Source organism: Bombina bombina, chromosome 6 (assembly GCF_027579735.1).
Source record: "Bombina bombina isolate aBomBom1 chromosome 6, aBomBom1.pri, whole genome shotgun sequence".
NCBI classification, from domain to species: Eukaryota; Metazoa; Chordata; class Amphibia; order Anura; family Bombinatoridae; genus Bombina; species Bombina bombina.
This window is the reverse complement of record NC_069504.1, coordinates 132,273,944-132,418,122: the sequence shown is the minus strand read 5'-3', so window position 1 is coordinate 132,418,122 and position 144,179 is coordinate 132,273,944.

Below are 144,179 nucleotides of genomic sequence, written 5' to 3'. Positions count from 1 at the left end.
CCGGATAGGATGAAGACTTCTGCCGGTCTGGATATCCTCTTCTGCCCCATCGGATGAAGAGTTCAGCCCGGCTGGGTGAAGACGACTCAAGGTAGAGAGATCTTCAGGGGCGTAGTGTTAGGTTTATTTAAGGGGGGTTTGGGTGGGTTAGAGTAGGGGTATGTGGGTGGTGGGTTTTAATATTGGGGGGGTTGTATTTTGTTTTACAGGTAAAAGAGCTGATTACTTTGGGGCATGCCCCGAAAAAAGCCCTTTTAAGGGCTGGTAAAAGAGCTGATTACTTTGTAATGTAGAATAGGGTAGGGACTTTTATTATTTTTTTTTTAATTTTATTAGGGGGCTAAGATTAGGTGTAATTAGTTTAAAATTCTTGTAATATTTTTTTATTTTCTGTAATTTAGTGGGTTTTTTTTTGTAATTTAGTTTAGTTTATTTAATTGTATTTAATTGTAGGTATTGGTATTTAATTTATTTAATAAATTTAATGATAGTGTAGTGTTAGGTTTAATTGTAACTTAGGTTAGGATTTATTTTACAGGTAATTTTGTAATTATTTTAACTAGGTAGCTATTAAATAGTTAATAACTATTTAATAGCTATTGTACCTAGTTAAAATAAATACAAAGTTGCCTGTAAAATAAATATAAATCCTAAAATAGCTACAATATATTCGTTATATTGTAGCTATATTAGGGTTTATTTTACAGGTAAGTATTTAGTTTTAAATAGGAATACTTTAGTTAATAAGAGTTAATTTATTTTGTTAGATTAAAATTATATTTAATTTAGGGGGGTGTTAGGGTTAGGGTTAGACTTAGCTTTAGGGGTTAATACATTTATTATAGTAGCGGCGAGGTCCGGTCGGCAGATTAGGGATTAATACTTGAAGTTAGGTGGCGGCGACGTTGGGGGGGGCAGATTAGGGGTTAATAAATATTATGTAGGTGTCAGCGATGTTAGGGGCAGCAGATTAGAGGTTCATAGGGATAATGTAGGTGGCGGCGGTGTCCGGAGCGGCAGATTAGGGGTTAATTGTGTAATGCAGGTGTCAGCGATAGTGGGGTCGGCAGATTAGGGGTTAATAAGTGTAAGGTTAGGGGTGTTTAGACTCGGGGTTCATGTTAGGGTGTTAGGTGCAGACTTAGAAAGCGTTTCCCCATAGGAAACAATGGGGCTGCGTTGGGAGCTTAACGCTGCTTTTTTGCAGGTGTTAGGTTTATTTTCAGCCCAAACTGCCCTATTGTTTCCTATTGGGGAATCGTGCACAAGCACGTTTTGCCATCTTACCGCTACCGTAAGCAACGCTGGTATTGAGCGTTGAAGTGGCGGTAAATTCGGCTCAACGCTCCCTTTTTGGAGCCTAATGCAGCCCTTCAGACAACTCTAAATACCAGCGTTGTTTGGAAGCAGCGGTAGGAAAAAGAGCTGCGTTAGCTACGCGGGTCTTTACCGACAAAACTCTAAATCTAGCCATCTGTAATTACAAAATTAGTTTTTTCAGTCTTGCAATAAATTAACCTACTAGGTGATTATGACATTTTTGGAAAGCATTAACACCTTGTTTGCTACAGTTGTTTTTTTTATAACTCGTTCCACACCTTGCTTTATTTGGAGGAGCCAATTCACACTTACTACTGGATCAGACATAGATAGCAACTGTATTTTTAATGTTCCATTTTTTGCAGTATCTAATCTTATCATTTCTGCCAATTAAAGGGATACTTAACCCACATTTTTACTTTCGTGATTCAGATAGAGCATGCAATTTTAAGCATTTTTCTAATTTACTCCTACAGGCCCATTTATCAAGCTCTGTATGGAGCTTGAAGGGCCGTGTTTCTGGCGATTCTTCAGACTCGCCAGAAACACAAGTTATGAAGCAGCGGTCTAAAGACCGCTGCTTCATAATCCTGTCCGCCTGCTCTGAGCAGGCGGACAGGAACCGCCGGAAATCAACCCGATCGAATACGATCGGGTTGATTGACAGCTCCCTGCTGGCGGCCGATTGGCCGCGAGTCAGCAGGGGGCGGCGTTGCACCAGCAGCTCTTGTGAGCTGCTGGTGCAATGTTAAATGTGGAGAGCGTATTGCTCTCCGCATTTAGCGAGGTCTTGCGGACCTGATCCGCAGTGTCGGATCAGGTCCGCAAGCCCTTTGATAAATGGGCCCCCTATTATCAATAAGCTATCTTTATTTGAAAAAGAATGTCCAAAGCATTGGACAGCACTTGTTTATTGGTGGATTAATTTATCCACCAATCAGCAAGAACAACCCAGGTTGTTCACCAAAAATGGGCTGGCATCTAAACTTAAATTCTTGCTTTTCAAATAAAGATACTAAGAGAATGAAGAACATTTGCTAATAGGAGTAAATTAGAAAGTTGCTTAAAATTGCATGATCTATCTGAATCACAAAAGAAAAAAATTGGGTTCAGTGTCCCTTTAATGGCAAATATATAACAGGTCTGCATTTGTGAAGAAGGTGAGATGTACATGCTGTATTTAGTTTATGAAGAAGGAGGTGTAACATTTAGTGTTATTCTTTATATATAGGTAAAACTCAATGTTTGACAGGTGTGGAGCATACAAGGGGCAGTGCATACAGGGGGAGGGGAAGAAGGGTGCTAGGCTGAGGGGCCCCACAAATGCTAAGGGGGGGGGGGGGATAAATTAACGTAGATTGCAAAGGTTTTTTTTTTTACTAATAATTAAATATTTAAATTACAATCTCAACGTGTTTACTGCCACTTTAAAGATAAAGGTTGATCTCCTGTGTACTCTTCTGGTTGTTTGTGTGCAGGTTAAATGGACATTGTACACTAGATTTTTCTTTGCATACATATTTTGTGGATGATCCATTTATATTGCCCATCTGGGAGTGTTTGTGTAACAATGTATAGTTTTGCTTATTTTTTAATAACATTGTGCTGATTTTCAGACTCCTAACCAAGCCCCACAGTGTCAGATGTATACACGCGTTTACAGACTACTTCTGGCTCCTGTTTGTTATCTGTCTGTTCATATGCAAGGAAGGGGGAGAGTGTCTGCTCTTCATCAACAGTGATAAACTGGGAGCTTCTAAGTAAGTTTTTAAAAAGTTTTATACTGGATTTTATACTGGTGGCTAAATGCAGCCACCAATCAGCAAGCAATATCCAGGGTGCTGAACCAAAAATGAGACGGCACGTAAGCTTATATTCCTGCTTTTTTCAAATAAAGATACCAAGAGAATGAAGAAAAGTTGATAAGAGGAATAAATTAGAAAGTTACTTAAAATTGCACGTTCTAATTGAATCATGAAAGAAAAAAATAGGGTTTGGTATCCCTTTAATTTGATTTTAATGCCCCTTTAACTTATTTATAACTTAGGCACAGAGAGTTATGTATAACTAATAGGGAATTGGATTATACACTATAAATGATTAGGAAGAATTGTAATCATGGTTAAAAATATATTACAATTATATGCTAAATCATGAGAGGAAAGGATTTGCAGTGAAGATGAGATAATTACAATATGGTAGTTGTAAGCACATATTAGACAAATAAGTGTAATACAAGAGTTAAGAGCAGGTAAACATACGCAGATTAATGCATGAATATATTTTGAAAAATTGCTTCCTATCTGCCAAGACACTAATGCTGGAAAGGGCCTTGGATCAAGCAGTTCTTGATACATATCATTCTGTATTTGGTGCCTATCTTTGTCGTTCAAATGAGACTTCCTAAATCAAAGCTGACACACACAAGGCTAAGTGGGAGCAGCAAACTCTGAAAAATGAATGGAAAGGAGCGAGTATACTTTTTGCATACATTTACGATTGATTGCCATTCATTAGTTTGATGAATAGACACCAACATTTTCAGTAACCTCTAACAATACACAAAGTTGTCTCACTTACATGTGGTTTAGATATAAATTCTACTATGTTTATCCCTGAAAATGAAAAGTCACTGGTAAAATAGTATACAAACCAGAAAAAATAGAAAAGTGGCTATACCGGTATGAGGTATGACCAAAAAGACCAGGAACAAAGCACCCTCCTTAAATAAAGAACAACAAATATATATTATACCAAATAGAAAAGTTTATATGACCTAAATAATAAATACAATTCACCAGTGGTAGTTAATAGCAATGAAGTTGCGGTTTCAGACATACAAAGCAACACAAGTAGCAAAGCAGCCATAAAAAGTAAGCCAGTCACGTAGTATTCAAGCTTAAGTGCTCAAGCAGACATGAACTACAAAAGCATGCAGCGTCACTATGAGAGCGAGTATAACAATCCGCTATAACCCTGTGAGGGGTATCCACATGAGTGGTAAAGTAAGGGAGAGGTTTTAGTTACCACATTGGTATCCATAGATAAACGAACAGGAATTCATACCATGTCCAGGAGACTCAAATACCTCTCCCTCAGTATTGAACAGTCAGATGATGCAGGCCTCACTCACTACTCCTCCGCATAGGGACAACTTAGATATACACGGTTGCAGTGCTGTGGGATCCCCCCATCTGTTATTGCCATCTCACAATTCCGCTATCTAAGTTGTCCCTGTGCGGAGGAGTAGTGAGTGAGGCCTGCATCAGATTCTTCCATCAGACTGACAGATAGTAAAGTGTGATTTGTCACTCCAGAGTACACATTGCCACTGCTATAGAGTCCAGTGGTGGCACCACGCCAGTATATGCTTGGCATTGCACATTTGATAAAAGGTCTGTGTACAGCTGTTCAGCCATGGAAACCCATTTCATGAAGTTTCTAGTTTAGAGCTCTGCATTGAGTGATGCAACAGATTACTTTAGACTTTGTGAAGAACACCCGGGTTAGTGCTTAAGTGAATGTCAGGAACTGAGATTTGTAGCATGCCCCACAGAAGTCTATCAGGTGCGGCTGATCTATCTGACCTCTAGATGCAAGTGCCCCCTATGTTTTTGTTTGACCACTTACATTTTATTTTCCACTTAATATGGAAGTAAAAATGAGAGCGCTATTGATTGGGCTCTATAGCCATAGAGCTACTGTTTTTACATTCTATTTGTAATCAGGGCCAAAGTCAGCAAGAAAAACATCAGTACTGATGATAGCCGCCTACTGTGTTTGAATGGCTTTTTTTTTTCTTTTAAGTTACAGCGAAAAATTTCAGTTAACTGGAAGGGGAACGTGTGCTCTAGTTATAGTGCTCACTCTGTGTAGCCTGCGCACGTGCATTAACCTGCATTGTGATCTACTGTACATATTGCTCTATTGGCTAGTAAGTAATGCACATGCATTCATACAGCTATAACTAATTAACTTGGTGGGCTTCCTGAAGTAAGGATGGCATCCCAGCAACTGCTCTGCTAGCTTGGAGTGGCCTGTGGCCAGGAGAGCTCTGCTGAGTTTACAAGAAAAGACAATTTAGATATTTCAAATATTCATTCTGCTTTTCTTGGAAAGTTAACTTAACTAACACTTTAACAAAATATGTAGAAAAAATCTTTATGCTTACTATCCCTTTAAGATGTGATGACCTGTCGCTCACTTTTCATATGATGATTTATGTATTAATATAAATAATTAAAATATTCTAAATAATTTTTCCACACCCACAATATAATCTTACTAATTTGCCACATGGTTATTATTCCCTTAAAGGGACAGTCAAGTCCAAAAAAAACTTACATGATTTAAAATAGGGAATTTAATTTTAAACAACTTTCCAATTTACTTTTATCACCAATTTTGCTTTGTTCTCTTGGTATTCTTAGTTAAAAGATAATTCTAGGAGGTTCATTTGCTAATTTCTTAAACCTTGAAGACTGCCTCTAATCTGAATGCATTTTGACCACTAGAGGGCATTAGTTCATGTGTTTCATATAGATAACATTGAGCTCATGCACGTGAAGCTACCCTGGAGTGAGCACTGATTGGCTAAAATGCAAGTCTGTCAAAAGAACTGAAATATGGGGGCAGTTTGCAGTGGCTTAGATACAAGGTAATCACAGAGGTAAAAAGTGTATTTCTATAACAGTGTTGGTTATGCAAAACTGGGGAATGGGTAATAAAGGTATTATCTTTCTTTTTAAACAACAAAAAATTTCGTGTTGACTGTCCCTTTAATTGTTCTTAAATTTGTAGCATAAACTAAATTGTACAATACTGTATTTGTTACTAGACAAATTAACTAATTCATTAATATGCATATCTGAAATATTCTGCCTTAATTAATCTATTGGCAGTCTTTTAAAGGGACATGATAAGCTATTTTTTTATTCCAGTAAAAGAAATGTATTTTAAAATGCGTCAGTTTATTTCCAACTGTATGGCTGCAGGGGTTGTCCCCATCTAAGAATTAGAATTGAGAGAGTAGTATGGCTTGTGCTCAGATTTCCTGCTGGCTGCAGTATATGTCCCATATTTTAATCTATTGGTGTTTTCCATACAAAGACTATTTCCTAGATTCAATAAAACCTGTTTATGACACTATCTTTCGGAGGGAAAAAACACATCATATCAACTCACAAATTGTGTAATTCAGAAAGGTCTTTACCTTCTCTTTGTCACAGCTGTGAGTTACAAGTTAATCTCCATAATGATTAATGGAGCAACATCTGTTTCCTAACAGTCACTTTTCTGTGCATAGATCAAGATCCAGTGTGAAGAAAACCGGTACCCGAATAAAACCTTCAAAACCTCTCAGAACAAATAAAAGTAAAAAAACTAAACAAAACAAAAAAAATCCTCTCTCTATAAATGGAGCCCTGGAGGAGGAATTAGGACGGAGGGGCGTTTGACCCCAGCCTAGGACCAATGAGAGGAGAAGAGGTGGGGTCGGTGGTAAGGAGTATTTAGAAGGGGGGGGTGGCCGTGGGGGAAAAAGCTGTGAATTCTTGCACGTACCTTGCAAAGTGATGTTGGCGCTCCAGGACCTGTTGGCCTCCGTTACGGCCTTGGCTAATGCCAGAGGCCTACGGTGGATACAGCAGTAGCTGGCCACGATGGGTTCCGTGCCCACTGGGAGCCGGGAGGAGGCGACGCGCGGGAGAGCAGCACGGCCCTCTGGGGGGAGGCCTGCCAGGAGGGCCCGCCCGCCAGAACGTCTTAGCCTGGAGCTGCACAGCAGGCCTAGGACGCAGGGGCCGTCTTAAGGAAGAGGAGCTGCACGAGAGTGGCGGCTGCGGGGGCCGTGGCGATGGAGGGCTAGTCGAATGGCCTGGGGATAAAGGCCTTAGTGTTAAGGAGTATAGTGGGGGGTGAAGGGCATGCAAAAAGGGGGCAGGTGGTGCAGGTATAGGTGGAAGGTAGTTATGGGTGGCATGTATTGGCATAGATAGATACATGGATTGCAAGACTGTTCCTACATTTTAGTTGTTAAGGTACCCTGGGTTATTGGGAGGGGTGTATTATATACTCTCTCCACCCCCCCTCCTCAACCTTTCAAGTATACCCCCACTCCCTCCCCTTGAAGTTTACCCCCTCACCCCCCCTCCCTCTTCAAGTGTAGTGGTACAACCCCCCCCCCCTCCTTTCCTTTCTGGCATATGGGGTGTGTTGGTTAGCCTGGTGCTTAGTGGTAATTTACAGTGGTTTGCTTGCCCTCTGCCTTCTTATTACAGCCGGAGCTACAGAGGGGAGCAGGAGCAATGACGATGTACCTGCGCTGCAGGGGACGCCCCAGAGGGAGCCAGATTTCAACGACATGGACATGGACATAATTTTCCTGGGTGACTCATTTAATGAGTTTGATGAGGAACCGCAAGAGAGTACGGGTGTGGCTGGACCAGTGGCGGCGGACCAGGTAGGGGACACAAGAGTGTTGGCACAACTGTTGCAGTTGATGTCGCCTGGGTCCGCTGGGGTAGACGGTAGAGAGAATTTGGGACCGAGTAGGGTAAGGGGCCCGAGGTCTGCAGCTAGCGGGAGCAGGGCTAATACGGGATGGTCTAGCAGGGCAGACCTTGATGGTGTATTATTTTCACAGGCAGGAGCGGAGCATGGCTGCAGAATGGGCAGTCAGAGAGACAGCGCATCAGGAACGGACAGACGGCTGGGAGGTCCCTCTCACCGGTGAATGAGGACAGACGGAGGGTTTCACATTCATCCCCGACGTGGGGCAGGCTGGAGAGGTCCCCCAGGCGCAGGGGTGCTGGGGAGAGGGAGAGATCACGGGCCAGCATACGTTCCACAGGAAGGCGAAGGGTCGAGGCGGAGAGAGAGGACAGAAGGTGAGCAAGCAGAAGGGGAGAGAGAATCGAAGGTGGAAAGCAGGAAGGTGGAAGCTCTGGACAAGCAACAGCACCTACCAGCACAGATGAGGTGTCACAATCAGCACTGGGGAGCACAATTACAGCTAATAACAATGTGGGGATTGTTAATGAAGGGGTATCTGGGTTACTGAAGGGTTTGAAGGATTTGGTGGCACAGGTGGAGAAGCAGTGTAGTACGGGCGTGGCGGGGGTATGGGGCCAGCAGATGGGGCAAGGGGCTGCTGGGGGAACAGGGGGGATGGCGGCGGGCGGATCCATTAAGGTGGCGGAGGTGGCCTTGAGCAGGCCATGCCTATGTACGATTGGCCCGCTGGGCATACACCTGACCCAGGACATAAAAGAGAAGATATGGAAACGGGAATTCCTGGAGATATTTTCTCTGCTTCCTTTGGAACAGTTTGTTGAGATAAAAAGAGGATACTAAGGGAGAGCAAAGTAAGAAAGAGGAGGAGGAACGCAAGAAGAGATATAGGAAGTTGCCAAAGACATTCGGGAATTGGTCCAGGGCCTTTTATATTCTGGCAAGCGTAGTGGCAGAAAAGTTCCCGGAGCTGTTCTGTTACTTTGATGAAATCTCGGCAGCTTATCGGACGTACAGGGTATGACATGGTGGCGGTACGATGAGCAGTTCCGTCAGAGGATAGCGGTGAGGCCGGACATGCGGTGGGACGACCGCGATATGGGGATCTGGCTGGAGATGATGACACCACTCCACGGGGGGCAGTCCTTTCGGGGGATTGGAGGAACAGGGGCGGCAACAGGTGGGTCCGGGGCAGCAGCAGCCATTAGAAAAGGCCTGTGCTTCCAGTTAAACGATGGACAGTGCAGATTTGGGGGAGCATGTAAGTTTAAGCACAAGTGCTTGGGGTGTGGGGGCTCCCATGCCTATGCAAAATGCTTCAAGAGAGGGAAGTTCCCGGTCAGATCAGGGGAGGTGGGTACACAGGGCCAGGACGCCAGTGAGGGTCTAAAGGATGGTGCCGTGGTTAAAACGGTACGCTAGGGGAAGGAGAAAGGGGGAAGACGCGGCGTTGTTACTGACGGGTTTCAGCTCGGGATTTTGGATACATTTTGTGGAGGGGGAAGGTTTTAGGGCCCGGGGGAATTTTAAATCAGCCAGGGAATTTCCGGAAGTAATTAGGAGTAAATTGGGTAAAGAGGTTGCATTGGGAAGGATGGCGGGCCCATTCAAGGACATTCCTTTGGTCAATTTGAGGGTTTTGCCTTTGGGTGTGGTCCCTAAGAAGGTACCAGGCAGTTTAGGATGATTCACCACCTATCCTACCCGAAAGGGGCTTCAGTGAATGATGGGATTGACCCAGAGGCGGCAGCAGTTCAGTATGTGTCCTTTGATAGGGTGGTTGAGTTGGTGTAAGCAGCAGGGGCGGGGCAAAAATGGCAAAGGTGGATGTGGAAGCTGCTTTTCAGCTGCTACCGGTGCACCCTAGGTGTCACCATCTACTGGGGTGTTTCTTTGACGGGTCTTACTTGGTAGATCTATGTTTGCCAATGGGCTGTTCCATTTCATGTTCCTATTTTGAGAGATTTAGTTGTTTTGTGGAGTGGGTGGTTTTGCAAACGGCGGGGGTAGACTCGGTGGTCCACTACTTGGATGATTTCCTGTTTGTTGGTCCGGAGGGATCAGAGAACTGTGAGATCTTGATGAAGGCTTTCATGCAGGTGGCGGACCAATTTGGGATTCGGGTGGCAGCTGATAAGACGGAAGGGCCTTCCAACTGTCTGAGTTTTTTGGGCATCCATATTGATACAGCTCGGATGAAGTGCCGTCTGCCGGAGGACAAGGTGGGGGACCTATTGGAGGCGATTGAAAGGGTATTGGGGAAGCCGAAGCTAAAGCTGAAGGAATTACAATCACTAATTGTAAAGTTGAACTTCACGAGCAAGATCATCCCGGTGGGAAGGATCTTCTCTAGAAAATTATCATTGGCGATGGCGGGGGTGAAGGAGCCATCGCACAGGATTCACTTGATTCATTTGAAAAGGGAGGATTTGGAGGTGTGGAAGATGTTTTTGGCTGAATTCAATGGGAAGGCCTTGATACAGGAGGTGGCAGGTCCCGGGTTAGACTTGTATACAGATGCAGCAGGGGCGATTGGTTTTGGAGCGTATTTAAAAGGTAGGTGGTGTGTGGGGCAATGGCCGGAAGCATGGCATAAGGAAGGGTTAACAAAAAATCTTGTATTTCTGCAATTGTTTCCACTGGTGGTGGCATTGGAGGTTTGGCCTCATCTCCTGGCAGATAAAAAGGTCATTTTCATACTGATAATATGGGTGTAGTGTCAGCAGTTAACCGCCTGTCTGCCTCATCGAGGCTGGTAAATCACTTGTTACGATTATTTGTGTTTCAATGTTTACGATGCAATGTATCATTTCGGGCAGTGCATGTACCGGGTAAGGAGAACAATATTGCTGACGCTCTTTCCCGTTTACAGTGGGATCGGTTTCGGGAGTTGGTGCCAGGAGCCGAAGTGGAAGGGAACCGGTGTCCAGAATCGTTGTGGAAGAGTGCATTCGTAACAGACTGAATTTGGTGAGGGGGCAGTAACGCCCAGAACATGGTCATTGTGTTTCCAATTCTTGCAAGGGTGTGCAGAGGTGAATACTTCCGAGGGCAGAGCTAAGGCAATGATAGACTGGATGATGGAGTGGCAGAGGGTGAAGGTCTCTCGTTCTATGGTCAAGAGGCGGCTAGCGGCAATGGCCTTTCTATTTCAGCTGATGGGGTGGGAGGATGTGTCAAAGAAGTTCATGGTCAAGCTGGCTGCGAGAAGTTTGTGTAGGGGAAAAGGGGTGCCGGGCGGCAGGAGGCCAGTAGTATATGCGGTTTTGTTGCGCATAGTTGAGAAATTGAGAGGGGTTTGCTTGTCAGATTTTGAATATAAGCTGTTTAGATTGACTTTCGTGATGGCCTTTTTTGGGGCCTTCCGGGTTTCTGAGTTGGTGGAATTGAATAGGTGGGACAAAGGGGGGTTACAAATGGCGGATGTCATTGGGGAGGAGAAAGTGTTGACGATATGGTTAAGAAGGTCCAAGACGGACCAGGTGGGGAAGGGTTGTCAGATATCCCTGAGAGCAATGGGGGGAGCGTGCTGCCCATTGCACAGCTTTCGGGAATATATGGGGGTAAGGCCACAGTTGGGGGGGCCGCTGTTTATACACGGGGACGGGACCTCATTGTCCCGTTTCCAATTTCAGGCAGTATTTAAGAAGTGTGTGAGTTTAGCAGGTTTACAGCCTACAGAATTTGGAACACATTCATTTAGGATAGGGGCAGCTACAGAGGCGCAAGCATTAGGGTTGGGGGTTGCGGGGATTAAGAGGATTGGGAGATGGGTTTCTAACAGTTATTTGTCTTATGTTAGGCCAGCCTTAATATAATAGTGGATATATTGTCGTTTTTGTTAACACAGGTCCGGTTAATTGTTGGCTGATGGGACACTCTTACATTTACTGGGCGCGAAAAGCGGCGGTGGTTAAGGAGCAAGGGGTTCAGATGGGGTGGTCTCCGGAGGAGGTCTGCATCCGTTGGCTCAGTTTCAGAGGCATGAGGTGGGACCAGTTGCTGTTTAAGGTGATAAAATATGCTAGGCTTTACTGCCCGCCAGATAAATTGTTTATTCATGTTGGGGGGAATGACTTGGGCTTTATGCCCAGAAGGATCTAGTGGATGCAATGAAAAGGGATATTGAGAGGCTGGGAGAATTGTTCCCAGGAATGATCATTTTATGGTCGGAAATTGAGCCACGTTTGGCATGGAGGGCGGCTTGGGACATAAAAAGGCTTGAGGTGTCTCGAAGGAAAGTTAACAGGATGATGAGTGCGTTTGTTAAGAAGCGAGGTGGGTTGACTTTACGGCATGTAGAATTTGAAGGGGAGTCGGGAAGATGTTTTTTCCTTTGAGATGGGGTACATTTATACAAAGTAGTTTTGCATTTGTTTAATTTTAATATAAAGGAAGGGGTTTCAAAGGCCTTGGATTTGGTTGGCGGGGCACGGCGTTGATGCCTTTGCCTGTGGAGGAGTGCTTGCCCGGGGGGATAGCAGTTATGGTACCTTCTAAAGGTAGGAGTGAATGGGATGGGAATATGATGGTAATGGAGTTATGTTTCTGCTATAGGCAAGCTTGGTTGGTGAGGATTTAAGTGGGTGAGTTATATGTTATTAAATAAAAAGCTGCGGCCTTTGTACCCCATATCTGTGTGGTGTTTTTATTTTAGATAAGTTCCTAGTGGAGGGGTCAATGGAGCCCTGGAAGAGGAATTAGGATGGAGGGGCATTTGACCCCGGCCTAAGACCAATGAGAGGAGAAGAGGTGGGGTCGGTGGTAAGGAGTATTTAGAAGGGGGGGGTGGCCCAGAAAAGAGCGCCAAATCCCTTTGCAAGGTCCGTGGAGGAAGAAGCTCCCTCCCTCCCTGTAGAAGTGTTTCCATGTCGCAGTTAGCTGGCGGAGTGCTTGCCCGGGGGGATAGCAGTTATGGTACCTCCTGAAGGCAGGAGTGAATGGGATGGAAATATGATGGTAATGGAGTTATGTTTCTGCTATGGGCAATCTTGGTTGGTGAGGATTTGAGTGGGTGAGTTATATATTATTAAATAAAAAGCTGCGGCCTTTGTACCCCATATCTGTGTGGTGTTTTTATTTTAGATAAGTTCCTAGTGGAGGGGTCAATTACTCCACTGTAAGTATTTGCCAAAAAGAAAACTAGAAAAAAGTGAAATGATGAGATGTGGCTTTAAGACAAAATGCTTCACAGACTTTTTATGAGTTCTCTACAACGAACCACTTCAGCCTCCAGGCTTCAACAACCTTCTTGCATATCCAGGGTAAAAAGTAAAAAGCATCCAAAGGGGGTATGCTAAAATACAAATGCATCAGCCGTCCTGTGACCCCTTCATGTTTCATTTGTTGAGCTGAGGCTTAAACTTTTGTTTTTAATGTGTCTAAAATTTCAATAAATTTGTATTTTTGCATACCCCCTTACCCCCTTTGGATGCTTTTTTACTTTTTATCCTGGATATGCAAGAAGGTTGTTGAAGCCTGGAGACTGAAGTGGTTCATTGTAGAGAATTTGCGCCCTGGATAGTGGCGTAATGGCTGGGCTCCCTTCACACCGGAAGTAGAACACAGCTGACTGAGCGCATACAGCGCACATCGTAGACATGCTGAAGCAACGCAGCTAGACGAACACGGCAACACAGGACCCCCAGAATAGGTAAGTGTCACTGTTGTCCTTTCTATATGTTTATGAGTTCTGCATGCTGGGCCAAGGTGTAGGTGACATATCCCTACCATGCCTTAAGGATGCCTGCAAGTCCCTAGAAAAACCTTTCATTCTATCTAACAAGATTACTTTACCAAACCAAAACAGACACAAACATATTTCAAAATTACAATTATTTACATTTTCTTTTTAAATTGCAAGCGTATTTCCTATGTTGTAATTATGGTTTTTCCATACTGCTACCGGTTCTTGTTTCATGTACAAGAAATCATATATTGTGCACCTCACAAGTGTAGATGACAACAGTAAGAACGCCCACTAATGAAATGCTGGAAAAGATAGGTGAAGCGATGATCTCGCCTTTACTGTGAGGTTCCTTGGCAACCTCGCAAGTATCTGACTGCAAATCTAAGTTTTTGTGTTCAGTTCAGATTATTAGAAGTATGTTGCTCTAATTAATTAATTAATTAATTAACATTCCTAAATTAATAATATACTATTTCCAAGTCATCATCCTATCTTGGCTTCTGATTGGGTAAATGGATGAATATAATGGATTTTGTGTTATTTTTTGAAGGCATTATGTTTTCTGTGTTTTCATTGTATTTTGTCAGACTTTTACTGAAGTTAATTCTATGCCACCAATCAAAAAAAAAAACAGCATCATCCAGAAATGGATATGTTGTATAAGACTATAAATTAGTTGAAATTTAGCTGTGTAATTAGAATCTCACTAAGTTGGAGAAGTAAAGTTTTATTGGATTGTTAACAAACTGTGTATTTTTCACAAAAACTGAGTAATTTGCATAAATGCACTATTATCTTAAAATGCATACTGTGTGAAACACTTTCATATTGCAATATAACATCTGCAATTATGCATGATTAAAAAAACAAACAAACAAAAACAACCTTTTCAATGCTGTTCATTTATTTAACCCCTTTCCTGTAAATTGTGTCTGCTGTGATTATTCCAATAGAATTGGGAGTCTACACTGCAGTCTAACCTGACCACATATCTGTTGCTAATTGACCTCACCAGAAGTGATCAGATAAGGAAGTACAAAACAATGGAGGTTTAACAAACAAAATGATAGTGACTATCAGTGACTACTCCAGTAATGAGTGCTGATTGACTACTCCAAAAAAGTCACATGGTGGCTGTTCTTTGGTTTCAAACTGTATATAAACCACATGGTCACATTATATAATTACTTTGGCACAGTGCTCATTAAAGACTGTCAGCTCCTGGTTAAAGCAATAATAAAAATACTGTATAAACTTTCCTAGCTTTCTCCTTAAAACAGGTGGGTACTCTTAATACAATAATAATAATAAAATAATAATAATAATAATAGCTTATTATGAGCTCCTTGAGATCCCTTATCCAGGGCCTAACATTTTAGAGTAAAGTTCAACTAACAACTAAATCATGTACAGGACCTAAAGAGAAACCAATACTGAAAAGTTGTAGATATATAGATGTATAATATGTTTTTATGTTATAAGATGACTGTCAGTGTGTGAAAGGAGGAATATTATATTTTGCCTAGCGTAACCAAGGGTGTTTACCTGGATTAGTGTTTGCTCAAAAACGGATGACAAACTTATAGGGTTGAAGCAGAGCCTCTGAGGGTCTACTCCTATATAATAAATGTTTCCAAAGTAAAGTTAAGTTAGGATATGTCACATTATGTGCAGTTCTTCAACAAATGAATACCATGAATTTTATGCAAATATAATTGAAACCAAAAATGCCCTGTCTGCTTATTGTACTCTATGTGCCTATTGATATCAATAAATGCATATTATAAGCTATAATTTAGCTGTATAGAGAGAGACTCCCAATTCCTGCTACCAGTACTTCAAGAAAGGTTAGAAGAGGTCTCCAATGGCCATAAGACATGGGCCCTGGTGTTAAAAGCATTGTGACAATAGCGCACGTTTATAAAGATATCTGTATTGAGATCAAGATTACCTGTAAAATGTTATAACGGGCTGAAATCAGCATTTGAATTCTCAAGAAGAGGATTCAGACAAACAACCTAGAAGACAAAGGACAGCATGCTTTCACTGCTGGAAGATCATGTCAGAGTTATCTAATTGTTTTTTTTTGACCATGTAACTAAATTAACAGACCAGGCAGGAGATGTAGATGTTGCATATCTAGACTTTAGCAAAGTATTTGACACTGTCCCACACAACAAACTTATTCACAAAACGTAGTAGATGCTAAGATTGTTAAGTGGGTAGAATGCTGGCTTAAAGATAGAAGGCAGAGGGTTTCAATTAATTTAGTATATTCAAATGAGGGGTCAGGTACAAGTGTTCCCCAAGGGTCAGTTATTGGACCTGTTTTGTTTAACATGTTAATCAGTGATGTTGGAAGTGGGCTTTAGGGGAAGGTTTGCTTGTTTGCTGATGATTCAAAAAATTGTAACAGAGTTGATGTTCCAGGAGGGGTTGCTCAAATGAACAGTGATAATAAAAAAAACTGAAGGACTGTGCAAATGAATGGGATCTGAAAAATGGGATCCAAAAATCTAAAGGCCAATTATAGTCTCAATGGTACATTTCTGACTGTAACTAAAGAGGAAATGGACTTGGAAATTATTATTTCAGAGGATTTATAATTTGGTACACAATGCAGCAGTGCAGCCAATAAGGTCAGTCAAATGCTTGGTTGCATTGGGAGAGGTATTAGTAGCAGAAATAGCAAGGTTCTTATGCCAATTTACAGATCATTAGTTAGGCCACATCTGGAAAAATGTGTACAGTCCTGGAGACCATATCTTCAGAAACATATAAGAAAACTAGAAACTGTCCAAAGGATGGCTACTAAAATGGTACATGGTCTAAAATATAAAACGTACAAAGGAAGACTCTATGGTGCTGATTTATCAAAGGCCGAATAGCCCCTGATGCCCCTGTTTCTGCGTGAGACTTCAGGCTCAACGGAAACAGCAGTAATGAAGCAGCGGTCTTAAAGGGACACTCAATCAAAATTAAACTTTTATTATTCAGATAGAGCATGCCATTTTAAACAACTTTCCAATTTACTTCTATTAACAAAATGTGCACAGTCTTTTTATATGTAAACTTTTTGAGCCACCAGCTCCTACTGAGTATGTGCAAGAATAAGTGTGTATGCATTTGTGAATGGCTGATGGCTGTCACATGGTACGTGTATGCATTTGTGATTGGCTGATGGCTGTCACATGGTACAGGGGGAGTGGAAAAAATACACAACTTTTAAAATTGTCAGAAAAAAAACTATTACTCATTTGAAGTTCAGACTAAGTGATATTGCATTGTCTTGTTATCTTGCATTTGTTGATTATGCAAATCTACTGTGTTGACTGGTCCTTTAAGACCGCTGCTCCATAACTGGTCTGCTGCCTCTGAGGTTGCTGTCTGCAATCCGCCCGATCCTATACGATCGGGTTAAATTACACCACCTGCTAGCGCCCAATTGCCCGTGATTCTGCAGGGGGCGGCATTGCTTGTGCAATGTTAAATGCTGACAGTGTATGGTGTTGGCATTCAGCAATGTCTGTCAGAAATGATACGCTACAGCGGTTTATGTCGGACAGACAATGATAAATCGACCCCTATGACCTAAATATGTAGAGTTTACAGGAGAGAAGGGAAAGAGGTGGCATGATAAAAACCTTCAAATATATGAAGGGACTTAATAAAGTGGAAGCTGAAAGCATTTTCTCCCCAAAAAAACAAATACCAAAACAAGGGGTCACAATTTTAAGTTAGAGGGTAGCAGATTCAGGAGAAATGTGAGGAAGCATTTTTTTACAGAAAGGGTGGTGGATTCATGGAATAAACTCCCAGTTGAGGTGGTAAACACAGAGACTGTAAATTAATTAAAAAATGCCTGGGACATGCATAAGGCTAGCCCAGGAAAACAGTAACATGTAAAATGGGTAGACTTGATGGGCCTATTTGGTTCTTATTCTCCATCAAATTCTGTGTTTATATGTTTCTCTGACACTGGTAGAATTTTAAAGGAACACTAAAGTGAAAATTGAACTGTCATGATTCTGATACAGCATCCAATTGTAAAACACTTTCCAATTCACTTCCATTACCAAAATGTGCACAATCTTTTTATATACACATTTTTTGAGGCACCAAGTTCTAATTTGCATCTGCAAGAACTCAATGCAATGCAATACAATTTACGTGTCAACAGATACTAAACCCCTTTTGTTACAATAAAATAATGCAATTAGGAAATTAATAATAAACCTATAGGAGCTGGGGGATTGTGGGTATATTGCACATGTGTATATAGTGTATTATAGGTATGTATTTTACTTTAATATTGTGACCGCACTGTACCAAACATGTTCAATATTAATAATACTTTTGTTACAGTGTAGCCACAATATTATAAGAAAACTTTCAGTATGAACTTAATTTGATACATAACAAACTTGTTTTTAAAACAGGATGATTGCAATAGAAATGCATTAACATTTACACGGTACTGAACGGGTTTACTTAATCAGGGGTCAAGTCGAGCGGGAACGCATGGGAACGGAGTTCCTGCACTATTTTTGCAGGAGGAAGTTCCCTCTGGACAGAGAACAGAAACATACAACAGAAACACTTCAGTAAACACTATACTACTGCTGCTGCTGGTGGGAGGAGCTGGAGCACAGTCTAGTTAGAGGGATAGTGAGATCCTCTAGTAATGGGTAGTAACACTTCCTACAATACACTAAATGCAAGCCTGTCAGCGGCCCTGCTGTGTGATCACCCATCACTGTGTGTAACACATGGTGCTTACATTTCTGTGTGGCTTGCTCTGGGGTTATTTAGCTCTCCTCAGCAGAAATAGGACTATTGCACCTTAAGTGGGTGAGACTCTTTGACAGAGGAGGGGTCTCCGGCCCAAAGGCAACCATTCAACCCTTCATTGGATTTAATTTTATATATATATATATATATACAGTGTGTGTGTGTGTGTATATATATATATATATATATATATATATATATATATACAGTGTGTGTGTGTATATATATATATATATATATATATATATATATATATATATATATATATATATATATATATATATATATATATATACATTTTGGGGGGGTGAAAGTCCCACACTTTTTTTTGTAGGACTTGATCCTTTACTTCTAATATTGTGGCCACAATGTAACAAACGTGTTTTTAATATTGAACATGTTTGGTGCAATGCTGTCACGATATTACAAGGGACAAGACAAATATAATATTAAAAAAGCTGTCAATTCCAAAAAAACATATTTACATAGTACAAAGCACTTTAGCAAAACTAAAGAGTTGCAGATATTACTATCTCATACACAAAATCTTCTACCTTAAAAGACAAGAACAAGCCACAAGTTAAAAACACATTTTGTTAAAAAAAATTAAATTGATTTAAATACATAATTTAGTCATTTTCAATATCATACATTCTATGGTGCATACACATGTACAATATACCCACAAACCCAACTAATATAGGATTAGTATTAAAGGGACATGAAACCCAAAAAAATTCTGTAATAATTCAGATAGAGAATACAATTTTTAAAAAGTTTCCAATTTACTTCTATTATCAAGTTTGCCATATAATGCTGCAGACACGTGCACACTCCTAAGCTTACCTTCCTGCTTTTCTAAACATAAAAACATAGAACATTTGATAATATAAGTGAATTGGAAAGTTGTTTAAATCTGTATGCTCTATCTGAATAATGAAATAAAAATTCAGGGTTTCATATCCCTTTAAAGGGACAGTCTACACCAGAATTTTTATTGTTTAAAAATATAGTTAATTCCTTTATTACCCATTCCCTAGTTTTGCATAACCAACACTGTTATATAAATACACTTTTTATCTATGTGATTACCTTGTATCTAAGCCTCTGCAAACTGCCCCCTTATTTCAGTTCTTTTGACAGACTTGCATTTTAGCCAATCAGAACTAGCTCCCTGGAACTCCATGTGCATGAACACAGTGTTATCTATATGACACACATGAACTAACACCCTCTAGTGGTGAAAACTGTCAAAATGCCCTGAGAGAAGAGGCGGCCTTCAAGGGCTTAGAAATTAGCATATGAACCTCCTAGGATTAACTTTCTACTAAGAATACAAAGAGAACAAATCAAAATTGGTAATAAAAGTAAATTGGAAAATTGTTTAAAATTACATTCTCTATCTGAATCATGAAAGTTTATTTTGTACTAGACTGTCCCTTTAAGGATTTATTGTTGGTCTTTAATAATAATGGTGATTGCAAACATAGCAAATATATAAGAGTTCCATGGAAGTTTGATGAGTGTTCCATGGGAATAACCCGTATTTTAATGGGGAATAATTGCTGTGAGTTTTTAATGCATTAAAGAATATCCTCCATCTTGGGTGCAAATTTTCACACATACCTGTCTCACCACCCTTTATATTCATACCTTGTACTTAGGGTGACCATATTGCAGCTTTAAAAAGGTACACATATGAAAAATACATATGTCAGGGTCGTTTTCAGGGCTGTTTAAAGACATTTTGTATCAGAACCCTGAAATATGTATTTTCCATGTGTCCCTTTTTACAGCTGCAATACGGTCACCCTACTTGTACATTTTACACAATTTATTTTTAATGCAAAAACTGATGTGGGCTCCTTGTTTCTTTAAATCACAGAGATGCAGTTTCTCACACATTTTGTCTGTAAGCACTTGCAGTTTTATTCTCTGGTGTTCCGCTTTACTACCCTCACCTGGAAAAAAGGTGAAAGTCATAAAGTGTCTGAAATCTACAGTTCACCTCTATGTCTGTCTGCGCTTCAGGGTATTTCTAAGGCAATTAAATGACTGATTCTTCCGTCTCAGAAAAAAGGACACTGTTTCTCTCCAGTATTTTCAGATCTTATTCCTTACTGAATCTTTTTTAGAAATGCTAATGCATCAAAATAAACATTCCAAAGTCATTAAGAGTCAAATACTGTTCTTTAAGTATTAATGTAGTATATGCATAAAGACAGTTTAAAATACCGTGATTTTTAAAATATATATATTTAAAGGGACAGTGCACTCTTTGCCCCCTTTAAAATATTCCCAAATATGGGCCAGATTACAAGTGGCGCGCTAATTAACGCTCCCGCTCGAGTGTTAATTGCGCAAGAAGTAAGCTTTTCGTGCTCGTCGGGTTGTGCTCGTAGTATAAGTTGAGAGTAAACTGTTTTCACTTGCGCGCAAACCCGACGAGCACAAAAAACCAAACTTACAATATCACGTGCGCGTTCACGTATTCTCCTTAGAAGTCAATGGAGGAAAAAAGTGGAAAACAACTAACACCCCACTCTCGTGCAAACCCGATTGCATACTCTTATGTGCGCTAATCCAACTTGAAAATATGAATATTTAATATTCCAATGTTCTGTACCTAACAGAATATGTTCTATTTATTCATAAATAAATATTTCTACATATATCTGATGTTTTTTTGGTACAATATATATCTATACCTATGTATATATACATGATTATATATAGCTATAGCTATATACATATAGGAATATTTATTTAGAAATACTTAGAACATATGCTTATGTACAGAACATTTGAATGTCAAATATTTACAGTAAATACAGTTAAAACCTTTACTAAAAATGAATATTGCATAATTATGTTTTAACATGTTTTCATCTAAGTAACTGCAAATGACTCCAATGCACATATATATGTCTATATATGTATACACATGTATTTATGTGTTTATATGTATATGTATATATTTGTAAATACATATATACATATAAATATATTTATATAATATATGTATATATTTATAGACATCTATACACACAAACATACACACCTTTAGAGATGCATATGTATGTATCTCAATGTTAAAATCCTTTGGCTGTTTTTTTTTTTTTTTTTTTTCCCTAACACCTGAGACCTCATATCTTTGAGCCTTTAAAACTTTTATTAGATTGTGTTATTATGAGTGTAACTGTACTTTGTAATTTATTTTTGATGTGGTTTGTGTAATGTTTTAGTTTCGTGAAACAGTTAACCAGAGCTCTTAGGACGTGGTAATCATTCTAGCTTAAACTGCAACTGCGCTCAAGTGATTGCGTTTACCTTCAACTTGTAATACGAGCGGTAAGCTTGACGAGGGCAAACCCCCGCGATAAACCCCTTACTGCTCATTCAAAAACGTTTGAACTCCACTCATAATCTGGTCTTATCTGTTTTACCTGATTGAGTGTATTAAATTGTTTACAAATAGCTCCATTACATTTTTGCCATTCGAAATAGCTATTTTTACATTAGAAACCACCACCTATACTAAAAATGTAATTATTGCAATATTAGGTATCAAAAGGCTATGCAAACAAGATGCATCATAATAAATCAACATCCAAGTGGTGGGTGCGAGAGAATCCAGCCCAATTAACAGGCTGTTCCTGCAGCTGCTTTGAATTTAATGAACTCTTATCAGCTTGCCTGTACACATTGTCCTCATTTTTTAGATGTTAATCTTCCCTGGCTTATACATTTCCCAATACAATTTCTTATTGGTTGTACTGAAACTCACTCAGACAAAATAATCAAATGCATCTTCTAACATAGGTTTTCCCTACACCTGATGCTAAAAACAGGAGGTCATTTATCCATACTATGAAGTATTACAAGCCATCTGCAAAGCATAACAAAAAATGTTGTACTCTATATTAGTAAAACGCAAGCATTAAAAGGTGACTGCTTACAATAAGTATTTTTTCCAAAAGATAGGAAAAACCCCAAACAATACACTTAAAGGGATATCAAACCCATATTTTCTCTTTCATGATTCAGATAGAGCATGCAATTTTAAGCAACATTCTAATTTACTCTGTTTATCAACTTTTCTTTATTCTCTATGTATCTTTATTTGAAAAAGCATGCATGTAAGCTTAGGAGTTGGCCCATTTTTGGTTCAGACCTGGGTAGTGTTTGCTGATTGGTGGCTACAACCTACAATCATTAAATTGTAGGTTCTTCTTCTATTTTATTATACGGAATCAGCGTGTACTGATCATCAGAATGAATCAGCACACTGATCTGAACCTACACGTACTGACCTCTCATCAGAATTAATCAGCACACTGATCGGAACCTACACATACTGATCACTCATCAGAATTAATCAGCACACTGATCTGAGCCTACACGTACTAACTGCTCATCAGAATTAATCAGCACACTGATCTGAACTTACACATACTGACTGCTCATCAGAATTAATCAGCACACTGATCTGATCCTACTCATACTGACCGCTCATCAGAATTAATAAGCATACTGATCTGAACCTACACATACTGACCACTCATAAGAATTAATCAGCATGCTGATGTTAACCTACATGTATTGACCTATCATCAGAATTAATCAGCACACTGATCTGAACCTACATGTACTGACCACTCATCAGAATTAATCAGCAAACTGATCTGAACCTATACATACTGAACTCTCATCAGAATTAAAAAGCACACTGATCAGAGCCTACACATACTGAGCCCTCATCAGAATCAATCAGCACACCGATCTGAACCTATACGTATTGACCACTCATCAGAATTAATCAGCACACTGATCTGAACCTACACGTTCTGACCGCTCATCAGAATTAATCAGCACATTGATCTGAAGCTACACATACTGACCACTCATCAGAATTAATCAGCACATTGATCTGAACCTATACGTACTGAACTCTCATCAGAATTAATCAGCACATTGATCTGAACCTACACATACTGACCACTCATCAGAATTAATCACCACACTGATCTGAACCTACACATACTGACTGCTCATCAGAATTAATCAGCACACTGATCTGAACCCAATTGTACTGACCACTCATCAGAATTAATCAGCACACTGATCTGAACCCATACGTACTGACCACTCATCAGAATTAATCAGCACACTGATCTGAACCCATACGTACTGACCACTCATCAGAATTAATCAGCACACTGACCTGAACCCATACGTACTAACCACTCATCAGAATTAATCAGCAAACTAATCTAAACCTATACGTACTGACCACTCATCAGAATTAATCAGCAAATTATTCTAAACCTATATGTACTGACCCACACAGCATATTTACCTCTATACAACATTAACTTATTGTGACTGTTGTTCACACATTCCTGCTTTGTCAGTGTCTCATATTTGCTATGTACCCCTATATAGTTTATTTTTGTTGTTTCTTTATAAATAAAAAAATAATAAACTTGATAAAACTAAGTTTAGGTTATTGGACCTGGAACAAGGTTTGATCTGTGGCCTCTTGTTAAAGGTAGAGCAAAATAGTACAGATTGTTTCTAAAAGTCAATAAACATTGAAATAAGACTTACCAGCAACGTTAAACTGGTAAGCCTTATTTCAATGTTTATTGACTTTTAGAAACAATCTGCACTACTTTGTTCTACTTTTTCACAGAAGGAGCCAGGAGGAATTTTCACAAACGTCAGGAACACTGAACTCGGATCCCCATCACCAAGAACACAAGTTTGATATTCATATTATTTTTTATTTTTCTATTTTTTGTGTACCCATTTTTTTTCTTATATTGCAACATTTAAGTTTTATACTTCATAAGTTTTTAAAGTTGGGCACTTCTAAGCCCTGGACATTGTATCTTTGGATGATATATTTTTGGACACTTTTTCTGTGAAAAACAATCACAAGACAAGGGCGCCTCCTAGTGTGATATAGTAGATACAAATCAAGATATGATTTAAAAACAGAGTTCAAAACATAAAACTCTGATAATAAAACACAGAAAGCAACGCGTTTCTCAGACCTCTGTCTCATCAGGCTTCTCCTCATTTTATTAAATGTTACACCTTTACCATATTTGAGAGTCTGAGCTTTTTATCACCCATTTAGGACACCTGGGATACCGGTACTCTTGCTGGGTCAGTGAGCTGGGACACTGCAAACTTCCAGTTTGTCTATCAGCACAATTGGGTGCTGCTCCATTTGTGAGTATCCATTTTGTATCATCATATCTTGATTTGTATCTACTATATAAACACTAGGAGGCGCCCTTGTCTTGTGATTGTTTTTCACAGCAAAAGTTGGTCTGGATTGAGTATCTTGACAAGGATCTGACTCCCACTGGGTGTGGTCCATTTTTGAAACCCTCATCTGCCTGAATTGGAAACCAGGATAAAACTCCTAAGGACTGACTGCCATGGGGATCTATCTATGAACTGACCATACTATCAGCTATGATATACAGGACTTTTTTTGTCCATTATTTACTTTGTTCCATTTGGTATTGGGCTCAATTGGGTCTTGCATTTGAGTATATATTTGTGGTTAGAGAATTTTATACATCAGAATATTTTATATGTTCACTTGTTTTTATTTGCTCCCCCTAGAGTTGACACAAAGAATTGTGTTCCAACTGAATAGGACTATCTTATTTTTGTACACTGTTTTGGACACTATTTCTCACTATTTTTAGTCCTACTATTTAGTCAGCACATTTGGACAGATAAGTCTAGCTCAGACATTTAGGATTTTACCTCTTTGAACCCATCCCTATCAGATCAGAGCATTATTGTTGTTTTTAGACTACTATTTGTTTGTTATTTACATGGATCCATGTTTTTATGTTTTTAAATTGTTTGATTGCAATTTTAAAATTCATATATTGTATTTTTCGTCAGAATAAACACTGACAATTTTATATTCCCCCATTTCCCCTTCACAATCATATATATTTGTATAGATCTTGTCTAATATTTGGATATCTCTCTTAGCACCTTAGCCTCCTCTGGGTAGGCGCACTGAACATCTTTCCCACTTTTGTTCCTAATTGGTAGCTATGTACCATTTGTTCGGAGCCATAGGTACCATTCCCCTGGCGCTAGGTATACGATAGTATAGCCTCTTGTTAAAGGGACGTGCAAAACAAAACTAATCTCCCCATAAAATGCACAACATTTTTATTATGTAGAGCAGTGCTTCTTAACCGCGGTCCTCAAGTACCCCAACAGGCCAGGTTTTCATTATAGCTGAACCAGTGCACAGGCGAAGTTATCAGCTGATCAGTAACCATGGTTGCTAACCTGCTCTCAGCTGATTATTTCACCTGAGCACTAGTTCCGCTATAATGAAAACCTGGACTGTTGGGTGTACTTGAGGACCGTGTTTGAGAAACACTGATGTAGAGTGTAAAACACTCTACCTTGCACTTTTATTATTTAACTCCTGCTATATTCTACACAGAGATTGTTTGATCAGTGTGGCAGCTCATACAGGTATATGCAGAATATAAAGAAGAATAGAGGGGCGCCTCATGTGCAGGATCATCAAGTGTATATATTAGTACAATACAAAAATGAGCCAAATGGATACTCACATATTAGCAGAGCACACCCATGTGCTAGTAGATGCAGGCTGTAGAATTATCGGGTGTAACAGCTCACCCCCAGCTAGGACTTCCTATGTGCTACAGTGAATATATAAAGCATAAAGAGAAAGCACTATATGTGCAGATCAATCAAAATATGACTATATCAATTTTGAAGATGCCAAATGGGTACTCACATACTGTCCAAGCACACCAATGTGCTGGTAGGATCAGGCTGGCAGATTTCAAATAGGTTTGTCAGTTTACCCCCAAGATTTTTTCAAAAAGCACGATCCAGGTGCAAGGGAGTACTGGAAAAAGTTCTCCAAAGTCGATGAACACAGGCGGCAAGGTGTTTTCACTCAAAGTTGTTTTTATAAAAAGTGGTGTTTTATTAAAAAAGATTTAAAAACAAAATACACAGAGTGAAAAAAGGGGGTATTCTTATATTCCCCTATACAAGCATGTATACCTATATTTAAAGAGGACTTCCCTACATCTTAAAAGTGCATCTTGCTAAATCTGGGACTCATGTATTTTGTATGTACAAAATTGTTATAGTCATGATTATATATTACATTGTATAACAGACTTGGTAGATTGACAATTGTTAATCATTAACATATTAGTCTTTCTTTAGCGCCCCCTTTTGTTTGCATTATGTAATCATACAGGTATATAGCTGACCCTATTGGCCACATCAAAGGAAATAAGATAAACAACACAAAAAGTATTTCAAATTGAATGTTCCTGGGTTGCTAATTTTACTTGCTTTTTAAACATTTATTTTATATTCACACCTTCTGCAATGTAGTACTTAAAAGGACATGAAACTCCACTTTCATGATTCAGACAATTTTAAACAACTTTCTAATTTACTTCTATTATAAACTTGTCTTCATTCTTGGTATCCTTTGCTGAAGGGGCAAAAATGCACTACTTGGAGCTAGCTGAACACATTAGGTGAGCCACTAACAAAAGGCATAAATGTTAATTCACCAATCACCAGCTAGCTCCCAGTAGCCTATTGCTGCTCCTGAGCCTACCTATGTGTGCTTTTCAACAAAGGATACTAAGAGAATGAAGCACATTAGAAAAAAATAAGTAAATTGGTGAGTTGTTTAAATGTACATGGTCTATCTGAATCATTAAAGTTTAATTCATGCTTTAATCGCTATAATATATTGTGAATAAGAAAAAAATATATATTTTAAGTCCTTTTAAGTATCTGAAGAGTTAATGTGGTCTGAAATCATTCTTAAAGGGACAGTCTAGTCAAATTAAACTTTCATGATTCAGATAGGGCATGCAATTATATAACAACTTTCCAATTTACTTTTATCATCAAATTTGCTTTGTTTTCTTGGTATTCTTTTTTGACATCTAAACCTAGGTATGCTAATTTCTAAGCCCTTGAAGGCCGCCTCTTATCTCAGTGCAGTTTTGACAGTTTTTCACAGCTAGACAGTGCTAGGTCATGTGGACCATATAGATGACATTATGCTCACTCCCATGGAAATATTTATCAGCAGTGACTAAAATGCAAGTCTGTCAAAAGCACTGAGATAAGGAAGCAGTTTGCAGAGGCTTAGATACAATCACAGAGGTAAAAAGTGTATTAATATAAAACTGTAGGTTATGCAAAATTGGGGAATGGGTAATAAAGAGATTATCTATCTTTTTAAACAATAAAAATTCTGGAGGAGACTATCCCTTTAACATATGTTTTGTGATTACCTATCTGACAAGGCAATCTCCAACATTTGAATCTACTCAATGGAAAGTCAAGTTATTTAAAGGGACAATAGACTTGAAATTTTAATTATAGTAATATATTCAAATCAAAGATTGACTTGTGAATAATATAAATATATATCTTTAAAAATTATTTTACTAGTTTAACTAGTAAATATTGAAAAAATAAGTGTAACATTACGACAGCATGGAGAGAAATCATCAGCTTATTTTACTGAGCATTAGGCTGTATTGCAAGTGTCTCTCTTTAACACAAAGAATATTAGTGAACTTCCCATACTGAGATACACAATGCCTATGTTAACAATTGCCTTTGAAACAATATCCTAGGGGCCTCTTAATACTTAAGTAGCATCTTATAGAATCTCACCAGGCCAGAGAGCTTTAGATAATTTTCCCTTAAAGTTAAACTGAACCCAAATTTTTTTATTTCATGTCCAAGACTGAGATCCTTCTTATCCCCCCCCCCCCCCTCAAGCTCTACGCCGACTTCTGACTTCTCTATCCCTGTTGATGGCATACCAGGGATTGCCTGGTATTTCGGGGCTGGACTGTACTGTGAAGTCAGGATCAGACTGATATGCTTCAGGAAAGTTCTTCTCTGTGAAAGGCACTTGTTGAGAAAAAAGAGGCTGCTTCTTGGGTGGTAACTAGCCAAAGAACAAGCTATTATGCTATTGTTCGTTCCCAGGTTGAGCGCTTCTCTCTTTTTATTTATGCAAATTATGACACTTAGGGAAGTCTCCCTAAGTGTGATGTGGGAATCCAAACATGGACCCTTTGCTCAGTGTGCCTAGAGGGATATGGCTGCACCTCACTGACGAGGCCCACAATAGGCCGAAACGTACGTCTGGGGTTTCAGGAAAGTTCTTCTTTGTGAAAGGCGCATGTTGAGCAAAAAGAGGCTGCTTCTTGGGTGGTAACTAGCCAAAGAACAAGCTTTTATGCTATTGTTCGTTCCCAGGTTGAGCGCTTCTCTCTTTTTATTTAGGCATCATCATTTCCCCATCGCCCCAAGTCCGCTGCCTCGGAGTTACACTTGACTCAAATCTATCCTTCTTCCCCCATATTCAATCGCTTTCTACATTCTGCCGCAACCATCTACGCAATATTTCCAAGATTTGCCCTTTTCTGAGCGCTAACACCACAAAGCAAATAATCCACTCCCTTGTTATTTCCCGACTTGACTACTTCAATAACCTACTCGCTGACCTTCCTCTTTCCCACCTCTCCCCCCTTCGATCCATCCTAAATTCCTCTGCCAGGCTGATCCACCTTTTCCATCGCTCTGTATCTGCTGCACCTCTCTGCGAGTCCCTTTATTGGCTCCCCATCCAAAAAAGGTACTGAACAATTATGTTATGCTGATATCAGCAACCATAATACTGAGTATGCATACAAATGAATTAAGCACTGATGTAGTCAAAGATAATCCCGTAAGCGCTTACCGTAAGAACAACAAGGCAGAGTGAACAGCTGAGAGGATCCAATGATAGAGTATGACGTCACTGCACACTTGAGTTGATTCGGCAGCAGGCAGACAGTCCGGAGAAGAAGCGTTCAAAAGAACAGCAGGAGAATGCAGAGAAACAATTTGTACATACAAGATTACTTGGAATCAAACTGGAATCCAAAGGCTTAGTTTTTAGATAGTAGTACAATAAGCTCAGAGATATCGTAGAACCGGATATCCTAAACAAATACCAAGCACTGATTGGTAGATGGTGTTAGCCTTTTATGGGAAATGATGTGGGAGTGTATTAAGTAGTTAAAGGTACATAGCGCAATGTGTGGGATTTAAATGAAAAGAGGATTGTTGTTCTTAAAGGTATACAACCAGGAGGTTAAATGATTCACAAGAAAGATTTAAATTACAGAACACCCCCTGAAGAGAGATCCACTGCATGGGTCAAGGTTTAGGACGATCAGGAAAGCGTCTATGGAATAAGGATAGTAAACGTGGGGCAGAAAGATTGGTAGCCGGTTCCCAAGAATCATCCTCTGAGTTATATCCCAGCCAATGAAGAAGATACTCAAGTAGACAATTTCTTCTGCGAGAATCCAAAATTGAATGCACCTTGTACTGAAGATCCGGAACCACTAGGGGTTCTTGAGAGAGTGGAGTATGAACACGTACTGAGTGGAAAGGTTTGAGAAGGGATACGTGAAAGGTAGGGTGTATTCTGAAGGTTGGAGGTAATTCCAGAGTGACATCATTTAGATTCACTATTTTCTTGATAGAGAAGGGACCAATAAAGCGAGAGGAAATTTTTTTTGAAGGTGTCGGAAGATTAAGATGTTTAGTTGACAACCAAACTTTAACATCTATTTTATATTTAGGAGAGGGTCTTCTTCTTAGATCATAGAAATGTTTTTGGCATTCTTGTGAATTTTTAATATTGTCCTGTAAGGTAAGGAAATTCTGTGACAGGGCATTCATCAGATCACTGAGGAGTTGATTTGTAGTTTCCCTCCCTGGTAACCAATGAAAGGTAGGATGAAAACCGTAATTAGCAAAGAATGGAGTTTGACGAGTAGATGAGTTGACAGAATTATTAAAAGCAAATTCTGCAGAGGAAAGTAAGGTAGCCCAGTTATTTTGTTGGGAATTACAGAACATTCTCAAATACTGTTCAAGCCATGGGTTTGTGCGTTCTGTCTGACCATTGGATTGAGGATGGTAAGAGGTGGAGTGACGTAATTTAATACATAGAATACGGCATAACTCTTTCCAAAATTTAGAAGTGAATTGTGATCCCCTGTCTGAGGTGATGATATCTGGAAGACCATGAAGCTTGACAATGTGATCTAAAAACAATAGTGCAGTTTGAGAAGCAGTAGGCAAGGAGTTATAAGGTATAAAGTGAGCCATTTTTGTAAGGATGTCTACGACGACAAGAATGGTATTCTTATTGTCAGATTTGGGTAATTCCACAATGAAATCCATAGAAATATTGGACCAAGGTATCTTAGGTATAGGAATAGATAACAACAATCCATAAGGTTTTAATCACTCTGGTTTTGTGGTTACACATGTATGGCAACATATGTTATAGTATCTTTCAAAAGGGTTGGCAACCAGTAATGCTGTTTTATAAGATAATAGGTTTTTTGCTGACCAGGGTGACCTACCAGTGGGACGTCATGAAGAGCTTGTAAAACATGTAGACATAGAATCTTGGGTACCTATAAAGCTTTTTTTGTAATAAAAGAGTCCATTCCTGTTTTTTTACCAATTTCTTCTTGGGGAGTAATGGGTCTCTCTGCTGATTTCTTTTGAAAGATTCTGGAGTAAGAATGGTAAGTGCTATGATCCTGCCTGGAGGAATGATAGAAGTAGTATTAGAAGTTATGAATGGCTTTTCATCTATTCTAGATAGGGCGTCTGCTTTTCCATTTCTACAACCAGGTCGATACGTGATCAAATAGTTAAACCTGGAAAAAAAAAAGACTCCAATGAAGTTGGCGTGAGGTCAGGGTCCTAGTGGTTTATAGGAATTGTAAATTTCTATGGTCTGTATATAATTGAATAGGTAAATCAGTTCCCTCCAACAGATGCCTCCAGTTTTCCAGTGCTGCTTTAATTGCAAGCAATTATTTTTCACCAATGGGATATGTGTTTCCGCTAGAGACATAATCCTGGAGTAATAGGCAACTGGATGTAGAGGTTGTGTCATGGACTTTCTCTGATAAAGGACAGCTCCTAAGGCAAAATCAGAAGCATCGACCTCCAAGACATATTGAAGTGAGGAATCTGGAAATTGAAGAATTGGAGTGGTAGTGAATAACTCTTTTAGGAGAATAAATGCGTTATCAGCATGTGATGTCCACTTGAAAGGTGTATTATCCTTTTTTTTCAAATCAGTTAGAGGTTTACAGAGTCTAGTGAAGTTCTTTATAAATTTGCGCTAAAAATTTGTGAAACCCATAAATCGTTGGACTTGTTTTTTAGACTGAGGTATTTTCCAATCTCTTATAGCCTTGATTTTATTAGACTCCATCTCAATACCGGATGGGGAAATTGAGTTGCCTAAGAAAGTTATAGATTGTGTGTTGAAAACACATTTTTCTAGTTTTGCAAATAAGGAGTGTTCACAAAGACGTTGTAGTACACTCTTGACATGATTCACATGTTCTTCAAAAGAGTTGGAAAATATTAAAATATCATCAAGATATAAAACTAAATATATATCCAATATATCTCTGAAAATGTCATTCACGAAATGCTGAAATGTAGCGGGTGCATTAGTAAGACAGTCCGGAGAAGAAGCGTTCAAAAGAACAGCTGGAGAATGCAGAGAAACAATTTGTACTTACAAGATTACTTGGAATCAAACTGGAATCCAAACGCTTAGTTTTCAGATAGTAGCACAATAAGCTCAGAGATATCCTAGAACCGTCTATCCTAAACAAATACCAAGCACTGATTGGTAGATGGTGTTAGCCTTTTATGGGAAATGATGTGGGAGTGTATTAAATAGTCAAAGGTACATAGCACAATGTGTGGGATTAAAATGAAAAGAGGATTGTTGTTCTTAAAAGGTATACAACCAGGAGGTTAAATGATTCACAAGAAAGCTTTATATTACACCTCCTCTCATGCTAGACTGCATGACGTCTGTCATGCAGAACCTACCCTCTGGAACACTCTCCCTTGTGCTGTCAGGCTTTGCCCTAATCTTTCTTCCTTTAAATGTTCCCTGAAGACTTTTCTGTTCAGAGAAGCTTACCACCCAACTCAATAATAAATTAATTTCACTTACCTAACATTTCCCTCATCTAACTCTGTATTAACATCTTTCTCAATCTTGCAGTCCTCACCTCCTGTTTCTCAACCTCCTACCCTTCTAGATTGTAAGTTCCCACAGGAATAGGGCCCTCAATCCCTCCTGTATGTGTTTGTAAATTTTGTCCTGTCTCTTACAAGTCTTATATTGTTTTATTTAAATGAATTGTATCCATGGACACCACTGCAGAATATGTTGGTGCTTCATAAATAAAGTATAATAATAAAAATAATAATTCAGATAGAGCATGAAATTTTAAGCAACTTTCGAATTTACCTATTATCAATTTTTCTTGGTTTTTTTGCTATCTTTATTTTAAAAGCAGGACTGTAACTCTTAGTAGCCAGCCCATTTTAGGTTCAGCACCATGGAGAGCGCTTGCCTATTGGAGGCTTACATTTACCCACCAATACGCAAGCATAACCCAGGTTCTCAACCAAAAATGGCCGGCTCCTATGCATTACGTTCCTGCTTTTAAAATAAAGATAGCAAGAGAACGAAGAAAAATTTATAATAGGAATAAATTAGAAAGTTGCTTAAAATTGCATGCTCTATCTGAATCATGAAAGAAAAAAAATTGGGTTTAGTGTCCCTTTAATCATCATAAAGCACTGGTTTTCAAACCTCTCCTCAGACCTCCCTAACAGGCCAGATTTTGAAGATATCTGAACTGGAGCACAGGTGACATAATCTGTTGATTAGTAAACATAGTTGTTAACTTGCTCTCACCCAAGTTAATCCCAAAAAACTGGCCTTTTGGGAAGGATGAGGACGGGTTAGGAAACCAGTGTCATAAAGTAAAAGCAGCCACTATGTTGTAACTTAGGTTTCCCAAATTGTAAAAGCCTATTCTCATTATTGCCTTCCCTTTGTAGAAGACCATTATAAATACCTTAATAAAGTTTTGCAGGGTTTAATGTTCTGTTATCTCCACTATAGATGTCACCTGCTGATGTTGGTCCACTGTGCTTCATTAAGTTCAATAACCATGGGATTACTGTGCTTGATTGGCCAGCAAACTCGCCTGACCTGAACCCCATAGAGAATCTATGGGGCATTGCCAAGAGAAAGATGAGAGACATGAGACCGAACAATGCAGAAGAGCTGAAGGCCGCTATTGAAGCATCCTGATCTTCCATAACACATCAGCAGTGCCACAGGCTGATAGCTTCCATGCCACCCCGCATTGAGGCAGTAATCGCTGCAAAAGGGGCCCAAACCAAGTACTTAGTACATACAGTATGCATGCTTATACTTTTCAGAGGTCTGATATTGTTCTATGTACAATCCTTGTTTTATTGATTGCATGTAATATTCTAATTTTCTGAGATTGTGGATTTGGGGTTTTTCATGAGCTGTAAGCCATAATCATCACAATTATGACAAATCACGGCTTGAACTATATTGCTTTGCATGTAATGAGTCTATCTTATATATTAGTTTCACCTTTTAAGTTGCATTAGTGAAATAAATGAACTTTTGCATGGTATTCTAATTTTTCGAGTTTCACCTGTATTATGTTATTTTGGATTTTTTGTGTGTTTTTTCTTAATCATTTCCTTTATTAATTTAGGAATAATTGACAAAACAAGGCAGATGCTCACTGAGTCGCATAAAGTAATAAAACTGTGTTTTTGTGTTGTCACTTAATTTGTTCTAGAAAACCAAGAAAAAGGAAAATGTAAAATAGAGCTTACAGAGAAAACCAATTAATGAGATTTGTCTAGAAATTATATCTAGCATTATTGGAATTACAGGTTTGTCTCCTTAAAATTGGATCCAGTTCACTGCACTAACAACTTTTTCGTTAAAATGATACTTTATTTTATCTCAGATAAATATGGCTTTATTGTTGCATATTGCTGCAATAGGTTTAGATCTTCAGCATGTCACAGAACTTTATAAATGTTATATTCTAATGAGTGTGTAGCTTGGCAACTTTAATCCTCAAATGATTAATTTTGCTTTAGACTGTGTTACATTTACATTGTGAGTTTCCAGTGCTGTAGAAACTCAGTCCTAAGAGATATGAAAACGGTAAAGCTCTGAGCTAATGTAATGCTCCGAAAGCAATATTTATTGAGCTAATCAACATACAGGAAGGACGATTCAGCAAAAAATCTGTAATGTCCCAAACATAAACAGATATTTACTTACCTGTCAAAATAGTAGTCTAACAAGCTTCTTTTAATATTAACTATGCCAGAATCCGCAATAGATTTCCATTTCAATTCCTTCAATAGCTAATATCTGCAAACAGAATGTCATTTGAAATCATTGCAGAAAACACAATAGAAGGTTACAACAGGGATTTGATAAGGGTGCTTGATCAATAAAGGGATATGAAAGCCAATTTTTTTTTCATGATTCAGATTGAGCATGCAATTTTAAGCAACTTTATAATTTACTCCTATTATCAATTTTTCTTCGTTCTCTTGGTATCTTTATTTGAAAAGCAGGAATGTAAGCTAAATGTAGCCACCAATCAGCAAGAACTACCCAGAGTGCTGAACCTGAATACATTCCTGCTTTTTCAAATCAAGATAACAAGAGAATGAAGACAACTTAATAATTGGAGTAAATTAAAAAGTTGCTTAAAATCTGAATCATGATTTTTTTTTTAGTTTCATATCCCTTTAAGTTAAAGGGACATACAACCCTGAATATTTAATTTATGATTCAGATAGAACATACAATTTTAAATAACTTTTTTTTTTTTTCAAATGTGCTTTATTAAAACATAAACATACAGACATACACAATCTACAGAACTTTGGCCTAGAGATAAATTATACATTGACACATGCTATCATAAACGTTCTATTATATATAGCTAGAGTTCTTCATAAATAGGCTAAAGGGTTTATTTAAATTTAATTTAAAGAGTGAGTCACAGACCCTTAGCCGATAACAGCCAACTAATGTCCGCTGTGTATGTCATTAACAATTTTAGCACTAATTTGTAATTATAACATAGGATTTTTAGAAAAAGAGTAAGACCATCGGGCATTTAATACAGTATATTTATCTGCATCTACATCTTACATAACTCACACAGCTGAGAGTGTATGAGAGCCCGAGCGAGACACATCTGCAATTGTAAAGAAAGGAAACAGAGAAAATAGTAGAAGGAGCAGTATGAAGGGGTAAGAAGGAGGAGAGGGGAAAAAAAATTATAAAGGGGGAGGAAGGGGGGGGGGAAGGGGGAAACAGGCGTACTGTCCCCAAAAGGACCAGAAACCACAGGAGATTCAAATTCCTCGTCCTTCCCAGGTCAGTGTCATCATTTCGTGTATACCTAATTTACCAATTTTCAGGTAGTGAAATCTCTCAAGTCTCAATAATTCATTGATCTTGGCCTTCCACTCCAGGAGACTAGGGGTGTTTTGTTTTTTCCAATGAAGTGGGATCAAACTCTTTGCACCATTCAACATCAAAAGGAGAAGCAGATACCTATCCTCCCCAATAATCTTGGGTAATTGATGATTAATCAGATAGCTCGGGTTGGGAGGAATAATGACCCCCAAGATCTTACTCATTTCACCCAATATTTCATCCCAATAAAGTCTAATATGAGGACAGGACCACCAAATGTGCAAAAGGGTGCCCTCTTCTCCACATCCCCTCCAGCATCCCCCACTTGTATGCGGATATACTCTTTTCAGTCTCTAAGGGGTCAGATACCATCTACTCAGAAATTTATAATGCATTTCTTGAACTCTAACTGATACCGACATCCTTTTTGCCTTTTCAAATATTTTAAGCCATTCTTTCTGGTCTATATCCATGCCCAATTCATCCTGCCAGGCCTGTGTGGGAGGGAACAGACTCCCCCCAACATTATATTAAATAACTTTTTAATGTACTTCTATTATCAAATTTCCTTCATTCTCTTGTTATCCTTTGTGGAAGGCACACCAAGTCACTACTTGGAGTTAGCTGAAAACATTGGGTAAAACAATGACTGCAGGCATATAAGTGCAACTACCAATCAGCAACTAGCTCTCAGTAGTGTATTTCTGCTCCTGAGCATACCTGGGTATGCTTTTAAACAAAGGATACCAAGAGAATGAAGCAAATTAGATAATAGAAGTAAATTGGAAAGTTGCTTAAAACTGTATTATCTATCTGAATCATGAAAGAACATCTTTGGGTTTTATGTCCCTTTAACAAAACAAAAATGCTTTTCTTTGTACAATTAGGAAAATCTGATAAAATTCAGTCAAGTAATAACCAATACAGTAATAATTAGGGGTGGCTGAGTGTTGCAATTTTCACCTTTAAATGGGAGTATAAATATTTATTTTAACAAGCTTTATGCTATTCAAGTTTTTATATGGAACAAATGTCAATAATAAAATATCTAATGTAACAAGTGAAAATGAGAATAAACTTTTATATGTAGCATTAAGCAAAGAGCAAAATTATATTTTTTCAAATATCAACTGTAAATATCTGGGAAACATTAATATTTAGCTATGATGAACAATGTTATTGTTTAAAAATATATGGCTAGATTACGAGTTTTGTGTTAGGAGCTGTGCGGTGCTAACGAGCAGTTTTCTCTCACCGCTCACTTACCTACAGCGCTGGTATTACAGGTTTTTACAAACCCAGCGTTAAAAGGCAAGAAGTGAGCGTTGAGCAAAATTTTGCTCCTTACCACACTCCAATACCAGCGCTGCTTAAGTCAGCGGTGAGCTGGTCGTATGTGCTCGTGCACGATTTCCCCATAGGAATCAACGGGGAGAGCCGGCTGAGAAAAAGTCTAACACCTGCAAAAAAGCAGCGTAAAACTCAGTAACGCAGCCCCATTGATTCCTATGGGGAAATAAAATGTATGTTTACACCTAACACCCTAACATGAACCCCAAGTCAAAACACCCCTAATCTTACACTTATTAACCCCTAATCTGCCGCCTCCGACATCGCCGACACCTACATTATACTTATTAACCCCTAATCTGCCGCTCCAGACACCGCCGCCACCTACATTATACTTATGAACCCCTAATCTGCTGTCCCCAACATTGCCGACTCCTACATTATATTTATTAACCCCTAATCTGCCGCCTCCAATGTCGCCGCAACCTACCTACACTTATCAACCCCTAATCTGCCGCCCCCAACGTCGCCGCCACTATAATAAACATATTAACCCCTAAACCGCCACACTCCCGCCTCGCAAACACTAGTAAAATATTATTAACCCTTAATCTACCATCCCTAACATCGCCGCCACCTACTTAAATGTATTAACCCCTATTCTGCCGTCCCCAACGTCGCCACCACTATACTAAATGTATTATCCCCTAAACCTAAGTCTAACCCTAACACCCCCTAACTTAAATATAATTACAATAAATCTAAATAAAAATTAATATTATTACCTAAATAATTCCTATTTAAAACGAAATACTTACCTGTAAAATAAACCCTAAGCTAGCTACAATATAACTAATAGTTACATTGTAGCTATCTTATGGTTTATTTTTATTTTACAGGCAAGTTTGTATTTATTTTAACTAGGTAGAATAGTTATTAAATAGTTATTAACTATTTAATAACCACCTAGCTAAAATAAATACAAAAGTACCTGTAAAATAAAACCTAACCTAAGTTACAATAACACCTAACTACAACTATAACTTGCAAATGCTGCAAATCAAATAGCTGCTTTAGGCTTTCTGCAGCATCTTGAAAACCTGGGTTACAGATTTTGCTTTTTGACCTCTCTATGGAGCGTGAGACAAAGCATAATGTTTATTCAAAGATATATTTAAAGGGACAGGAAAGTCATAATTAAATTTGCATGATTCTGACAGAACACTTTTAAATTCACTTCTATAATGAAATAAACTTTGTTATTTTGGTCTCGTTTGTTGAAAAACATGTACATATCCTAAACTACTGGGAGGTAGCTGGTGATTTGTGGCTACACACATTTGTCTCTTTTCATTAGATCTGGAGCTGACTTTAACTATGTATTTAATACCTTTGGTGGGAGTAGCACATAGCTATATACAAGGAATAGCTAAATAATAAAATGCTCTAACATATAAGAGCATTTTCTGCACTTTAATATCCATTTAATGTCTTTAATTTGATAATAATCTATTATTCTATGTATTTATTTTTCTTTTCCAGCTGCTGTACATGTAGGTTTGCGTTTTATAACATTAGTGACAGTGAAACGCGCCCATCTTCATTGTCATTTTTATATATTTTAGCAATAGCGTGAAGGAAATGTTTTCCGTATTTGGTTTCTGTAGTGATTTTCTGGTCTTCTTAGCCTGTGTGCTGTGATCAGCTTAACACTCTTGATAACTGGGATTTACCTTCATTAACAGATAATTAATTTATAACATCTAACACATAACCCCTCTTTAGCCTTTAAAAATGTATATGAAATTAACTGACACAATTAGAAATTAAAATCGCAGTTTTCATTATGCCTTTTAACATTACACACAATCTGCATATAGACGACTTTATTAATTTACATGTGAACAAGCACTTTACCTATGTGTAGGGAAATTCTAGCAGCTTATGAATGGCACAGCTGTTTAAGTCTTGTGCATATGTAATCAGCTGTTAAAGTATAGAAGGTTTAAAAAAAGTCTCTAATGCTACTAGACTGGGCTTATTGGAAAGTGCTACAGTTTAAAGGGACATTGAACAATTTGATATGGTAATATATATATATACACAGGGTCTATGAGTACCCAAGAATGACGAAACTTACCAGTCCACAAGAAACTTTAATCACCCTTGCCAGTATATTGGGAAAATATCTACTTTTTTTAATCAGATGTTATTGTGCTCACAAAAATATAGTACATCTGCCCAGGGCTGAACTGAGACCAAAAATAGGCCCAGGAATTTTAAGGCAAAGCAGCCCACTCCCCCCACCCCATTTATTACTTAACTATACAACAGAAATTACAAGTATAATGTATTAACTTGATTGACAAACTGATAATTGTTTAAGGCCATGTAAAGGTTAATATTAATGTAGCAGATGAAGAACTGTCACCCAAGTGACATACACACAGATATATAGTTTATAGATATATAGTGAGTGTGTATATATAGTTACATACAAATATATATAAATATATATATTTTCACACACATATACATACATACAGACACACACACACATATATATATATATATATATATATTCACAAAAAAGTACAGATTATGATAAGATCTTATACAAAATAATCTTGCACCATTGGCAAAGAAACAATAATCTCCTTTAAATCTGGACCGCTGCCTTCTTGCAGTCTCTCCCAGAAGACTGAACAATATGAATCGTGAAAGGTTTACAGATGGCGCTGGTCTTTAGTGCAAGTATTCCAATCAATGTAGATATCTCTACCAAATAAAGGAAAAAAGGCTTGACGGATGTATTATAGCCAAGTGTTATATGTGCAGTATACTCACTCCATAAATTTTGAGTAGTCAGCCGAGCTGGAGCAGATTGAAACCACGTATATCTTGTTGTATAAATCTCAACCAAGACTAGGAGGAAATAAAAGCTCCAATGAGGGTATGGAAAGTCACTTTGTAATGTATTACTTAGTAACTTACTCCAATAAAAACCAGATTCCAGCCATGTCACAGCAACAAAGAAAAGAAAAAAAGACACTATGTGTCTGATATAAAATGAACAAAGATTTATTATTAAGCCCAGCTCAACGCGTTTCAACGTTAAAACCGTCTTTCTCAAGAGCAAGTTAAAAACAATGGTAGTTTGCTGTGGTGTGACATACAATGCTGGTTTAAATACAAATCACCTGGGTTCTAACTTCCGGTATTACCGGAGATTAGATTCACATAGATACTTTCGAAAAAAAAACTTTTTGACCAGAGGATTCCTAAATTTAAGTTTTTGAAATTATATAAGTCGCTATTATATGAAAAATAATTACGTTTTCAAAGCGGAGCCCTGTGATCAAAATGTGAAGAATTACCCAATAAGAATCGTATTTGAAATGTAACCAATGAGATAGATGTAAAGTTCTCAATCAAGTAGTCCCATTGAAAGAGTTCCGTTTCAGGTCCGTGATAGTCATGTGATATTTCGGGCCAATCATATGTTAGTTATTCGTTCCTAGACGGCATAGGTCCTGTGCTGCTGTGTTGGCCAATCAGACAGTCTGAATCTCGTCAGGATAGAAAAAGGTTGCAGTCTCTTATCAGGTCAGCCCAGTTTGTGACGTTATTTAGTTAGACCAATTGCCATTCCGGAGTCCGGCCAATCAAGGCCTTTTTTGTATGTCATTTTAGACATTAGCGGTCTACAGAGTTAACAAAAGAAAACAAGTGAAGAGTATTTGCACTTAAGATAACAAAAAAAAAGAAAAAATATACATTATCCAACACATAATAATATACAAAAATAATATAGATATTTGTCTTGTGGTTTTCTAAATTAGCATTAGTGTTGCATATTAAATCACATTTAGGGTAAACAATTCACAAAGTTATGTGAATCTTTTTTAAAGACCAGCGCCATCTGTAAACCTTTCACACACACACACACACATATATATATATATATATATATATATATATATATATATATATATATATATATATATATATATATATATATATATATATATATATATATATATATATATATATATTAAAAATTATACAATCACACACATACAGATACACAAACATATATAATACCTACACAATCACACACACACATACATTCAGATATACACACACACACACACATATATATATATATATATATATATATATACCTACACAATCACACACATATACACACACACATTAATATTAATATTAAAAATTATACAATCACACACATACAGATACACAAACATATATAATACCTACACAATCACACACACACATACATTCAGATATACACACACACACACACATATATATATATATATATATATATATATATATATATATATATATATATATATACCTACACAATCACACACATATACACACACACATGCATACACACACACATATATATATATATATATATATATATATATATATATATATATATACACAATAACACATATATACATACAGACACACATTCATATATACCTACACAATCACACACATATACACACACTCATACTTACATGCACACACCAAAAACTGTATACAAATTGCTCTTTTAAAACATTTTTTTGTAGTAAGATAAACATAAGTGTGCCCTGCAGTGGCCTATATTAGAGGATGACCATAATGTGCACAAAGTGAACAAGTTCACAATACTGCTCAGTGTACTAGCATTTTCATGACTTCTCATGACTAAGAACCAGTGTGTGGTTTGAAACGTTGTTGAATTTCTTTATGGACCCTGTAAAAAGATAATAAAGGTCTTTTAACTGTTTCCTGGAGGCTGGATATCTACTTATCAGTGTACTAGCATGACAGCCAAGTCCTCCTGAAAACCCTTTGACCTCACAGCAACCTAGCATATCAAAACGAAAAAAAAAGGGATCCTGTGAATATGTGTAGGGCAATTTGACTGACTTAAAGTGAAGGTAAACTTTGATGAATGAAAGCCCGTTTTTAAAAAATACTATTAAAAACAGGGGCACTTTCATTCATCAAAGTTTACAAAGCAGCCGTTTTGATTAAAAATTACCTCTCTTCTTTGCACAGCCAGAGCAGCTTGCCCCACCCAGAGATCCTCTTTTCACACGTCATCAATGACTAATCCAGCTTCCTCCAATCACGGCTTTCCCCCCCCAGACTAATCATTGCCTGCGGCCATGCCGTGATTGGAGGAAGCCGGATTAGTCATTGCTGATGTGTGAAGAGAGGATCTCCGTGTGGGGGAAGCTGCTCTGGCTGTGAAAAAAACAAAGGTAAGTTTTTAATCAAAACGGCTGCCTTCTAAACTTTGATGAATGAAAGTGCCCCTGTTTTTAATAGTATTTAAAAAAAACGTGCTTTCATTCATCAAAGTTTACCTTCACTTTAACTATTTTTTTAATTATTGCTACTGATGTCCCACTTAAATTGTCAGGTCGCCATTCGGGCTGGTAAAAATTTTTGGTCGTATTTAGCGACCTGACCGGTCTATTCAAATGCACTATATATTTTATCCCCTTTTCCTAGGGTTGCCACCTCAGCCATGTTTTCCTGGACACTTATGAGTTACACATGCTGCAGGGTGTGCAGGGAGGAACATGTATTGTGGTTCTGGACAGCACTATTAATATTCCTCCCTGCACACGCTGCAGCAAGTGTAACTTATAAGAGTTCTGTATTTTAAGGGACGGGTGGCAACCCTACCTTTTTCTGTAATTTCATTCTGAGAATCATGTGCTTCTCAGTTCCTGTTAGAAGTGGAAGTGCAGAACACTGTTATATTCCACACAGCCATTGGCTGTAGTGACCTATTTATAACTTTCTCTAATTAGACACAGCGGAGAACGTAACCTAAGTTACAACATGGCAGCTCCAATTGTTTTATAGACACTAAAACTTTACACTTATTTTGTCAATACTTTAAACAGCTTGTAATGCTCATGGGCTATTCCTCTATCAAATCAAACTTCAAACTTGGCCAGTAGTCTTCTTATCCCGGCGTCAAGTGGAGTGATAGGAAATATCCCAGAGCAGGGAAAGTTTGTAAAAATGAGGTAAGCTGTACTCACAGTAGGCAGAGCGGTTTTTTAGCAACAATAGGAAGGAAATTCAGGGGTAAACCAATAGAAGAACCAGAACCAGGCAGGAGACAGCAACAAAGGGAAATCCAACAGTATAACAGTTCAGGGATAAACCAATAGAATGGTCAGACAAGCAGAGTTCAGCAACAGTATATCAATCCAGCAGTTTAGGAAATAACAGGCAGAGGGGTCAAACAAGCAGAGTTCAGTAGCAGTATATCAATCCAGCAGTTAGGGGTTAACAGGCAGAGTGGTCAGGCAAGCAGAGTTCAGTAGCAGTATATCAATCCAGCAGTTTAGGGGTTAACAGGCAGAGTTTAAAAAACTTTAAAAAATACATCTACATGATATTCTCAGACTAATCTTTTCGTTAAACGCTTCATTCTATCTAGCATTTATTTAGTGTTAAATGTCCCTTTAAATTTTGCTGTTGAATACCTGCGTATTCGCCTGTCTGATTAGCAAACTGGGCATATTGTAAAATGCTAGTTTATCCCCTTACTGCTACAGTTTAGATTTAACAGTTTAGATTTTGCTGTTTAATACCTGTGTTTGACCTTGTCTGATTAGCAAACTGGACTTACTGTAAAATGCTACCGTTTATCTCCTTACTGCCTGAATACCTGTGTAGGCATTACTATACTCTGACCTGCTTGCCTTTTGTAACAAACAGCAAATCAGTTTCTATCTTTCTTCACAAGCGTCAGGTGGAGTACTGTTTTACCAAAACAAAACAAGCTGGAATCAATGACTGAGAGGCCCAATTCACCACTAACCCTTACTGGGAAAATTCAAGTTAAAGACAGCAACCAAGTAGAGGCTAGGGGTAAGAGTGCAATCAGACTAAATGTATTAGCTGATTGCGCTCTTGCACTTTAATCAGCACCTATAAGCAAAAGAACAAAGTACTAAAATGTAATTGTAAATCTATCAAACCAAAAGAAAACATACCTTAGTAAAAGTTTAGTTTTGCTGTTTTGATGACAAACTTGCATAGGTGACTTAAATGTAGATCTCCTGATAGCAGAGGATTCCAAAGTAAAAAGGAAAGTCAAACAGTCTGGTCAAAGCCTCACATGAATCATTAAAGGGATAGTCTTATCCAGAATTGTTAGTTTATAAAAAGATAGATAATCCCTTTGTTACCTATTCCCCAGTTTTGCATAACCAACACATTTATATATCTAAGCCTCTGCAAACTGCCCCTTATTTCAGTTTTTTTCATAGATTTGAATTTTAACCAGTGCTGATCCATAATTAACTCCATGGGAGTGAGCACAATGTTATCTATATGGAACACATGAACTAGTGCTGTCTATTGGTGAAAATACTTTCAAAATGCACTGAGATAAGAGGCAGCCTTCAATGACTTAGAAATTAGCATATGAGCCTTTCTAGGTTAAACTTTTAACAAAGAATACGAAAAAAACAAAGCAAATATGATGATAAAAGTAAATTGGAAAATTGTTTAAAATTGCATGACTTATCTGATTCATGAAAGTTACATTTTGACTAGACTCGCCCTTTAATAATTTGTCTGAGTGAGTTAGAAGATAGGTTCATTATATTTTCAGTACATCAAATAAGAAATTGTACTGGGGAATGTACAGGCCAGGAATGATAATCATCTAAAAATGAGGACAATGTATTCAGACAAGCTGATAAGAGTTGTGTAAAATTGCATGCCCTATCTGAATCATGAAAGTTTTATTTTGACTTGACTGTCTTGTTAAACAAATGCAGGGTCCAAAAACAAGCTGAAGTCAAATACCAAGTCAGTCCAAATCACGTGGTTAATACAGAAGCTCAGTCTAGGGTTGCCACCTCGGCCATGTTTTCCTGGACACTTATGAGTTACACATGCTGCAGGTTAAGCAGGGAGGAACATGTATTGTGCTGTTCATCAGCACTATTCATGTGATATCCAGAGGCACAATACATGTTCCGCCCTGTTTACCCTGCAACAGGGGTAACTCATAAGTGTCCAGGAAAACATGGCCAAGGTGGTGACCCTAGCTCAGTCAGGTGATGCCAAAATCAAACAGATATAGTCAAGCAATAAACTGCCAGAGTTTAAGTTAGAAAACCAATACAAAAGCAGCATCTCACTGCAAACAGGGAGCTTATAAAGAATACAATAAGGGCCTAACTTATCTTCTAGGACTTCTTAAAGGTATAGAATGCATTAATGCAGAAGGAACAGAAATCATTCTCTTAGACAAGTTACTGTCTAGTCCAGTTTTCAGCTGGTCACTATAACCTTAATTGGGTGTATCCAGTCTTCAGCTGTTCACTGTACTTTGCCCTGCTTGCGTACAGTTTTCAGCTGGTCACTATACCTTGCCCTGCTGTATCGAGTATTCAGCTTTCACTCTACAATGGCCTGCTGTTTCCAGTCTCCAACTGGTCACTATACAGTGGTCTACTTGTATTCTGTCTTCAGCTGGTCACTATACATTTCCCTGCTTGTCTCCAGTTTCAGCTAATAACTATAACTTGGCCTGCTGTATCCAATCTTCAGCTCGTTACTATACCCAGGCCTGCTGTTTCCAGTCTCCAAATGGTCACTATACTGTGGCCTGCTTGTATCCAGTCTTCAGCTGGTCATTATACACTGACCTGCTTATATCCAGTGTTCAGATTGCCACTATATCCTGGCCTGATTGTATTAAGTCTTCAGCTAGTCACTATACCCTTTCTTGCTTGTATTCAGTCTTCATCTGGTAACTATACCCTGGCCTGCTTGTATTCCTTCTTCAGCTGTTTACCACACATTGGCCTGCTTGTATCCACTCTTCATTTGGTCACTATATATTGACCTGATTGTATCCCATCTTCAGCTGGTCACTATACCCTGGTCTGCTCGTATTCAGTCTTCAGCTGGTCACTATACATTTACCTGCTTCCTTCTTCAGCTGGTTACTCTACACTGACCTGCTTGTATCCACTCTTCACTTGGTCACTATACCCTGGCCTGCTTGTATTCAGTTTACATCTGGTCACTATACCTTGGCCTGCTGTATTCAGTCTCCAATTGCTCACTATACCCTGGCCTGTATGTATTCAGTCTTTAGCTTGTTGCTTTACCCAAGCCTGCTTGTAATCCAGTCTTCATCTGGTCACTCTACCTTGCCCAGCTGGTCACTATACCCTGGCCTGCTTGCATTCAGTATTCATCTGTTCAATATACCCTGGTTTACTTGTATTCAGTATTCAACTGGTCACTATACCTTGCCCTGCTTGTATCCCGTCTTCAGCTGGTCACTATACCCTGGCCTGTTTGTTTTTAGTATTCAGCTGCTCACTATATCCTGGTCTGCTTGTATACAGTCTTCAGCTGGTCACTATACTTTGGCCTGGTGTGTTCAGTCTCCAACTGTCACTATACCAGGGGCTTGCTTGTATTCAGTCTTTAGCTTGTCACTATACCCTAGCCTGCTGGTATCCAGTCTTTAGCTGCTCACTATACCCTGACCTGCTTGTATCCAGTGTTCAGTTGGTCACTATAATCTAGCCTCTTTGTATCCAGTCTTCAGTGGATCCCTATACCCTGGTCTTCTTGTATTCAGTATTAAGCTGCTCACTATAGCAAGGCCTGCTTGTATCCAGTCCTCAGTTGGTCACTGTACCCTGGTCTTCTTGTATTCAGTATTAAGCTGCTCACTATAGCAAGGCCTGCTTGTATCCAGTCTTTAGCTGGTCACTGTACCCTGGTCTTCTTGTATTCAGTATTAAGCTGTTCACTATAGCAAGGCCTGCTTGTATCCAGTCATCAGTTGGTCACTGTACCCTGGTCTTCTTGTATTTAGTATTAAGCTGCTAACTATAGCAAGGCCTGCTTGTATCCAGTCTTCAGCTAATCACTATACCCTGGTCTTATTGTATTCAGTATTAAGCTGCTCACTATAGCAAGGCCTGCTTGTATCCAGTCTTCAGCTGGTCACTGTACTCTGGCCTGCTTGTATTCAGTCTTCAACTGGTCACTATACATTTACCTGCTTCCTTCTTCAGCTGGTTACTCTACACTGACCTGCTTGTATCCACTCTTCACTTGGTCACTATACCCTGGCCTGCCTGTATTCAGTCTACATCTGGTCACTATACCTTGGCCTGCTGTATTCAGTCTTCAATTGCTCACTATACCCTGGCCTGTATGTATTCAGCCTTTAGCTTGTTACTTTACCCAAGCCTGCTTGTAATCCAGTCTTCATCTGGTCACTCCACCTTGCCCAGCTGGTATCCAGTCTTCAGCTGGTCACTATACCCTGGCCTGCTTGCATTCAGTATTCATCTGTTCAATATACCCTTGTTTACTTGTATTTATTCTTCAGCTGGTCACTATACCTTGCCCTGCTTGTATCCCGTCTTCAGCTGGTCACTATACCCTGGCCTGTTTGTTTTTAGTATTCAGCTGCTCACTATACCCTGGTCTGCTTGTATACAGTCTACAGCTGGTAACTATACTTTGGCCTGCTGTGTTCAGTCTCCAACTGTCACTATACCCTGGCTTGCTTGTATTCAGTCTTTAGCTTGTCACTATACCCTAGCCTGCTGGTATCCAGTCTTCAGCTGCTCACTATACCCTGACCTGCTTGTATCCAGTGTTCAGTTGGTCACTATAATCTAGCCTCTTTGCATCCAGTCTTCAGCGGATACCTATACCCTGGCTTGCTTGTATTCAGTATTAAGCTGCTCACTATAGCAAGGCCTGCTTGTATCCAGTCCTCAGTTGGTCACTGTACCCTGGTCTTCTTGTATTCAGTATTAAGCTGCTCACTATAGTAAGTCCTGTTTGTATACAGTCTTCAGCTGATCCCTATACCCTGGTATTCTTATATTCAGTATTAAGCTGCTCACTATAGCAAGGCCTGCTTGTATCCAGTCCTCAGTTGGTCACTGTACCCTGGTCTTCTTGTATTCAGTATTAAGCTGCTCACTATAGTAAGTCCTGCTTGTATACAGTCTTCAGCGGATCCCTATACCCTGGTATTCTTATATTCAGTATTAAGCTGCTCACTATAGCAAGGCCTGCTTGTAACCAGTCCTCAGTTGGTCACTGTACCCTGATCTTCTTGTATTCAGTATTAAGCTGTTCACTATAGCAAGGCCTGCTTGTATCCAGTCTTCAGCTGATCACTATACTCTGGCCTGCTTGTTTAAAGTCTTCAGTTGGTTACTATACCCTGGCCTGCTTGTATTCAGTCTTCAGTTGGTTACTATACCATGGCTTGCTTGTATTGAGTCTTCAGCTGGTCACTTTACCTTGCCCTACTGTATTCAGTCTTCAGTTTGTTGCTATACCTGGTACACTTATATCCTCTCTCTTTAGGTAAACACTAATCCAAGGCTCCTGTATCCAGTCTTTAGCTAATCACTAAACCAAGGCTGCTGTATCCAGTATTTAGGTAAACCAAGGCTGCTGTATCCAGTCTTTAGGTTCTCACTAATCCAAGGCCTGCTGTGTCCAGTATTTAGGTAAACCAAGGCTGCTGTATCCAGTATTTAGGTAATCACTAAACCAAGGCCTGCTATATTCCCTCTTTAGGTAATCACTAAACCAAGACCTGCTGTATACAGCCTTTAGGTAATCATTAAACCTTAGCTCGCTGTATCCAATCTTTAGGTAATCACTAGACCAAGGCCTGCCGTATACAGTCTTTAGGTAATCACTAAACCAATGCTCCTGTATCCAGTATTTAGGTAATCACTAAACCAAGGCCTGCTGTATTCCGTCTTTAGGTAATCACTAAACCAAGACCTGCTGTATACAGTCTTTAGGTAATCATTAGACCTTATCTTGCTGTATCCAATCTTTAGGTAATCACTAGACCAAGGCCTGCCATATCCAGTCTTTAGGTAATCACTAAACCAAGGCTGCTGTATCCAGTCTTTAGGTAATGACTAAACCAAGGCCTGCTGTATTCCGTCTTTAGGTAATCACTAAACCAAGACCTGCTGTATCCAGTCTTTAGGTTATCATTAGACCTTAGCTTGCTGTATCCAGTCTTTAGGTAATCACTAGACCAAAGCCTGCTGTATACAGTCTTCAGCTGCTGGGCCAACTGTTGTTTGCTAGCACCACTTCTACAAGTATTGTTCACATTGTAATTGCAGCTTACCTCTATTGTCAGTTTAATAAACCATTCCAATACCAAGATTATACAAGTTTATTGCAGTGACGTGCATTCATAGGAGGCAGGGGAGGCAGTGCCTCCCCTGGCCAATGTGGGTAATACACTCTTTTTTATTAAAAATAATAAAATTAAAAAAAAAAAAATTTTTGTGTTCCTCAAACTGACCCCCCCTACCCCCCCACCCCCGCCTGTGTTGTGTTTACTGTACGGTCACAATCACAAATCACAATGCATTCATATTGCGCAAGGAAGTAGAGGCCAGCTACCCTTCCATTGCGCAATATGAATGTATAGTATGGGCTGCTAGAGAGAGACTGCCACAGTGCCACCCAGTGGCTAAGCGCTCACTCTCTTTGCAGCCCATACCGCTCTCACCGGAGGCTTCTCTCTTGAAGCCTCAGGAGCACAGTGCACTGCCAGTCAGTCCTTTAACCAATCAGAAGGCTGGAGCACGAGCATCTGGTGCTCTGGGCGGGCTAACTTGCCGGGTGGGAAATATGCAAGTGGGAGGCGCAGGAGCAGACACAGAGAGCAGAACAAGGCTGCAGGGTAAGCATCACACATGTGTCGTGACTGTCACTGTCTCAACTTCAACAAGACAAGTCTTCAGGTAAGTCAGAGTCACGGTGTGGATTTATAACACTCCCCTCCTTGTTGCTACTCACTACAAATTGTTGTGACTCAGTCCTCCACCTATTATTTAAATGTAACTTCTTAAAGAGAATAACCAGCAACAAAAAGTCATGTAAAGAGGATAGAAACTATAATGTCCGGACCATTAGTTCAGTTATACAATTAAGCAATCAGCTTTGAACAGGTGTTTATACAAGGGTAATATAAAGGGGACCATATTTAATGATATCAATCTCCAAATGGCCAAAATGGTTTGACTGTTCAAGTGGGAAGTAGTAGGTTGAGGGGTAGGTTGTGTAAAAACATCTTTTAAGGGTGGTTCAGTCATTAAATGGCCTCATATCCCAAATGTTTTCTTTCATGATTCAGATAGAGAACACCATTTTAAACATATTTCTTATTTACTTCTGTTATCTAATTTCTTTATTTCACTTGGTATCTTATGTTGAAAAGCATACCTAGGTAAGCTCAGTGGCAACAATGTACAAATGGTAGCTAGCTGCTGATTGGTGGCTGCATATATATGCCTCTTGTCATTGGCTTACCTGATTTGTTTAGCTAGCCCCCATTAGTGCATTACTGCTTTTTTTCCACCAAATGATACCAAGAGAATGAAGCACATTTGATAATAGAAGTCAATTAGAAAGTTGTATCAGATTGTATGTTTTGTCTGAATCATGCAATGAAATTTTTGAGTTTATCATTTCTTAATGAAAATTAAACTTGTCAGATATATATTTTGAAAGGTCAAAAATGAGAAAGTTATCTAAACTGATGCTGAACTTAGCAGGAAATAAATGGTAGGTGCTAAAGTATCAGCAGATAAAAAAAAATGCTACTGACTTTTATTTTGGACTGTGACAATCGTCTACAACCATAAAAAAATATATATATTTTTTTAAACACAAAAACATAAATTTTCAAAAAACATTGAACTGTAATATATATTAACATGGCCTGCTTTACTGTGCAAAGAAACTAACTAATGTCATTTTAATAAATATGGAAATGAATAGTACAAATAGTAGCATGTGCTGTTGACTTACTTAGTAGCCAGTAGATCTGTGCCTTTAAGAGAATCATTTTAATTAAAAAAAAAGTGATTTGCGAAACAGTCATCTACATGCCAAATATACCTTTTATACAACTATACATCTCAGTATGAGAAGACGTTATTATTATACTTAGTAGAAAGCCTAATAACACGGATCTATTTTCTAATTTGCAACATTCTGTTACACCTCTAAATTATATATTGTCTTCACAAAGAAGAAGAACTGATCATGTGCTTATTATACAGTGCACTTAAAGAAAAAAAAGACATAAGATTATAATTAGTTACAACATTTCAACGTTGCCAACACATTTAGCTGATTTCGCTGTTTGTTGAGATTGTATTGATTCTGGAAGTGACCTGCACCTTGTACATGCAAGTGTAATGTATATTTGGTAATATTCCATTAAAACACCAAATGTTATCCAATATTGTTCATTTAAATAAAAATTACATTGTGTGAATATTAAAGGGACAGTAAAGTCTAAATTAAATGTTCATGATTTACATAGAGCATGTGATTTTAAACAACTTTTAAGTTAACTTCTATTATCAATTTTGCTTCAGTCTCTTAGTATATTTTATTGAAGAATAAATCTAGGTAGGCTGATAGGAGCTTAGGAGCACACACACGTTTTTATAATTCTATGGCAGCAGTGTTTGAAACTATGTATAACATTATTTTAACATTGTTACAAACACCACTGCCAGATGGCTAAAGATGTGCACACTCCTAAGCTCACCTAGGATTTCTCTTTAACAAAGGATACCTAGAAAACTAAGCAAAATTGATAACAGAAGTAAATTGGAAAGTTGTTTTAAACTCCATGCTCTATCCAATCAATTTAGGTGTATTTGTTTTACTTTACTGTCTCTATAATGTTCTCATCTAAATGCTATCTTCATAATTTCAAATAAAAATAAATGCTGCATTTTATTTTTTAATGAAATATTTGATTTATGCAGAAAAGCATAATGGAAAAGAAGGCTCTGCCCTGGAGGAACCATCAACAGAAAATATACGTTTACAAATGGGTCATATACACAGAAACGTTATCAAGTCTACAATCTAGAATAGAATATGAGAAACAAAAAGTATTGTAAGTAAAGAACAGAATCAGATACTGTGTATTGCACTTCGGTGGGGGCTGGTTTAAATTTGTTCTTGGCCACCCCTCTCTATAAGGCAAACATATGTACCATGAAAACACTTCCCATAGCTTGCATGTGGACAATGCAATTATTTCCTGCTGGTGCAGGTTCAAGCATGGCCACAATGTCCCTTTACATACAAAGTGGCCTTTAGATAGAGTGGCTCTCAAGCTCACAATCTAAAGGAGAGGGACACAGAAGGTAAGGGAGAGGGGAAATAAGTCTGATATAAAGCTGAGTGATGACACACGGAAAAGAGAAAACAAAGTGTGTGGTGAGTGAGCAAATGAGGTTTGGAAAAGTCAGTACAACTGTACAGGGGCTGTGATGTGGTAGAGTGTCAGTACAACTGTACAGGGGCTGTGATGTGGTAGAGTGTCAGTACAACTGTACAGGGGCTGTGATGTGGTAGAGTGTCAGTACAACTGTACAGGGGCTGTGATGTGGTAGAGTGTCAGTACAACTGTACAGGGGCTGTGATGTGGTAGAGTGTCAGTACAACTGTACAGGGGCTGTGATGTGGTAGAATGTCAGTACAACTGTACAGGGGCTGTGATGTGGTAGAGTGTCAGTACAACTTTACAGGGGCTGTGATGTGGTAGAGTGTCAGTACAACTGTACAGGGGCTGTGATGTGGTAGAGTGTCAGTACAACTTTACAGGGGCTGTGATGTGGTAGAGTGTCAGTACAACTTTACAGGGGCTGTGATGTGGTAGAGTGTCAGTACAACTGTACAGGGGCTGTGATGTGGTAGAGTGTCAGTACAACTGTACAGGGGCTGTGATGTGGTAGAGTGTCAGTACAACTGTACAGGGGCTGTGATGTGGTAGAGTGTCAGTACAACTTTACAGGGGCTGTGATGTGGTAGAGTGTCAGTACAACTGTACAGGGGCTGTGATTATGGAGTAGTTTCTCTATCCTGGATCATTAGTGACAGCTGTACCTACTGGTAGGTGGTGATATATTAAGGTAAACACCTGGGTGGGTGGTGGAGTTGTTATTGCAAATCTGGGAGTCTGATGCAAGTTGTGAGGCTGCGAAAAAGAGAAAGGCAAGGAGAACATTCCTGGTAATAAAGTATAGGGGGAGGAGTAGTTTGAAACAGAACAGAGGGGGAGAGAAAAGATTGGAATATTACAATGAGAGTTAGAAACAGTTTCAGAATATCCCATTACCTTAATTGGAGAGATCAGTCAGATGAATATTATATGTTGGCATGCACAAGGTTTTCACTCAAGCAGTAGCGATGCTAGCGGTTCATGTATGGGGCCCTATGTACAAAGCTGTGAATGGACAAGGTTCCTGACTTGGAATTCTGTCTGCCCAGCCTCATGGTGAACGGGCAGCAGATGTATAGTTTTCTATTCCCCAAGCACTAGTTTGTATAGCACCATGCCTGAGCAGGGCCTGTTCATTACCCTGAATGAGTGTTTTTGTGGTAATTTATTTCCACCAACTCAGAGGTGGCAGGGAGTGTAAGATATTGCATTCCTGCTCCTGAGCCTTCCTAGGTATGCTTATCAACAAAGGAAACAAAGAAAACAAAGGAAACTTGATAATAGAAATAAGGTGGAAAGTTATTTAACCCCTTAATGACCACAAAATAATCTGTACTTCTCCGGTTCTTACGTTGGTCATTAAGGGGTTACAATTGCATACCATATCTGAATCAAGAACATTTCATTTTGCCTGTTCTTCTAAAGGTAAACAATAAGCAGCATATTAAACAAATACAAGATAAAAAGATTGCAGGGAAAGTGAGAAAAAAATGTAGCATCTTAAAGGACCAGTAAATACAGTAGATTTGCATAATCAACAAATGCACGATAAAAAGACAATGCAATAGCACTTAGTCTGAACTTCAAATGAGTAGATTTTTTTTTCTGACAAATTTCAAACTTATGTCTATTTCCCCTCCTCCTGTATCATGTGAAAACCATCAGCCAATCACAAATGCATATAGGTATATTCTGTGAATTCTTGCACATGCTCAGTAGTTGCTGGAGACTCAAAAATTGTAAATATTAAAAGACTGTGTGTGTTTTGTTAATGGTAGTAAATTGCAAAGTAGTTTTAAATTGCTGCTCTATATGAATCATGAAAGTTGAATTTTGACTTGTGTCCCTTTAAGAAGCAAATTCAGATTTAGGAGTTTCAAAGCCATTAAATTGTATAGTGCGCTAATAATAGTCTAATGACTAACCAATAATAAATAAACAATGTACAAGTATTAGTCATATATCAATCTAAAGGTGATAAAATGTTTTAAGTACAAGCTGGCTAAAGTGTCACCAGATATTCTGATTCTGGTAATCTTGGTAATTAGCAGATTCAATAATGATAATAATTTATCAATTCAGTGTATGTCTAGAAATCTATTTTAAAGAAAGTCACTTAATTTATTTAACTTCATTTATTTAAAAGAAACATATATTTAAATCACTGACCCGGAACCCCAAGACAGTTTCTGTAATGTATTTAAAAAAGAAAACATTTTGACAGTCGCATTTTCCAAAATCCTTTAATTTCTCTAGTGACAAACTAAAAAGCTGCAATATTATTGCAATGTGGAACATAAATGTCTACACTTGCTAGAACAGACAAATTTACGGTTGATTGTTTTTTTGCAAATATTTAAGACTAGGAAGAGGTAAATCCTTCAGAGAGAAGGTGAAATTTAAAAAAAAAAAAAAAAAAAAACAGAACAAAACCATTGAGCGCTGTCAATTCCTACAAAGCTACACAGGTTTTGGAATGTGCTTGATGTTTAGCATTCAGAAAAATCTCCCCAGTGCAGAATAGAGTTCAGTTCCACCTGATTCCAAGTTTTAAAGAACAGCTGAGCTTCAGCTGGCTGTGAATTCATTATGTGGGTATTATGATACTATGGAGGCTATATATCAAGTCACAGAAAAGGTAGTTAGATACTAAATGAATGCATTTAGCTGAACTGTAGCTTACATTTTATTTTTAATATAATAGGACAATCCAGTGAGTTTCATTCTGGTTTATGTCATTTTAAAGGCCTACCTAAAAGTATATAACAATAATGCAGGCAGCATAAACGTTTAAATTGTTTTTTCACGTTTTTTGTCAATATGCACGTGACATAAAAAAAAGAAAAATTAAAGTAATCTTCACAGTTGACATAAATGACTAATTTAAGCAAAGCAATGAAAATAAAATTCAGAACTGAAACACAGTTAAGGATTTTTTCCCCCCAAACAAAGTATAGCAAGCTACACAAATCTCGCTGGGGACAGTCATTAAACAACACTCCTAGGTTTATTTTTACTCATGAAAAGACATGAGGACTTGACTATAAATATGATGTGAATAAACTGGCTCAGCAAAATCCTTGTTGCATAGTTTAAAGTAGTTATGCACGCGTCTGCCTAAAGCTTGTTTTTATAGTCTGACCTTCCAGTCACACAAACAGCATTGTTGTTGTATGTATGAGATCCTTTGTGTTTTTATTTGAAAGATCGTGTACAAAATCTATACACTATAGCAGGTTTGATGATATGGAGTATTCTTAAGAGACCAGTGTGAAACATGGATTTTAGGTGAAATATTTAGTGCTGCAATTAAAGTTTTTTATTATGATAATTGATACAATTAAGAGTATAAAGTCGTTTTTAAACTTTTTTTTTAAATTAATGGGTATTTATAACTAAAAAATTATTAATATTCACCTTAAAGGACAATTAAATACAGTAGAATTGCATAATCAACACATGCATAATAAAAAGACAATGTAGTGTTTTTTTGTATTAAAGGGACACTGAACCCAAAAAATTTCTTTCGTCATTCAGATAGAGCATGTAATTTTAAGCAACTTTCTAATTTACTCCTATTATCAATGTTTCTTCGTTCTCTTGCTATCTTTATATAAAAAAGAAGGCATCTAAGCTTTTTTCTTGGTTCAGAACTCTGGACAGCAGTTTTTGATTGGTGGATGAATTTTTCCACCAATCAGCAAGGACAACCTAGGTTGTTCACCAAAAATGGGCCGGCATCTAAACTTACATTCTTGCAAATTAGAAAGTTGCTTAACATTTCATGCTCTATCTGAATCAAAAAAGAAAAAATGTGGGTTCAGTGTCCCTTTAAAGGGATATTCCAGCCAAAACTGGAAACCACATGGGTGCATTTCAGTATTGAACAGAAGCGTTTTTCTAATATACATGCATTATCAAAAACGCTTCTAATAAAAGCGATAGCTGTTTCAAAAGTGTATTTAAGTATGCACTGTGCACCAGCATTTTAAACACAGCATTTGCTCAGAGAGCCTAAGGTGATTTTACCATCTGGTAATGACTCAATTTGTTAATTGCTGACATGATACAAGCCCCACTGATGATCTGAGTAGCTGCATTAGGTAAAATATTGGTGCAGTGACAATATCTAGCTATGCTTCACGTGCACGTGCAGAGAAAAATGTTAACACTAAAACAGTGATAACTTTTACTAGAAGCTTTTTTGCCAATACATGTATATTAGAAATATGTTTCTATTCAAAGATGTAATAAGTATATGTGCATTTAAATTTTGACTGGAATGTCCCTTTAAGTTGTGCTGTGTCTGCTAGGTTATATCTACCATGCCTTTAAGAGGCTTGAGTTGCAGTAGTCTAGGTAATTTGTTATGCCCCGAGTCTACACAGTACCCCTTAGTTTGTCTTGCAATACTAACATTTTTCTTTTGCATTGTAGGTTTTTGAGAGAGAGAGTTCACTTTCCAAGTTTGGTCATATTACTCTCTTAATCTTGTCTCCTACTTTGCTACTGTGTGTTTAAACTTGCAGTATTTTACTGAGTATTTGGTAAACCGGGCCTCTCAGCCATTGATTCGATCTCCCTGACATTTGACGGCATTTCCACCTGATACTGGTGAAGATGTAAACTTGGCCTGGAAAGAAATATTGCAGAGCTCTGTGTTACACAATGCAATAATTCTTTTAATTTCAAATGAGCATTAGATAGTTTTTGGACAAATTTCAGTATCCATTTATTTCACTGTGCCCTGTATTATATGAATGTCATCAAACAATTAAAGACTCATATATATATATATATATATATATATATATATATATATATATATATATATATATATATATATATATATATATATATATATATATATATATATATATAGTGTAAGTGTAACTCATGCAGATGCATGCCAGATGCAGGTGCCTCCACAAATATGCACATAAAAAGACTTTAATCGAAAAATAATCTCTTATTCAATTGCAGCCACCTTTTGAAAGAAGTTTCTGCAATTTTGGTTACAAGGAAGGATTGTTATATTTTGCTTTTCTGTAAGATTATTTTTTTTAAATGCTCTTAACACGGCACCAGTTTGTGACACAACTCAGAGATGAACACCTGGAAAAAACATGAAAACAAAATAACTTTAGTTATTGGATTTTGTTCATACAAGATGAAATCTTTTTTAAGTTCACTCAGATGACCATTATTATTATTATTACTTGTAATAGAGCCTATATGCACCCAAAAGTCTAGTCTATCTTAAAAAAACCAGGCATGTTTTCAAGGACCAGGGGAACCAGCAAACACTGGATACCCATTTTGGTTATCTCTGCTCTATGATACAATCTTAAAACTTGATGCTCCTTGTCCAATAATTCTAGGGCTAGATTTAAATACATTTGCAGAAATACAGAAAAAGCTTTTTATTATTATTATTATTATTATTATTAATAATGAATGTATTTATTTACTTTTTGCAATTTGCAAGTCACTAAATAAAATTATCTCATTGTGGTTGGTTGCAGTGACCAGCCAGGTAAGTAGTGTCTGAGCACTGTTGAAATAACACAAAAACCAACATTATGTTGGTACAGGTGTGACTATAATGTAAACATAAATTACAACCACTTGAAACAGTCACAACAACCACCCCCGATTAACCCTAACCATCCCCTCCCACCATAATGAATCATAATTAACCTCCTATAATTGTAGGAAGGTCAAGCTTTGATAGTGACGCTTCCCACATATTCTAGAGGCAAAGGAATTCAACAGTAAGTCACAGTGATGGTGCAGAAATTCAAATACTTTATTGTAGGGACACGGTTATTTCACTTCAGAAGCATTTTAGTAGAATTGAATGGAAACAGGAGGCTAAAATGTCCCTAAGGATTCCCCTTCCTTTTTGTCTCAAACATCATCTAGAATGTTGCATTCAGAGTGGCAGTCTCAGAAGAGGCCTTCCTTTTACAGATTATTTTTGGATTCAGACAAAAACAGAATCCTGGGTGTTCAGTAGGGTAGCAACTTGCCAGTGGCAACAACCACATGGAAGTTGCATCCCAGAAGAATTAAAGCCACATTCAATCATCCTGGAAGTAAGAGCATTAATTCTAGCATTAAAATATTTTCAGGATTCCCTTCATGAAAAATGAATAATAATTTTCTCAGGCAACAGAACGTTTGTTGAAAGAAAGCATTATATGGCACACTTAAACACAGTGTAGAGAGTGATCACGACAATGATTAAACTGGAAGAGGGCGTGAAAAGGAAATAAAACTGAAAGGGTTACTAACTTTTTTCTTTTTTAGTCAAAACGGAACCCACATTTCAACACATAGATATAATCAATAAATAATAATGTGAAACGAAGCTGCATAACGGCATAAAAACAAGTTTTATTATTTGATCATGACAACACGTAATCCAGCCATGGGCAGTACATGTCCGAAAGCACTAACCATTCGGATCTCTAATTTTTGCATATAGTGAAAAGTCGATTTCAGTGCTTTGCGCATGAGCATTTTAATCCTACAAATAGCGCATGCGTGTTTGCTTTGGGTGAAGCCGAAATTACCCATATAGTATTCAATGACGTTGCACTATCTTGCGCATGCGCATATCGACTAACGGGTTTCATCTTCCTACCTGGGTTGTCAGCCCTGATTGGACAAAGCTAAAAGCTAGCAATGGAGTGGGTTTGGAAAGGGTTAAAAAATCGGAGATATTTTGCTGCAAAACGGTAAGTATTAGAAACAGAAAGGGCATTGTAAAGGAATTTATTTTACTATGTTTTTTGCTTTTGTCAATAGTTGTTTTGTGACTTCAGTGTCACTTTAACATTTATTAGGATATATTAAAATATAGGACAAAACCATCCCATAACAAAGTTAAAACTTCAAATTAGCAACGCTGCCTCCCTGCATATCCAAAACGATCATACCTTTAATGAGAGGAACCGCTAGTGAAATAAATCTCTAAAGAGGGTCAGCACAAAGTGGGTAATTATCCCCAACAAACCAGTGTACTGTGAGTACAAAAGGTCCCTAATGTACTAAAATGCCAACAGGCTTAACTGTTGCTACCCGAAACGTCGCTTACAATTGTGATGTCTGTGTGACAAATAAAGGAAATTTAAGGTAAAGAAGCGCTGTGGATATTTATTGAAAGTTCTGTGATCATTCATATAGGTAGCCTATGCTTTAATCAATGAAATCGCTAAGTTTTAATTATATAAAAATAATTCTAACATTTTTTTATTTTATTTTTTATATTTACAGCGCTGTTGCTCCGCCCTCGATTGACTTTCTGGTCAGTGCTCTATCCCATGTAGAAAGTGGCCCCACCCACTTTCTACGTAAGCAACCCGGCTCACTCCCTATAAACTAAGATATGTACATTATTTGCCGACTATATTAAATGAGTTGAGCATGCACTGCAGATAGAGGGGGCAGTTTGAATAAACTCGTTTGTTGCCTAATGGCCAGGATTTCAAATGGATGCCGGAGTATGTACGTCACCAAAAAAAAAAATTTGACACAGAGCCAGGCGGAATGCTGCACTCTAGGATTTAAGGTTTGAAGTGTTATTAAATCGAATAATATTAAAAATAAATAAATGATGAATTAAACTCATGTTTAAAAAATCTGTCAAATGCTGCTTTTAATATGACGCACCTTTACCATGACTTTAATAATTGAATCTATTATACTTTTGGGCTCAGAAATTTTAGAAAGTACAGCTATTCATGCTTGAGAAGATCTAAACTATGGAGTGCCAGTCTATCAAACAGAATGGCAGTTCCACAGGCACATTTTCTCCATGGTATCAGGGGTATCCAGATGTGTATTTGATGATATAACAACAATCTAGAGCCTGGTTTCTCAACAGCCGGGCCGTGGCCCAGTACCGGGCCGTGATAGCCCTGCTGGTGGGCCCCGACCTGTCATACACCCACTGTACACTCTTACCCCACTGCACACCAGGGGCAAACTGAGACCAATCAAGGCCCCAGGAACATTGTCTCACACTGACCAAAATGTATTAAATTGTATGCAAATGAACATGGTAGCCTCCCTGACCCGTCCCCAACAGGCCCCTCAACCTCCAGAGCCAGGACTCCCAACATTAAGGTTAAGAGAAAGGGCACCCAACCTCCAGGGCCAGACACCACACTCTATGGCCCTCACAGCGACAGACCACTCCAGGGCCCCCACTAAACCCACACTTATTTGCTTAGTTACTGATAGGGCAACTGAAAACTCCAGCTTAAGGAAAGCACCAGGATCCGTGCATATGCCATTTGTGGGCCCCCCTACTTGCTGGTAGCTCAGTCTAGGTCCTATTTGGACATATCTAGCTAAAATTTACCGGGCCTTGAGCTCACTTTGGTTGAGAACCACTGATCTAGAGTTCTTCATTTGGTTTTTATTACCTCACACAATGGGGGATGGATGTACTCTCCAAATCACTGATGCCTCAGCTTCGGTGCTGAATAAGTAAAAAAAAGTGAAATTCATTGTGAATTCAAAGTAACTTTTAAAGGGACACAAGTCAAAATTCAACTTTCATGATTCAGATAGAGCAGCAATTTTAAACAACTTTCCAATTTATTTCCATTCACAAAATGTGCACAGTCTTTTTATATTTACACTTTTTGAGTCACCAGCTCCTACTGAGCATGTGCAAGAATTCACAGAATATATGTATATGCATTTGTGATTGGCTGATGGCTGTCACATGATACAGAAGGAGTGGAAATGGACATAACTTTGAAATTTGTCAGAACAAATCTACTCATTTGAAGTTCAGACTAAGGTGCCGAAATATTTTGCTTCGAATGCAGCAGTTTCCGCGCGTGCCTTTAGGCTCGCTGGAAACATAAGTTAGGAAGCAGCAGTCATAAGCCCGCTGCTCCTTAACTCGTCCACCACCTCTGAGTTGGCGGATAAAAATCATCCCGATCAGATACCATCTGACCGCGATTGTGCAGGGAGCGGCATTATACAAGCATTTCACTAGAAATGCTTGTGCAATGATAAGTGCTGACAGCGTATGCTGTCGGCATTTATCGATCTCCGCCCGCACAATGTTAAATTGGCCCCTATGTGCTTATTTTTATCATGCATTTATTGATAATGCACATCCACTGTATTTACTGGTCCTTTGTTCAGTTTAAATTTGTATTATCCTCTTCAGAAAGTCTGTCTGCAGCCAGACAAAATGTGTTGAGTGTTTTTCCTATGGTGACTTTGATAGCCTTGAGTTGCTTTTATTAAGCACTTTCTCTTTTGCTCTACTGTGTGCTGGGGACTTTGTAATGATGCAGAATTGCATCTCACTGAGATTTTTACAAGCCTTAGAGAACTAGATTATATGTTAATCCTACAGCAGACTTTCTTTTTATTCTGCACATTGGCTTTTATTAAATTATAGTACATGAGTCTTGTTATGCACTTTATTATTTTTTGTTATTTTTTAATTACAGTTTGGCCAAGGAGGCTGTGGTAACTGTATCTCATATATATATATATAATGGCAGTAAAACACATTCAGCTAGATTACAAGTCTTGCGTTATGAGTAAAAAAGCAGCATTAAGCCTCATAACGCTGCTTTTTTACTACCGTTGCTATTGCGAGTCTTGCAGATTTAGGGGCACCGCACACTTTTTTGGCCTTACCGCGAATCAACTTACGCAAATTGCATATAGTCTTTTTTCTATGGGATTTCCATAGCGCCTGTATTACAAGCTTGTCCTGGGAGGCCAAAAAGTGAGCGGTACACCCTATCCCGTCAATATTCGTAACACATTCTAAAGTCAGTAGTTATGAGTTTTACACTACAGAGCTGTAGCATAAAACTCATAACTAAAGTGCTAAAAAGTAAACTAACACCCATAAACTACCTATTAACTCATAAACCGAGGCCCTCCCGCATCGCAAACACTAAAATAAAATTATTAACCCCTAAACTGCCGCTCCCAACATCGCCGCCACTATAATAAACATATTAACCCCTAAACCGCCATGCTCCCGCCTCGCAAACATTATTTAAATATTATTAACCCCTAATCTGCCACCCCCAACGTCGCCGTCACTATACTAAATTTATTAACACCTAAGCCTAACCCTAACTCCCCTTAACTTAAATATAATTAAAATAAATCTAAATAAAATTTACTATTAATAACTAAATAATTCCTATTTAAAAATAAATACTTACCTATAAAATAAACCCTAAGTTAGCTACAATATACAGGTGGCCCTCGTTTTACAACGGTTCAATTTACACCGTTTCAGAATAACAACCTTTTTTTCCAGTCATGTGACTGCTATTGAAAAGCATTGAGATGCAGTGCATTTATTAAAATAGCCAGTAGGTGGAGCTGTCCGCTTGTGTTGCAGCAAAGCAAAGCAAGCTAAAATTATTCAGTTTAACCAGACCTGAGCTATCGAGCAGATTTCAAAGGAACAAGATCTTCCTGTCTATAAATCAGTCCAGATTGGAATGCATAGAAAGAACTGTTTGCAGAAAAATGCAAGTGAAGTCTGTGTTGTGTGATTATTTTATTAGGTTTATAATGCTGTTTAGCAAATGTTTTTGCTCATTTAACTTAGTTTAATTATATATTCTGTGTTGTGTGATTATTTTATTAGGTTTATAATGCTGTTTAGCAAATGTTTTTGCTCATTTAACTTAGTTTAATTATATATTCTGTGTTGTGTGATTATTTTATTAGGTTTATAATGCTGTTTAGCCTTTAAAGTCTTAATTTCAAAGCTTTATAAATAATGTATTAGGTGTTACTTATGACAATTTTGAGAGGGGCCTGGAACCTATCCCCCTCACTTCCCATTGACTTACATTATAAACTGGGTTTCAATTTACAACGGTTTCGATTTACAACCATTCCTTCTGGAACCTAACCCCAGCGTAAACTGAGGGCTACCTGTAACTAATAGTTACATTGTATCTAGCTTAGGGTTTATTTTTATTTTACAGGCAAGCTTGTATTTATTTTAACTAGGTAGAATAGTTACTTAATAGTAATTTACTATTTATTAACTACCTAGCTAAAAAAAATACAAATTTACCTGTAAAATAAAACCTAACCTAAGTTACACTAACACCTAACACTACACTACAATTAAAAAGATTAGCTAAATTAAATACAATTAAATAAATTAAATACAATACAAAAAACAAACAAACACTAAATTAAACAAAATAAAAAACAAATTACAAGATCTTTAAACTAATTACACCTAATCTAATAGCCCTATCAAAATAAAAAAGCCCCCCCAAAATAAAAAAAAACCCTAGCCTAAACTAAACTACCAATAGCCCTTAAAAGGGCCTTTTGCGGGGCATTGCCCAAAAGTAATCAGCTCTTTTATCTGTAAAAAAAATGCAAACAACCCCCCAGCAGTAAAAGCCACCACCCACACAACCAACCCCCCAAATAAAAACCTATCTAAAAAAACCTAAGCTCCCCATTGCCCTCAAACGGACATTTGGATGGGCATTGCCCTTAAAATGGCATTTAGCTCTATTGCTGCCCAAAGCCCTAACCTAAAAATAAAACCCACCCAATAAACCCTTAAAAAAACCTAACACTAACCCCTGAAAATCCACTTATAGTTTTGAAGATCCGACATCCATCTTCAATGAAGCCCGGAGAAGTCCTCATCGAATCGGCAAGAAGTCCTCAACGAAGCCAGGAGAAGTCTTCATCCAAGCCGCGAGAAGTGGTCCTCCAGACGGGCAGAAGTCTTCACCCAGATGGCAGTTATATTGTAGCTAGCTTAGGGTTTATTTTACAGGTAAGTATTTATTTTTAAATAGGAATTATTTAGTTATTAATAGTAGGTTTGATTTAGATTTATTTTAATTATTTTTAAGTTAGGGGGTGTTAGGGTTAGACTTAGATTTAGGGTTAATAAATTTACTATAGCCAAAAGAATCGGCATCACCGAGAGATGTCATACTAAAATTTGTCAGCTTCAGAGACAAAAAAAACATACTGGCAGCGGCACGCAAGAAATCGCCAGTTCACCAAGAAAGATGTCAATTACAACTTTATGCTGACCTCAGTCAACTAACTTTAGCTAAGAGAAGCGAAGCTAAATACCTTACCTTGCATCTCAGAGAATTAGGTATCTCTTACAGATGGGGATTCCCCTTCTGTCTAAAAGTAGTGAAGGATAATAAAACGGCTACCTATAAAACACAAGACGACCTGGACACCTTCTGCTCTCAGCTACAGATAAATAAGCCAGTTCTTAGGGACAATGCCCAGGAAACAGGAGCTCCTAAGCCTCAAAGGCAGGAGTGCACATGAGTCTCTCATAAAAGGAAAGAAAGAAGTTTAGGGAAACCTACAGTGAGAACGTCATTAGATGGACATGATCTGCCTACTTGAAACACCCCGGAAGGGGAGAAGGGATTGTTCATCAATTGCTTTGCATTAGACATGGACACATGCGAACTGTTATATGTTGAGGCATCTGCGTCTGAAGTTGCTTGAAAATAACTCTTGCCTACTCTTGTCTACATTTAAAGGAGGCACGGTAACTCCCCTACCTCTCCCCCATCAGTTACTCTTCAGATTTAAAATGCCAATATGGACTGTGTGGACTGTTAAGATGTTATCTTTCACAAATGTTATTTTCCCCTCCACCTCCCTTCCCCTCACGCCTCTCCCCTACATGTTCTCGTTATTACTATATAGCCTACCTGCTACCATAAGTTGTAGCGATTACTTGTACCCCTCTTAGCCACACCTTCCTCTTTTTGGAGTATGAATGTTCAGTTTATTGTTTGTTTTAATATATGTTCTAATATACCTGTGTTAATTTGGTATTGTTGTAGCTTTAAAGGTAACTATCAAGGATCCAAGGGTTTCACTGTTCTACGAATAATCCCTGTACTACGTTCTTTTTCCTGGCTCAGCTGGGATCCAGTCCCCTCCCTTCGACCCTGTACACAGGTAAGAACTCAGATGCATACTACACAGTGCAGGTACATAGTGAATACTTGTACTTACCACCTGACCAGAGGCTCAGAATTGCTCTCCTCATCAGTAATATATTACAAATTACATTGCTCACATTGCACACCAGAAGATGAGGACACAATCATTTAAATTAGCCACGCTGAATGTGAAGGGGTTGAACTCTCCGTCTAAGCGATCAGTTGCTCTGTCTTGGCTCCAAAAATCTAAAGTAGACATCGCTTGCATCCAGGAGACACACTTCACTAGGGAACACCCACCCAAATTCTCAAATAGAGACTACCTGATTGGCCACTTTGCATCCAGTGTCGAGAAAAGGGGGGAGTGGGAATACTCATACACAAAGCCATAACATTCCAGCTTTTATCGGAGGATGCAGATCCTGGGGGTAGATGGTTAATTTTGGTAGGTTTGCTAAATAACAGGCCTGTGACAATAGCCAACATTTATGCACCTAATACCAAACAGGCCAAATCCTTCCATAAAGTTAGGCAGAACATCTTGCGACTAGTGAAGGGTACCCTCATTTTAGCTGGGGACTTAAACTTGGCATTGGAGCCAGTACTAGACTGCTCAACGGGGAGAAGAGGAATTTCCCAGAGGACCATAGTTGAGATTGGTGCGGATTTACATTCACTTACCCTCATAGATGCTTGGCGTGCTATACACCCCGCACAAAAAAACTTCACATTCTATTTTAACCCTCATAAAAATTATACACGTATAGATTATGTCTTTGTAGACCAACACAGCTATAGCTTACTCAGAGACTCTGACATAGAGCCGATCAGTTGGTCGGATCACTCAATGGTCACAGTGACTATGAAGTGGTCTGATGCACCGCTGGCCCCCTTCATATGGAGGCTAGATGATGCTATGCTGAAGAACCCCATCCTCACTAAACAATTGTCTGAACATATCAACGAATACTTCACACTAAACAACATTCCAGAAGTCTCCCCCGACACACTTTGGGAAGCCCATAAACCAGTTATCCGGGGAGAACTAATTAAATACAAAGCTTTCTTAACCAAACAATATAGAGCAGCCTATACTGACACTTTGAGCTCCATTCATGCTCTCGAGACTCAACACAAACTAAACCCGTTAGATGACACTATAGCCATAGGTCTGCGTAGGGCGCGAGGAGAGCTTAACCATCTCCTATACAAGGAAGCTCAAAAGAAAGCACTCTACCTTCGAAAAGTATATTTCTCTAATTCCAATAAGATAGGGACATCATTAGCTAGATTGCTTAAGCAACGGAAAAATAGCTCCTACATACATGCACTCACGAATTCTGCCGGACATAAATTGCTAGGCAGCGATCAGATCGTGGAACAATTCAGATCCTTTTATAAAAAGCTATATAACCTCCCCCCACCACCACGAGTGGACAAACAATCCGTTAATGAACATTACATAATGGAGGCACAGCTCCCTACCAGCTGAACTAGCTGACTCTTTATACGAACCCGTAACTATTCAAGAAACTTTAGCAGCTATCAAATCACTACCCCTTCATAAAAGCCCAGGTCCTGACGGGTTTACTAACACTTATTACAAACATTTCGCAACACTTTTAGCCCCTCATCTAACATCACTTTTTCGTTCTATAGACGATAAACATGCTTGGTCCAGGCAAATTCTGGAAACCCATATAACTGTGATTCCAAAAGTTGATAAAGACCCAATGAGAACAGAGAATCATTGGCCTATATCACTTCTTAATTCTGATATTAAACTGTATGCCAAAATTTTAGCTTCACGTCTGAATAAAGTGCTGCCCCAGCTGATACAAGCGGACCAATCGGGTTTTATACCCAAAAGAGAAGCATGAGAGAATACGATAAAGGTCATACACCTTATGGAACATGCCAGCCTGTCGACCAACTCTCGATTTTAATCTCAACTGATGCTGAGAAAACTTTCGATCGGCTGGACTGGAACTTTTTGAAACTGTGCCTAAATGCTATGGGTATTGGTCCCAAAATGATACATCGCATTTTTAGTTTGTACTCCAATCCCTCAGCTAGGGTCAAAGTTAATGGTACTTTGTCAGATAGCTTCAACATTCGGAATGGCACTAGGCAGGGCTGCAGAAAAGGATTATAAAATCTAAAAGCTCCAATTCAGGCAAATACCCACAAAAAAGAGAGCAGATAATATAAAAAAGAATTAGAAAGTTTATTTTTCCTAAAAAAAATGTTTATATAAAAAAGGTTCTTAAAATGTATATATATATATATATATGTTCTGAGCAGCAATTTTTATAACTCTATATGAAAGTCGTGAGTTAATAACAATATTAAAAATATAAATTAGTTTCTGATTAGATATAATCTGCAATTATTCAATAGCCCAAAATATTCATGATTGGCCAATCAATAGTACTCAATGTTAAAAATTACTCAAAGCAACATATAATACAGCTTATCCACAGTGTGTTAGTATCAGCTTATTTAACTGTATTAGTGTCAGCTTTCACATCTAATACATTTGATACAATAATGCCTCCTTTGATAAGTGGACCAAATATCACAGATGTACAATAGTAATGATAGTGTCCGTTGTTTGTTCAAAAAAGCACAGTACTTTCGGATTGTAATGATCCTACAAATGCATTTAGTGCTACAGGTACCTGTTTGAAAATCCTTTCACTGTGGTATTTCAATACTGATACCTCCGTGTGAAAACTGATGCCTCCATATGAAGACCGATGCCTCTGTGTGGAAATAGATGCCTCCATGTGAAAGACTGATGCCTCAGTTTCAGCTGATCCTGGAGCCTCACATGTAACCCAACAAAACTGCTGTAATCCCCAAACTTCACGCCTTCTCCGGATGAGGTGCTGATTGGTTTGCTGGTGGGGGAGGGCCTCGTTTAAGCAGTGGGATGCCGGCTCTACAGCTGATCCTCTCTTCTGTTCCTTAACATGTAGTAGGAGATCCACAACGCGTTTCCGCTGAAAATAACTTCAGCCTTTGTCAAGCTTGTTATTTTCAGCGGAAATCCTTAATATCAATATGCCCAAGAGGGATTTTTAGGAACTTAAATTAATCTAGGAATTTATCTGACCTCGTCAAATAACAAACTATTTAAGCACAATTACCCCCCCCCTTTTACACAAAATGCGTAAAGATTTTGATAACTGGAGTGACAAGCCTCTATCCTGGTGGGGTCGAATCCAGATGGTGAAAATGACCACACTTCCCCAAATCCTTTATATACTCCAGGTGATTCCCATTCACTTACCCGCTTCATACCTCAACCAATTGAAATCACTGATTAATTATTTTATCTGGTGTAGCGTCAAGCCCCGTATTAACAAAAAGATACTGTTCCAACACCTAGGTCAAGGAGGTATGGGACTACCTCATATTTTACGATACTATGAAGCAGTCACTCTTCAGAGAGTATTAGAATGGCATAATCAGCCATATACTAAAGTATGGACGACCATAGATGCATATTTATTACATTCTTCCACACTGGGTCCGCTTTGCTGGATCAAGCATGTTAATAGACTGGTTCTAATCACACAATCCCCATTATATACACATATTTTTAAGACATGGGACAGAATTCGCGCAAAGAGGAAAGACATAGCCTCTGTTTTCTCCCCAATGACACCAATACCTACAAATGCAGAACTGACAGGAGGCCTAATCCCTAAAGAGCTTGCGGGAGGAGGTTTGGGAAACACTATCCCTCTTGCCTGCTTAACAGAGAGAGGTAGACTTAAGGATCGCACCCACTTGACAGAAATTGCGGGAGGCGCCTTTATGCCTTGGCTCAAATATGCCCAATTGGCTCATCTGATAGGGACGTCTCCCCAGAAACAAGAACTTCTTAGAGAACCCACAAATTTTGAGCGTCTGCATTTGATGAATACACTCCCCCGGGGATCTCTGTCAATAGTTAAAAAACTTTTAGGGTCGTGTCTTTAGGCAGCATCTTGAATGGTTGCAATATCGGTTGCTCTCAGGGGATCACAAATAATCTGCCTTTTATCCGTGAATAAAAGAACCATCTACCTGCTGTTACAAGTCTACAGACCAAGCTGGTTTGATCGAAACTACATTTTTGGGAGTACTACCTGTGACAACTGATCTGGAGCGTTGAGGCCTAAGTCAGTTTCCACAGAGAAAGGCCTTCAAACCCCCCCCCCCCCCCAGTATCATGCAAGCCGGGTATACAGTGCCTTGACACTTATGTTCTTAACATATAGGGAGAAAAACCCTTTAACATAAGTACCTACAGTGGAACTTTATTTTGGTCATCTTTTGTGACAGGGGACATAACACATCTGACCAAGTTTCGCACATCACACATTTACAATGGCGCTAGATACTGCACTGATCCTTAGGGAAATGAAAGCCATGCTGGATGCCCACTCTAAAGAAATCTGTGCAGTATTTAAAGAAGAATTCGCCTCCCTAAAAGATATATGTGCCAATGCAAAGGGAGAGATACAGCCTTCACTAAAGCTACCTACTAAACCTATTACATGCCCGATTCAAGTGTCCATACTAAACCAAACGGGGAAGCTTCTTCAAACTTCAACAACTCACCAAAGTGCAGACATGGCGGCTGCGAGTGAACCGTCTGACAAAAGTATGAAGTGGCCGGCTGCTCTGAAGTGGAGAGCCGCATTAACGGGTTGCACTGAGAGCTGCGGGGTTGAATCTATAGGAGAAGAGGTGCCACGGCTGATTCAGCGGATTGAAGCTAACAGTCTGGATCCCCAGAGGCCTGTGTCGTCCGTGGTGGCTGAGGCGCCTGCTCTCGACATTTACAGCACAGTATTTCAGACTGTATATTCCCAGGACCTCTTCACTCACACAGAGATCTCAAATGCGACCTGCAGATCTATGTTAGAAGAGATGAACCCTCCATGGATGAAGCTACACTCGCAAAAGACGCTAGCATATGCTATAAGAGCCGCCATATGATCCGCAGGACAGTCACTGCATCTGCTAAACTAAGTCTTGCCAGCTTTACTAAAACGGGATGTGTGAAAAGGCTCCTTAGAGCCAGCATAGGCTAAGTTACTAATCGTTATACGCTCCAATTAGTGGTACATCTTGCTATGTCTACTACCATGCTAACTTTCCTATATGTCTATTTTAACGTACATTTTCAGCATGCTTGAATTGTCCTCCTTCTGGTTTTATTTTAATTTTACTCATAGCAATCTCTGGAGACATGACTAGCTGTTTAGTTAAATAGCGGTTAGTTATGTATTATCAATTGTACCTGTTTCTGCTGTTGTTCAAGATTACTAGGTATAAAGCACTGTTAGAACCAGACTATTGAAGCGTTCCGGCATAGGATGATGATTCACAGCTCACGTGTGCAATGGAGATATGGAAGACTATACAAGAGAAGTGTTTTAATATCTCTTGAGCTGCTTGCAGATGAACGCTGGAACTGCTTCTATATATCCACCCCGGTATGGGATCTTTTTACTCTATAACTAGGTTTAATTTTCTGGTCCAAATTTAACATGCAAGAACTCTAATGGTGGCTTCTAAGCCTGAGTTTTGAGGGACTGTAATTGTTTGGACACTATAACAAATATTTCACTCTAGGTTGGGTCAGTTTCTGTAACTTTGGCTATCTCCGTATTTGTACATATCTCCCCCCCCCCCCCCTCTGCACATAATAGCAATGTATTTGGTTTACTGTCTTGCTTATTCACAATGTTTGCACGGCTTGTATGATAATTTTACCTTTTTCTGAAATGCTATATATTGTTCTATACCCATCAACCACAGAGAACAGTTGTTAAATATTGCCTAGATGTTTGAATGGGGAAAAATGGATTATGCAGGATTATACATACATATTCTGTTCATTTACTTGTCATGCTGTTTAGGCTTGTGTTTAATTGCAATACTGGAGACTAGAGTAAATACTTTGCTAGGTAGGCTAAAGGTCTGCATATCAACTTATCTATACCACTATAGAGGTTAGTCATGAAGAAGACAATACCCTTATATACATGGCCTTTTTGTGCTAGTTATGAACAATTCAGGACACCAGAGGCTTTTCAAAATTATTTTTTTATACATTTTAATAGTTAGCTTTCCTAACCATGTAGCCATTTTAAGCTTGTCATTCTTACTCGTATGACTCATTTCCCCAATGCCGAACTGTCAGCGGCCGGGACAGTAAAAGCATGCACATCATATCTGCTGCATAGATCATGGGGGATTAATGCGATATCTTTAGATAGCAGACACCGTGTTCTAATAGACTTATGGCTGCAGGGTTGAACTTTATAAAGTCTCTTAATATGTTGCACTGACTCCATAGAAAAGCTCACCTATGCATGACCCTCCTTTAATAACATCACACTTCGTCTCCCAGTTTGCTCTGCTACCGTAGATTGACCTCACTTCAGATGCTTAGGTAAATGATTCCAACTTAGCCCTGTTACATAATCGAGTGATTGAGTCAGTCAATATATTTATGGCTAGCCCCCTTTATTAGGCAATGTGGGTTTGGGGCTTGGCAAAATAACCTAATGTACTCTGTCTTTGTGGTTGCTAATTGCAAATTTTTAAAGTTTATTGCCTATTTACAAGCTTTATTTTAATTATGGTAGTACTCTGGATTGACCATTATGTTGTTTATGCCCCTGGGTGTTCCACAGAGTCCCTTGATATTATAACAGCTTGCTACTTATAGTATGTTACCTGATTGCTTAGGAATATAAAATATAAAATCTGAGGTATCCACAATGGGATCCAAAAGTGGTCCCTCCATCATATTACACCTTCCCTTGTTTTCAGATTCGCCTTTTCATTTAAGGTCCGTGAGTGGCCTTTTGGGTTTGTTAGGGAAGGTTAACCTCTATATAGGCATTGTATATTAATATGACAATGTTATCCTTTATTGTACTACAATGTTTTCTGTTTGTTTGTGATGCTTGTATGTCTATCCTTAATACCTCAATAAAAAACCATTTATTATAAAAAAAAAACAAAAAAAACTTTTAGACAACTCCTCCTTACCATCAATACCTCCATATGCGTCATCTTGGTGCACTTAGTTAGGAATCCTGTTTAATGAGAAACAATGACATAATATATTTCACCATACACACAAGTCATCTTTCTCTCCGAAAATCCTCGAGTTGAATCATAAAATATTGTTCCGCTGGTACCTTACACCAGAAAGGATTAAACTTATATACCCTGGGGCCAGCTCCTCCTGCTGGAGAGGCTGCGGGTCGCCTGGTACAATGTCGCACATATGGTGCCAATGTAATTTTTTATCCCTCTTTTGGAGAGATATAGAGGTCTTTTATAAAAAATTATTAGGAAACACCTTCACTTTAACACCACTAACTGCTCTTTACAATTATAAACCAGGGAAACAGTGTAAAATCAGGTGGAAAGTGTTGCAAGTGGGCCTAAATAGTGTGAGATTGTTGATAGCTAAGAAGTGGAAATCCTCTTCCATACCTGGGTTACAGGAGTGGAAACTCAGTACCTCAGAGCTCCTCTCTAATTATGAATTCTCATATTTCAGAGTGGGACAGACGACTTTCTTTCAAGAGGTTATGTTTTACTGGCAATCTCTTAATCACACCTCCTCAACACAGTAGAAGCATCAGACTTTGTGTCCTATTCCCCCTCTCGCAATGCCCCCTCCCCCCCCCGGCTGGGCCAGGTACTTTACTACAATTCTTTTCTCCAACAGGGTCTATGTATCTGATTATATAGGAACCAGTGACGTGCAGTGACGTCAGAGGCTGTTGAGGCAGTGGCTAGGATATGCCTTCATTCTTTAGATATCCTTTTTGAAGAAATAGCAATGCACATGGGTGAGCCAATCACATGAGGTATATATGAGCAGCCACCAATCAGCAGCTACTGAGCATATTTAGATATGATTTTCAACAAAGGATATCAAAAGAATGAAAAAATTATATATTAGATGTAAATTGGAAAGTGATTTAAAATTGCATGTTCTTTCTAAATCATGAAAGAAAACATATGGGTTTCATGTCCCTTTAAATGGTGTCTTGGAAAACTGGTCAACTTAGTAAACATCTGATTTTAGTCTAAAGGATTGTAACAGAAGCTCTTGCCAGATAACAAAATGCTTGCTCTGATTATGAGATCTAGAAATCCAGGCCCATTAAAATATGTTTAAAACATACTTTTTACTTTACTGCTGCAAATTATGCTTATAGATTCCTTCATTATTCAGTAAATATAAAAATGTCTTGATCCAGTGGCGCCTGGTGAAATTTAAAGATGGTGGGGAGTTTGACCCCCACCTCTTTAAATAAAGCCACATCCTCAGATGGCACCACCAATTCATTAATTAAATAAATAAAAGGTAGACAGAAACACAGAAAAGCACTCGGGGGAGAAGGAGAAACGGGGGGAGAGGGAGAGAGAGATGGGGGAGAGGGAGAGAGAGACAGGAGGAGATAGAGAGAGAGACACAGAGGGTTAGAGAGAGAGAGAGACAGACACACAATCACACACAGAGGATTAGAGAGACACATAAGGGATGAGAGAGTCAGAGGGGGAGGAAGAGAGACAGAGAGAGAAAGAGACCATGGGGGAGAACAACACATAAGGAGAGAGACAGAGGGAGTGGGAGAGACAGGGAGAGAGATGGATAGAGGGAGAGATGGATATAGAGAGAGACAGATGGATAGAGAAAGAGAGATGGATAGAGAGAGAGAGGGAGAGAGACACACAAGGGGGGGGGAGAGGGACCACTGAAAGGCAGGAGACACCACTGAATGTTTAAGTAATATTTTAAGTGACTATCAAATGCTAATAGCCTACAATCTATTTTAAATATCTGAAATAGAACAGCACATGTGAATTGGAGCATTAATAAATTATTATTTATTGTCTACATCAGGGTTGTCCAACATACACCTAAGGAATCGCTGGTTTAAATGAAATACTTTAGCTACAGGAGCCATGGAGAATATTTGCTATAACTCATTCTAAACTGCTTGGTTTCATTTTACATTACCATGCTTTTGGTCTAGCTTACTCTGGTCAAATAACAACTCATCCATACAAACAGCATAATAGTAAGATAATGTTGTGAGAAAACACAGTTGCAGAGCTACAGAGAGTTCATAAGTTCAGAAAGAGAGTGATGAGACTATAAACTAGTGTGCAGTACAGAGGCAAGCTGCTAAGGTGGTGGGTGTAAAGTTTGAGTAAACAAAATACAAAAATGATCCTTAAACTGCTGTAAAAGAGTAAAAAAACAAAAACACTAAACCACATTCATTAAATTATAATTTTCACTAACAGAATCCCTTTCAGCAAAATCTAAGGTTGCAGCACTTACTTCAATAAAATGTGGCTAAAACACTGTTCACTGCATCTCTTCCTGCTCTGTAAGGGAGTGACAGTGGCACATTCCACTGCACTTGGGGGGAAGTATAGAACTCTCTTTTTTCATTGAAGCTGGCAGCTGCACAGGGCAGCAACAAAATAAATGAAAGTAGTTTTTTATATTTTTGTTTTGTTTTATATGATTTAATATCCAGCTCCAACCCTAAGTTCCTCTGAATGATGCCTCACTGGATTGGGTCAGCCCCAAAAAGGCCTGCCTCAAATAAGCACTTATGGGCCATGCAATGATCTTAACCACTTTCATCTAGTAGGTGGCGCAGCATGTTGTATAATGGAGGGCAGCAGCCGGCAGACCTGCTTGTGCCTCTCCATTGCACAACATGTAGCTGTGAAAAAAAATTGCAATTTTTTTTTAAAGCCAATAAAAAATATATATTTTTGCCCATATGAGAGGTGAAGCCCTGTCTCACCTCCCTCTAGTGACTGCACGTCACTGATTGGAACTAAAAAGGAGAATCTGTGTGCTTTTGAGAACTTTGGATTTGTTAATTTTCACAGGATTGTGATTTTTACTGTGTAACATGATTGAATGCACCTGCGTTTTTAATTTTGATATTTTACAGTTCTATATTGCATTATATATGATTTACCAATAAAACTTTTTATAAAGTTAAAAAAATAAAAAAAATAAAAAAAAGATTTACAAATGCTAAAAAAAAAAGTAAAAAAAAAAATAAAGCAAATTAGATCATAGAATTACATTGGAAAGTTGTCTAAAATGGCATGCTCTTTCTAAATTATGAAAGAAAAAAATGTGGGTTTCATGTTCCTTTTAATTAAAGTTTTTTTTTTTTATTGAGGTCAAAATTAGTTAAAATAACATCCTGAACATGTACAAGAGAAGAAGACAATTTGACAACAAGCTTATACAGAATATTAATACAATTGTGCACATACGTATTAATAAGTAGATGGAACTTTATCAAATGACATACTGTATATAGCTTATTAACCCATTTGTGCATTGTATACACTACAATTATATCTTACCATACAATATACATGAAGAAAAAGGAAAGAAAGCATTCCAAAAATTAAAAAACAAAGCAAAAAATCAACAACAAATAAACCTAATTTATCCAGTGTAGGAAATACCTATAGAGTGGGTGGTGCTAGATGTGTAAACAATAATACCATGCAAATGTGTGACACAGGAACACACCAATCTATAACTTAACCTTTATTACTATTAATAAAACTTAAAAACATGAACTTAATGAAGGCAGAACCTACCCAGTACTAGCAGGTGCCAGCTCAAAAAAATAATAATTCAATTTGTTATATAATACAACACTATTAGGATCAGCAGTGACAAGAAAGGCTTCAGGCATCCCAATAAAGACATATGGAGTGGCCACTATCTAACACTTGTGTTTATAAGCACAGTAATTATTAAAACTGGTCGTCAATGCTGAACAAATATAAAATTCCACAAACCTTACAAAAATAAAGAGCACAATTAAAGGGATATGAAACCCAACATTTTTGGTGATGATTCAGATAGAGTATTCAATTTTAAACAACTTTCCAATTTACTTTTATAATCTAATTTGCTTTGTTTTCTTGCTATCCTTTCTTGAATAGAATACCTAGGTAGACTCAGGAGCAGCAATGCACAACTGGAAGCTAGCTGCTGATTGGTGGCTGCACATTGATTCCTCTTGTCATTGGTTCACCTGATGTGTTCCGCTAGCTCCAAGTAGTTCATTTCTGTTCCTTCAACAAAGAAGAGCAAGAGAACAAATCAAATTTGATATTAGAAGTAAACTGGAAAGTTGTTCAAAATGGTATGGTCTATCTGAATTACAAAAGAAAAAAAAATTGGGTTTAATATCCCTTTAAAGAGCTGGCTCATTATAGGCAGAACAGCCTGGCGTGCGTTTTGCCGTTTAGCTTTCACTTTATCAGTATTATTATTATTGGTGGATATTATCTAGGGATATAAGAAAATATATAGAAAGTATTTTTTATTTTTTATTTAATTTGTAGTTGTTGTTATGTTGTTTACTCATACACAGTAGAAAATTAAATTTGTGAGTTTGCAGAGTGCCTGTTTATTATATCAAATTATTTTATCCTTTTAAATACATTTTGAAGTTATTTTGATCTGAGCTCTATTTTGATTTTGGAGATTATGCTCATTTTTCATGTGGCTTTTCATTCCGATTTTATATTTTAATTTCAGTAATTGATTCTGATTATTTTCAGGATTTATAGGTTAAAGGGATACTGAACCCAAATTTTTTTTTTCTTTCGTGATTCAGATAGAGCATGCAATTTTAAGCAACTTTCTAATTTACTCCTATTATCATTTTTTCTTTGTTCTCTTGCTATCTTTATCTAAACTTACATTCTTGCTTTTCAAATAAAGATACCACGAGAATGAAGAACATTTGCTAATAGGAGTAAATTAGAAAGTTGCTTAAAATTGCATGCTCTGTCTGAATCACAAAAGAAAAAAATTGGGTTCAGTGTCCCTTTAAGGTAATGGATGGATAGCAAACTCATGCTGCAGCCTAATATATATGAGCTTTTTGTTGTTAATTAAGAGCTCATGGGTAAGGTGATGCCATTATTTTTCTAGACTAGCCCTGTTTTGTATAGACAGTATCTTTTCAGAATTACTAAATTATTTGTTTCAGTCAATAAATAATTAAGTGCATGTTTATTATAAGTTGCTAAATGTTGGTTTATAAAATGTATTTGCGGGGGCGTGTCTAAGCCGTGGCCATGTTCAGACATGAATTGCAGTAGCTCTGATCATAGCTTGCTATATCTACATACTAATACTGCATCTAAGCCTGTATCTCTTACTGTCTCACAATAAGAAGATTAGGAATCATTTGATATGTGTATGGGTGAGATTGGGACATTGGAAGAGCTGAAATCATTATATCCTCCGGTCGCGGCCTACATCACCTTTTTTATTTCCGCCCCCCCCCCCGGCTGGATCCATGCCGGGTAGGGCAGTATTCATCAGCCGTTATTGACAAGACTAATCATACTAGCCATACCTCCTTGCAACTAACCAGTGGGAAACGCAAGAAATTAACCTTTTTCATAATGGCACCTGGCGTCATAGCGCTTCTAGAACTGATAGCCCACAAAATGGAGTGTCACTTGACCTCCCTCATCGAGTGCTTGAGAGCAGAGGAGGCTTGCATCCTGGAGGCACAAGATGAAATACACAGCACTTCTCAATCCCCATGTGAGAATGAGCTTGCCCAAAATTGTACGCCGCATCTGGAGTCAGCGCATATGGGGTTACAAGGAACTGATCACAACAACGGGTGTATCGAAACACCTATACCCCCAGCTATTATGCCTAGGTTTGGGAGTACAGCGGAGATGAGATCACTTCCAGATCGGGTAGATGCGGCCGGCCGTCCACACTGCAGAATAGACCAACGCTGTGCTCCGGAGCAATCCTGGACCTGTGAAATCTCTTTAGTGAGTACTGGAGCTCCTTGGAAGGCGACATAAAATCCGCATACTCTCCTCCGCTCCTTGTTCCAGGTGGACTTGCTACGGAAGAGTATTCTCACCAAATGGCACTATCTCCGTTGTCACTCCAACCGCTGCTTTAAATGTTGCAGCTCTGCACCTGTGGCCACTCGTAGGGGGATAGGGTAACATTGTTCTTGCTTCTCCATGAGCCCCTATCGAAAAGGACTACATAATACTGCACACTGTGCTCATATATCCCAATGACGACTTTTGTCTGATATGTATCATTATGTGTTGAGTATTTTTAGCCTTGCAGCTTCGTTTATAGGAAGGTATATAGGTTACATAGTTAAATTTTTCATATGTTCCATTTTGTATTATACTGCAAGCAGATCCTGATTATCTTGATGCCTGTTCTTCTCATTTAATCTTATAGATGTAAACCTACCTGGTTAGTGTTTATATAGCCAATTTTAAATTTAGCTAATTACTCTAGCTCTCATCCTAGGTTTACTCAATGTACATAAATGGCTCTCAATCACTTAGATTACGAGTTTTGCGTTAGAGGTATTTAGCATAACATCATCATTACTACAGTGACAAATCAATTTCTCAGATATGTAACAGCTTATTCATGAAAAATAAGAACAAAAGACAATACCAGAGTACAATAACAACCTAGTTAGTAGTTGACATTTCTTAATACCATTGATAAGATTCGAGCTAGAAGTTTTGACCTGACTAGTCAAGCTTATTCAGAATACTCAATATATCTGAAGGGTTATGATACCTTAAATTTTTAAGTTTATAAAATTAGACATATAAAATTAAACATTAAACATACCTCCCTGGTGGATGTTAGCGCCTTTTAATTTAGTGTTACAAAATATTAAAAGTAGTAGGTAAATAAAAGGGACAGTCTACTCCAAAATGTTTATTGTTTAAAAAGATAGATAATCCCTTTATTTCCCATTCCCCAGTTTTGCATAACCAACAGTTATATTAAAACACTTTTTACCTCTGTGATTATCTTGTATCTAAGCATCATCTGACAGCCCCCTTATCACATGACATTTTATTTATTATCTATTGACTTGCATTTTACCCAATTAGTGCAGCCGGATACAACCCATGGGCATGAGCACAATATTATCTATATGGCTCACATGAACTAGCAGTCCCCTGTTGTGAAAAGCAAATAAAAAAGCATGTGATAATAGAGGCTGTGTTTTGTGACTTAGAAACAGGCAGAAATTTAGAGGTTTAAAGGTTATAAAGTATATTAATATAACAATATTGGTTGTGCAAGGGCAAATAATCATAATAAATCCTCTTCACCTTGCAATATAGTGCTATAGAAAACTGCTAATAACTGTGGAACTAAACACATAATTGGTTTGCTCACCATTGTATTGAAATTTGAACACACAGAAATATAGCTACTTAGAACATTTTCCAATATGCACTTGGGTTTTGTCATTATCTCGTCTTGCAACATTTGCATTTCTATAAATAAATGCTAATAACCTTTCTTTCCGAGAAGACGTGTCACATATTTTATTTGTAAAAGAAAATACTCCGTCCAAAGCCAGGATCCAAAATCATAAGAAAAACAGCATTAACTCAATGAAACCAATGCCATTTTCCAATGTTTAGCCAATCAGGTTACATATACATATAGGAAAACGCACACAGACACCACATACTGTAAAATCTTCTTAAAGGGATACTCAAGTCAAAATTAAACTTTCATAATTCAGATAGAGCATGCAATTTTAAACAACTTTCCAATTTACTTCCATTAACTAAATTGTTGGTGTTTGGGTAGGGTCGTAATGTCTAAGTGTAGAAGCGCTGTACTTGGTTGTGTGGGGCTCGGAAGATCTAGTTTGGAACATAGTTGTTGTGTTTTGTCCCAGAAGGGTCGTAGTAGGGGGCAAGTCCACCAAACATGGAGGGGGGTCCCTGGTTCTCCACAGTTCCTTCAGCAAAGGGGGTGAGTGGGCAGGGTAGATTTTTTGGCAGTTTGGTAGGTGATCAGATGCCACCTGGTTAACAATATATAATATAATTCATACTTGGTCCACAATGTATGGCTGACTTGGTAACGACTATTGCCTGTGTCCACTGTTTGGGAGTGAACTCCTGTCTCCATTCCCTCTCCCAGGAGGTGATGTGATTAGTTTTTACAGAAAGGGTATCTTGTAGGAGACATTTGTAATGTAACAAGAGTGGTTTATACAGATGAAGTCCAGCTGTCCATCTAGTCTCCCATGGAGTCAGGCTTCAAAGCTGATCTTCCAGGAATCCCCAAGCTTTCATAAGGGATCGTAGTCTAAGTAAGTCAAATTGTAATTTAGAAGGAATCTCAAGTAAATTGGTTAGGTCTGTTTGGTGAAGAAGTTGTCCTTCCGAGTAGAAGTCAGATACCTTGCTTAAGGATGTGCTTTCCCAGCTACTTAGGTGCATGTTTGGGAGGCTGTGTAGTAGTATGGAGTGGATCAGCAAAGGATGAGGGGGAGATTGAAGAGTTATGTCTCAGTTTGAGCCATGTTTATTGGCATCCTTTAACAAGGAGATTTGAGATAACTGTCTCATCTTTACAATGCGAGGGGATCCATAAGAGATCCTCTAGTTCAACATGAGCCGGTAGTGAGGCCTGTTCAAGGTCCCGCCACCTAGCTGGGGGAGATTGTCACCCCAGGCTGATGCATGTGAGATCATGGCTGCTTCATAATAGGTCCTGGCGTTCAGCAGTCCTATCCCTCTACTGTCTAAAGGAACCTGTAGGATATGGGCTGCAACTCTAGTTCTCTTGCCTTTCCATACATATTTATTGAATATCACTTGGAATTTTAATATAGTGGTCACCGAGACCGGAATGGGTAATGAGCAGAATAATTAAATTAATTTTGGCAAGAGCATCATTTTAATAGCCGCGACTCTACCAAACCATGAGGCTTCTTCATATTTCTTTGATCCTAAAAGTTGGCCTATTGATTTAAGTAGAGGGTTATAGTTATCTGTCAGGGTTATTGATTTGTCATGGGATAGAAAGACACCTAGGTGTCTAAGGCCTTTTGTTGACCATTTAAAAGAGAAGGTTCTCAGGAGTTGCTTTTGTTCATTGGGAAGGATGCCTATGGAGTAGGCTTCAGTTTTCGTAACGTTGATCTTATAGTAGGAGAGGGTGCCGAATTGTCTGAACAGGTCCATAAGAGGTGGTAGAGAAGTAAGAGGGTCTGTGAGGAAAACGGTCAAATTGTCAGCAAAGAGGGCTAGATTTTGTTCCGTGTCATGTAGGAGTAGTCCATGAATGTTCCTAGAATTTCTAATTGCTGCAGCCAGAGGTTCTATGACAAGAGCAAATAAGGTCGGGACAACGGGCATCCCTGCCGAGTTCCGTTAGTGATCAAAATCTTGGGGTAATAAAATCCTACCCCTTTAATTACAGCCATTGGGTTACCATGTAAGGATCATATGGCAGTGCAGAACAAGGCTGGGACACCCAAGGCCAACAGGGTTGGAAACATATAGTCCCACCTCACCCTATCAAACACTTTTTCAGTGTCGAGGAGTGGGGGATAGACATGTCAGCTGATTCCATGAAGATATTCAGGAGCCTACGGGTTTTATCAGGTCCCTGTCGGCCACTGATGAACCCCACATGATCTAGATGTACTATTGTAGGAATATGAGTAACTAATCTGTTCGCTACAATTTTAGCATAGACTTTAACATCTACATTTATTAATGAAATCAGCCTATAGCTTTCACACAACATGGGATCCTTTTTTTTTCTTTAGGGATAGTGAGAATGCTAACTATCAAAAACTCGTTTTCAAGGATACCCATTTCAGCCATTTCACTAAAGAGTCTCAACAGTATAGGTAGTAATTCTGAGGCAAATGTTTTATAGAAGGAGGCTGTAAAACCATCAGGTCCTGGAGTTTTATGGCTCTTAAGAGATTTTACAGCAAGTTTGACCTTTTCTAGGGTGTATGATCTCTCTAGATCAGCAACTGAGGCAGCAGATAATTTTGGCAGACCTAGATTCCTTAGGAACTGTTGTATGGAGTTAATATCAGTAAGGGGGTATCTCTTGAATCTTGTAAATTATAGAGGGTCTTGTAATAGGTTGCAAATGCCTTGCCTATCTCTCTAGGGGAATAGACTAATCCCGTACTCGTCTTAAGTATCGGTATTTGCCGTTGTTGGGTTCTATGTATAAGTTTAGCGGCTAACAATCTGTCAGCCTTATTTCCCTTGTAGTAGAAGAGTTGTTTAAGTTTTGTCAATTTAGCCTGGACTCTCAAACCTTCTTGTTTGTCGATTTTGTCTCGTATAGTACCTACTTGTTGAGCTATCAGGTTATTTTGGCTATTTTTATTGGCCCTTTCTACTAGCCTTAGGTCAGAATACAGTTTTGCTAGACGTTTCTTATATGTCTGTCTATTTCGGGCTGTTTTATTGATAGAGTAACCCCTCATAAACCCCTCATAATAATAATAAAATGGAGACAAGAGTACACAGAACATTATTAAGTTTACAGATTATGATAAGAAACCGGCCCTCAGGGTCTCTTTCAACGTATTCCACATCACATGTGACAGATCTATGGATCAGAATCGCAGTACCTCTTTTTTTTCGGATCAGGGAGCTGACTCGCAAATTGGATAAAAGGTTGAGTTTTTTTAGGAACCAGGAACCCTCCATCCAGTGGGTCTCCTGTAGGAATGCAAGGTGGATCTTGTGATGTTTCAAATAGTGCAATAAAAGGCTACATTTAGTGGGGTAGTTTAAATCCTGTGCATTTAAAGTTGAGAGTTTGAGTGGAGCCATGGTGTGTAATTAATGCTATCCTTATATGTAAGTCCGCCCCATGGGAGTATGTTGGTGGGTGCAGGAACACGGTAAGCAGAAAGTAGGGCTAGGAGGAGGAAGATTGTTGTTTGCAAAATGGGGTTATATATGTATTGATACTTAGTAAATATATTACAGCGCTTCTGACGATCTAAGCATGAGCTGTCTGGGTGGACGTCACTTTTGAGAGGAGTGGCCTCTAGACTATCAGTCCAAGAGGACACAACTCTCTCTCTATTTGGGGGGGGGGGGGGAGAGCAGCATAGATAGCCCTATTCCCATCAGTTCTTCGAAATGGAATCACCAATATGTATACTTGGTACATAAGTGGTTATGTAGTAAAATTAAAATTACGCTCAAGTTGTTGGTTGTGGATGAAAACAGGTCTTTATAAGCATGTATTATAACAACTTTAAGAACTTCATAACTCATGTAATTACTAGTAGTAAGTATGTAGACCATGTACAATGACTTCTACAAAGCAAACACTATTGTCTAAATGTTATACTTACTAGGTTAGGTTAAATACTAAACAAACACCCAGCATTAAAAGGTCTACATGTATCTGAGTATTTCTTGGAACTTCATAACTCGAACAGTCAAACATACTACAAGTTTTGCAATAACTGTTAAGATTTTAACATCTGTGACTAAACGTTATACATGCAGATTACCCAGTGTTCAGTAAGCTCTAGTGGACTGCCGCACATTTCAGTAGGCAGATGCCCTGCAACAGAGTACTGTTGGGTGGTGTATGTATAGATTGTACGGGCAATCCGCCCTAACTCAAAGCATGAACATCTGGTGATACATTGGAACAGCCAATAGAATGCAAGCTCAATCCTACTGGCTGATTGGCTCAGCCAATAGAATTTTTCCTACCTTAATTCCTATTGGCTGATAGAATCCTATCAGCCAATCGGAATTCAAGGGACGCCATCTTGGATGACGTCATTTAAAGGAACCTTTATTCTTCGTTAGGACGTCTCACTGCACCAATACCAAAAAGATTGTTTGTTTGGGTGAGCTGCCACACCTGCCTGAATCTGCAGCCTGTATCTACCAGCACATTGGTGTGCTTTGGGAGTATGTGAGTACCCACTTTTTACTATAAAGCACACACCCATGTTTCATCTTTAATGGTATTCACATATAGTGCTCTCTGTCTGCTTTATCACACTTGTTGCAGCACCACAGCATTGGAAGTATCCCTGAACGGGTGAGCTGTCACACCCACATAAATCTACAGCCTGCCCCTACCAGCACATAAGTGTGCTCCTGGAGTATGTGAGTACTCATTTGGCTATTCTGTTGTATTTTCATATGTCATCACCAAGATAATACTACACATGAGGCGCCCCTCTGTTGTTTTCTATTTCTCCTAGTTCTTACCTGGATCATCCGGTGTAGAGGAGGCAGCCACCATCAGCTATCAGTTTATTTTATAAAAAAATACATTTTCTTTTCTATTGATTTCAAAAGAGACTTATACAAAGATAACCATATATTGATATATCTCTCATTTAACAAGATAACATTGGTCTGTTTAAATTGGTCTGTTTAAATTGTAAATTGCCTTTGTGGGTTATTACTGACCACCATCTAATTGTATACTATTTTGTGTGCCCCCTCCACTGTAATTTTATCACGTATTAGATTCGTTAGGACGTCGATGGAAGAGGATGCTCCGCGTCGGATGGATTGAAGATGGACCCGCTCCGCATGGATGAAGATAGAAGATGCCGCCTGGATGAAGTCTTCTGCCCATCTGGAGGTCCTCTTCTGCCCAGATTGGATGAAGACTTCTGCCCCTCTGGAGGTCCACTTGTGCTCGGCTGGGTGAAGACGGCTCAAGGTAGGGTGATCTTCAAGGGGTTAGTGTTAGTTTTTTTTAAGCGGGGTTTGGGTGGGTTTTAGAGTAGGGTTCGGTGTGTGGGTGGTGGGTTTTAATGTTGGGGGGGTTGTATTTCATTTTATTTTACAGGTAAAAGAGCTGATTACTTTGGGGCAATGTCCAGCAAAAAGCCCTTTTAAGGGCTATTTGTAATTTAGTATAGGGTAGGGAATTTTATTATTTTGGTGGGCTTTTTTATTTTATTAGGGGGCTTAGATTAGGTGTAATTAGTTTAAAATTCTTGTAATTTTTTTATTTTCTGTAATTTAGTGGGGGGGGGGGGTTGTACTTTAGTTTATTTTATTTAATTGTATTTAATTGTAGGTAATTGTAGTTAATTAATTTAATTTATTTAATTGTAGTGTTAGGTGTAATTGTAACTTAGGTTAGAATTTGTTTTACAGGTACTTTTGTATTTATTTTAGCTAGGTAGTTATTAAATAGTTAATAACTATTTAATAACTATTGTACCTAGTTAAAATAAATACAAACTTGCATGTAAAATAAAAATAAACCCTAAGATAGCTACAATGTAACTATTAGTTATATTGTAGCTATCTTAGGGTTTATTTTATAGGTAAGTATTTAGTTTTAAATAGGAATTATTTAGTTAATTATAGTTATTTTATTTAGATGTATTTAAATTATATTTAAGTTAGTGGGTATTAGGGTTAGACTTAGGTTTAGGGGTTAATAACTTTATTATAGTGGTGGCGGTGTAGGGGGGGCAGATTAGGGGTTAATAAATATAATGTAGGTGGTGGTGGGCTCCGAGAGCAGTGGTTTAGGGGTTAAACAATTTATTTAGTTGCGGCGGGTCCGGGATCGGCAGTATAGGGGTTAATAACTTTATGTAGGTGGCGGCGGTGTAGGGGGCGGCAGATTAGGGGTTAATAGGTATAATGTAGGTGGCGGCGGGGTCCAGGAGTGGCGGTTTAGGGGTTAATATATTTATTAGAGTTGCGGCGGGGTCCGGGAGCGGCGGTTTAGGGGTAAATATATTTATTAAAGTTGCGGTGGCGTCCGGGAACGGCGGTTTAGGGGTTAATATATTTATTAGAGTTGTGGCGGGGTCCGGGAGCGGCGGTTTAGGGGGTAAACAGTATAGTATAGTGTGGGTGCTTAGTGACAGTATAGCAAGAAAGCTGCGAATAAGCCGAAGAGCAGCGAGATCGATGACTGTTAGTTAACAACAGTCCGCTGCTCATCGCACCGTACTTGGTGCGTGGCTTTTTGACAGGTTTCTTGATAAATTTGGCGAACGTATTCAGGTCCGCGGCGGTGATGTTAGGCGATCTTAGGCGAGCGTATTGGGGCCTTTGAATGCATGTAAGTAGACAACTTGATAAATAGAGGCCATAGATACTTGTTTTGGAGTACTGTATGTTACCTAGGTGCAGCTATGCGGACCCCCATAAACTGCTTCAGCTGTTCCCAAATACTGCAGCTTCTTGTATCAGGGTTTGGTATAGGACAAGAATTTATAGCAAAGTCCCCTGTCAGGTGTTGCGCGATGTAAGAGCATTGTGTGCGTATCCGCATATATTATTTCCTCAGGTTCTTCTCGTTCAGGGCAAGAAGCTGCGGTACACGTGTGCTGCGACTACAGAGTGCTGTGCTGATTATAATTCTATACTACACACTCACCTGTCTCTCAGATATTGCAATTCACCCCAAAAAGTGGCGGAGCCAGAATAGTCCTCTCTCACCAGCGATTGCTCAGTCTGCGATGTGGGTAACTAATTTGGCTACTCCTGATCGTGACTGCGAGTTGGCGTCTGGACTATCCTGCAGATGCAGTCAATGCTGTCTTACGACTGTCTTAGGCCTCAGTAGGGACGGATCCCCCCACCTCTCTTCTCAGCTGAGAATCCGTTGGGATTAGGGTGCTTGGTCTGTGCACTACTTAAGTAGCCCCGGATAATAGGCCTTACACCTGGTAATAGGCCCAGTGGCCTGTCACCTCTCAGGTTCCTCCGTTGATGGTCTCGGCAAGAAATAAATCTCTCTGGGGCCAGGTATACTTTACCCCTCAGTTCTTCTGAGAATATGCAAGTTTTCCTGGCCAATATATCAACTTTTTCAGTCTTTAATAAAGATTTATCAGAGGAGCTACAGGGATACAAATTTGCTCTCTCTGATGGCTAGCTCTGCCCCCTATTATTAATGTTTTATTATTGCTGACTGTCTTTTCTAATCATTTGTATTATTTGTTCACTACTGTTAATATTTTACAGACTCACTTACTATGGGCTAGATTACAAGTGTTGTGCTATTTAGCACTCCCACTTGAGCGTAAACTTCGCTAGAAGTAATATTTTTGTGCGTGCGGGTTTTCTTCGCTTCATACAAGCTGAAAGTAAAAGTTTTGCACATGAGCAAAACCTGAAGCCCGCTAACTTCAGGACTTCAGATATCACGGCCACGGTAACACATTTGCCCCATAAACTTCAATGGAGAGAGTAGAAGAAAACAAACTAACACGTATCTCTTGTGCGCTAAACTGACAGGAGTCTGTATATCTTTTCCTATAGATATATATTTTACATTAACATTATCAAATTTATGTAGAATTATATATTTAATAATAAAAAATTTAAAAATTCTATTTGAAGAACATAGGAATGTAAACACACTTCAGGTTTTGCAATGTCGGTCTAACACGTTAATAGAAAAGGAAAAAAGAGGAGCACGGGAATATTTGCACAAAATATTTAATGAAACCTGGAGTAAAATACTAATATAAAAACACACTTGCAAGTAGGAGAATGGCTTGACAACCATAAGTTAAGAAGCAGTGGTCATAAGACCGATGCTCCTTAACTTATCTACCACCTTTTAGGTGGCGGACTGCAATCATCCCGATCAGATACGATCGGGATGATTGACACCTCCTGCAGGGGGCGGCATTGCACAAGCATTTCACCAGAAATGGTTATGCAATTGTAAATGCTGAGAGCAAATCATGTCCGCCTGCCATTTGATAAATTGTCCCCTTAGTCTGAACTTCAAATAAATAGTAGATTTTTTTCGGACAAATTTAAGTTATGTTTATTTCCACTCCCCCTGTATCATGTGACAGCTATCAGCCAATCACAAATGCATATACGTATATTCTATGTTTAGGAGATGATGACTCAAAAAATGTAAATATAAAAAAACTGTACACATTTTGTTAATGGAATTAAAATGGAAAGTTGCTTAAAATTGCATGCGTTATCTGAATCATAAAAGTTTTTGATTTGACTTAAAGGGCCATGAAACCCACATTTTTTCTTTCATGATTTAGAAAGGCAATGTAATTTTAAACATCTTTCTAATTTACTTATATTATCTAATTTGTTTTATTCTCTTGATATTCTTTGCTGAAAAGCATATCTAGATATGCTCAGTAGCTGCTGATTGGTTGCTGCACATAGAAGCCTTGTGTGATTGGCTCACCATGTGCATTGCTTTTTCTTCAACTAAGGATCTCTAAAAAAATGAAGCAAAATAAATAATAGAAGTAAATTGTAATGTTGTTTAAATTTCTAGTCTCTATCTGAATCATGAAAGAAAGATTTTGGGTTTAGTGGCCCTTTAAGTGTCCCTTTAACCCCTTCACCCAATCCGATGTATATACACGTCGTCCGGTACTTTGGCTATCGTACCGCACCACGTGTATATACGTTGTTGCTTCAGGATGTTCCAGCCCTCACGGCTGTTAAGTTACAGCCGAGATCTGGAGCTTCTGAAGCTTCAGGCATCTGCCGCATATGGAGCCGGAGTGCGATCGGTGCACCGCCTTTATATGAGGGTAGATGCCCATTTTGGATATTGGGCTGTACAAATGACGGCGGAGATATACCTTTACTCTGTGGGGCAACCAATATTCTAATTGTGACCCACGGGCACACTAACAAGTAATTTGTATATATAAATGTAAACTACACGTAACTTATAAGGTATCAATACCTCGCCATACTACTACTGTTGCAATACTCTTTCACAGAGTACATATGGGTACAATTTATTTTAGTATCCATATAATACTCATATACAATATATTAGTACACACTTCGACTGAATAGTGGCCCCTAATAGGTTTGGCCCCATTTTGTAGGGATGTTAGCCCACAGCAGATTACAAACATACCTTTTCCATTAAGATTTACCACAAATCCTCTTTAGGTGGGAGTTACTATCCATGATATCAATTCAGCATAAGAATTTGTAACTATCCATCCTTTTCACTATATTAGTTTGAAAACCACTTTTACTTGCTGCAACAGTTTTTTGTGTGTAGCCCATACGTATGAGGGTAGAGTGCTTTTCCGGTTAGTATCCTGTCTAGCTCTCTTGCTGGAATTATTCTTGTATATCCTTATCGTTACAGACTGTGACTCTGTGTATGTCACCGTCTGTATAAAGTTCCAGAAGTGCAGCACCTGGGATCCAAGGTGTGCAAACTAGGGGGCACTGCACAATACCCCCAGTCAATATAGCAAAAGATGATAGTCGCACCACCAAGTTTATCAAATGAAGTGCTTTATTGAGCCAAATTCAAAAAATCTGCAACGTTTCGGACACAAGTCAAAAAAATCCCACCTATATAATCATTTTAAACTAGCAATGAATTAATACATAGTCTAAAGATATCTGTGTATAGTGCAGGCCCATATGTAATACATATTATTTCCATAAATCAATGCTCATTTGTATCACATATTTGGATAAACAGGTATTACCAATGTAATAAACAAAATATATACAAAAAGATATTTACCAAAAAGTTTTTTACAAAAAAATTGACCAATCCAGTTCTTTATTCATGCCCCCTGGAAATAATGTACACAGTTCATAAATCCAATATGCTTCACGTTTCTTTAATAATTTAACACGATCACCCCCCCTCCTAGGACGTTTAACCTGTTATAGAATTTGGAACCTTAATTGACTCAGATTATGGCCTGCAGACAAAAAATGATGGGCAACTGGGGCATCCTTTTTCTTAGTTCTAATACTACTTTTGTGTTGGACTATGCGTTCCCGTACACACTGAGAGGTCTCCCCCACATACCCCAGCCCACATGGGCATTTAATTAAATATACCACAAAGTCAGTATTACAAGTATAGTGCCCTTTAATAAAATATTTTTTGCCTGTACTTGGATGACTAAATGTTGGCCCTTTAATCAGGCTGTTACAATTTGAGCACCCTAAACAGGGAAAACTTCCCAGATTCTTCTTCCCAATATAGGTTTGGACAGGCCCTTTAGATGGACCAATATCCGCCCTCACCAAAACATCTTTTACATTTTTGCCCCTTTTAAAGGCTGGCATTGGGGGAATCTTAAATTCTTGAATACCAGGGTTACAGGTGCTCAAAATATGCCAATGTCTACGAAGAATCTTCATAACCTGTTGATTCCAAGGTGCATATTGGCTCACAAAAACTAGTCTGGGGGTTTTTTTATTTAAAGGTTTTTTCTTTTCCAATAACATCTGTCTGGGGGTATTCAATGCATTCTCAAATTCAGTTTCAATAAGTTCACAAGGATATCCCCTTTGAAGGAAACTATCTCCCATTTCTTTAAGCCTATCCTTAACAACTGTTTCCTCAGACACAATACGCCTTACACGTAGGAACTGGCTTCTTGGTAAAGATCTTACCAATGAAGGGGGGTGTGCACTCTTATAGTGCAGGAGAGTGTTGCAATCTGTTGCTTTCCTATAAGGGTCCACAGTCAGACCTGATGTACATTTTGACACCACCGTGTCCAGAAATACAACACTCTCCTCACTAAAGACCAACTTAAACTTTATGTGACTAGTGGCTGTATTCAAATCATTAACAAAATTTACTAGGGTTCCAATGTCGCCCCCCCCACATGCCAAACACATCACCAAGTGGCGCCATATGATAAAAATAAAGAATTATTGTACACAAAATGTTCCTCAAACATAAGTGGAGTCGCCAAAGGAGGCATGCAGCGTCAACCGGGATCATCAGGCAGTCGGAGAGGGAATACCCTCAGCAGCAAAATGTAACTATTAATTTAAGTCAAGTGACATTAATATCTGCTGAACAGGAGTTATTAGATAAGGGTCTCTCCTACTGCCCACAAAGTAAAGGTGACAAATTTGAGCTACAAAAGGACTTCAATCGGTTCTTTAGAACGTTAAAACTTAAAAGCTTTTTTTCTGAGATGTCTGATGTTGCTAGTGGGGGTAGTAGAGTTGCGACTATTGTAACTAACACAGCATTGAATTTAAACGTACTAGGTCTTTCTAATAAAAGTGTATTTACACCGGTGCAGGTAAATCCTGCAGTTCAAACATATATTCAATTGGTACAAAAGGATATTGAGACTTTGGATAAGAGAACTGGGATGCATACTAATTATCTTAGGTACAATAAAAAAAATACATCTGAAGATAAATGTGCTTTAGATAATTTAAATAAGAATAAACAATTGGTGGTGAAGAGTGCAGATAAGGGTGGGTCAATTGTTTTATTGGACAAAAATTATTATGTCCAGGAAATTAAAAAACAATTATCTGACCTTGATGTGTATAAACCATTGACCCACAACCCTATCTTTGAGATAAAAAAAGAAATTGAGGCCTGTGTTCATTTTGCATTTAAAAATGGCATTATTGGTAAGGATGTGAGGAAGTTTTTGCTTGAATCAGAAGACATCACTCCTGTGATGTATACATTGCCAAAAGTGCATAAAGACCTGCAAGCACCCCCAGGCCACCCAATTGTGGCAGGTATGGGCTCAGTACTGTTCAAAGTGTCAATATATTTGGATAAAGTTCTTAGACCTTTTGTTACTTCTAGTTCATACATCCAAGATACAGGTGATTTCCTGGTTAAATTACGTGATTTATATTTGGAGGAAAGTAAATGTATTCTCTTTAGTCTTGATGTGACATCATTATATACAGCTATCACCCATGAGGCAGGGATTGGAGCAGTTGAAAAGGTTTTGAGTGAATCTGACAGATACACTATTTCACAAACAGAGTTTATTTTGCAGTTATTAAATATTGTTTTAAGGTGTAATTATTTTCTTTTTGAGGATAATTATTATCTTCAGCTTCAAGGTACAGCCATGGGTTCCAATGTCGCCCCCACATACGCCAACATTTTTATGAATATGTTTGAGGAACATTTTGTGTACAATAATTCTTTATTTTTATCATATGGCGCCACTTGGTGGCGCTATATAGATGATGTGTTTGGCGTGTGGGGGGGCGACATTGGAACCCTAGTAAATTTTGTTAATGATTTGAATAAAGCCACTAGTCACATAAGGTTTAAGTTGGTCTTTAGTGAGGAGAGTGTTGTATTTCTGGACACGGTGGTGTCAAAATGTACATCAGGTCTGACTGTGGACCTTTATAGGAAAGCAACAGATTGCAACACTCTCCTGCACTATAAGAGTCCACACCCCCTTCATTGGTAAGATCTTTACCCAGAAGCCAGTTCCTACGTGTAAGGCGTATTGTGTCTGAGGAAACAGTTGTTAAGGATAGGCTTAAAGAAATGGGAGATAGTTTCCTTCAAAGGGGATATCCTTGTGAACTTATTGAAACTGACTTTGAGAATGCATTGAATACCCCTAGACAGATGTTATTGGAAAAGAAAAAACCTTTAAATAAAAAAAACCCCAGACTAGCTTTTGTGAGCCAATATGCACCTTGGAATCAACAGGTTATGAAGATTCTTCGTAGACATTGGCATATTTTGAGCACCTGTAACCCTGGTATTCAAGAATTTAAGATTCCCCCTATGCCAGCCTTTAAAAGGGGCAAAAATTTAAAAGATGTTTTGGTGAGGGCGGATATTGTCACGATTCTTTCTACTCTGGGAGTACAACGCGGACAGTGCAGTCCGCACGATCTAAGACTATGAAATTTGTCTTGAAGAAGGCCTAAGAAAGGGCCGAAACGTCGACATTGTATTAATATAACCAGTACAATAAAAGTGATCTAATATGTGAAGTCCTGTGAGTGCCCTCCATCCTTACCATTACTATATATATATATATATATATATATATATATATATATATATATATATATATATATATATATATATATATATATATATATATTATCCTTTTGCAGTCAACTACATGGCCATATACCATATACCTATTTTTATGAATATTAATATGACAAATTTTTATCAGATAGTTGTTATGGGTGTAACAGTATTTTAATGTATTTATGTTGTGTTTAGTGCAACTTTATTTTATCCCTAACCCGTTACAGAAGGTCATACTATCCTGACGTGCATTAAATTTTATGTTAGCGCACCACTTGTAATTTAGCCCTCTGTATGATTTGCATTATGATAATCATACTTGGGGGCACAAAAAAACTTGGGAAGATTTTATTTCGGGTGGTAATTTTTAATTTTCCAGAGTGCTAAGATATATGTATCTGCTAAACTGATGGGCTAAAAATACTAATATACATTATTCCCTTTGTAAGAACTGTATGTAGCCTGACAAATCTAAACCTCAGCACCATGGACAGAATCACACAAAATCTTTTTGATTTTTTTTTTTAGACCTTGTAGTGTAATGTAAGAGTCTCCTTCACATAAAGAACTCTGCATAGTAAGATAAACATATCTCAAGGTAAAATGTGTGATTCTAAAAGTGTTTGAGTAACCTTGCCGTACTGACGAGAGCTTCAGGTTATCAGTTCCTGGATAAATAGTAGTAATAGGTAGAGAGGCAGGAGGAGAGAAAGTGACAGTGAGAAAGGAAGGAAGACACATGCAAGGGGATTCAAAAGGAGAATGAAAGACAAGTGATTCAGGTGATAGCATGAGCAGTGAAAGGAGTTTGAGGGTTTTAGACATCTTAAAAGTGCAGATTCTTATACATTCAGCTCCAAATTCTGGATTCTAATATTACTCATACGCTCCCTGACAAAAACAGAAAAGTTTACTCACGCTGATTATGGGGGGTAGTTATCAAGCCGTCTACTTTTCTGGCTTCGCCGGCCCAATACGTCCGCCTAAGCTCGCCTACCTTCGCCGCCGCGGACCTTGAATACGTTCGCCTAAGTTATCAAATAAAGCTGTCAAAAAGCCGCGGGGCGATGAGCAGCGGACTGTGACAGTTATCACTCATCCGATCTCGCTGCCCTTCGGCTTTTTCCCAGCTTTATTGCTAGCCTGTCACTAAGCACTCACACTAAACTGCACTGTTCTGCCCCCTATACCGGCGCCCCCGGAGCCCCCCGCAACTAAATAAAGTTACTAACCCCTAAACCGCCGCTCCTAGACCCTGCCGCAACTCTTATAAATGTATTAACCCCTAAACCGCCGCTCCCGGACACCGCTGCCACCTACATTATACCTAGTAACCCCTATCCTGCCCCCCCTATACCGTCGCCCTCTATTATAAAATTATTAACCCCTATCCTGCTGATCCCGCACCTCTCCGCAACTAAATAAATAGTTTAACCCCTAAACCGCCGCTCCATGAACCCGCCGCAACCTATAATAAATTTATTAACCCCTATCCTGCCCCCCACTACGCCGCCGCCACTGTAATAAAATGATTAACCCCTAAACCTAAGTCTAACCCTAACCATAACGCCCCCCTAACTTAAATATTAATTAAATAAATCTAAATAAATTAACTCTTATTAACTAAATGAATCCTATTTAAAACTAAATACTTACCTTTAAAATAAACCCTAATATAGCTACAATATAAATAATAATTATATTCTAGCTATCTTAGGATTTATATTTATTTTACAGGTACCTTTCAATTTATTTTAACCATGTACAATAACTATTAAATAGTTATTAACTATTTAATAGCTTACCTAGCTAAAATAAAGAGAAATGTACCTGTGAAATAAATCCTAACCTAAGTTACAATTACACCTAACACTACACTATACTTTAATAAATTATTCCTATTTAAAAATAAATACTTACCTGTAAAATAAACCCTAAGATAGCTACAATGTAATTAATACTTATATTATAGCTATTTTTGGATTTATATTTATTTTACAGGTAACTTTGTATTTATTTTAGCTAGTTAGAATAGTTATTAAATAGTTATTAACCATTTAATAACTACATAGCTAAAAGAAATACAAAATTACCTGTAAAATAAATCCTAACTTAAGTTACAATTAAACCTAATACTACACTATCATTAAATTAACTAAATAAACTACCTACAAAGAACTACAATGAAATACAATTACATAAACTAACTAAAGTACAAAAAATAAAAAAAGCTAAGTTACAAAAAATAAAAAATTACGTTACAAACATGTTAAAAATATTACAACAATTTTAAGCTACTTACACCTAATCTAAGCCCCCTAATAAAATAACAAACCCCCCCAAAATAAAAAAAATCCCTACCCTATTCTAAATTACATAAATTTCAATGCTCTTTTACCTTACCAGCCCTTAAAAGGGCCATTTGTGGGGGCATGCCCCAAAAAGTTCAGCTCTTTTGCCTGTAAAATAAAAATACAACCCCCCCCCAACATTAAAACCCACCACCCACATACCCCTAATCTAACCCAAACCCCCCTTACAAAAACCTAACACTAATCCCCTGAAGATCATCCTACCTTGAGTCGTCTTCACTCAGCCGAGCCACCGATGGAACTGAAGAGGGCATCCGGAACGGAAGAAGTTAATCCTCCAAGCGGCGCTGAAGAAATCTTCCATCCGATGAAGTCATCATCCAGGCGGCGCTGAAGAAGTCTTCGATCCGGCCGATGTCATCTTCAAAGAGGCGCTGAAGAGGTCTTCTATCCGGGCGAAGTCATCTTCCAAGCCGGGTCTTGAATCTTCCTTCCGCCGACGCGGAACCACCTTCTTCACCGACGGACTACGACGAATGACGGCTCCTTTAAGGGACGTCATCCAAGATGGCGTCCCCTCAATTCCGATTGGCTGATAGGATTCTATCAGCCAATCGGAATTAAGGTAGGAAAATCTGATTGGCTGATGGAATCAGCCAATCAGATTCAAGTTCAATCCGATTGGCTGATCCAATCAGCCAATCAGATTGAGCTCGCATTCTATTGGCTGATCGGAACAGCCAATAGAATGCGAGCTCAATCTGATTGGCTGATTCCATCAGCCAATCAGATTTTCCTACCTTAATTCCGATTGGCTGATAGAATCCTATCAGCCAATCGGAATTGAGGGGACGCCATCTTGGATGACGTCCCTTAAAGGAGCCGTCATTCGTCGTAGTCCGTCGGTGAAGAAGGTGGTTCCGCGTCGGCGGAAGGAAGATTCAAGACCCGGCTTGGAAGATGACTTCGCCCGGATAGAAGACCTCTTCAGCGCCTCTTTGAAGATGACATCGGCCGGATCGAAGACTTCTTCAGCGCCGCCTGGATGATGACTTCATCGGATGGAAGATTTCTTCAGCGCCGCTTGGAGGATTAACTTCTTCCGTTCCGGATGCCCTCTTCAGTTCCATCGGTGGCTCGGCTGAGTGAAGACGACTCAAGGTAGGATGATCTTCAGGGGATTAGTGTTAGGTTTTTGTAAGGGGGGTTTGGGTTAGATTAGGGGTATGTGGGTGGTGGGTTTTAATGTTGGGGGGGGGTTGTATTTTTATTTTACAGGCAAAAGAGCTGAACTTTTTGGGGCATGCCCCCACAAATGGCCCTTTTAAGGGCTGGTAAGGTAAAAGAGCATTGAAATTTATGTAATTTAGAATAGGGTAGGGATTTTTTTTATTTTGGGGGGGTTTGTTATTTTATTAGGGGGCTTAGATTAGGTGTAAGTAGCTTAAAATTGTTGTAATATTTTTAACATGTTTGTAACGTAATTTTTTATTTTTTGTAACTTAGCTTTTTTTATTTTTTGTACTTTAGTTAGTTTATGTAATTGTATTTCATTGTAGTTCTTTGTAGGTAGTTTATTTAGTTAATTTAATGATAGTGTAGTATTAGGTTTAATTGTAACTTAAGTTAGGAATTATTTTACAGGTAATTTTGTATTTCTTTTAGCTAGGTAGTTATTAAATAGTTAATAACTATTTAATAACTATTCTAACTAGCTAAAATAAATACAAAGTTACCTGTAAAATAAATATAAATCCAAAAATAGCTATAATATAAGTATTAATTACATTGTAGCTATCTTAGGGTTTATTTTACAGGTAAGTATTTATTTTTAAATAGGAATAATTTATTAAAGTATAGTGTAGTGTTAGGTGTAATTGTAACTTAGGTTAGGATTTATTTCACAGGTACATTTCTCTTTATTTTAGCTAGGTAAGCTATTAAATAGTTAATAACTATTTAATAGTTATTGTACATGGTTAAAATAAATTGAAAGGTACCTGTAAAATAAAAATAAATCCTAAGATAGCTAGAATATAATTATTATTTATATTGTAGCTATATTAGGGTTTATTTTAAAGGTAAGTATTTAGTTTTAAATAGGATTCATTTAGTTAATAAGAGTTAATTTATTTAGATTTATTTAATTAATATTTAAGTTAGGGGGCGTTAGGGTTAGGGTTAGGTTTAGGGGTTAATCATTTTATTACAGTGGCGGCGGCGTAGTGGGGGGCAGGATAGGGGTTAATAAATTTATTATAGGTGGCGACGGTGTAGGGGGGGCAGATTAGGGGTTAATAAATGTATTATAGGTGGCGACGGTGTAGGGGGGGCAGGATAGGGGTTAATACATTTAATATAGGTTGCGGCGGGTTCAGGGAGCGGCGGGTTAGGGGTTAATACATTTATTATAGTTGCGGTGGGCTCCGGGAGCGGCGGTTTAGGGGTTAATATGTATAGAGTAGCTTGCGGTGGGCTCCGGGAGCGGCGGTTTAGGGGGTAATAACTTTATTTAGTTGCGGCGGTGTAGGGGGGGTCAGATTAGGGGTGTTTAGACTCGGGGTACATGTTAGGGTGTTAGGTGTAGACAGCTCCCATAGAAATCAATGGGATGTCTGTCAGCAGCGAACTTGTACTTTCGCTATGGTCAGACTCCCATTGATTCCTATGGGATCCGCCGCCTCCAGGGGTGGCGGATTGAAAACCAGGTACGCTGGGCCGTAAAAGTGCCGAGCGTACCTGCTAGTTTTTTGATAGCTAGCAAAAGTAGTGAGAATGTGCCGCACTTGTGTGCGGAACATCTGGAGTGACGTAAGAATCGATCTGTGTCGGACTGAGTCCGGCGGATCGAAGCTTACGTCACAAAATTCTACTTTTGCCTGTCTCGAGCCTTTGATAACTAAGGCGTATCAGCCTCGCCACAAATACGCTGCGGAATACGCAGCGTATTTGAGGTTGACGGCTTGATAACTAGGCCCCTATGTGTCATTAATAGAAGGTGTTATAAGACTATTATTATTATTGCATTATAAATATTACTTGTGCCCATAGAATTAGGGTTAGTATTGTATAACTAAAAAAACTCTATGGCAGTGATCCGTGGTAATATATGTAGTTTTATTTAACAGAACACACATAGATTATATCTGCCCCATTTAGCCAAGAGCAGGCAAACAAGGCTCTCAGCTAGGGACCAGGTTTAAAGATTAGCAGCACTCCAAGGAGGTAGAGTAAAACCACAGTCTTTATTCTTACAAAGTTAAAAACGGAAAAATTACACAAGTAGTGCAGCACAGCACAGCACAGCACAGCACAGCACATCAGCAAAAAAGGTTCACAAGGAAAGGGAGCGGAGTCCTGACATGTTTCGTGCTATTCAGCACTTAATCATAGGATCCTATGATTAAGTGCTGAATAGCACGAAACATGTCAGGACTCCGCTCCCTTTCCTTGTGAACCTTTTTTGCTGATGTGCTGTGCTGTGCTGTGCTGTACTGCACTACTTGTGTAATTTTTTCGTTTTTAACTTTGTAAGAATAAAGACTGTGGTTTTACTCTACCTCCTTGGAGTGCTGCTAATCTTTAAACCTGGATTCTATGAAGTCTGCTCGGCTTCCTTCAGCTGGCACCCCGCCACAAGTACATTTCTTCAGACCGGCTTTTTAGAGCTGCAATTGGCTAGCTGCCTACACACCTCCCAGGCTGTAGCTACGTCACCTCCCATGCACTGATTCTCTCAGCTAGGGACTATGGCTCCAAAGCTGCAACCAGAGCGTGATAAAGTGAGCCCTATGAATTTAAATCTGCTGTGAAAAAAAATGAACAAGGAAGACAATTGCTAAAAAATGGTGGTGAACTAAACGTTAAAAAGTCCTACAAGATTAGAACAGAGATAGAGAAAAGGTTAAATATATACAAACAACACATATATGACATAGTGGCTTAGCCACCAACCATCATTGAGGGGATTGCTCAGCTCAAACCTTTCAAAGAGAAGAAAGTGATCCAAATTGCATTCAAATGCATCCTTCACTTTTTACCCCAGTCCTTTCTAAATAAAGTATAACCCCCACTGTCCAGTTAACATAGAGAAAATGTGAGAAACATAAAGAAAAAACAGAGTCAACATACAGTTGTGCTCATAAGTTTACATACCCTGGCAGAATTTATGATTTCTTGGCCATTTTTCAGAGAATATTTTTCCTGGCAGTTGTGGCTAAAATTTTAGTTGGTAAACCTGACCGTGGCTTGGTTTCAACAGAACCCCTCATTTTCCACTTCTTGATTAGAGTTTGAACACTGCTGATTTGCATTTTCAATTCCTTGGATATCTTTTTCTATCTCTTTCCTGTTTTATACAGTTCAACTACCTTTTCCCGCAGATCCTTTGACAATTCTTTTGCTTTCCCCATGACTCAGAATCCAGAAACGTCAGTGCATCACTGGATGAAAGATGCAAGGGTCTGTCAGGAGTCCGGAAACTCATTGACCTTTTATACACACACACTAATTACAAGCAAACAGATCACAGGTGAGGATGGTTACCTTTAATAGCCATTCAAACCCCTTTGTGCCAACTTGTGTGCATGTTATCAGGCCAATATCACCAGGGTACGTAAACTATTGATCAGGGTCATTTGGGTAGTTTCTGTTGTCATTATGATTTAAAAAGAGTAAACACAGTTGATTGATAATAAATGGGTTCAGCCAAACACTAACCATGAGTGAAAGAAAAGTTTTTGTGTTATCATTCATATTCTCTGAAAAATGGCCAAGAAATCATACATTCTGCCAGGGTATGTAAACTTATGAGCACAACTGTAAGTTTGTCACATCAAGCAAAGCAAAAAGAAGTATAGAGTAGTTATAAAATGAAGTTATTACTGCCTAACCTTCAGTTTCTTACAATCTTCCAAAAAAGTACTCATAATGTAATATTGTCCCAAGCAGAGTGAGCATGAATCAGATCTAAATTACATAGAATATCACATTAGGTTGCAGAAGAACAATGACAACTCCATCTCCAGTAACCCACATCTATTGACCCTACTCCAATCTAACTCTCATGTGCAGCCTGACAGCATGTAATCAAGAATACTCCCATAGAAGCAGAAAGTCCAATAAGGAAATATCCCCATCGTCAGACAGATATCTGAACACTTGCCTGCAGATGTATCAATAACAAAGCAGGGGTAGAATTATTATTTAAGGGCCCCAATTAATTCCCTGTAATTAGGGTAAATTCCAAGCACAACTTTTCTCATCTAGAATCATCCACCAGAGCTCAAATTTACCCAGATGACTTGGTCATGAGCCTGCAAGCTACTTGTTGTCTCTACACAGGCCTACAGCTGTCATAGCTGGATGAAGTCATTGCATCTATATATCTTCTCTACAGCACTGCCTCTGAACTTTTCATAATCAACTGATTTAAGGAGCTCAAGAAGAAAATATGTGAATCATCTGTTGAGTTTGCATTCTCTAACTGCTCTATTACATGGAGATCCACCTATAGCACATTACTAGCTTGCTTTATGTTCACACTTTGTGAAGGGTCAAATCCTTTCATTTGGAGAGTAATGTATGCAGTCAACTCAGCTAAAAAATTGTTGACTCATGTGTCTAAAAGGATTTATAGCACAGTACACAGCTCCATATTAAGTGAAAAAGCCGCCTTCTTAACTAGATATTCAAGTTCAATAATAAGCTTTAAATCAAGGAGAGTAGAGTGACTTCCATTAGTATTTATCCTCCTTTGATGTTTCCACATTTTTTTAGCATTACTACCTATTAGTCTTATTATAGTACTATTTCAAATATTAAGACATTTCTTAGGTCTTCAAAGACTAGAACACAAGATATAATCAGTCTATCATCAATAAATCTTGACCACAACAGTATATATTTACTTTACTCCACTAATAAAGAAAACCATTTCCTCCACAAAACCATTCTAAACAGATATCAATGTGTTTGAAGGTCAAGTTTAATTTATAAAAAAAAATGTTGGTATTCTAGATAATTATAACAGCTAAAATCTGTCAGTGCTACAAAGTCAATGACGAGTACTAAAGGCATATTTTACACTGTTAGCTGTGTATCTTGCTAAGTGGTGTAACCTACATTTCTGTATACAGTAGTGAGATACACACGTACAGGGTAGTGTTACAGGGTAGTGTTCATTAAATAAGCATTTCAAGTGTTTCGAATTAACACTGTAAAAATCGGAATTACATTATGCATAAAAACTCATACAAACAGTACACAAATGAACAGATGTTAAAAACCCCTACAAGCTGCAACGTTTCATTAGGCCAAACAAATTGTACTTAAATTTTATAGCAAAAAAGCATACTCAGCATAAACAGTAAAACTCATATTTAAGGTTTACAAACAAAAATGTTAAAATTGTAAATAAAAAGTTAAAATTATAAGTGTTCTTTTATTTCTCTTGTTAAATCAGTCTTGCATCATTGGTGAGTGGGGTGATCAGGGTGTGTATAAGGTTTCTTCACAATTTATATCAGAATGATGTAAGCCTAAATATTTTTGTAGGTCTCTCATCTTGCTGAATGTATACTGGTGGGTTTGTTTCAAAATACGCATTGCCCTTCTGAAAGTGAAGGAAAAAGACATCTGCAAAACTAGGTAAATTATGCTGAAAACTGTGTAATTTGATTTGAATGTGGTTTATAAAATAAATGATGCTATCAGTGCCAGATGATCCCTGTCGGATTTGTTCTCCCCTGTAAAAATCTTCATTCTAGTAAACACTGTTACTTTCTATGGACGTAAGTGTCCTGAGATGCAGGACACAGCAAAGAGAGTACAACACTATTTTATTGCAGAGCATGGAAATATACATCTGGTAGCATTGATCTCACTTAGTAACTGCGACACAGACAAAACGGACCTAAATTCCGCCCCATCTGGTGACATCACTTCCCCACTCTCATCACATCTTCCCCCTTTTCAAAGGACAAGGTATACATTTTTTTCCCCATTTGAATACAACAAATAACAAAGTATACAAGAAGCATACAACAACAATTTTGAATAGTATATAACAAATAAGTTAAAGAGAACATCTGTATAAACAACATGAATTACATCCTGACTTGAACATCGGGGTAGACTACCCTAGTCCACAGTGACCATGGGAATATTCTGCCCATACTTCCGGTCACTGCTCTAACTAATGTTAATCCCGATATCGGGCCGGAAGTTTCACCACTCTTCCGCTTGATGTAACTCTACATGAACTGTCCTCTGATACAGAAGAAGGTGATTGAGAGTCTGTTGGAGGCAAAGACTTATCCCTGCTGTGATCTTGCTGAGCGGAAGGCACCCCTCTTAAAACAGGGGATCCCACTGGCGGTGGTACTGAGGCATCCAGTTCCAAACTCTCAGGTACAGGCTGAAGATGTTTTCAATTTTGACGTGTGACTGTCCCTCCATCAGTAAGGACTACATAAGCCCTTGGTTCTGGAGAGCGTCCAATTACCGTAGCAGGCGTTCTCTATTTCTTCTCATCATCAAGTTTCATTCTGACACTTTGCCCCGCATTCAGCTCCTGCAAGGGCCTCACAGAATGTCTCCTGTCGTAGAAGAATCAATAGTCCCTTTTTGCCTCTTCATCCCTCCTAAGGACTTCGTCCCGAGGAATAGAGCTAGTTGGCTGGAAGACACCCACAGAGGGTAAGGTGGTGTGAATCTGGCATCCGAGCATCAGCTGTGCCGGGCTAAACCCTGTGGCTTGAATGGGAGTCACCCTATAGGACAAGAGGGCCAGGTATGGCTCAGATTGCTTCAAAATGAACTTTGTTGTTTGAACTGCCCTTTCAGCCATTCCATTGGCCTGCGGGTAATGAGGACTTGACGTGAAATGTACAAAATCATATTCTCTGCTGAAAAAATTGAACTCTGCGGAAGTAAACTGCATTCCGTTATCACTCACCAACCCCATCGGTATGCCCCACCTGGCGAACAAGCTCTTGAGACAAGTGATAGCGGCATGACTTGTGATTTCATTCAAAGGTGCAATTTCCAAATACCTGGAATAGTAGTCGATCACGACTAGGTACTTTCTCCCGTGCAGTTCGCACAAATTAGCAGCTATTTTCTGCCACGGGCCTGCAGGCAGTGGAGTAGAAATCAAGGGCTCCCTTCTCTGAGTAGGCCGGCAATCCCTGCAAAGACACATTTTGACACATGGCTTGCAATGTCGGAACTGATCCCAGGCCACCATACTGCCGTAGCTGCCCTTTCTCTACATGTTGTAATGCCTAAGTGGCCATCATGAATCCTGTTTAACATCTCCTGCCACATGCTAACAGGAATAACAATGCGGTCCTGGAACAGCACCAACCCATCCAGCTCCGTGAGCTGCAACCTTTCTGACTGGTAAGAACTTAAAGACATCCAAGCTGCCCGACTCTCGGGCCAACCTTCTTTTATGTACTTTATAACTTCTTGATGGTCTGTATCTAAATATGTCTCTTTCTATATTTGTTCTAGCTTTCCTGAAGAAAGGGATTTGGAGGCCAGAAATGAATCTACATACACTTTCACATCTGATTCCATTGAAGACTCTTCAGCAGCAGCCAGCGGGAGCCTGGAAAGTGTATCTGCCACAACCAGTTGTTTCCCCGGCACATGCACTGCCTGAACGTTGAACCTGAGAAGCCTCATTAGAAGTCTCTGACATCTTAGGGGTGTTTTGTCAATATCTTAGGAGTTGATTAGAGGGACTAGCGGATTTTGGTCAGTCTCCAGACTAAATTTCTCTAAACCCACTAGGTAACGCTGAAAGTGCTCACAGGTCCAAACTGCAGCCAGACACTCTTTCTCAATTTGGGCATATTTCGACTCGGCAGCTGTCAGTGTACGGGAACTGTAGGCGATAGGCTGTAGTTTGTTCTCATTCAACTGCAGGAGGGCGGCCTCCAACCCATAACTTCTCACATCAGCACTAACCACAGTCTTTTTGGAAGGGTCGTAGAACCCCAACACTGGGGCAGACACCAGTAGGGACTTGACCTGCATAAAAGATTCTTCCTGTGAAGGTCCCCAGACCCAGACAACATCTTTCTTTAGCAACTCTGTGATAGGGTGTAGTATAGTGGATAAATCTGGGAGGAACCTGCCCACATAATTTACAAGGCCCACTATTTGTCTCAGCTCATGTACATCAGAAGGACTTTTCATCTGTTCAATAGCACAAATTTTCTCGGGGTCTGGCTTGATGCCATCCCCATTGATGATATGCCCAAAGTAACATAACTCAGGTTTCCTAAAATGGCATTTCTCTTTATTTAACTTTAGCAATTCAGTAGGCCCAATTCACCAAACATATCTTCTGAGATCTCATTCACTCTGGCTACTAGGCCCAGACCACAGGCTGCTTTTCTGCTCAATAAATTGTTAAAACACTGACCTCTAATCACATGCACCCACATGGTGAATTTCCTTTGCTTGTACTCGCAGCTGGTAAGAAATTTCCCCGCACAATTAATGTGGCCACCAGGACTATGGACTTTTGTTGTAACTTTCGCCAGCTGGGGCTGTCGATGCAGTTTTATGAATGCTGAAAGGGACATTACAGTGATGTCTGCTCCTGTGTCAATCTTAAAAGCAACTTTGTCTCCCATTACAGTAAGAGTAACCCTCCAATCTTCTACCAGCTGTTCAACAACAGACCCTACAAAGGATACTTCTTGACCCTCCTGGTCGCTATCCACCTGCTTCTCCTTAATATATTCAGTTTTACACACCACTTCAAAATGGCCCATTCTGTTACATTTTCTACATCTTTAGCAGGGCATATGAGACTCTGATCATGGGCACGGTTGCACCGTGAGCATCGGGCATGCTGCTCCCATCCACTTCTGGGCCTATCTGTTGCCCTAGGACTACCGCTCATACTGTGCCTTTCACTAGCAGCTCTCCTGAACTGCTGCACTTCATCCACAATACTCTCAGACCTCAGATCAGCACTTTGCTTTTTCCCCAGTTCACTCTGGTGGGCCATCCTAATAGCCCCATCTAATGTTAAATCAGACTCTAACTGTAGCTTCAGTGAGACTTCAGCATCTGCAATTCCTATGACTATTCAGTCTCTGATTTGCTCCTCTTTAGCAACACCAAACTCACAGAATTCAGCTAGTTCATACAGGCTGCGCACAAATGACTCCACAGATTCTCCCACACGCTGAGCATGTTTGTGAAAACAAGCCCTCTCATGAATCACATTTCTTTTGGGCACAAAGTGGGCACTGAGTTTATTCATAACTATTTCAAAGTCAAATTCTTCCCCTTCTTGGAAAGTAAAGGCATTGAACACTGGCTCCACATCTTTACCCATAGAGAGTTGCTCTCACTTCCCCACTCTCATCACAGTAAGCTTGCAACTCCCAGGGCATTCCTGGTTCATCCCTTTTTCTTAGAGAATTCTGTGAGATCTGTCATGTAAGGGTGGGTAAAGGGTATACTGTATGTCTCAGCAATCTGACAAATTATAGATACTCAGACACAAAGGGAATGATTTCCAGCACCATGTAATTTTGCAGCGCTTTACAAATAAATTATAACAATAATAATTTCCAGAAAAAAAGACATCTTTATGTAAATTGGTAAAGCAAAATATTGTTGTCCATAGTTGTTCTTACTAAAAAGATAATTTATTTAATTTTTGTCAATTTGTTTACTCTCAAATGCTGGTTTTACCCTGTTAATATATTTTATAGTGAAATCAAAACGTATTTTTTTTCAACAGATATTTTTCAATATTCAATTTTATCGCTGCCGCTCTCTCGCTAACTCTGCTAAAAGTAATCTTGTTGCATGCGCGGGTAGTGCTCATATAACAAGTTGAAAGCAAACAGTTTTCGCTCGCACGCTAACCCAATTTACACAAAAAGTCGAACTTAGAATATTGCGACTGTGTTAACCGTATTCCCCCATAGATGGTCAATGGAGCAAAAGAAGTGGAATGAAAACTAACACCGCACTCGCATGCAAACCCGATCGCATATTCTCAAGTGCGCTAACCTGACGTGAAAATTTCACATTCCATGCAGAATATGTTCTATTAAATATTTACAGTACAAACACAGTACAACACTTTATTAAATATGCATAGTGCATAAATATGCTTTAACATGTTTCAGCTACTAAACAGCAAAGGGCTCCAATACACTTATATATCTCTGTGTCTGTGTGTGTGTATATATATATATGGTTTAAATATTTTGCTGTTTATATTGGGTAGTTCTTGATAAGCATTTATGTATGGGCTATAATATTAAATGATATGTTTAAATGCATTCGTTGGTGGTATTCTCACTAATTTTTCTTATATGACTTTATTAGTTTTGTTCCAGGTAAGGGTATACTTTTAAATCATCAGTGGAGGGTACATGCTGTTTTTGCCTCTCCCTATTGGTTTAATTTTCTTTTGAGTAGTTAATACCTCATAATTTTGACCCCTTATAACTTTTTTGTTCAATAATTTTTTTATATTTTTTATTAGATAGTATTATTATGAGTGCAACTGTACTTTTAAATGTATTTTTGATGAGTTTTGTGATGCTTTTTTGTTTCGCTAAACAGTTAACCAGAGATCTGAGGTTGCGCTATCCCGACACATGTTAAATTCAATTGCGCTCAAGCAATCACGTTTATTTTGAACTTGTAATACGAGTGCTACATCCAATGCACGCAAACAGCCGCGATAAACCCAATATTGCTTGTGCGTAACTATTAGCGAACCACTTGTAATCTGGCCCTAAATTATAAACATTATTTTTCATTTATCTGGTCTTTACCAGAAAATAATTTCTCAATCTTCCTATAAAACAAAAGTATGTTCACCTCAAATAAATGATATATTGTTTAGGAATAAATGAATACAAATGTGTATAAATAGTGCACTAACAAAGGATATGTCAAAGAGTCCAAGGGGCCTATTTATCAAGTCCGGTATGGAGCTGCTCCATAACCTGTCTCCTGCTCTGAGGCGGCGGACAGACATCGCCGGAAATCAACCCGATCCAATACGATCGGGTTGATTGACACCCCATGCTAGCGGCCGCGATTGGCCGTGAATCTGCAAGGGGCAGTTTTGCACCAGCAGTTCACGAGAACTGCTGGTGCAATGATAAATGCCGAGAGCGTATGCTGTCGGCATTTATCGATGTGCAGCAGAGATGATTCGCAATATCGGATCATGTCCGTTCGCACAGTGATAATTAGTACCCTATATGTATATTCCTGCCTTCTTATTGGTAACTGAGGGCGCCTCCAAAAGAAGAAAAATAATAGCAGTTGTGAAAAAAGAAAAGAAAGGACCATACTTGCATAATCCAGAGATATGACTTAGCTCTCATATTTGGGCCAGATTCTGTAAAACTCTCGGGTCTTGTGAGATTCTATAATAAATCTCTTCAGTACTATGAAGCCTCTTTCCTAATTGAATATAGTTTTTACCTTAAAGGGACATAAAACAAGTTGGGATAGAGACAAAATATAATAATATGTACTTTAATTACTTTACCTGCAAATTTATACTGCAGTGCCTCGTCATTAACACTTTATTTTTAGTTCCTGAATTGTAAAGCTCTAACTCTCCCCACACATGTCCTTCTATGGCTGTATCTATATCTATTGTTGTTTTGTTAGAATACCAAAGTGCATAGGGATTATCTGCTGGAGAATGCCTAGAAGCTGTGAACTCAGTTGAAATACAATGCCTGTGTCTAAACACTGATAAGGGTGGGTGGAGTTGGCTGCTCCTGGCAGCTTAGCTATGTAATTCATTTTGCTTATTTTTGAAAATTATTTTAAAATACTTGCCAAAAAATTTTAAACTTTTTTTTTTAATGCAAACTATTAGCCCTTTTAGGATATACACAGATCTCTACCTGTTTTATGTCTCTTTAATGTGAATGTAAATTATGATGATAAAGTGCCTGGTTTTAAAAATGTGATTAAAAACAGGGGAATTTTAATTCATCAAAATTTACATTTCAATTGTGTTGTGAAAATACTTACCTTTTAATCTTCACAGCCGCTGCATTGCTTCCTCCAATCACGGCGTTGAATCAGATACTGATTCCCCGGGGGGGGGGAGCCGTGATTGGAGGATTACCAATCCGTCATTTCTGACGTAGGAAGAGGCTTGCGACGACCGGTGGAAGCTGGAGCGGCTATCAAGATTAAAAGGTAATCGAATTTTTAAAAACCAGGCACTTTATCATCAAACTTTACATTCACTTTAAGAACAGTATGTCTCACAGAGGGGAGATCCCTGCTTTTAAGCATGTGAAGGCGATGAATACATACCAATAGGACACAAAAAAAACATAATTTAAAAAAAAAATAATAAACAAACTAAATGATTAAATGAAATATTGAAATAAAAATATGCAGTAAAGACATTTTGGGCCAGATTACATAGGCCCGCTAAATATTTTTTTTTCTTCGCTTGTCCTCTAACACATAAGTAAATTTTTAATGCAGGCGAGTTATCATTCATTTACAAATCGAAAGTAAAAAGGTAGCGCAAGAGTGAAACCCGATGCGTACTAATAGGACTTCGGATATTGTGACTTCTATGACTTCTATGGAGCACACCTTTAACACCTTTAAAAAAAGAATTATATAACATTATATTAGCGCAAACTTTATAAAACATAATATACCCTTTGAATGTTTTTTAAAAAACGGCTGTTTTACAGACCCGCTCTCTGTGCTCTTCTGAGCGGGTCTGTTTTATTCACACAGCGCATCGGGCCAGCTGTATAGTCACAGCCCGGCCCGACCGCACCATAACACTAAATGCAGCTCGCTCCTGCTCTGTCTGACAGCAGGAGCGAGCTGCACTGTGTATAATGGCGCGGTCGGGCCGGGCTGTGACTATACACACAGAGAGCGGGTCTGTAAAACAGACATTTTTTAAAAACATTCAAAGGGTATATTATGTTTTATAAAGTTTGCGCTAATATAATGCACTATGTGCAGAATTATATAACATTATTTTTAAGGTTTACTGACACTTTAACTTATTTTAAAGTGTATACAAATGCTGAGAGTTTGCTTTATCCTTACACCATGTACCCTGACTGACTTGCTTATCATTCAGCCAGAGTGGAGTAGCTGTACAATAATTTAAAGTTTATTTGAAATATTACAGGGAATTATTTCTTTATACATAATTAAAAAAAACTTAAATTATATATGTTTTGCTGGCACGTCATTTTTGTTGTCATTATATATAAAAAAGCCTTAGTCTGCAAAAAGTAATAGGGGGAATCGTTTGTTTTTAAGGCACTTTCTACATGATGTGGATTGTTTTAACGTGTTAAGCATTTTTATATTTTAATAAAACCGTAATATTTATAAAAATGAAAGTTTATATGACAGATACATGTTGAAAATAGCAGACCATTTTTCTAAGTCGTCCCAAGAAATTTCAAGGTTGTCCGGGACCATTAGATGACTGGGTTTTTCAACCCCTGTTTATATTTACAGTATATATATATATATTTATTTATTTTTTAAGATATATAAATAAATACATATTTATATAAATATTATATATATATGTGTGTGTGTGAAAGAATTGCTATAGATAAAGATACATATATATATATATATATATATATATATATATATATATATATATATATATATATATAGTTATACGATAACAACTAATTGCACTACTCATATATATAGGACCCGCTCCTTTAAATTCCCTGATTATTCCAATATGTGTCAGGAAATATTCTGCACGGGGGAAAAAAAGCATAAATTGTTTTACCTAAAAAGAAAACATGTATGAGAACAATATGCCCCCACTAGCTTCCCTATATCCAGCACCAGAGCATATAGGTAAAACAATATATATACATGTATTTATTTATACATTTTCTTCTATATGAAGAACATTGGAAAGTGAAATAGTTACATTAAAACACACTAAAACATAATAAAAAGTATTAAAATGTAATAAATATTAATTTTCATGTTTCAAGGTATTTGTCTGGGATGGGCTCCAAATTGTATGTGTGTATATATGTATGTAAATTCACACACACACACACACACACATATATATATATACATATACATACACATATATATCTACACACATACACATATTTAGACACATATAGTCATTTCCAGTCAAACACATTGTCGTTATATACCATATACCTTTTAACCCTTATAAAAAGGATATTTATATAAACCGTTTTTAGCAAATTGAGTATATAGAAGTAGAACACTTTTTTAAAATGTATTTAAATAGTGCTTAGTTCGGTCGCGCTAACCAGGCTAGTGTAAATTTCCTTAGGCTCAAGTGCATCCTTTTACTTTTGACTTGTAATACGCATGCAAGTTAGCGCAGTCACGAAATTGCTTATCACAACCCGCGCTAACTTTAGTAATCTGTAATCTAGCGCTATATAATTTTAACCGCTTTAAAACTTTAAATGAAATTGTTCTGTAAAAACCTCAGCTGTCTCAAATCACTCAAATGATTGCACAAAACTGAGGATGAAAGCAAAGGCACTAAGGTCTCCTTAATTCGCTGATCTATTCAATGAGACAATTAGCCAACTAATTCCAGTCTTCCTGCACTTCGTCCGATGCCATTTGCGACAAGTTCCAAAATATTGCCTCCAGTAACAGACACGGAACTGCCTGAGAAGTTGCCATAGAGTCTTCCATCGTCACAGGGGTGACCAAAGAGCTGACCACTGCGAGTGCCAGCCTGCATTTTTAGCGCTTTGTATCACACAAGTGAGTAGTTTTCTTACCTTATGTGCGTTACTTTGTTTCCAACGGAATTCACTATGAGGCCCCCCTTGTTTTCTTTCTAATTTTTAGTGGTGATCGTTTTCATCTGGTTTACCGAAGTGGAGCAAGCCTCGCCACTGTGTCCAGCACAAGCTTTGGATTCTCTCATAACTTCCCAAGACATCTTATTGACAGCACTGTTTATTCACGGACAAAACACTGTTTCCATTTCAACTTTGGAACTTTCCGTTTTTACAGTTTTTTTTTGTGGGCTTTTATTCTATCCAATTTTATTGTTACCATTTCACTTATCTATGTTTATTCTCACAGTTATCTATTGACACTCATTTTATCAAATGAATTATTTGTTATTACTTTAGATTTTTACAATTTTTTACACATTGGTTTCACTTTTACCCCATATTGGTAACACTTTTTATACGTGGCAATTTGCCCTGGTTTTGAATATTATTGAACCTTATTATATGTTTTAGGTATGCCACCTTTAGGTTTCCCTTCAGATCCCTAAACACCCATACATGAGTATAACACTTTTTTTTTTAAATGTATTTAAGTTGTGCTTGGTTCAGTCACGCTAACCAGACTAGTGTAAATTTCCTTAGGCTCAAGTGCACCCTTTTACTTTTGACTTGTAATACTCGCGCAAGTTAGCGCAGTCACGATATTGCTTATCATGACCCGCACTAACTTTAGTAATCTGTAATCCAGCCCTATATCATTTTAACCGCTTTAAAAATTGAAATGAAATTGTTCTGTAAAAACTTACTTTATGAAAAAATAAAATTTGTATTGAAATTCTGCAGGAAAAAAGATTTAAAGGGAAAGAAAAATTCAAAATTAAACTTGCATGATTCAGATAGAGCATGTCATTTTAAGACACTTTTATTAATTCACTTCTTTTTTAAAATGTGCTTTGTTCTCTTGGTATCTATTGTTGAACAAGAATACGCACATATCCTACACTAGTGGGAGTTAGCTGCTGATTGTTGCCTGCACACATTTGTCTCTTGTGATTGGCTAACTAGATGTGTTCATCTAGCTGCCAGTAGTGCAATGCTGTCCCTTCAGCAAAGGATAACAAGAGAATTAAGCAAATTTGATAATAGAAGTACAGTAAATTGGAAAGTGTAAGGTAGGTTTTATTCAAGCTGTTAACAGTAGGTCTAGGAAGCATCTGACACGTTTCGCACATGAGCACATGCGCTTCATCTGTGATTTTATTTATTTATTTATTTATAAAATATGTTACCAGGAAAGATACATTGAGATTTCTCTTGTTTTCAAGTATGTCCTGGGACCACAAAACATTGCATTGATACAATAGGGTACAATAAAATACAAAAACAATAATAATACACAATATATAAACATTTAACATAGAACTGGTATGAAATATTTAATCAACCATGACAGGCACATTCTGTTTTGAGGATATTAGGCTTGGGGAAGTTTTTAAAGTGTGAGGGAGGTAATTTCATAATTGTGGTGCTCTGTAAGAAAAGGAGGATCGAGCTGCTTTCTTTTTGTATTGAGGCAAGCTAAATAATGTGCTGGTACTGGATTGGAGGTTATATGAGGTGGGAATAGCTGGGGAGAGCATTCTGCTCAGGTAGGGTGGGAGCTTCCCAGAAAGGCTTCTAAACTCAAGGCAGGAAAGATGGAGGGTGCGCCTGGATTCCAGCGACAGCCAGTTTAGTTCTTTTAGCATGTCACAATGGTGGGTCTTGTAGTTACATTGTAGCACAAAGCGGCAGAACAAGTTATACAATGTATTAAGTTTATTAAGGTGAGTTTGTGGTGCAGGTGCGTATACTACGTCCCCGTAATAGGCATCAGCACTTGCTGTACAATCTTTTCCTTTACTGTAGGGCTGAGGCAGGATTTGTTTCTGTACAGGGCACCTAGTTTTGGATAAAGTGTAGATGCAAGTATTTCTATGTGGAGGCCAAAAGATAGACTGGGGTCTAACAACATACCTAAGTATTTAAAGAGTGGACTGCGGTCAGCGTGCAATTGGATTTTGTTTTTATGTGTAGATGGGAATTTTGTAATTTGTGTAATTTAGGTCCCGTTCCAAAGATCATTGTGACAGTTTTGTCAGTGTTTAGGAAGAGTTTGTTTTTGGAGATCCATTTTTCTACCTCTGTGAACTGGTCTTGGAGCACTGCTTCAAGCTGCGGCAGATCAGAATTGTTTGCATAGATTACCGTGTCATCTGCGTACATGTGTACAGTTGAGGATTTGCAGACATTAGGCAGATCATTTATAAATACTGTAAATAGTAGGGGGCCGAGAATGGAACCTTGGGTTACGCCACACGTGACTGTGAGAGGGAGGGAGTCGCTGTCAGAAATAAAGACATACTGTGATCGATCCGATACATATGATCGAAACCAGGTTAATGGACGATCAGCAATACCAGAGTTTTTTAGTTTGAGCAGTAGTATGTTGTGGTCTACTGTGTCAAAGGCCTTGGCAAAATCAAGGAAAATAGCTCCAGTTAGGTCTCCTTGTTCCATGCCAGTTTGGATGTCATTGCAAACTTTTAGGAGGGCAGTTGTAGTGGAGTGATTCGGGCGAAAACCTGATTGATCAGGGGTCAGATAGTTAGATTGTTGGTAATACTCATATAATTGCGTATGGACGCATTTTTCTAAGATTTTTGACAATACTGGGAGCAAAGATATAGGGCGATAATTAAAAACCAAGGTTAACTCCCCACTTTTATGGATAGGCACTACTCTTGCAGTTTTCCAAAGTTTGGGTATGTATCCAGACACCAAGGATTCGTTAATTAGGGTTGTGACCAGTTTAGTAATTGCCGGTGCACTGAGCTTCAACAGCATTGCTGGGATTTGATCAGGTCCAGACTGGTTTTTCATTTTTAGATTATTAAGGTGTTTCTTAATGACATTGATGGGTACAGGTCTAAAATTGAACTTCTCTATATTGGGTCTTTGTTGATTTAGTGGGGCCTGATCCACATTTGTAGTTTCAGGATGCGTGTCATTTATTAGTTTGTCAATCAGGGTGGTGGAGCATCTGACAAAATAACTATTAAAGGCATTTGCTACTTCTAAGGGGAGTTACAGGGTATGGTTGTCCACATTCACAGTGGGGGGGTTGGGAGTGGATTGGAGAATTTTGTAAGTTATTTATGAGTTTCCAAAACTTTCTAGGGTTTGATATGTTATTGTTCAGATTTTCACAGAAATATTGGGCCTTGGCCAATTTTGTTTGTTTAGAGCATATATTTTGCCATTGTCTATAAACACAGTGATCGTTCATAGAGCCTGTATGCTTGAACTTTGACCACAATGAATCTCGAAACTGGTACATTTGAATGAGGTCAGCTGTGATCCAATTCAAGTGTGCTCCTTTTACTCTCACCTTTTGCAGCAGGGCATGTAAATTCCAAACTTGTAGGAGTTCAGACTGAAAGAATTCAACTGCAGAGTCTAGATCAGGGATTAAGTTAAATCTGTGCCAGGGGAGGTTCTGGATGTCAATTAGAAAATATTGAAGATTAAATTTTTTGAAGGATCTGGTGATTTTAACCTTGGGAGAGGATTTAGTTGCCTTTAATTTGCGCATGCAGTACACTAAGCAGTGGTCACTGAAATTGTTAGGGAGAACACCTGCCTTCTGGATTCGGTCGGGAGAAGTGGAAAGAATCCAGTCGAACAGGGTGTGTTAGCTGCAAAGATTTAAACAGCGAGCAACAACTATTATTTTTGGATTCAGCCAAACAATATTAAAATCTCCAAAAACCAAAATTTCACTTTTTGGGTATTGAGCTATGGTTTCACTAAGGAGATGTGCTATGTCAGAAATTGAATGCACAGGGGAGCTAGGTGGGCAGTAGATTCCTGCAACAATGATTGATTTACTGCATGGGATCTCAATTGTGTCAGAAAGGAAATCAAAGGTGGCAGGAGAGCTATATTTTTGTAAGGGGGTGTACTTTATGGAAATGTCAGCATAAATTACAATGCCGCCTCCTCTCTTTGCTCTATCATTTCTATGGCATTAATACCCATGTATTGCAATGGCAGAGTCAGGTATTTTTGCAGTTAGCCACAATTCAGAGATCACAATGATTTTGGGCTTGTAATGTGAACACCAAGCTTACAGTGCATCGATTTTTGGTAGTAAGCTGCGGATATTACAGTGCACAAAGGAGAGGCCTTTTTTAGCTGGAAGGCTAGGAATGGGATTTGTTGCTGGACCAGGGTTAGACTTTACATCATTTGCAAGGGCAAGTAACATAAGGAATAGGAATTTGGAAATCATTTTTGTTTAGCCATATAGTGAATGTGATACTTTATAATTTTGTGAGGTGGGTGTAGGAGGGTTATTTTTAATAACCCTCCACCAGCACTCAGCAGATAAGTTACAGCAATAGAGCAGGCCATGGTGTATGATAATGTGTTTTCCAGTTTGAGGTGTGTGTTTATGGCGGTAAAAATACGCAAAACACCCTAATAAAAAAACACCTGAACAAGAAAATAGAGGTGACTGTAAGAAACTATACTCTGCAAGCAAAGCAATGTGATTTGTATTGACTGCAGAATTTACTTTAAAGTGCACCCCTGCTAACTTCACTCTCCCCAGTAAAGTTTCTATTTCCAGCTAGCTCCACTACTTTATATAGGAGAAATCCTGCAAGTTTTTTATAAAATTCCCTGAGGCAGGGTCACCCTTAAAATTGTTGGGGCCCCTCAGCCCAGCACCCTTATTCCTCTACCTTTATATACCCTGTCTGTAATGCTCGTAGGATATCCCTCTATCAGACCAAACTTGGCCAGTAGTCCTCTTATCCCAGCGTCAAGTGGAATGATAGGAAATATCCCAGACAGGGCTGGACTGGGACCAAAAATAGGCCCGGGCATTTTAAGGCAAAGCAGCCCACTCCTCCCTCATGTTTTATTTAACTGCCCACATACACACACTGATGTGCACTCGCACATACACATATAAACACGCATATGCATGCACATTACACATATACATATGCTCATAAGCATGTACACCACACATACATACACTCATAAGCACGCACACCACACATACTCATATGCACCCACACCACACATACACACACACACACCACACATATGTACACCACAAATACACACACTCATATGCACGCACACAACACACACACACAATATGCATGCACACTGTACACCACACATACATATGCACACACACACACCACACATATACACAAGTAAATGCATGGACACCATACATGCACACTACTCATACCCACGTTCATAAGCACGCACACCACACATACACACACTCATATGCATGCACACCACACATACTCATAAGCACGCAAACCAAGCATACACACACACACTTATGCACATACAACACACATACACCCACACTTATATGCATGCACACAACACATACATACACTCACACTCATATGCATGCACACAACACATACATACACTCACACTCATATGCATGCACACAACACATACATACACTCACACTCATATGCATGCACATAACCCATACACCCACATATGTACACAACATACACTTTCAAGCAGTTACAGTGGCCACCGTTAAAGGGCCATTAAACCCAAAATCTTTCTTTCATGATTCAGATAGAATATACAAATTTAAACAACATTACAATTTACTTCTATTATTTATTTAGCTTCATTTTTTAGATATCCTTATTTGAAGAAAAAGCAATGCACATGGGTGAGCCAATCACATGAGGCTTCTATGTGCAGCAACCAATCAGCAGCTACTGAGCATATCTAGATATGCTTTTCAGCAAAGAATATCAAGAGAATAAAACAAATTAGATAATAGAAGTAAATTAGAAAGATGCTTAAAATTGCATTCTCTTTCTGAATCCTAAAAGAAAAAATGTGGGTGGCATGTCCCTTTAAGTTCTACAAAAACACATAAAATACCAATGTATGAGATAAAAAAAATGACAAGTCACATCAAATATACCTAAACTGAGGACCCATAGGTCACTTGAAACATGCTTGTAACCAGTATATTTTGTGCTACTCATAATGCTAAGTCTTTTTGATGACTATCTATTATGTTATAATGCTCAAACTGTAAAAATAAAAAAATAAAAATATTTTTATATCTATATCATAGAGCTGAATACTTCAGAACAGGGACTTTCTATTGTCTAACTTGTACTCTGTATCCCAAATATGGCGACACTTCACCTGGGACTCTGTATGTAAGGATATATATTAAAAAAAAAAGTTTAGAGTGGTAGTGGTGTGACAACATTTCAGTCCAAAAGTTGAGCCTTGCTTGCTGTAAGCAAATACACACAATAGGCCTGCAACACCCAGCTCCAAGAGCCTTATCTTCACTACAGCCATAGAGTTTTTACAAACAGGACATCATACGCAAGAGAAAATAAATCCCAAAGAGAGTGCTCCATCCAAGTGTAAATCAAAACAGGATACTGTTAATGCTTTAGGTCCATGAGTCTCTAATATATCTCTCTTTAATTTACTGCCGGCCAAGTCATCATTATATCAAAACAAATTAAGGGATATAGTAATCAAACATTTTTAGTAACCACAAGGAAGATATAGCAGCACAACACCCATATTGTTTTTTATGGATAATATACCAAAGGTTAACATTTTTAGTAACCACAAGGAATATATAGCAGCACAACACCCATATTGTTTTTTATGTATAATACACCAAAGGTTAACATTTTTAAGCACTACAGAGAAAACATGTTAACAAAAACAATTGAAAAAAACACTGCAGCAACATATGAATTTAAGTTAATCAACTTTACTTACATGTGATCAGTATTATCACGTGATCAGTATTATCATGTAATCAGTATTATCACGTGATCAGTATTATCATGTAATCAGTATTATCATGTAATCAGTATTATCACGTGATCAGTATTATCATGTAATCAGTATTATCACGTGATCAGTATTATCATGTAATCAGTATTATCATGTAATCAGTATTATCACGTGATCAGTATTATCATGTAATAAGTATTATCACGTGATCAGTATTATCATGTAATCAGTATCATCATTATTTCCCACCGTTCAGGTAATCTGAGACCAGTGTCATACACCACTTCAGAGACATTAGTAATTGTCTTAAACCATTCGCTAATTGTCTTTTTTTTTATAATCTCTCTCTCTATTATTTTTGCAACATTTTTATTACATTTTCTGATCTCTTATTGTATTTTATGATGTTTGAAATTGTTCCAATTTTTTAAATGCTCAATCTGTCTTGGAACTGCTTCAAGCTTTTCAAACTATACCATTTCATTTTCTGAAAACAAGCCAAATAAAATATGACAGCATTCTGATAATGCCTCTTGCTATTCTTTTATAATTGTGTCATCAATGTCAACCTTAAAGGAACCATAAAAAAAATAATTAATTACAAGGCATTTCTGTTGTGTTGCTATAGAATAACATATCGGCCAAGTCTTAATGTTTTCACTGCAATTATTTTTCAATAGCCAAACTGCACCCACCATTTGCCTTATTTGGAGGAGCCAATCTGGGCTTTAGTCTACAGACAACAAGGCTAACCCTAAAGTTAGTTTAAAATGCATTGTTTTGCATCTGTTACCTGATAGATCCATTTAGGGACAAATATGTAGCATAGTTAGCCGTCAGCAGGGTGCATTTCAAGTTCTGAGAATTCAAAATTGCTTAATTTGTAGAGCTAAATTACATGAAAAGGATCAAAATAAATAATACAAATATATTGAAAAATTTTATATTAAAATCTCAAGGTGTTTACTGTCCCTTTAATTCCATAGGGATTCATTTATTGTTCCTACAATAATAACAAGTGCCTTTGTTACAATTTTTTCTTTTTTTTGTGTAAAACACTTCAACATTCCAAATGTGTTTTGCAAACAATCAAGATTTGATACATTAGCATTCTGTATTTTATTTATTAACCCCTTAACGACCGCTTGTTAAGGAATTGTGTTGCTATAATAGTGCTGGTCTTGGTATGAGAGGCAAGACCACGCTATTAGAGCCTCCCTCCGGAAGGCTTGTTAAAATAGTCGCTGGTGGCAAGACTATACGCTATTGAAAGCGGCACCACCATAGAAAGACCAGAGACGTTCACGGTACGTCGCTAGTCATTAAGGGGTTAAACATCTGGTTCAATCTATTTTCACACAAGACTTGAAATTGTTGCCCAAATCAAATGCTGAAATTACTGCTTGTACAAAAAAAATAATAAAAAAAATAGAATTGTCCCTTCGTCAGCCAGGAACCACATATTACAAGCCAACTAAATTACTACTATATAATAAATTATTATGCTAACTTGTAATACACAAGCTACTTCCGACATGTGCAAGGAGCCACAATCAACCCTTTATTGTTTGTGCACAACAGTTAGAGTTCCACTCGTAATCTAGCCCTCAGGTGGGAAACATTTACACTATATAATAACTATATCCAGCAATTTCATTATCAGTTGATTGATTCATGTGTCAGCCAACAAGTTTGTAATCTTCATTTCTGTCTTGGCCAATTCTGAACCTATATAAAAAAAAAAATATATATATATATATATATATATATATATATATTGTGCTGCTGCTGGCTTGTTGCCTTAGCACTAGCTACTATAACTTTAAGTTGCTGTTTTGCTGCTTATCTGCTACCCTGTATACATTCCCCATAGGATTTTAGGGGTTAAAAAATTTCATTAACAAACAAATAATGTTGTCAAAATGGCATGTTTGCAATTAATTTTTTTGGGGATATTTTTATCATCTATTTTGAGTGTGATATGTTTATTTAAGCATTATTTCAATGGAAGTTAAATTGTAATGGTTTATATGGCCATTCATTTTTACAAAAAAATTCTATATGAAAATTGTATATTCTTTTGGTGTGTTTTCTTTTATGACCATTTGATTTTAAATGGCTCATTTTATGTTTGATGAAGTTACATTTCTGTTTAATTAATTAAATATCTAATGTTTATTTACAGCCATGCCATGGACAAAGAAATAGTTGCCCGTTACAATATGTGGGATACACAGCTCAACACAAAAAAGAACATTTAATATATTCCCATTGGAGATTAATTTTAATAGTGAATCTGTGAAGTCAAAACTTTTATTGATCAACAGAGATACAATTTTAATATCACTGATGGTCGTGGATATATTTTGATTATTTTATAAATTATTTTCGAATTTAAACTAAGTACTAGATTACACTCTTGGGTTAATTATCTGCTTAGTTCTTACACAATACAGCACTGAACTTATATTTCCCTTGTCCTTATTTAGGTGTTTTAACAATACTGTATCTAATTAAACATTATTTTATCATGTTGATGTCTACAGAACTTGAGTCTATGGGGATATTTATCAAAGGTATGTCGGACCTGATCCGACAGTGCGGATCAGGTCCGACATACCTTGCTGAATGCGGAGAGCAATATGCTCTCCATATTCAGCAATGCACCAGCAGCTCTTTTGAGCTGCTGGTGCAACGCCGTCCCCTGCAGATTCGCGGACAATCAGCTGCCAGCAGGGAGGTGTCAATCAACCCGATCATACTCGATTGGGTTGAATTGTGGCGATCTCTATCTGTCTCCTCAGAGCAGGCGGACAGGTTATGGAGCAGCAGTCTTTAGACCGCTGCTCCATAACTTGTGTTTCTGGCGAGTCTGAAGGCTCGCCAGAAACACGGGCCGTCAAGCTCCATACGAAGCTTGATAGATATGCCCCTTTGATTATGTGCCAAGAGGTAAAAAAAAACTAAATACAAGGCCGTGCATTCATTATTAGCTCCTCATTATTAAGCTTTTTTATGTAGCACCACACATAATTGTTTTTATAGTTTAATGAGTGCAATAATCTGTAATTTTACACGACAAATATACAGGGTGGAAAAATATAACTATAAGTAAAGTAAGAAAACTCTGCACTCTCCTCTTAATTATTTATTATATATTTATTGTTATATTTTGGGGAGCTCCCTCCCCTTCCTCAGACAATGAACTCTGTGTTAAACTGTTTTATATATATATATATATATATAATCACTTAAAGAGATATAAAACAGTTTGTTACAGTATTGTAACAAAAAAGCAATAAGCAGTGGTCTATACTATGCATTATTCATAATTTTAAAGGACCACTCAATGCAGTAGAAGTGCATAATTAACACATACATAATAAAAAGACAATGATTTAACACCATCAAATAAACAGTAGAATTTTTTCTGCCAAATTTATTTTTTCTTTCATTTTCCGGCCACCTGTATCATGTGACAGACTTCAACCAATCACAGACTAGTATACGTATATCCTGTGAGATTGTGTAAATGATCATTAGGATTTTGTTCCACTGAAAGTGTGAAATTGTTTTGTCCATAAAGAGACATTTTAATGGAAACATAAAATGATCTAAATCCTTATAGCATTTTAACATTAGAGTCCCCTGGTAGCGTCAAAATCAAAATAAAGAGCTTTAACTGATTCCTTTCATCATGCAAAGCACAGAGTTTACCATCCATATAAACCTATGATTACAAAATTGTGCAGTAAAAATTTGCTAGAACATTAGTGAACGTATTATTTGCTTAAAGGACCACTCAATGCAGTAGAATTGCATAATTAACAAGTGCATAATTGAAAGAAAATGCAATAACAGTTATTCTGAATTTCAAATAAACAGTAGATTTTTTTCTGACACATTTTGTTTGCTCTCATTTTTCCAGCCTCTATATCATGTGACAGACATCAGCCAATCACAGACTAGTATACATATACCCCGTGAGCTTGTGTACATGCTCAGTAGGATTTTGTTTTCCAGAAAGTGTGTATATAAAATGACTGTGCAAAATTTAATAGTTGAAGTAAATTGGAAAGTGTCTTAAAACTGTATGCTCTTTCTTATTTATAAAAGTTTGTTTGTGCAGGGTCCATTACTTTCTGTCACAGCATGCTTGTGGGACTGTGGTCTCTACAGGAAGGCAAAGGAGTTCCTTTGCTTTGAGCGGTTGCTAGGAGACACCTGCACTAGCTCCAGTAATTTTCATGCCATGGTCAGTAAGGACTTTTGCTGCAAAAAGCATGTGACAGAAGAACTTAAGTTCTATAATGGTAGCTCCTATATCTCAGTAAAGGCAATGGCTACAATGAGAATTTCTAAGTGCTCCTTTTGAAAGAAAACAAGTTGTTTGCTGTTTGCAACACAATCTGCTTTATTTATGGATTCTTTGTTTTTTTAGCTAAAGGAGCACTGTTTCATATCCCTTTATAGAAGTCAACAAAGAGTATCCATATATATATATATATATATATATATATATATATATACATACATACATACACAGTATCTTACAAAAGTGAGTACACCCTTCACATTTTTGTAAATATTTTATTATATCTTTTCATGTGACAACACTAAAGAAATGACACTTTGCTACAATGTAAAGTAGTGAGTGTACAGCCTGTATAACAGTGTAAATTTGCTGTCCCCTCAAAATAACTCAACACACAGCCATTAATGTCTAAACCGTTGGCAGCAAAAGTGAGTACACCCCTAAGTGGAAATGTCCAAATTGGGCCCAAAGTGTCAATATTTTGTGTGGCCACTATTATTTTCCAGCACTGCCTTAACCCTCTTGGGCATGGAGTTCACCAGACCATCGCAGGTTGCCACTGGAGTCCTCTTCCACTCCTCCATGATAACAGAGCTAGTGGATGTTAGAGACCTTGTGCTCCCCCACCTTCTGTTTGAGGATGCTCCACAGATGCTCAATAGGGTTTAGGTCTGGAGACATGCTTGGCCATTCCATTACCTTTACCCTAAGCTTCTTTAGCAAGGCAGTGGTCTTCTTGGAGGTTTGTTTGGGGTCATTATCATGTTGGAATACTGCCCTGCGGCCCAGTCTCCGAAGGGAGGGGATCATGCTCTGCTTCAGTATGTCACAGTACATGTTGGCATTTATGGTTCCCTCAATGAACTGTAGCTCCCCAGTGCCGGCAGCACTCATGCAGGCCCAGACCATGACACTCGCACCACCATGCTTGACTGTAGGCAAGGCACACTTGTCTTTGTACTCCTCACCTGGTTGCCGCCACACACGCTTGACACCATGTGAACCAAATAAGTTTATCTTAGTCTCATCGGAACACAGGACATGGTTCCAGTAATTCATGTCCTTAGTCTGTTGTCCTCCGCAAACTGTTTGCAGGCTTTCTTGTACATCATCTTTAGAAGAGGCTTCCTTCTGGGATGACAGCCATGCAGACCAATTTGATGCAGTGTGAGGCGTATGGTCTGAGCACTGACAGGCTGACCCCCCACCCCTTCAACTTCTGCAGCAATGCTGGCAGCACTCATAAGTATATTTCCCAAAAACAACCTCTGGCTATGACGCTGAGCACATGCACTCAACTTGTTTGGTCGACCATGGCAAGGCCTGTTCTGAGTTGAACTGTCCTGTAAAACCGCTGTATGGTCTTGCCCACCGTGCTGCAGCTCAGTTTCAGGGTCTTGGCAATCTTCTTATAGCCTAGGCCATCTTTATGTAGAGCAACAATTCTTTTTTTCAGATCCTCAGAGAGTTCTTTGCCATGAGGTGCCATGTTGAACTTCCAGTGACCAGTATGAGAGAGTGTGAGAGCGATAACACCAAATTTAACACACCTGCTCCTCATTCACACCTGAGACCTTGTAACACTAATGAGTCACATGACACCGGGGAGGGAAAATGGCTAATTGGGCCCAATTTGGACATTTCCACTTAGTGGTGTACTCATTTTTGTTGCCAACGGTTTACACATTAATGGCTGTGTGTTGAGTTAATTTGAGGGGACAGCAAAATTACACTGTTATACAGGCTGTACACTCACTACTTTACATTGTAGCAAAGCTTAATTTCTTCACTGTTGTCACATGAAAAGATATAATAAAATATTTACAAAAATGCGAGGGGTGTACTCCATTTTGTAAGATACTGTGTGTGTGTGTGTGTGTGTGTGTATGTATGTATATATGTGTGTGTGTATATATATATATATATATATATATATACATACACACTAGTTTTCAAAAGTGTGATATCACTTAGAAAAAGCTAATTTTTTTGGCTCATTAAAAAACATCAAATTGATCAGAAATACAGTGGAGACATTGTTAATGTTGTAAATTACTATTGTAGCTGGAAACGCTGGAATGCTTTTTAAAGGAATATCTATATACGTGTACAGTGGCCCATTTTTAGCAAGCATCTGTCCTGTGTTCCAATGGCACGTTGTGCTTGCTAAACTAAGTTTATCATTTAAAAGGCTAATTGATCATTAGATTGCAATTATGTTAGCACAGCTAAAAAATTGTGCTGATTAAAAAAGCCATAAAACTAGCCTTCATTAGACTAGTTGAGTATCTGGAGCATCAGCAATTGCTGGTTAAAATACAGGCTCAAGATAACCAGAAACAAAAAACTTTCTTCTGAAACTTGTCAGTCTATTCTTGTTCTGAGAAATGAAGGCTGTTGTGGGAGCAGCTTGATCGTATAGTACGCAATCAGTGGCCATCTGTCATGCCACACCGCTCTAGCCGTTGCTAGGGGGCGGCGTCTCCTTCCCTGCTCGTTGCCAGGGGTTGTGTCGGGTCTGGATGCGTGTGCCGCTGACGTCATCGCCGCACACTCCTCTCCCCCTGATGGCGCTCCGGACGCCTGTGGCACGAATCCTGCGCCTTTGTTTGCTCCTGGGTGTGATAGATTGTTGCTTTAATTAGCCTATTCGTGTATGAACCCTGTTTGTCTGACTACTCTGCCTATTTAACCCCTAATTTGCTGGATTGATTACTGCTGCTGAACTCTGCTTGTCTGACTACTCTGCTTATTAACCCCTGTTGTTCTGGATTGCCTCTTTGTTGCCGAACCCTGTCTGCCTGACCATTCTAGTGGTGTGCCCTTGGACTGCTTTACCGTTGCCAAACCCTGCCTGCCTGACCATTCTAGTGGTTTGCCCTTGGACTGCTTTACTGTTGTCAAACCCTGCCTGCCTGACCATTCTAGTGGTTTGCCCTTTGATTGCTTTACTGTTGTCAAGCCCTGCCTGTCTGACCATTCTAGTGATTTGCCTTGGACTGCTGTTGTCGCTGGGGACTGTCCTGACTGTGGTGAGTGCCGCCTTCCTCATCTTACTAACTTTCTCTGCTCTGGGATATTCCCTATCATTCCGGATCGACACCGGGATAACAAGACTACTGGCCGAGTTCGTTCTGATAGAGGAGTATCCCACAAGCATTACAATCAAGTCAATCCAACTCGTGGGACATGCTTCAGGAAGCACTTAAATATCTGCAGATTATCTCAACAAATTGACAACTAGAATACCAAAGGTCTGCACATGAAGGATTCTTTGATAAAATCAAAGGACACAATTGTTTTACTTAAAATATATTATTTATAAAATTAATTATTACTAAATGTCCTATTCAAACTCATTTCATATATGGTTTCATGGAAAATAAGGGAATGTCTAAGTGACCCCAAACTTTTGAATGCCAGTATGTGTGTGTGTGTATATATATATATATATATATATATATATATATATTGTATAGGTTGTATCCTTTGAAACACATAAGGATAGCCAAATAGAAATACACAAGCTACACCCCTCTTTCAGGAGCCACGGACCGGTAGATACTCACACTATATAGCCAGTGGCTCCAATATTAATAAAAGAGGGGACAAAAATCGAATAAAAGAGGTAACAAGTGACACCCCTCACGGGTACCCCTTGTCAAGGTAAATGAGGCCGAAATACCATTGTTAATCAGACGCTCTTACATCAGAATAAATATTTGCAATCATCTCCACAAATCTGCCTTCAAAACCAAATTTTTCCAGTACTTTAATCATAAATTACCATTCCACTCTGTCGAAGGACTTCTCTGCATCCAGGGATAGCAGGAAAGCCTCCGGCAAAGCGTACTGGTCTCCACTGTATTGGCAGATTATATGCAAAATTGTCCTTCTATTTGTTTCTGAAGTTCTTCCGCTCACAAAACCTACTTGATCTTGATGTACAATTTTGGGTAATATAGATTTCATCAGAATCTTATAATCAAGATTAGGCAGAGAGATAGGTCTGTATGAAGTTATTTCTGAGGGATCCTTATTATTTTTAGGTATTGAGATAATATTAGCACTTTTAAAACTTTCAGATTTGCTATGATTCTCTTCAAAATAGAATTTATAAAGATCTCTTAACACAGGCACAATTATAAAAGGATCTGATAAAACTTTAAAGGCATATTGTCTGGGCCTTGAGTTTTCCCTTTGACCATAGAAGTGAAAGTTTGATAAATTTCATTTTCTTCTATCGGCTTATTTAAAGATTCACTGCGGAACTTGTTGGCGCTCTACAAATACCTGATGATGATAATAATAATAATAATAATAATAAAAAATAGATCGGAGACTTTAGGAGGGGCTACATTTTCCAAAAACTTCTTAATATTAAAAATGTCTGTTTTTTGAGATGAGTATAGCTCAGTATAGAAATTCTGAAATAGACGAGATATCTGGTCCTGTTTTGAATATATTTTATATTTCACTTTCAAAGCAGCTATGTTTCCTCTTGGTTTGTCTTTTCAATCTTGAAGCCAGGAATTTGCCTGCTTTATTACCATGTCTTGCGAACATAGCCAAACTTTTATACAAAGATTCTTGTGCCTCCTCTAGAAGAAATAGATAATAGTTCTCTCTATTTTCCCTATTTGGATGGCATTGATACAAAACATATACATCTCTTAGTTTACTTGATAATTATTTATCTTTTATATTCTGTTTCTTTTTAAACCTAACCACATAAGTATTATTCTCTGCTTTTAAATAAAGCTTAGCTGTTTCCCAAACCACAGGGACATTTTCTCTACAACTACTATTAAACAAGCTAAATTCCTCCCAGGCTTTAACAAAGAATGCTCTAAAATTGACCGATTTCTGTAGATATGTTGGAAAGAAAAAGGAATAAAATGTAAACTCTCTTCTAGTTTCAAATACTAAGACCATGGGTGCATGGTCAGATAAAGTATACTCAAGAATGGTACATTTCAGAACTTTGGAAACCAAGGATTCAGAGTTAAAAATAGATCTAACCTTAAAGGGACAGTCTACCATAGAATTGTTATTGTTTTAAAAGATAGATAGTCCCTTTATTACCCATTCCCCAGTTTTGCACAACCAACACAGTTATATTAATATACTTTTTACCTCTGTGATAACCTTGTATCTAGGAACCTTCTTCCAGCCCCCTGATCACATGACTGTGACTGTTTATTATCTATTGTCTTAAATTTAGCATTGTATTGTCCTAAATCTTAAATAACTTTCTGTGCCTGAACACAGTGTTATCTATATGGCCCATGTGTACTTTCTGTCTCTTTGTGTTAAAAAGAGATTTAAAAAGCATGTGATAAGAGGCAGCCCTCAAAGGCTTAGAAATTAGCATATGAGCCAACCTATGTTTAGTTTAAACTAAAAATACCAAGAGAAAAAAGCAAATTTGATGATAAAAGTAAATTGGAAAGTTGATTGAAATTAAAAGTCCTATCTGAATAATAAAAGTTTAATTTATACTAGACTGTCCCTTTAAGAGAGTATTATGAGATTTCGAACAGCATGTATATTCAAGATTATTGGGATTCAGCATTCTCCATATATCTATCAAGCTCACAGAATCAAAAAGCAATTTGAAAATTTTCTTTTCATAATTTAAGTGAAAAGTTGTATGTCTGAGTTTGGATTTATCAACTGCTAGAGATGAATTCAGTACACGTTACCTTTAAAACAAGTATTTTAATTATTTTAGTGTGGGGAGTACCATCTTAGGCAAATATATTTGGGCTACAGAAATACCAAAACCTTTAGATATATTACCAATTAGCTCTGCTGCTCCATAACTTGTCCGTCTGCTCTGAGGCCGCGGACAGAAATCAACCCGATCGAATACAATCGGCAGGGCCGGCCCTAGCAAGTGCAGGACCCTAGGCAGATTGACAGCCCAGGGCCTCTACCCAGAACAAAAAATACTTAAAAGAAATGGGGCAATGCACTGTACCACACAAACACACAGATATAATACTCAGAGAGATATTTATATACACATACATCCACACACTCAGACACAAACACAGGAACACAGGTGTACACAGCCCACATCCCCCCCCACACACACACAGTCCACACACACACCCACAGCCCACACACACACCCACACACACCCAGCGCACACCCAGCCTGCACACACATAGCCCACACACACACACACACACAACCCACACACACAACACACAACACACACACACACAACACACACACAACACACACACAACACACACGCACAACCCACACACACACAGCCCACACACACACACACAGTCCCCACACACACACACACACAGCCCACACACAAACACAGCCCACACACACACACAGCCCACACACACACATAGCCCACACACAAACATAGCCCACACATACACGCAATAAATAAATAAAATAAATGGTGTCCCCAGCAATAAAATGAAGCCCCCAGCCCCCCTGCAATAAAATTAAGCCCCCAGCAATAAAATGATGCCCCAGCACAAAAATTATACCCCAGCAATAAAATGATGCCCCATCTCCCCTGCAATAAAATGATGCCCCCAACAAAAATATGATGCCCCAGCAATAAATGATTCCCCCAGCAATAATTCCCCCAGCAATAAAATTAAACCCCCAGCCCCCTGCAATAAAATGATGCCCAGTCCCCCTGCAATAAAATGATGCCCCATCCTCACTGCAATAAAATGATGCCCCCAGCAATAAAATGAAGCCCCCTGCAATAAAATGAAGCCCAGTCCCTCTGCAATAAAATGATGCCCCCTGCAATTAAATGATGCCCCCAACAAAAATATGATGTCCTCAGCCCCCCAGCAATAAAATGAATCCCCCCTGCAATAAAATGATGCCCCAGCTCCCTGCAATAAAATGAAGCCCCCCTGCAATAAAACAAAGCAGATACTCTGCAATAAAATTATGCCCCAGCCCCCTGCACAAAAATTATGCCCCTGCAATAAAATGATGCCCCCTGCAATAAATGATTCCCCCAGCCCCATTGCAATGATGCCCCCAGCAATAAAATGATGCCCAGTCCCCCTGCAATAAAATGATGCCCCGTTCCCACTGCAATAAAATGCCTCCAGCAATAAAATGAAGCCCCCATGCAATAAAATAATGTCCCAGCTCCCCTGCAATAAAATGATGCCCCCAACAAAAATATGATGCCCCCAGCACCCCTGCAACAAAATGATGCACCCAGCAATAAAATGAAGCCCCCAGCCCCCCTGCAATAAACTGATGCCCCAGACCCACTGCAATAAATTGATGCCCCTGCAATAAAATGATGCCCCAGCTCCCCTGCAATAAAATGATGCCCCAAGCCCCTGCAATAAAATAATGCCCCCAACAAAAATATGATGCCCCCAGCACCCCTGCAATAAAATGAAGCCCCCAGCACCCCTGCAATAAAATGATGCCCCAGCCCCACTGAAATAAAATGATGCCCCCAGCCCCACTGCAATAAATGATGCCCCCAGCAATAAAATGAAGCCCCCTGCAATAAAATGATGCCCCCAGCCCCCCCTGCAATAAATGATTCCCCCAGCCCTACTGCAATGATGCCCCCAGCAATAAAATGATGCCCATCCCCCTGCCATAAAATGATGTCCCATCCCCACTGCAATAAAATGATGCCCCATCTCCACTTCAATAAATGATGCCCCCAGCAATAAAATGAAGACCCCCTGCAATAAAATAATGCCCAGTCCCCCTGCAATAAAATGATGCCCCCTGCAATAAAATAATGCCCTCAGCCCCACCTGCAAAAAAATTATGCCCCAGTAATAAAATGATGCCCCCAGTCCCTTCAATAAAATGATGCCCCCAACAAAAATATGATGCCCCCCAGCACCCCTGCAATAAATGATGCACCCAGCAATAAAATGAAGCCCCCAGCCCCCCTGCAATAAAATGATGCCCCCATCCCAACTGCAATAAATTATGCCCCCAGCAATAAAATGAAGCCCCCCTGCAATAAAATGATGCCCAGCCCCACTGCAATAAATGATGCCCCCAGCCCCCCTGCAATAAATGATTCCCCCAGCCCCACTGCAATGATGCCCCCAGCAATAAAATGATGCCCAGTCCCCCTGCAATAAAATTATGCCCCATCCCCACTGCAATAAATGATGCCCCTAGCAATAAAATAATGCCCAGTCCACCTGCAATAAAATGATCCCCCCAGCCCCCCTGCAAAAAAAATGATGTCCCAGCAAAAAATTATGCCCCAGCTCCCCTGCAATAAAAGGATGCCCCCAGCCCCTGCAATAAAATGATGCCCCCAGCAAAAATATGATTACCCCAGCACCCCTGCAATAAATGAGGCACCCAGCAATAAAATGAAGCCCCCAGTCCCCCTGCAATAAAATGACGCCCCAGTCCCACTGCAATAAAATGATGCCCCCAGCCCCACTGCAATAAAATGATGCCCCCAGCAATACAATGATGCCCAGTCCCCCTGCAATAAGATGATGCCCCTGCAATAAAATGATGCCCCAGCCCCCCTGCAATAAATGATTCCCCCCAGCCCCCCTGCAATGATGCCCCCAGAAATAAAATGATGCCCACTCCCCCTGCAATAAAATGATGCCCCATCCCCACTGCAATAAAATGATGCCCCAAGCAATAAAATGAAGCCCCCCTGCAATAAAATAATGCCCAGTCCCCCTGCAATAAAATGATGACCCCTGAAATAAAATGATGCCCCCAGCCCTCCTGCAAAAAAATGATGCCCCAGCAATAAAATTATCCCCCAGCTCCCCTGCAATAAAATGATGCCCCCAGCCCCTGCAATAAATTGATGCCCCCAACAAAAATATGATGCCCCCAGCACCCCTGCAATAAATGATGCACTCAGCAATAAAATGAAGCCCCCAGTCCCCCTGCAATAAAATGATGCCCCCAGCAATACAATGAAGCCCCCTGCAATAAAATTATGCCCCCAGCACCCCCTGCAATAAATGATTCCCCCAGTCCCTATGCAATGATGACCCCAGCAATAAAATTATGCCCAGTCCCCCTGCAATAAAATGATGCCCCATCCCCACTGCAATAAAATGATGCCCCTGCAATAAATGATGCACCCAGCAATAAAGTGAAGCCCCCAACCCCCTGCAATAAAATTATGCCCCAGCCCCACTGCAATAAAATGATGCCCCCAGCAATAAAATGAAGCTCCCTGCAATAAAATGATGCCCCCAGCCCCCCCTGCAATAAATGATTCCCTCAGCCCCACTGCAATGATGCCCCCAGCAATAAAATGATGCCCAGTCCCCCTGCAATAAAATGATGTCCCTTCCCCACTGCAATAAAATGATGCCCCATCCCCACTGCAATAAATGATGCCCCCAGCCCCTGCAATAAAATGATGCCCCCAACAAAAATATGATGCCCCCAGCACCCCTGCAATAAAATGATGCACCCAGCAATAAAATGAAGCCCCCAGCCCCACTGCAATAAAATTAAGCCTAGCCTGCAATAAAAGGATGCTCCCTGCAATAAAAATATGCCCCCAGGCCCCCCTGCAAAAAAATTATGCCCTCAGCACAAAAATGATGCCCCAGTAATAAAATGATGTCCCATCTCCCCTGCAATAAAATTATGCCCCCAACAAAAATATGATGCCCCCAGCAATAAAATGATTCCCCAGCCCCCCCCCCCACAATAAAATTAATCCCAGGGCCCAGCCCACCTGCCAGAGTGCCTTTGAATAATTAAAATGTGGCACTAGTCACACTCACTGTGTCTGACTGTCTGGCGGCATGGGCCAAAGCAGGGCTCCTCACCTGGCTACAACAGTCTGCGACTGCTGCTTACTCTGCTGCCTGCTGCGCACTGAAGTCCCTCGTGAGCGTAACAGGCAGCAGGCAGCTATGCTCCGCCTCCGCCCTCCGGTGCCGTGCTCCGCCTCCTCCCCTCAGTGACAGCACCGAATGATTGGAGATAAAAATGTATATCCTCCAATCATTTAGTGATGCTGTCACCTGGCTGGCTTAGCCGTGTGCTACTGAATCTGGCGTGGCCTCCCTCCCCCTGCCTGGAAAAAAAATAGCGCGGCCAAAAAAAAAAAGGCGCCCGAGGCGGTCGCCTTCCCGCCTTGCCCAAAGGCCGGCCCTGACAATCGGGTTGATTGACACCTCCTGCTAGCGGCCGATTGACCGTGAATCTGCAGGGGGCAGCATTGCACCAGCAGTTAACAAGAACTGCTGGTGCAATAATAAATGCCGACAGCGTATGCTGTCAGCATTTATCTATGTGCGGCGGACATGATACGCTACATCGTATCATGTCCGCTCGCACATTAATAAATATACGCCATAGACATTGGTTGTTTTGAAAGGGACAATAAACTGCTGGGCACAAATACTTTAATTTTGTTGCTACTCACCCTGTTACTTTTTTTCTCTTGTGTCTGCAGCTCTCTTCAAAGCCATTCTCTTAGTTTACTTTACAAGCGCTAATTTGTGAAATGCCACCATCTTGGACTTTAAGTATTCATGCAGACTGTGACAGAAGCAGTGCACACTCACAGTTCTGGGATATTGTTGTATTCTTGACAAATATTACTGTGCACTTTGGTTTAGAGCGCAGAATACCGAACAGGCGCTTTACATTTAGGCAGTGGCTGCATTTCTCTATATTATTCCTGAGGGCTTTTTATATTTGTTATGTAACTTTTAAACTGTGTTAAAAAAATTTAAATCAGTGCAGCTCTCAAAAAGCCATCAACATTACTGATCTGTAAAAGCTTCTGTCACAGGATGCAACAAAACGTGTGCTACAAGATGGCGGCACCCAATGTAAAGATGCATCGCTTAACCAACTGGCTTCTGTAATGGGTTCAAATAATAGTAAGGCTTTAAAAAGAGCTGCAGGCAAAAAAAAACCAAAAAAACCTTGCATGGTGAGTAGTAAAGATTCTACTGTAGTTGTACCCAGCAGTTTAATGTCCCTTTAAGGCTGCTAAGTTTGGTTTCAAGCCTTCTCTTCCAGCAATGTATTTAAACATATTTTGTCTTTTTCACCACAAATGTTATTTCTTCATTAAACATAACAGACACTAACAGAACTATTTACTGGACATGTCTTAGCAGAACCAAAGAGTTAGCAACTTTTAGTTTTTTTTTTAAACTGCAAAATGTGACATGAATTCCATTTTTTTTTCTTTGATTATTCAGATATAGTGAAACATAATATATATATTATCAAATTTACTTTTTTTTCTTGGTATCCTTTGTTGAAAGTGAGGTAGGTATGCTCAGGAGTGTGCATGCATTTAACAATGTTGTACAAGTGCAGGAGCAGTAGATAGCTGCAGTGTTCACTGCTATACATTTCTCAAGACATGTGCACCTAAGATTACGAACCTAAGTTTACTCTTCAACAAAAAATACCATGAGAACAAAGCAAATTTGATAATAGAAGCAAATTGGAAACTTGTTTTTTTAATTGTAGACTCTGTCTGAAAAAAAATGGGTTTCATGTCCCTTTAACTTCAAAATCTGTTTGGTTGTGCTTAGTAATCAGAATACTATTTGATGGATGTAAAAATAATATATTACATTTTTATTCTATTCCTGACTGGTGAAGCATTTTCAAAGCATTACACGCACTATTTAACATCTTTTGATACCTGCGTCATTTGGCTTAGAAGTGTTAACTGTCAGCTAGATTACGAGTTTTGCGTTATGAGTGAAAAAGCATCGTTATGCTTCATAACGCTGCTTTTTCCCTAACGCCGCTATTACAAGTCTTGTAGGTATAGGTGTACGCAACGTCAGTACCGCACTTTTAAAAAAGTCCTTTTTCAATGGGACTCCCATAGCGCCAGTATTACAAGTTTGCCTGGAAGGCCAAAAAGTGAGCGGTACATCCTATACTGACAAGATCTGTACCGCCATCTAAAGTCAGTAGTTATGAGTTTTACGTTACAAATCTGTAACATAAAACTCATAACTAAACTGCTACAAAGTACACTAAACACCCATAAACTACCTATCAACCCCTAAACCGAGGCCCTCCCGCATCACAAACACTAAAATAAAATTATTAACCCCTAATCCGCCACTCCGGACATCGCCGCCACTAAATTTTTTTATTAACCCCTATTCCGCCGCTCCCCGACATTGTTGCCACTGCAATAAACCTATTAACCCCTAAACCGTCGCCCTCTCACATCGCAAACACTAAAATAAAATTATTAACCGCTAATCTGCCGTCTGCCCACATCGCCGCTATAATAAACCTATTAACCACTAAACCGCAAGCCCCCCACAACGAAATATACTAAAATAAATTAACCCCTAAACCTCTGACCTCCCACATCACTAACTCTAAATAAATATATTAACCCCTAACCCTAACGTAACCCTAAGCCTAACACCCCCTAACTTAAATATAATTAAAATAAATCTAAATAAACCTTACAATTATTAACTAAACAATTCCTATTTAAAACTAAATACATACTTACCTGTAAAAAAAACAACCTAAGCTAGCTACAATATAACTAATAGTCATATTGTAGCTACCTTAGGAATTATGATTATTTCACAGGTAAGTTTGTATTTATTTTAACTAGGTAGACTAGTTAGTAAATAGTTATTAACTATTTGCTAACTACCTGGGGCGTGATCCGATATACGGCGTAGTTTTCGGCGCAAGTGAGGGAAACCGCGCTGCCCGTAGTTTCACCTCGCACATCGGGGTATTACATATACCCCGCCGCCAGTTGCTAAAGTCGGATAAACTAGCGATGTCCAGAAATAAACTACAAATTTCTGGAGTCGCCAGTGACTTACAGCACTTTATAAACTGCCTGCGCCTAAAAAAAGTAACTAAAATATGAAATCTCCTGTAACTGTCTAACACGCCTCCCAAAAATAAGCCTGACACGTATACCCCTATATCCGCAATCCCCCCTCTCACTCCTAATAATAAATGTATTAACCCCTAGACCGACAACCCCCCACAACGCAATAAGCCTAATTATTAACCCCTAAACTGCCATAGCCCTCACCGCAATAAACCTATCCTAGTATTAACCCCTAAACCGCCACTTCCGGAGCCCACCGCCACCTACATTATATGTATTAACCCATAACCGCCGATCCCGGACCCCGCCGCACCTAAATAAAGTGTTTAACCCCTAAACCGCCGCTCCCGGACCCCGCCGCCACCTACATTAAATTTATTAACCCCTAATCTGACCCCCCTACACCTCCACCACCTACATTAAATTTATTCTCCCCTAAACCTAAGTCTAACCCTAACACCCCCCTAACTTAATTATTATTTAAATAAATATAAATAATATTACTATTATTAACTAAATAATTCCTATTTAAAACTAAATACTTACCTATAAAATAAACCCTAAGATAGCTACAATATAACTAATAATTACATTGTAGCTATTTTAGGATTTATATTTATTTTACAGGCAACTTTGTATTTATTTTAACTAGGTACAATAGCTATTAAATAGTTAATAACTATTTAATAGCTACGTAGTTAAAATAATTACAAAATTACCTGTAAAATAAATCCTAACCTAAGCTACAAATACACCTAACACTACACTATCAAACAATTTATTAAATAAATTAACTAAAATTATCTAAAATAAAATACAATTAAATAATTTAAACTATAGTACAAAAAAACACACTAAACACTAAATAACAAAAATAAAAAAATATTACAAGAAGTTTAAACTAGTTACACCTAATCTAAGCCCCCTAATAAAATAAAAAAACCCCCCAAAATAATAAAATTCCCTATCCTAAACTAAATTACAAATAGCCCTTAAAAGGGCCTTTTGCGGGGCATTGCCCCAAAGTAATCAGCTCTTTTACCTGTAAAAAAAAAGAACAATCCCCCCCAACATTACAACCCACCACCCACACACCCCTACTCTAAAACCCACCCAATCCCCCCTTAAAAAAACCTAACACTACCCCACTGAAGATCACCCTACCTTGAGCCATCTTCACCCAGCGGGGCTGAAGTCTTCATCTGATGGGCCAGAAGAGGACATCCAGACCGGCAGAAGTCTTCATCCTATCCGGCAGAAGAGGACATCCGGACCGGCAGACGTCTTCATCCAAGCGGCATCTTCTATCTTCATCCTTCCGGCGAGGAGCGGCTTCATCTTCATAGCCCTATCAAAATAAAAAAGCCCCCCAAAAATAAAAAAAACCCTAGTCTAACACGGCGAAGTCCTCATTCAAGTGGCAAGAAGTCTTCATCCATGTGGCCTCTTCGATCTTCATCCACCCGGCGAAGTCATCATCCAAGCGGAAAGAAGTCTTCATCCAGACAGCATCTTCTATCTTCATCCATCCGGAGCGGAGTATCCTCTTCTTACAGTCGTCAGTGGAAAATGAAGGTTCCTTTTAAGAGACGTCATCCAAGATGCCGTCCCTTACATTCCTATTGGCTGAAAGATTTCTATCAGCCAATAGGAATTAAAGGGGAAACAATTCTATTGACTGTTGCAATCAGCCAATAGGATTGAGCTTTCATCCTATTGGCTGATTGGATGATAGGTTTTACTGTTGGGGGGTGTTTGTATTTTTTATTACAAGTAATAGAGCTGATTTCTTTGGGGCAATGCCCCGCAAAAGGCCCTTTTAAGGGCCATTGGCAGTTTAGTGTATGCTAGGGATTTTTTCATTTGGGGGTGGGGGGGCTTTTTTAGTTTGATAGGGCTATTAGATTAGGAGTAATTCTTTTATTTTTGATAATGTGGTTTTTTATTTTTTGTAATTTAGTGTATTTTTTTTGTAAGTTAGAAAAATGTATTTTTTTTTTTATTTTTTTTTTATTTGGCCCAGTTGGATTTTATTCTCAACTTTTTTTTTTTTTTTTTGGTTTCAAAGAGCTTTATTGAAGTGCAAATAAATGTTACAAACATTTTTTTTTCAACTTTTTCACTTTTACATTCTATAAGTGGATCAAAATTAAGTTGGAGTACATTTGAGTAAACCATTCCCTATAAAGCTGTATTAAACATAACAAGATGCACACATAAAACAATATGAATAAAAGTATATAAATTCAAGATTAACTCTTAATACCATTTAGTGTGTGGTGTCCCTCTCACCAAAGTGTGCGTTGCACAAGATATTCTGCAACATTTACATCAGTGTGCGTAGATCTCAAGTTGTCAGTGAGCTAAGCTGTTAGTGTAGTGTGATTCTCTCAATTCAGTATTTGATATCCGACGTGAATTGAGTCAGTGCGCCTGTGCTATTGGCCTGCATAACCTATGTTATGTGTTGTCTGTGTGTGATCCATTGCTCTAGCATTGTCTCATGTGTGTCTGTAGTTCCCTGTTTTATGTGATGGTATCTTTCTAAATGTATCAAGGTGTCTACCTGATTTTGTCATTCGTCAAAGGTGGGAACTACTCGAGACTTCCAGTGTTTTGGTATCAATAGCTTGACTCCATTCAACATGACCAATAACAGTGCCTTCTTTGCCTTACAAACAAGGTTAGGCAATGATAAGTATAACAGCGTTTTTGGGCTGTTTTGTATAGGTTTCCCTACCCCTACCCAGTAATTAAAGAAATTGTATTTTAATAATTTATTTTATTGTAATGTTAGTTTTTAATGTACGGTAGCTTAGGTTTTATTTTACAGGTAACTTTGTAAATAGTTAATAATTATTTTCTAACTAGTCTACCTAGTTAAAATAAATACAAACTTACCTGTGAAATAAAAAAATAAATAAAACCTAAGCTAACTACAATATAACTGTTAGTTATATTGTATCTAGCTTATGTTTTTTTTTACAGGTATGTATTTAGTTTTAAATGGGAATGATTTAGTTAATAATTGTAAGGTTTATTTAGATTTATTTTAATTATATTTAAGTTAGGGGGTGTTAAGGATAGAGTAAACAAAAGAAACACAAAAAGTGAGAGTTGCACACTAATCAGTAATTAGCTAGAGAACAGGTGCTTCCTAGAAAGATACATATGAAAACAACATAGAAAAGGAAGTGGGGATTTCACAATAAGAAATACCCAAAAGTCTAGGTAAATCCAGCACGACTGTAAAATTGAATAAAAGCACTACAAAAAGCTTGTATGTCAAAAACAATATAAATATTTATTAACCAAATGCACAATACACACATTCACATTCATACAGTGGATCCCACACAAAGCAGTGTTATAAAGTACTGGCCAAAAAGTTATTATCTGGTGCACCAGGGGAAATAGACCAAAAACAGTCCGTTTAGAACTTGCAGGTATTTGTAATCCAATAAGTGCAGCGTTAATGCAAGAAATGGATGCAGTTATACAGTCCCCGGTGTATAAGGACCAGTTACTTCAGACTTGAACCCCTCACCTTGGTTACTTGAGAAGCCCTTAATTTAGCTGTATTTAAAAGTAACAATTGCAAAGACATTGCAACAGCGGCTAATTGTGATTGACATAAATTTCATCAAATGGAAAAGATCCTGGAAACCGGTATCCAATAAAAAGGCTGGTAATCAAGGTGTCGTTAGCACCTGGAAGAAGCTCCATGCTGCACTGACTGAAGGAGCGAAACGAGCGTTTGGACTCGTCGTGCTTGGCAGCCCTTACAGCAGATCCCCTGCTCATCGTGACTTACCCCTGATGTCTGGACACTCCATGAACAAGGCAGCTAGGAGGAGCGACCGCGTGAACAAATACAGGTAGAATATGTTATACGCATCTGTACACCGAATATTACTGTCCTAAAAGAATACAGCACCTGTGAATAAAGACGCGTGTTTCTATTGCTCCTCCTATGCTATGCCTTTTAAGCACCTATCGACTTAGTAACTCTCGGGGTTCAAGTCTGAAGTAACTGGTCCTTATACACCGGGGACTGTATAACTGCATCCATTTCTTGCATTAACGCTGCACTTATTGGATTACAAATACCTGCAAGTTCTAAACGGACTGTTTTTGGTCTATTTCCCCTGGTGCACCAGATAATAACTTTTTGGCCAGTACTTTATAACACTGCTTTGTGTGGGATCCACTGTATGAATGTGAATGTGTGTATTGTGCATTTGGTTAATAAATATTTATATTGTTTTTGACATACAAGCTTTTTGTAGCGCTTTTATTCAATTTTACAGTCGTGCTGGATTTACCTAGACTTTTGGGAATTTCTTATTGTGAAATCCCCACTTCCTTTTCTATGTTGTTTTCATATGTATCTTTCTAGGAAGCACCTGTTCTCTAGCTAATTACTGATTAGTGTGCAACTCTCACTTTTTGTGTTTCTTTTGTTTACTATATCCATTAGCTCCGAATAAGAGTATTTTTTACCTTGGAGTTTCTGAGTTTGCACCTTCTAAAAATATTGAAATATTAATTACAAGGCATTGTTTCATTGTTATAAAAATTATCTTAATGATTAAAAGCTTTGTTGCCAAATCACAATTTTGAGACCCTATATATATATATATATCTCTCTTAAATATGGCATTTAAATTATCGGATGAACGTTGGTCTACTGATATTAATGAAGCCTTTACAATGACTGGAGATGTGCAGATAGAAGGGGAAGATGAGGCCATACATGATGTTGTTTCTGCATTCAAATTGTACAAGAAAAAATTGACAAAACAAATAAAAATTAAATGGGAACATCAAAGTCTTACTAACTATTTAAAGATGGAGATAATTCCTAGAGGTCTGAGAATCCGCCTAGACCCCGGCATTAATTTGCGAGGTGTAGATGCGGATAATGAATTTATAGCTAAATGGAATGAAATATTAACAAAATGCTCACTTGATCTGATTGCATTAATAATAGAGGAAGATGGTAAAAAACTGGAAAAATGTAAAAAAGATGTGGATGATGTGTACGAATGTTTGCACAAATTTGAAAATGACACATCATTTGAGAAATTAAATAAAGAGACACAAAAACTTATAGAAAAATTACAAGGGGAATTAAAAACACGTAAGAGGAGGAAATTAATAAGGGATCAGGAAGACTACAGGAGAAATAAAATCTATATATATAGGAATAGAATTAACACAAGAAATTACTATGATTCAGGTACAGATAATTCTGATATGGATTCTGATGGTGAAAATAAAAATAATGATTCAAATAACCAACGTATGTACCCTTTAGGGGTAGGACTAGACGAGGTGGGAGGAGGAGGCACGGGAGGGCAATCCCAAGAGAGGAGAGAAGGAAGAGGGAGGGGGAACAGACGACATCAGGGACAATATATGATGACCAGAAATCGCATGAGATACAACTAGAAGAGGAAAGTGACTCACTTCTAGGCCCACACCCCCCCTCTCATAAAATGGGTATTGTCAACCTTTCCTCATTCCCCCTAAATCGCGAACATGTAAAAGTACTGGAAAAGGGACTTAGTTTTTGCCCTTCTAATAGTCTAGATTTATTTGAAGTCACTAAGGACTTACATCTTTTTGCGAGAAAACTCGCTTTAAAAAAGATAATGACGCCAAAAATACAAGTAGATCTGGCCTGTAGAAAAGAGAGAGATACTCTGGATTGTCTGGAGACTCTTCTCTATGAACAGAGTAATGAAATTACAGATATCCTTCCAAAAACAGATTTAAAGAAAAAATCTACTTACATGCCCTCATTTTTTTCTTCCATTCCAAATATTTCGGTTTTTGTTCAAAATGTCTCCCAGGAGTTGACACAAATTCAAACTACAAAGATTGTCAATGATAATCTTACTAAATCTGAACGAAGATCCCTTAAAGAACTGATTAATCATCAGGAATTGGTCATAAAACCGGCCGACAAGGGGGGTAATGTTGTCATCCTTACTCAAGAATACTACATTAAAGAGGCAATGCGGCAATTACTTGATGAAACACAATATGCCAAATCTTCTTTTGAGGAATTTCATAGATCTCACAATGAACTTCTTTTTCTACTAAATGAAGCACGTAGAAATAATTTGATTACAAGCCAAGAGTTTGGCTTCCTGTATAGTCATAAACCAAAAACACCAGTCTTCTACTGGATACCAAAGTTACATAAATCCATTAAAAATCCACCTGGACGCCCTATCATTTCTGGGATGGGGGGCCCCACTGAAGGAATAAGTAACTATGTTGATAGGTTTTTACAGCCGTTTGTAAATGACTTACGTACCTTTGTCCAAGATTCAACAGATGTGATTAAAAAACTCGATGGAATCAATGTCTCTGACAAGACCATTTTGGTCTCGTTGGATGTTGAATCATTATATTCTTCAATTCCCCACTCTATTGGAATTGCAACTTGTGAAAAATTTCTCAATACAAGAGGAGTGGGCTATAGCAAACATTCTAAATTTGTAAGTGAACTTTTGAAATTTGTTCTGGAAAACAATATTTTTATTTTTGATGGCAAATACTATAAACAGAAACAAGGGACAGCAATGGGGGCTACATGCGCCCCAACCTATGCCTGTTTACACCTTGGTGGATGGGAAGATCAAATTGTTTTTGGTGAGCATTCTGACATAGTTGAGGCGCATGTAGCCCTCTGGATCAGATATGTGGATGATATCCTCCTGCTATGGGATGGCAGTGAGGAGGATCTACTTAAATTTGTTTCCCTCCTGAATAAAAATAATTTAAATATCTTCTTAACTTGTAGTTATGATTCTACTACCATCAATTTTTTGGACTTAAAAATTAGTAAGAACGAAGGTAAAATTGAAACAGAAGTGTTTCGAAAGCCAACTGCAACTAATAGCCTTCTTTTGGGAACGAGTCATCATCCTGAAAATCTTAAGAGGGGTATCCCCTATGGGCAATTTCTGCGGCTTCGCAGAATTTGCTCTAGAGATCAAACCTTTAAACAACAGGCCAAAGACATGGCGACTCGTTTCCTTGAGAGAGGCTATTCAAAAAGATGTGTAAAAAGAGCACTCTATAGAGCATCTCAGCATCAAAGAAAAGATCTCCTGTACAAAAAGAATACCAAAAGTGAGAATGTGGAAGACACTAAAATCAGATTTATTACTAAATATAATGCCCATTGGAGTAAAGTTAAAAGTATTCTTATTAATAACTGGCATTTGCTGACTAATGATTCCACATTACATCAACATGTGGGGGATTATCCCCTAATGACAGCAAGGAGACCTAACAATTTGAAAGATCTCCTTGTTAAGAGCGAATTTAACAAAGTGCCTACATCTAACTGGTTAGAACGCAATGCCCAAAAAATAGTCGGCAGTTCCCCCTGTAATCACTGTGTCTGCTGTCAATTCGTGCAGAAAACTAAGACTTTTAGCACGAATACAGGTGTCACATATAAAATCAATTCTTTCATTAATTGTTCCACAAAAGGAGTCATATATCTTCTCTATTGCTCGTGTAAATGTTTTTATGTGGGTAAAACTTTTAGAGAATTACGTTCCCGCATTACAGAACATAGAGACGATATAAAGGACTTCAATATTGACAGCCCAGTGGCGAGACATTTTGCTCAATTTCACAAATCAAAAATTGATGAACTCCACTTCATTGGAATAGAATCAGTCAAACTGAGCATGCGCGGGGGGGGGACATTGATAAAATTCTTTTACAAAAAGAAACAAGATGGATGTATAAACTAAACACCCTATCTCCCAATGGCTTAAACGAAAAATTGGAATTTGCTTCCTTTTTAGGCTAATTCCTTATACCTTACTTTGTCTACACATCTCCATTTATTTCCATATATGTAGAGACTATGGGATCTCAAAAGTAACAAAATAAATCAAAATTGTAAATATATACTACTATGATGAGCTAAAATGCACATATTTGTTGTTAGAGTAATTTGACACACATAACATTATAATTAAGTATTGTCTTTTAAATATTGCACAATGGTGTATTGAAATAAAATTGTTTTTAGCATATTTTGTATATATGATTTGTTGCGGATGTGTGTGTGAGTGAGTATCTGAATCATTTAATTGTATATAATCAACTTCTGCTATTGAATACCTCACCTTGGTTACTTGAGAAGCCCTTAATTTAGCTGTATTTAAAAGTAACAATTGCAAAGACATTGCAACAGCGGCTAATTGTGATTGACATAAATTTCATCAAATGGAAAAGATCCTGGAAACCGGTATCCAATAAAAAGGCTGGTAATCAAGGTGTCGTTAGCACCTGGAAGAAGCTCCATGCTGCACTGACTGAAGGAGCGAAACGAGCGTTTGGACTCGTCGTGCTTGGCAGCCCTTACAGCAGATCCCCTGCTCATCGTGACTTACCCCTGATGTCTGGACACTCCATGAACAAGGCAGCTAGGAGGAGCGACTGCGTGAACAAATACAGGTAGAATATGTTATACGCATCTGTACACCGAATATTACTGTCCTAAAAGAATACAGCACCTGTGAATAAAGACGCGTGTTTCTATTGCTCCTCCTATGCTATGCCTTTTAAGCACCTATCGACTTAGTAACTCTCGGGGTTCAAGTCTGAAGTAACTGGTCCTTATACACCGGGGACTGTATAACTGCATCCATTTCTTGCATTAACGCTGCACTTATTGGATTACAAATACCTGCAAGTTCTAAACGGACTGTTTTTGGTCTATTTCCCCTGGTGCACCAGATAATAACTTTTTGGCCAGTACTTTATAACACTGCTTTGTGTGGGATCCACTGTATGAATGTGAATGTGTGTATTGTGCATTTGGTTAATAAATATTTATATTGTTTTTGACATACAAGCTTTTTGTAGTGCTTTTATTCAATTTTACAGTCGTGCTGGATTTACCTAGACTTTTGGGAATTTCTTATTGT